Source organism: Schistocerca serialis, chromosome 12 (assembly GCF_023864345.2).
Source record: "Schistocerca serialis cubense isolate TAMUIC-IGC-003099 chromosome 12, iqSchSeri2.2, whole genome shotgun sequence".
Lineage (NCBI taxonomy): Eukaryota > Metazoa > Arthropoda > Insecta > Orthoptera > Acrididae > Schistocerca > Schistocerca serialis.
The window spans coordinates 69,739,693-69,883,871 of NC_064649.1; positions in this window are offsets into that span (position 1 = coordinate 69,739,693).

Below are 144,179 nucleotides of genomic sequence, written 5' to 3' on the forward strand. Positions count from 1 at the left end.
CTTCCCAGAGCGCCTTTATTAACAATACATCTTCTTGTGATTCAAAATGTTTCATAAGAATTTAGTCTACATCCGATCAACCAAAGAAATTTAAATTATGAAACCGTAAATGCTACTTATGATGTCACAGAGCTACACATCTACAAGACATAAATTTAAGACACCAGCTTCAAAACTGTGGATCTGTATTTTACCGAGTGTTTCCGTAATTTCAGATCCGAAAATTTCTACGCATTTCTATATTGAATTTTGCTCTCACAAAAGGCTATAAAAACTCGTCTAGTGTCGCATTTTATTCTTCTCAGCTGTAATTATCCACAACATGTGATTCAGAGGTCGGACAGATCTGCTATTACATGAGAATGACGTTTAGTAGTAAGCAGAGAGACATGGTGCTATAGCATTTGAAATACTTTCATTTAATTATGAAACCACATTTAAACTGCAGTGTGATGGCTTCATCTAACACACAATTCCAAGTATGAGTATCACAAAACCTGCTGAACTCAAAGTTCAGTTCTGAGAAACATTCTGACAGTCGTTTACGTCTCATGAATCCATGAAGAACCATTGTAAGTCTAATTTACATGCATCCCTCCCTGACGCTCACCTCTGAAGACCACTGCGCAGTTTCTGAACCTATGGCTTACACACCATCATTAGCTGGAGGTAGTTATCGATGGATTATTATATCTTGTTACATACATCAGTGTGGATGTTACATTTCTTCATAGGACGATGGGGCATTGTATCTTCCTGCGAGCAAACGTCAGCATTGTAAATTTGTGTTGTGTTTCAAGAAACAAATATAACATCTGCACAAAGTCTTAATTATGGAAAAAAGCAAAGTGTGAATAGGCATTTGAACCTTCCAAGACAGTAATTATGTGTCATAAATTCTCCACTCTCAGCCTTCTACAGTACAGGTAATGTACAGATAAAAATATGTCAGAAATTATTTGTATGCTCGAAAATATTGGAAGAGAACGTTCTGCAAGACCACACAACATCAGTATCTGTGTAATCATATTTTGACATTTGTTGTACAGAATGCGAAAGGAAATCATAAGCGACAATACTAAAAGTAATAATGCTTGCTGATGATGCAACAGCCATAATTTATTACAGTACAATCTTAGGTTTCTCGCTGCATCAACTCACAGTGACTTTGGAAGAAGTATTACCTCATTCCATTTACTGGAAAAAACTTCACCAACAGATGGAAGGAGACTATGTGCTTTCCAAACCGTCACTGACTCATTGCAGACTAACGTAGTGAGATACATCACATCGTTTAATTGCACTGACATGCTATGAAAAACCTTTATCTGCGTACACGATTTACGGCTGATGATAACAGAAAATTCGTGCAATTATATTCTGGTATTGGTTCCATGATGTACTTATAAAGATAAAAGCGCAAGACTGAAACTCTGTAGTAATTTCTCTGCTGTCCAAATTTTCTATACCTTGTCACAAAAATACCCCTAGGGAAACCTGCAGAAATGGTGTTTGCTGAGAAAATCCTCTGCAAGCAGCGTTCAGTAGGTGTGGTAAGTTTGCTGACACAATTTCTTAAGATACGCTATATATCTGTAAAAACTGTAGCTTCCTTCTTGTCTAAATGATGTGTGACCTGCTGGTGGTCACTACCTGGATGTTACCCTGGTTTGACTGGGCAGTGTAGCTTCCTCTTGTGAGACATCTACCCCAACACCCTACAGGACACGATCTTTGAGGCAGTGACCAGGAACAACCTGGTGTATGTCCCTGCCAGCTTGTGGCCCGGGCCCTGAGCAGCGTGGCACGACATCACCGATGTCGATGTGTCGTGATGCTATCCAGGCAGACATCATGGTGACGTCACAGCTGCTGCAGTTCCACGGGTTTCGTCCCAACAGCAGAAGGTTCAGCGATGGTGTTCCAGAAAACAGCTCAGCTGGGAGGCTGTGGATAAGACACAAACCTTGTAGTTTCTACTAGTATTGGACAAGTTCATAACTTGCTCATTGCCTCCTACTCTGTATTGTGGTTTCAGATGAACAGGAAGAGCTTGAGAGTCAGTATCAAGTCTCTGTTCAGTGGGAAATGTGTAGACCTAATAAACTCATAGCCAACAACATCAAAATTGTCTACCAATTAGCAGGACAACTACTTTAGAATTGATGATGGGGATTAAGCTTGCTGACATGGCCTACACAAGAAATTGTTGGGAGAGTTATCCTCAATTACGAACGCTCACTCCAGCAAACAACCTACAGATATTGGTTTTTCCTCAGTACAAGGTGTGCAAATCTTAGTTTTTGCCGCCTCAAATGTGCTGAATAATTTTTAAGTCAGCCTGTCTGGGGTTAATGATGATTTTGCCTGTAGCATTTTCTTAATCCATGCTGGTAAAACTCAGGAGTGTGTCATTTCAATATGACTGATTTAAGGTACAAAACTAATTCACTCATAGCCAAATTATTAGCAGATTTACAGTGCAGTAAGGTCACTTTTCTTGGAATGATAATAGGTGTGGCATATCATGAGTTCCTCCAGACACTGACATTTTCAGGGAGCCATGCTTGATCCTGACCGGCCGGCAGTGGTGGCCGTGCGGTTCTAGGCGCTGCTGTTCGAAAGCGCGGGACTGTTACGGTCGCAGGTTCGAATCCTGCCTCGGGCATGGATGTGTGTGGTGTCCTTAGGTTAGTTGGGTTTAAGTAGTTCTAAGTTCTAGGGGACTGATGACATAAGATGTTAAGTCCCATAGTGCTCAGAGCCATTTGAACCATTTGATCCTGACTCTTCACTGCAACAAATAAATCTCAGAAATTGGTCTAAGCTTGGTTCAAGGGGCGCTAATCTCATTCGTTTGCCATTCTTTTTCGCAAGTCATCAGTCTTTCGACTGATCTCCTGTCTGTTGCTTGTCTTTTCATTTCCCAGGGAGTTGGACAGTTTTGTGAGAGTTTGGCAGAATCAGTCTTTTAGCTGCCCATTCATCGGCCAATTACCCCGCCCCCCACAACCCCCTCAGAGTAGGTCTCCCGTGACACATTAGCCTTTGTGTGGACCATTTTATAGCAATGGGGTTTAGGGTCCCAGTTTGTCACCTCCACTGCCATACCACCACTACCTGCTAGCCCCACCTGCTGCCTACCACTCCACGCTCTGTCCTTTTCCTTTCCATTTTAACATGGTGAAAGCTGCCACAGGACTGAGTAACGATAGGGTGTGCCCACACACAGTCAGACATGTCGGCAATCCTGTAAGCAGGCGGAAGGGACGAAGGAGGGTTTGACCGACTAGCCGGCCTGTGAATGGTTGGTATTTTCTGTAGCTAGCTCTTGGCCCCACTGTAGAGAGAGGATGTACCGCCTTTGCAATTTCTAGAGAAAGCATAATAATTTTGCCTTTTATGTATGGTCAGCAAAGGGGAGAATACTGTGGCGCCTTCTGACCAGAGTGAGAACGGCAGTTGCTTTCGCTCGTAACGTTAGCTGTATCCAATCGAACGAGTCTCCTCCGCCACCCTGTTTGGAGCAAAGGAGTCAAGGTGTCACTGCTCCAGGCCATTACAAGACTCATGTATGCTAACGTGAGTTTTGTACACCAAGAGTAGGAGTTTTCTGCTGAGTTCCCATGTGTTTTCGTGAAATAAGCGATATTGTTGTTCATCCCATTGGCAACAGCACAGAGTCGACCCTTCATGTAGAGGTTTTTAAACCTCAGAGGCTGAGGACGCAGGACGAAAATTCGAGGCTATTCATCTCGTCGCTCATGCCTAGGGTTGATGGTCACATGATTTGCTGATAAAGGGGAAATGCTGTAGTGCACCCACATTCTGAACACTACTGAAGTTACTTCTTGTGGGAAGCGGCTTGAAATGTCAGTTTGTTTATAGTTTGCGTTTCGGTCTTATTAACTGTGATATCGTGAACTACCCATATAAGGAAAACTTGTTGCGTTTTATCCACGCATTCTTCCTTATATACTGATGTGTCCACATTGTATTAGCTTCATATACTAGACATCGAACAATCTTTTAGAGAACTTTTCCCTCTGTCAACTTATTGTGAAATATCTCCGTCATATAGAGAAAATAAAAATCTGTTATCTCAGACTTGAGTGAGATTTCAAGATGCCATGACTGTTAAACAACTATTCCATGCCAGAATGAGATTTTAACTCTGTAGCGGATACGAAACTTCCTGGCAGATTAAAACTGTGTGCTGGACTGAGGCTCGAACTCAGGACCTTTACCCTTCTCGGGCAAGTGCTCTACAGACTAAGCTACCCAAGCACGATTCACGACCCTTCCTCACAGTTTCACTTCTGACTGCACCTCATGTCCTACTGTGTAGCAGTGAGGACTGGTTGTCAGTCGTGCTTGGGTAACTCAGTTGGTAGAGCATTTGCTCACGAAAGGCAAAGGTCTCGATTTCGAGCCTCGGTCTAGCACGCAGTTTTAATCTGCCAGGAAGTTTCAACCAATCCGTAACTAGGACCCCCACAAATAACAAATATTACCTGTTGTATGCCTTATTTTTTTGCTCTCAATGTGAGATGATTCCATTGTGCACACTGACAAAATCAAAAGATCAGTAACTTTATTTCCAGAGAAGATAATGTGCTCTACAGCCACTCGTATGATCATAACATTTTTTACTGGCCACTGGGAGTTGTTCAGATTCCCCCGTGAACTATAACTTCGCTTTGTGTTGCTGAAGTGCCAAAGAAACTGGTATAGGCATGCTTATTCAATTACAGAGACATGTAAACAGGCAGAATACGGTGCTGCGGTCGGAAACGCCTATGTAAGACAACAAGTGTCTGACGCTGTTGTGAGATCGGTTACTGCTGCTACAATGACAGGCTATCAACATTTAAGTGAGTTTCAAGGTGTTGTTATAGTCGGTGCACGAGCTATGCGACACAGTATCTCGGAGGTAGCGATGAAGTGGGGATTTTCCCGTACGACCATTTCGCGAGTGTAACGTGTATATCAAGAATCCGGTAAAACATCAAATCTCCGACATCACTGGCCGGAGAAAGATCCTGCAAGAACGGGACCAACGTCGACTGAAGAGAATCGTTCAACGTGACAGAAGTACAACCCTTCCGAAAACTGCTCCAGATTTCAATGTTGGGCAATCAACAGGAGTCAGCGTGCAAACAATTCAACGAAACATCTTCTACATGGGCTTTTGGAGACGAAAGTCCACTCGTGTACCCATGATGATTACACGACACGAAGCTTTGCGTCTTGCCTTGGATCGTCAACGCTGACTTTGGACTATTGATGACTGGAAACATGTTGCATGATTGGACCAGTCTCTTTTAAAAATGTATCGAGCTGATGGACGTGTACGGGTATGGAGACAACCTCATGAACCCATGGACCCTAAATGTCCGCAGACGGCTGTTCATGGTGGTGGACGCTGTGCGATGCAGTGGGACATGTGCACTTGAAGTGATATGGAACCCCTGATACATCTAGGTACGACTCTGACAGGTAACACATACGTAAGCGTCCTGTCTGATCACCTGCATCCATTTGTCCATTGTGCATTGCGACGGACTTGGGCAATTCCATCAACACAATGCGACACCCCTCACGCCACAATTCCTACAGAGTGCGTCTTGGAACACTGTTCTGAGTTTAAACACTTCCGCTAGCCACCAAACTCCCGAGACAAGAACATTATTGGGCATGTCTGGGATGCCTTCCAACAAGCTGTTCAGAAGAACTCTCCATCCCCTCTTAATCTTACGGATTTATGGACAGCCCAGCAGGATTCAAGGTATCAGTTCCCTCCAGCGGTACTGTAGAGTCTATGCCACATCGTGTTGCGGCACTTCTGCGTCCTCGCGGGGCACCTACATGATATTTGCTAGATGTACCAGTTTCTTTGGCTCTTCAATGTATTGGGGCTACATATTTTGCCTAACGACCTTGTACATTTGACTTAATATCCAATGTCATATCACGACTCAGTTGAAGAACTCACTGCACTATCACGTACACGGACAAAGTGTAAATTTCAAAGTACTAAAAAATAATTCGTACCTCCTAATACTGTTGCTTTCGAGCGAGACAGTCCGGAGCTCGGTATTGTTGGCGAAGAGTCGCCTGGGCAGGCTCTTGAGCCGGTTGTGGTCCACGAAGAAGAATGCCAGCTGGGGGCAGTAGCCGAGCAGTAACTCTGGCAACTCCTGGAGGAGGTTCCCCGACATCACCAGCTGCAGCAGGGCAGTGGTCGGCCTGAAGACATCGGCAGGCAGTGTGGCCAGCCGGTTGTCGGACAGGTAGAGGTAGCGTAGGCTCTGCAGCCCGGCGAACACGTCTGCAGGGAGGGTGTTGAGGGCGTTCCCACTAACCTCCAGCGTAGTTAGCTGGCGGGTGTGCCGAAACAGCTCCGGCTCCAGGGACTCCAGTCTGTTGGAGCGCAGGCTCAATACCTGGGGCAGAAGGACCGTACAGTCCAAATTCAACTCGAATTACTCTCAGACCCACAATACATAGGTGATTCTCGTTTCTGGGTGTTGGGAGCGGTAGCTCATCTTTTAGGTAATTATCCATTGTTTTAGATCACCAGTCCTCTGACTGGTTTGATGCAACGAGCCACAATTCTCCCACATCCACATCAACATACGTACGCTGCAAGCCAAGGTGTGGTGCGTGGCAGAGGGTACCCTATGCCACTACCAGTTATTTTCCTCTCATATCCCACCTGGTAACAGAGCGAGGGAAAAGCGACTGTCTATATGCCTCAGTACGTCCTAATCTTCTCGAAAAGAATATCGTTTTCCCTCCAGGGATTCCAATTTGAGTTGCCTAGGCACCTCCATAATACTTGCATGTTGTTCGAAACTACTGGCAAGAAATCTACCACCCCGCGTCTCAATTACCTCGATGTCGTCTTTTAATCCAAACTGGTGCGGGTCCCAAACACTCGGACAGTACTGAACAGTGGATTGCATTAGTGTTTTGTATGCGGTCTCCTTTAAAGATGAACCACACTTTCCTAAAATTCCCCCAATAAACAAAATGTCGGCAATTCGCCTTTCCTACTACAGTCCTCATATGTTCATTCGATTTCATATTCCTCAGTAACGTTAAGCCCAGTTGTTTAATGGACGTGACTGTGTCAATCAGCACACTACTAGCATTCTGTTCGAACATTTTTGGTTTATTTTTGCTGTTCATCTGCATTAACTTACATTTTGCCACATTTAGAGCTCGTTGCCATTGATCACAGCAACTGGAAATTGTGTGAAGTCGTCTTGTATTTTCCTATAGTCACTCAACTTTGAGACCTTACCGTACACCACGACATCGTCAATAATTTCTGCCCACGCTGTACGCCTGATCATTTACGCTTACAGATAACAACAGCGCTCTTATCACACTTCTCTGGGGCACTCCTGACGATACCCTGATCTCTGATGAACACAAGCTGTCGAGGACAAAATACTGGTTTTTTTTTATTTAAGAAGTCTTCCAGCCACTCACATATCTGGAAACTTATTTCGCATTATCGTATCTTTCTAACAGTCGGTCAGATGCTTTCCGAAAATCTAGAAATATGGAATCCGCCTGTTGCCCTTCATTTATTGTTCGCAGGATCCCAAGTGAAAAAAGTGTAAGCTGAGTTTTGCACAAGCGTTTCATTCTAAAAGCGTCCTGGTTTGTAGAGAGAAGCTTTTGCCTCTCAAGGTAATTTACACTACTGGCCATTAAAATGGCTACAACAAGAAGAAATGCAAAAGATAAACGGGTAATCATTGGACAAATATGTTATACTAGCACTGACATGTGATTACACATTCACGCAATTTGAGTGCATGAATCCTGAGAAATTAGTACCCAGAACAACCACCTCTGGCCGTAATAACGGCCTTGATACGGCTGGACATTGAGACAAACAGAGCTTGGATGGCGTGTACAGGTACAGCTGCCCATGCAGCTTCAACACGATACCACAGTTCATCAAGAGTAGTGACTGGCGTATTGTGACGAGCCAGTTGCTCAGCCACCATTGACCACCCGTTTTCAATTGGTGAGAGATCTGGAGAATGTGCTGGCCAGGTCAGCAGTCGTTGATTTTCTGTATCCGGAAAGGCCCGTACAGGACGTAGAACATGCGTTCGTGCATTATCCTGCTGAAATGTAGAGTTTCGCAGGGATCGAATGAAGGGTCGTAACACATCTGAAATGTAACGTCCACTATCAAAGTGACATCAATGCGAACAAGAGGTGACCGAGACGTGTAACCAATGGTACCCCATACCATCACGCGGGGTCACACGCCACTATGGCGATAAAGAATACACGATTCCAATGTGCGTTCACCGTGATGTCGCCAAACACGGGTGCGACCATCATGATGCTGTAAACAGAACTTGTATTCATCCGAAAAAATGACGTTTTGCCGGTCGTGCACCCAGGTTCGCCGTTGAGTACACCATCGCTGGCATTCCTGTCTGTGATGTAGCGTCAAGGGTAACCGCAGCCATGGTCTCCGAGCTGATAGTCCATGCTGGTGCAAACGTCGTCGAACTGTTCGTGCAGTTGGTTGTCTTGCAAACGTCCCCGTCTGTTGAGTCAGGGATCGAGACGTGGTTGCATGATCCGTTACAGCCATGCGGATAAGATGCCTGTCGTCTCGACTGCTAGGGATACGAGGTCGTTGGAATCCAGCACGGCGTTCCGTATTACCCTCGTGAACCCACTGATTCCATATTCTGCTAACAGTCGTTGGATCTCGACCAACGCGAGCAACAATGTCACGTTACCATAAACCGCGATCGCGATAGGCTACAATCCGACCTTTATCAAAGTCGGAAACGTGATGGTACGCATTTCCCCTCATTACTCGAGACATCAGAACATTTCACCTGGCAATGCCGATCAACTGCTGTTTGTGTATGAGAAATCGGTTGGAAATTTTTCTCATGTCAGTACGTCGTAGGTGTCGCCACCGGCGCCAACCTTGTGTGAATGCTCTGAATAGCTAATCATTTGTATATCATAGCATGTTCTTCCCGTCGGTTAAATTTCGCGTCTGTAGCACGTCAGCTTCGTGGAGTAACAATTTTAATGGCCAGTACTGTGTTATATTCGATCTGAGAATATGTTCATAGATTGTTCAGCAAACCGATGCTGAAAATAATGGTATTTAATTTCGCAAGTCCGTCCTTTTACCGTTCTGATATACAGAAATCACCAGCGATATTTTCTTCTTCTCATTGTATAGCATATAAAGGTATTTCTATCTTCTCCGATTCGGCAGATAACCTCATTTCTCATCACCCACACTAGGTGGCAAAATTTTTACAAACATCCATTGCTGCTCATCCCAGAGAAGGCAACCATGTAAGTAACATGTTGCAAAAGTTCACAACTGTATAACAAGGCCGGCCGCTGTGGCCGAGTGGTTCTAGGCGCTTCAGTTTGGAACCGCGCGACCGCTACGGTCGCAGGTTAGAATTCTACCGCAGGCACGGATGTGTGTGATGTCCTTAGGTTAGTTAGGTTCAAGTAGTTCTAAGCTCTAGGAGACTGATGACCTCAGATGTTAAGTCCCATAGTGCTCAGAGCCATTTGAAGCAGTAGAACAGGAAAAAGTCGTGGGGAATGACACTGATATAATGACTTTGCAAATCGCTAACTAGTTTCGGCGTTAGCACGCCTCAGTGATTTCACAATAAGAACTTTATAAAGGTTATGATTTTAGCTGCAGTGCTGCACATAGTGAAATCAAGTTCTCTGAATTACCGCAATTTGCTGCATTGTCTGTCGTTAGTTGGAGCAAAATATTGCAAATGTTTTGTATTCTCTACTACCGCACTGTGTCAGCGGTGTAGCTAATATCAAGTGTAGTGTAGTAAAACATGACAAACGGTGCGCAGCTTGTGATCCACTTGTTAACACTACAGCCTCCTGATCATGGGATTCTGGGTTCAGTTCCCAGCCATGATGGAGATTTTCTTCGATCGGGGACTGGGTGCTTGTGAGTAATCATTTTATCTCATCTTCATCACAAAGACGTGCAAGTCACCAAAGTAGCGTCGAATACAAAGACTTGCACCAAGTGGCCGAATAATCCTCAACCAATATAAGCCATACCTCTCAAACGAACATATCGGGTTTAACAGTTAATTGAACCCTAATATGTATGTTTGACAGTTTATACTAATTTTCGATGGTTAGTTCCACAGTTTTTGTTATTGCTGAGACAATTCACAGCACATCAATAAAATTGTTTTCTTCTTTTATGAAGTTGTTAGCTAACTCACGAATGCTTCACAACTGCCACATATGTATGTGACTCGGATATACTCCTACTCCTACTCTCCTACTCTCCCATCTCTTTGTCCATCACCACCTCCCTCCTCTTTTTGGCTAACTCCTCCATCCTCAGTGCCTCACCTTCTCCACCCTCTCTCTTCCCAACTCCTCCTACCCCTCTATCTCTCTTTCTCTCCATCTCCTCCTCCTCTATCTCTCTCTCTCTCTCTCTCTCTGTCCGTCTCCTTCTTCCTCCTCTCTATGTTCATTTCCTCCCTCTCTCTCTGTCCAGTTCTCCCCCATCTCTCTGTCCATATCGCATAATTGTAATCTGTGAACAGGTAGGAGTACAAAGCTTCTGACGATTCGGGTTCCGTAATACGAGGCGTGTTTTTTAATTAAGTACCGTTTTGAAATTAAAGAAAGACATGCTAAGATATCTGAATAATTTTATTTTTACTTGAAAGCCTGTAGCTTTATCTACGCACTGACGGCATTATAGTCTGTTTCTTCCTTGTTTACGTTGTGACTGAGTGTTTAAGATGCCTCCGATAATCGTGAGTCCCGCCGACTGTGAAGTACGGGCTGTTATAAGATTTCTTAGTGCTAAATGCCTAAAAGCGATCGATTTTAATCGTGAGATTTGTGCAGTTTACGGAGAAAACATTATGAGTGATGGAATTGTAAGAAAGTGGGTGAAAGCATTTAAAGATGGCCGCCGAACAAATGGGCATCATGAACAACGGAGCAAGATGAACAACGGAGTGGGCGTCCTTCGGTGGTTAGTGAAAGTTTGGTGCAGGAAGTGGACAATAAGGTGAGAGAAAACAGACACCTTACGATTTCCTCCTTGCGGGATGACTTTCCTAATGTTTCTCGTAGTGTTTTGTATGGTATTGTGACCGAGCACTTGAATTACCGAAAATTGTGCATACGTTGGGTACCGAAAATGTTGACGGATGTGCACAAAACCAAACGTTTAGACAGTGCATTGACTTTTCTCGAGCGGTACCACAACGATGGTGATGATTTCGTAAGCCAAATTGTTACGGGCGATGAAACATGGGTGGCCTACGTCACACCAGAATCAAAGCAACAGTCCATGGAAGTTGAGCAAGGGCATCGTTTTGTTGCAAGACAATGCCCGTCCGTATGTGGCGAATCAGACCAAAGATCTCGTCAAATCTTTTCGATGGGAAACTCTAGATCATCCTCAGTACAGCCCCGACCTTGCGCCCAGTGACTACCATCTGTTCCTGCACTTGAAGAAATACCTGGGCGGTCAGCGTCTTCATGACGATGACGAAGTCAAAACAGTGGTGATGCAGTGGTTAACAAGTCAGGCGGATGACTTCTATGAGGAGGGTATTCAAAAACAGGTAAAACGTTATGAAAAGTGCCTCAATATTGACGGAAATTATGTAGGAATGTAGATTAAGGTACAGACTTTCATGTAAAAATAAAATTATTGAGATATCTTAGCACGTCTTTTTTAAAATTACAAAACGGTACTTACTTAAAAAAACGCTCCTCGCAGTATTCTAATCATAAGCGGATGAGTCATAAATAGAGCTTTTCTGATTTTTCTTAAAAGCGACTGCAAGAAACAAAAAAAAAAAAAAAAAAAAAAAGAAGACAAGACATTGTCGTGCGTACAATTTTTGTTCAAAATCACATATAAGGAGACAGAATATATGTACAAGAGAAACTCACTGCTAGAAAGAAAACGAAACAGCTCATTTTCACAGCACAGCAAGATTGTTTCTAACAATGTTTCCACTTAAGGAAATGGCTTAAAAGATTTTCGAGAATTTTGCTGACGACAACAACGTCTATATAGTAGTATAGATTAGTATAGATGTATACAGTCACGAAACTAAACGCAACATTATTTTCCTTAACAATATAAAAAGAGAAAAAACAATAAAACAAAGCGATCAAGAGGAAGAAAGGACATAAAGAGGGAAGTAGGAAATGAGATTGAGAAAGTGATGAGTTTTTAGCTATAAACAAATGTTAAAATTAACGAAAGATACCAGGAATGGCAAAAAAATGGATCACACTTGAAAACCGCTACACAGCCGAAACTGTGCAGTAGTGGATGATTGAAAATCAAAGGAAATTTTAGCCTAGCTAACTACAGCCAGTGCGAAAGACTTTTGTCATTAAGGAGAGAAACTAGATGATGGTGCATTACGGCTGTAAATAGGCTGAGTGTATATAACTGACACGGTGTTTGCTTCAACGGGGACCACAAGTAGTTATTTTAAATAAAAGGATGCAATAACATAACTTACAGTGCTCACCTGCGTTATTAATAGTCTGTAATGGCAAATGAAAATCTGTGTTGCAATGGGATTAGAGAGCGAATGTCATACACATCGCGAGCTGTCATCTTAAGGATGTGGGTCGTGAGAGAATGAATCCATGATCGAGACAGAAGTGTAATATTTTCCTCTTATTATTTCCTATCACTGCAGCCAAAGGATCATACACAGAATATGAGTGGCAACAATGAAGTAACAGATCTGGTCACATTGGAAGCTTACGTCAATACACGAGGCGGTCTCGGTCAGTGTATACTACTGGCCATTAAAATTGCTACACCAAGAAGAAATGCAGATGATAAACAGTTATTCATTGGACAAATATAATATACCAGAACTGACATGTGACTACATTTTCACGCAATTGGGATGCATAGATCTTGAGAAATAAGTACCCAGGACATCCACCTCTGGCCGAAATAAAGGCTTTGATACGCCTGGGCATTGAGTCAAACAGAGCCCGGATGGCGTGTACAGGTACAGCTGCCCATGCAGCTTCAACACGACACCACAGTTCATCAAGACTAGTGACCGGAGTATTGTGACGAGCCAGTTGTTCGGCCACCATTGACCAGACGTTTTCAATTGGTGAGAGATATGGAGAATGTGCTGGCCCGGACACCAGTCGAACATTTTCTGTATCCAGGAAAGCTCGTACAGGACCTGCAAAATGCGGTCGTGCATTATCCTGCTGAAATGTAGGGTTCCGCAGGGATCGAATGAAGGGTAGCGCCACGGGTCGTAACACATCTGAAACGTAACGTCCACTGTTCAAAGTGCCGTCAATGCGGACAAGAGGTGACCCAGACGTGTAACCAATGGCACCCTATACTATCACGCCGGGTGATACGCCAGTATAGCGATGACGAATACACGCTTCCAATGTGCATTCTCCGCGATGTCGCCAAACACGGATGCGACCATCATGATGCTGTAAACAGAACCTGGATTCATCCGAAAAAAATGTTCTGCCATTCGTGCACCCAGGTTCGTCATTGAACACACCATCACAGGCGCTCCTGTCTGTGATGCAGCGTCAAGGGTAACCGCAGCCATGGTCTCCGAGCTGATAGTCCATGCTGCTGCAAACGTCGTCGAACTGTTGGTGCAGATGGTTGTTGTCTTGCAATCGTCTCCATCTGTTGACTCAGGCATCGAGATGTGGCTGCACGGTCCATTACAGCCATATGGATAAGATGCCTGTCATCTCGACTGCTAGTGATACGAGGCCATTGGGATCCAGCACGGCGTTCCGTGTTACCCTCCTGAACCCACCGATTCCATATTCTGCTAACAGTCATTAGATCTCGACCAACGCGAGCAGCAATGTCGCGATACGATAAACCGAAATCGCGATAGGCTACAATCCGACCTTTATCAAAGAAATCTGTTTGCCTACAACCTCCCTAGATGTCGCTACTGTGGGCTTACTTATATGTAGTCATCATTTACGCAAAAACATAATCTGATAAAAGTAAATTAGATAAAATCCATGTAGCAGACTTATTAAAATTGATGACTATCATAGAAACCAATTGTGATACATTAAAAGATGAATGCAGTTACTCATGTAAAATTATTAAAAGAAAATATATGAAGAGTATAGGTCCGACCCTTTTTTATGGTGAATTTACGGTCAACAATTAATATAGCGTAATACATTGCCTGTGGCAACCTATAAATTAGGTTTTTTTTTTTTTTTTTTTTTTTTTTTTTTTTTGGTCATCAGTCTGCTGACTGGTTTGATGCGGCCCGCCACGAATTCCTTTCCTGTGCTTACCTCTTCATCTCAGAGTAGCACTTGCAACCTACGTCCTCAATTATTTGCTTGACGTATTCCAATCTCTGTCTTCCTCTACAGTTTTTGCCCTCTACAGCTCCCTCTAGTACCATGGAAGTCATTCCCTCACGTCTTAGCAGATGTCCTATCATCCTGTCCCTTCTCCTTATCAGTGTTTTCCACATATTCCTTTCCTCTCCGATTCTGCGTAGAACCTCCTCATTCCTTACCTTATCAGTCCACCTAATTTTCAACATTCGTCTATAACACCACATCTCAAATGCTTCGATTCTCTTCTGTTCCGGTTTTCCCACAGTCCATGTTTCTCTACCATACAATGCTGTGCTCCAGACGTATATCCTCAGATATTTCTTCCTCAAATTAAGGCCGGTATTTGATATTAGTAGACTTCTCTTGGCCAGAAATGCCTTTTTTGCCATAGCGAGTCTGCTTTTGATGTCCTCCTTGCTCCGTCCGTCATTGGTTATTTTACTGCCTAGGTAGCAGAATTCCTTAACTTCATTGACTTCGTGACCATCAATCCTGATGTTAAGTTTCTCGCTGTTCTCATTTCTACTACTTCTCATTACCTTCGTCTTTCTCCGATTTACTCTCAAACCATACTGTGTACTCATTAGACTGTTCATTCCGTTCAGCGGATAATTTAATTCATCTTCACTTTCACTCAGGTTAGCAATGTCATCAGCGAATCGTATCATTGATATCCTTTCACCTTGTATTTTAATTCCACTCCTGAACCTTTCTTTTATTTCCATGATTGCTTCCTCGATGTACTGATTGAAGAGTAGGGGCGAAAGGCTACAGCCTTGTCTTACACCCTTCTTAATACGAGCACTTCGTTCTTGATCGTCCACTCTTGCTATTACCTCTTGGTTGTTGTACATATTGTATATGACCCGTCTCTCCCTATAGCTTACCCCTACTTTTTTCAGAATCTCGAACAGCTTGCACCATTTTATATTGTCGAACGCTTTTTCCAGGTCGACAAATCCTATGAAAGTGTCTTGATTTTTCTTTAGCCTTGCTTCCATTATTAGCCGTAACGTCAGAATTGCCTTTCTTGTCCCTTTACTTTTCCTAAAGTCAAACTGATCGTCACCTAGCGCATTCTCAATTTTCTTTTCCATTTTTCTGTACATTATTCTTGTAAGCAGCTTCGATGCATGAGCTGTTAAGCTGATTGTGCGATAATTCTCGCCCTTGTCAGCTCTTGCCGTCTTCGGAATTGTGTGGATGATGCTTTTCCGAAAGTCAGATGGTATATCACCAGACTCATATATTCTACACACCAACGTGAATAGTCGTTTTGTTGCCACTTCCCCCAATGATTTTAGAAATTCTGATGGAATGTTATCTATCCCTTCTGCCTTATTTGACCGTAAGTCCTCCAAAGCTCTTTTAAATTCCGATTTTAATACTGGATCCCCTATCTCTTCTAAATCGACTCCTGTTTCTTCTTCTATCACATCAGACAAACCTTCACCCTCATAGAGGCTTTCAATGTATTCTTTCCACCTATCTGCTCTCTCCTCTGCATTTAACAGTGGAATTCCCGTTGCACTCCCAATGTTACCAACGTTGCTTTTAATGTCACCAAAGGTTGTTTTGACTTTCCTGTATGCTGAGTCTGTCCTTCCGACAATCATATCTTTTTCGATGTCTTCACATTTTTCCTGCAGCCATTTCGTCTTAGCTTCCCTGCACTTCCTATTTATTTCATTCCTCAGCGACTTGTATTTCTGTATTCCTGATTTTGCCGGAACATGTTTGTACTTCCCCCTTTCATCAATCAACTGAAGTATTTCTTCTGTTACCCATGGTTTCTTCGCAGCTACCTTCTTTGTACCTATGTTTTCCTTCCCAACTTATGAAAGATAGAATGTCTGTGTGACAGCTGATAAAGAGGCAGATTAATGAACAGCGCCCTCTGATCGGTTGGCCACTAGGGTCTTATGTAGGAGCGCAGCGATCGTAAGAACTTAACCAATAGAGGGCTTTACATACATCGTGACATGTTTCCCACAGAAAACTGTTAAACAACGTATAAGAATTCAATAAATAAAATTATGTAGTTTGGCCATACATTCCATGAGTAGGTATTAGGTAATCAGTTACAAGATTAGAGCGACTACTGTGCGGAAGTAAGGGAAATGCCTTCTGTTCGCAACATAACTCATCAAGCAAGGCTAGGTATAAATACGCGAGGCGTTATTTGGTTATCGTAGTATGTTATCAAATAAAGCAAAGTAGGCTTGGAGTATCCTAGTGGGCTCATGCCTTTTGGCTTTGTAAATTTCTAACTCCTCCAACAAGTAACATTGTATTGCAATAGTTCAAGCTTGAAAGGTGCTCTGCACTAGTAGGTGAAAACAAATAATTTCTTACTAACGGGAAGTCTCAATTTTTTGCGGCTATGAAGCGTACTCAAATGACTACATTTGGGTGTCGGGTGTTGAACTTTACTGTATGATTATTGGCCGGTATTGAACACTACAAGTAAATAAAAATAAAGAATCTCTGCAGAGAAAATAAAGTTCTTGGTTCATTTAAAACAAGCAATCACTCTCCGAACAGGCCTTGATGGCCCAAAGGCACCGACCGGCCGCCGTGTCATCTTCAGCCCTCAGGCGTCATTGGATGCGGATATGGAGTGGCATGTGGTCAGCACACCGCTCTCCCGGCCGTATGTCAGTTTCCGAGACCGGAGCCGCTACTTCTCAATCAAATAGGTCCTCAGTTTGCCTCACAAGGGCTGAGTGCAGCCCGTCTGCCAACAGCCCTCGACAGACAAGGAAGGTGACCCATCCAAACGTTAGCCAAGCCCGACAGCGCTTAACTTCGATGATCTGACGGGAACTGGTGTTACCATTGCGGCAAGGCAGTTGACATGATTCATTTGAACAGACTCCAAAATATTTAACAACATATATTGAAAAAAAAACAGAAATGATAAAGTAGTTGAATATTCGGGAGAGACTATTCAAGCAACGGATTCTGAAGAATCTGAGTTAAAGAAAAAGTGTACACAAGATGGAAAAAGCATATGATGTAATTAAGAATAGTTACAACAGAAAGAGCTCATGTGAAAACTTAAAACAAAATACCACAGCACAGCAGTGAATCCACAATGCTCATATGTTGGTGAATATTTAGTATTAAATTACAAGCTCTAAATATTAGAAAGAAAAATTAAATGCAAAAATTAGGACCTCAGAAAAGTGCAGCATTTTTAAATTAAGGTTAAAAAAATGTTCAAATGTGTGTGAAATCTTATGCGACTTAACTGCTAAGGTCATCGGTCCCTAAGCTTACACACTACTTAACCTAAATTATCCTAAGGACAAACACACACACCCATGCCCGAGGGAGGACTCGAACCTCCGCCGGGACCAGCCGCACAGTCCATGACTGCAGCGCCTCAGACCGCTCGGCCAATCCTGAGCGGCTAAATCAAGGTGTAAACGATACACTTAAATAAAGCATAGAGAAAAACACCAGAAACAACATGGAAGAGGAGATAACTACTTTTGGACACATTTACAGAACTGGTGAAATAGATTCATCCAGCAGATCATCAGACACCTTAGGGAAAAGAAACCAACTGTATGTAGAAGGCTGAAGTAAAAAATGTTCAAATGTGTGTGAAATCTTATGGGACGTAACTGCTAAGGTCATCAGCCCCTGAGCTTATACACTACTTAACTTAAATTATCCTAAGGACAAACACACACACGCCCATGCCCGAGGGGGGACTCGAACCTCTGCCGGGACCAAGGCTGAAGAAAAGGAGCAACTTATCAGAAGAAGAAACACTGGAACGAAAGATTTTTTTAGGGAAAACAATTTTAAAACAGGAAGAATTCCAAGACAGGACGGAAAAGGAAAGTGGCACAAAATGATGTGAGAACAGGAAAAAGGGACGTAATGAGACAATGAAGAAATAGCAGAGGACTAAGAACAGACAGGTTCCATTCCATGTTGGGTGCTTGGGACAGCAGCCGATTATATATTTGCCGAAGTAAGAAAGTATTTGTTGGAAATTGTTTTATCTATTTATTGGCAAGGACGCGTTTCGACTTTGTGGAGCATTTTCTGATTAACATAGGGGTGTAAAACAGCATTTTGAGACATAGGCACATAAGTGTGTCAGATTGACAGGAAATTTCTAGCAAGATGTAATGATCGTTTATTTAACAAGGAAGGACATGTTAAACAGAATTAGACTTTCGCTGAGCGCTCCTGACGTTAAAGAACTTACATGTACTACATACCGCGCGCAAAGGAAAAAAGCTAATCCATTTAGAGCAAATAGAAGATGATGATGATGATTGGTTTGTGGGGCGCTCAACTGCGTGGTTGTCAGCGCCCGTACAAACTTCCAACACTGCTCAGTCCAATCTCGCCACTCTCAGAAATGATGATTAAATGATGAGGACAACACAAACACACAGTCATCTCGAGGCAGGTGCAAATCCCTGACCCCGCCGGGAATCGAACCCGGGGCCACGTGCTCGGGAAGAGATATCGCGACCGCGAGACCATGAGCTGCGGATAAAATAGAATAGTTCTTAAGCTCTCCGCTGAATGATCTACTGCTTAGCAAAAACCAGTTTTATTGTAATATTGTGGTACTCACGATATTAGCCCATCAGTAGTTGTTTATCGTGAATTGACACTACATTATTCATTCCCTTATCTTCTTACTGGTTTTTTATTTTACCACCTGTTGTGCTTTACTATCATTTGAAGTTTTATTTTTAGGCAAGTTATAACAATTTCATGCTTTATAGACGTCCTTTTACCATTACATAGCTTACATCTTTGCACTTGTTTTGTCACTGTAACTGCGCTAATTTAATTTTAATAATATTAGTGTTTACAAAATTTATTGTTTTTTTTGCACATGTAATTTAGATTTGCAACCACTTTCGTTAAATTAACCAATGCCATCTATCCTGAACGTCTGTTTTTATGGGTGCGTATCTTGCCATTACGGCTCTATGTTTGTGGGGCCGGTTGCGAGATATGATGTATCTCGTGCTCTCGATTGCATTATGTTTACATCTCGTCCTCTGTACTCAACGCTCCATGCTGTGTACGCCAGAACGCGGTTGGCTCCATATTATGTAAACTCTTTTAAATATTTTTTTGGTCTGCTATAGTTCCTTTTCCCAGTAGATATTGCAGTTGTATTTGACATTTTTTCCCCGGTTTCAGGTCCCTTATGCTTTTCTTTGTCTAATGACAAAGTAAGCTTACTACCCGAGCCCCCATCTTAGTCTGTTACTCGGTCCTGTGAACGGGAACGCGTTATGCAGATCTTGGTGCCTCTCACGTCCATCTAGGAAAGATAACCTGAAGATGCCTAAATATGACGAAACGCGTCGTTGAAAAATAATAAAATAAAAACTGAAATTGCAACCAGGGCTGTTTTTAACTGATGCTGTTGAGCACTGGTTTGCTGTATGCCACATATGGACTGGAAGAGTTTCTACTGTCAGTATTCTAAGACAAACTATACCAAATGCTTGTACAGTTTTATCGGATAATTTCGATATTGTTCAGCTTCGAATGAAAATGGCACGCTTTTAACTTGACAGTTGTACCCTACATTCTGGATGTTGGTTAATAACTGAAGCTGGTAGATGACTAATGAGACAAATAAACAACTGACGGTTAAATAATCTGAAGGTGCCCCCACAAGGGCGAAACGCGTCTTTGCCAATAAATAGAAAAAAACAAATTGCACCCAATACTATCTTATTTCAACAGATTAAGAACTGAAATAAGAACTCAGTTCCTAGAAATCCTAGAATATAAAATTATGAGTTATTACCTTCAGACTGGTGGTAGCTGCAAATATGTCCTTTGGAAGAGACATCAGGCTGTTCGAATCTAAATGGATTTCTATCAACGACACAGTTTTGGCGAACACTGATGGGGGCAGGTATGTGATTTCGTTCTCTGAAGCGTGGAAAACGATGAGCAACTCTGCATCGTCCAGTGTCCCCTCCTCTAGGGTTTTCAGATGATTTCGAGACAGGAATAGCTGCTGCAGGCTCGAAGCATTCCTGAATGCTCCAGCAGAAATGGTCTGTATGCCATTGTGGGTGAGGTCCACGTAATCCACTTGTGGATTGCCGGCGAGCAGACCATCCTGCAACTGTGTCAGGTCGTTGTTGACGAGCCGCAGGAAGCTGAGTGCCTTATTGTGTCTGAACGTTCTAGGCAGTATCTCCTGGATCCTGGCGTGAATGCTCACTTGCCTCAAGTCTGGGCACAGGACGAACTGATCCTCATCCAACCTCTGGATGGCACCGTCCAGCCGTAGTTGCTGGAGTTTGGGCAGCGACTGGAAGACGCCAGGCTCCAAGATGGTCAAGTTCGGTACCTCCATTTTGAGTTCTTCCAGTTGTGGGTTGTTGGCGAAGGCGGATGATCTCACGGTCGTCATGGAGGAGGATTTAATGTGGAGGCTGTGCAGGCTTGGCACATTGGCCAGCAAGGGAGCAGTCAGTTGAGTGATGGTTGGAAGTTCCAGTATCAGGAAGAGGACGGTCTTGGAGAGGAGGAACGGAGGTGCCTGAGAGGCATTATGGCAAGATGTCACCGATGTGGAGACATCACATGGACAGTCGGTCATGTTAGAAGTGCCATGGACCTCAACACTATATATCAGGATAGCTGCCACTATGATGCCTGGGACGTGACGCCTTCGATGAAACCTGAAACATTCACCGACCATTAAGCTGCACACTTTAAAGTAAAGTCTCACATATTTCTACAGGATGTAGCACCGGTCAAAATTAGAGGACAGGGTAGTGTATGTCCAGAAACCAAAACCTAGAGAGATATGGGCCATATACACTCCTGGAAATTGAAATAAGAACACCGTGAATTCATTGTCAAAGGAAGGGGAAACTTTATTGACACATTCCTGGGGTCAGATACATCACATGATCACACTGACAGAACCACAGGCACATAGACACAGGCAACAGAGCATGCACAATGTCGGCACTAGTACAGTGTATATCCACCTTTCGCAGCAATGCAGGCTGCTATTCTCCCATGGAGACGATCGTAGAGATGCTGGATGTAGTCCTGTGGAACGGCTTGCCATGCCATTTCCACCTGGCGCCTCAGTTGGACCAGCGTTCGTGCTGGACGTGCAGACCGCGTGAGACGACGCTTCATCCAGTCCCAAACATGCTCAATGGGGGACAGATCCGGAGATCTTGCTGGCCAGGGTAGTTGATGTACACCTTCTAGAGCACGTTGGGTGGCACGGGATACATGCGGACGTGCATTGTCCTGTTGGAACAGCAAGTTCCCTTGCCGGTCTAGGAATGGTAGAACGATGGGTTCGATGACGGTTTGGATGTACCGTGCACTATTCAGTGCCCCTCGACGATCACCAGTGGTGTACGGCCAGTGTAGGAGATCGCTCCCCACACCATGATGCCGGGTGTTGGCCCTGTGTGCCTCGGTCGTATGCAGTCCTGATTGTGGCGCTCACCTGCACGGCGCCAAACACGCATACGACCATCATTGGCACCAAGGCAGAAGCGACTCTCATCGCTGAAGACGACACGTCTCCATTCGTCCCTCCATTCACGCCTGTCGCGACACCACTGGAGGCGGGCTGCACGATGTTGGGGCGTGAGCGGAAGACGGCCTAACGGTGTGCGGGACCGTAGCCCAGCTTCATGGAGACGGTTGCCAATGGTCCTCGCCGATACCCCAGGAGCAACAGTGTCCCTAATTTGCTGGGAAGTGGCGGTGCGGTCCCCTACGGCACTGCGTAGGATCCTACGGTCTTGGCGTGCATCCGTGCGTCGCTGCGGTCCGGTCCCAGGTCGACGGGTACGTGCACCTTCCGCCGACCACTGGCGACAACATCGATGTACTGTGGAGACCTCACGCCCCACGTGTTGAGCAATTCGGCGGTACGTCCACCCGGCCTCCCGCATGCCCACTATACGCCCTCGCTCAAAGTCCGTCAACTGCACATACGGTTCACGTCCACGCTGTCGCGGCATGCTACCAGTGTTAAAGACTGCGATGGAGCTCCGTATGCCACGGCAAACTGGCTGACACTGACGGCGGCGGTGCACAAATGCTGCCCAGCTAGCGCCATTCGACGGCCAACACCGCGGTTCCTGGTGTGTCCGCTGTGCCGTGCGTGTGATCATTGCTTGTACAGCCCTCTCGCAGTGTCCGGAGCAAGTATGGTGGGTCTGACACACCGGTGTCAATGTGTTCTTTTTTCCATTTCCAGGAGTGTAACTTGTGACAGTTAACTTCTGGGTTGTCACAGGGGAGGCATAATAAACTGCCACAACACGAGTGTGTGAAAATCCTCAACCTATCATGATCAGGAACGATTCAGTAGTGGTGTACGGGCATGAATAGTCAATGAGAGATTATCAGGGGCATATAAATGACCAAACGGTTTAACAGGTGCTGCATAACACTGATTTGTGCAGAATTCGTTATCAGCGGCGTTGGACAACTTTACCCTCTCAGAAAAACAACGACTGCTCCTTAAGCACAACGGGAGACCACCCTATTTTCTGTGGATTGTGCGGCAGTAACTTACGGCACATTTGACACGATTATGTTAAAAATGGTTCAAAAGGCTCTAAGAACTATGGGACTTAACATCTGAGGTCATCAGTCCCCTAGAACTTAGAACTACTTAAACCTAACTAACCTAAGGACATCACACACATCCATGCCCTAGGCGGGATTCGTACCTGCGACCGTAGCAGCAGCGCGGTTCCGAACTGGAGGGCGTTGAACCGCTCGGACCACGGGTCGGCTTTGCGTCTATTGTTCACTGACTGGATCTGACAGTTACTTTTGAATGTGCTGATGTTATTAACCACAAACTCATGAGGGAATATTTGTATAGGGATGGCACAAGTAGAAGTGCACTTCGCTTGGACAGCGACGTACACGAATTTTACGAATTTTACGAAATTACACTGCCGGCCGCTGTGGCCGAGCTGTTCTAGGCGCTTCAGTCTGAAAACGCGCAACCACCCCGGTCGAAATTTCGAATCCTGCCTGGGACATGGATAAGTGTGATGTCCTTAGGTTAGTTAGGATTACGTAGTTCTAAGTTCTAGGGGACTGATGACCTCAGAAGTTAAGTCCCATAGTGCTCAGAGCCCTTTGAACCATTTGAATTGACAACTGCAGGTCGTACTAACTGTGTTTTTCTGGACTACAAATTATTCGTGAATGTACAGTGCAGTACCAAAATAAGGAGCCATAAGGTATCGCCGGCCGATTTGACCGAGCGGTTCTAGGCGCTACAGTCTGGAACCGCGCGACCGCTACGGTCGCAGGTTCGAATCCTGCCTCGGGCATGGATGTGTGTGATGTCCTTAGGTTAGTTAGGTTTAAGTAGTTCTAAGTTCTAGGGGCCTGATGACCTCAGAAGTTAAGTCCCATAGTGCTCAGAGCTATTTGAACCATTTGAACCATAAGGTATAACTCAGCGAAAATTTACAAAGTAAACAAGCAAACAAGTATTAGCTTCAGCTATATAAATATGATCGGAGTTTCAGGAACAGCATGGATCTGGAATAGCACTGAATAAAATCCAAATTGGAAAAAAGGCAATTATTTTACGAAATGATTTGTTTAGAAGTAACTGATAATGCAGATTTGAGAAACATTGACGAGCCATTGAATGACGCACGGAATCACATGCACTAAATGAGGTGCCGAATCAGAATTTAAAGTTTCACCAGACAAATATCCTAGAGTACTCGTTAAATTACTAAGATTCTAAGTTAAACATTTGAAATTTAAATGCTTAACCAGCACTTTATATGCTTTTTCAGCATCACTGAAAGGAATGCCTCATGTTTCTCTAATCTATTTAATTTCCTAAACAATCTATGAAATAAAAACTGGACCTCACGCTGATCAATTTGAGACACCAATTGTCAATTTCCTAACTTTCGTGTGTATACATGATCCAGTTTGTCCATTTCCCATCTTTCGTATACATACAGGGTGAGACACTAACCTGTGCGGCTGCTCCCGGCGGAGGTTCGAGTCCTCCCTCGGGCATGGTTGTGTGTATTTGTCCTTAGGATAACTTAGGTTAAGTAGTGTGTAAGCTTACAGACAGATGACCTTAGCAGTTAAGTCCTATAAGATTTCACACACATTTTTTGAAACACTAACTATTGCCACCAAGAATAACTCCGAAAGTATGATAGGGGCTGAAAAGTTTGTGAAACAAAAGTTGCTTGGGACAACGGGGGCCGTAATTTGACGTTGTTTTTTTTGTTGCTAGGTGGGATCGCTTCACACATATGAAAGTCAACTTCGTTTTTTTTTTTTTTCAAATGCGATGCTACAGTTTGGTATTTATTTTCTGATAGCGGCTGTCGAAACGAATCCAGTGATGTGTAACGGTAAGATCCTTGAAGTTCAACGAAGGTCACAAAGGTGGTATGAACGTCCATTTACAGAAAGTGCTCGAGACGATGACCGTTGGTATCAATGCAGAGCTGCAATCTTCTTATCATGGATTGAGTGGTACTCCTTATCACATCGGACTTATCGGAGCACATGCTCTGACAACATCCAGAAAGGCCTACACAGGACCTGCAACATGGGTCGTGCATTACCCTACTGAAATGTAGGGTTTCGCAGGGACCGAATGAAGGGTAGAGCCACGGGTCGTAACACATCGTTTATAAACAATGTCTTTTACGAATTCTGACAAGAAAAAATCCAGAGGCGTCAAGTCTGGCGAAAGAGCCGGCAACGACCCATCTCCGCGTCCAATCCAACGATTTGGGAATTGTCTCCGCAACTCATTTTTAGCCATCAGCGAAAAATCGTGTGGATACCAGAATCTGTTCCTAAAGGTATTCCTTCCAATATCAAATCTAACATCTCTTGCAGAAATGTGGTGTACTTCCTACTCTTAAGATTTCCTTCGTTCAAATCCCACAAGATACATTCCCCGACCATGGTTTTTGGTGTGCAACTTACCGCAGCCAACATGTGTTTTAAATTGCCCATGTTTTGCAAATTAACATTTACAATGTTCGTGAATGTAACCTCGTCAGTAAATAAAATCAAAGTAATAAATGTCTCACCCTTACGAATCTGCAGCTGAGCCCATCGGCTGAATTCAATGCAACGCATACAATCCGTACCAGTTAATTCAATGTGGAGACCGATGCGATAAGGATAATATTTACGGCGATGCAGAACACGAACAACACTACTCGGCTCAAGCCAGATTCCCTTGCGATTTGACGCGAACTAACTCAAGGATCTCGAACCATAGTGGCGAGAGTACTAATTTATGTTTCCTCGTTACTAACTTTCCTTTGCCGGATACGTTTCAGATGCGTAAAAAATCCAATTGTCCTCAGTTTATCATACACATATTTAAATTTTCAACGATCAGGGTGAGTACGTTGGGGATATTTTTCAGCGTATAAGTCTCGTTAGCATTCTCCGTAAATGAGAAGCATATCGACTTGCTCAACGAAGGAATATATCATACACATTCGCCTGATTCGGCGATACTAGTGTCATTGTTCCTATTAGTGCTGTATTGCGAAACCGTCGAATTGTGATTACATGCCAATGGCACGTTAGATGGATACGCGGTATTCGGTGGATATTTACTCCACTTGCCACTAAAATTGCTACACCAAGAAGAAATGCAGATGATAAACGAGTATTCATTGGGCAAATAATTATACTAGAACTGACATGTGATTACATTTTCACGCAATTTGGGTGCACAGATCCTGAGAAATCAGTACCCAGAACAGCCACCTCTGGCCGTTATAACGGCCTTGATACGCCTGGGCATTGAGTCAAACAGAGCTTGGATGGCGTGTACAGGTACAGCTTCCCATGCAGCTTCAACACGATACCACAGTTCATAAAGAGTAGTGACTGGCGTATTGTGACGAGCCAGTTGCTCGGCCACCATTGACCAGACGTTTTCAGTTGGTGAGAGATGTGGAGAATGTGCTGGCCAGGGCAGCAGTCGAACATTTTCTACATCCAGAAAGTCCTATACAGGACCTGCAACATGCGGTCGTGCATTACCCTACTGAAATGTAGGGTTTCGCAGGGACCGAATGAAGGGTAGAGCCACGGATCGTAACACATCTGAAATGTAACGTCCACTGTTGAAAGTGCCGTCAATGCGAACAAGCGGTGACCGAGACGTGTAACCAATGGCACCCCATACCATCACGCCGGGTGATACGCCAGTATGGAGATGGCGGATACACGCTTCCAATGTGCGTTCACCGCGATGGTGCCAAACACGGATGCGACCATCATGATGCTGTAAACTGATTGTTGTCTTGCGAATGTCCCCATCTGTTGACTCAGAGATCGAGACATGGCTGCACGATCCGTTACAGCCATGGGGATAAGATGCCTGTCATCTCGACTGCTAGTGATACGAGGCCGTTGGGATCCAGCACGGCGTTCCGTATTACCCTCCTGAACCACCCGATTCCATATTCTGCTAACAGTCATTGGATCTCGACCAACGCGAGCAGCAATGTTGCGATACGATAAACCGCAATCGCGATAGGCTCGAATCCGACCTTTATCAAAGTCGGAAACGTGATGGTACGCATTTCTCCTCCTTACACGAGGCATCACAACAACGTTTCACCAGGCAACGCCGGTTAACTGCTGTTTGTGTATGAGAAATCGGTTGGAAACATTCCTCATGTCAGCACGTAGTAGGTGTCGCCACCGGCGCCAATGTTGTGTGAATGCTCTGAAAAGCTTATCATTTGCATATCACCGCATCTCCTTCCTGTCGGTTAAATTTCGCGTCTGTAGCACGTCATCTTCGTGGTGTAGCAATTTTAACTGCCAGTTGTGTACTATTTGAACAAAATTGTCAGAGCTTGTGCTTCGATAAGTGCCGAAGTGATAAGGAATAGCACTCAATCCATGCTAAGAAGATTGCAACACTGCGTTGATACCAATGACCATCACTTGGAACACCTTCTGTAAATGGTCGTTCATGCCACCTTTGTGACCTTCGTTGAGCTTGATAGGTCGTACTGTTACACATCACTGGTTTCATCTCGACAGCCGCTCTCAGAAAATAAGCACCAAACTGTAATATTCCATTTAAAAAAACAAAGTGGACCTTCATATGTATGAAGCGATCCCACCTAGCAACAAATATCTAACGTCATATTATGGGCCTCGTTTTCCCATGAAACATTTGTCTCACAAACATTTCAGCTACTAAGTTACTGTCATACTTTAGGAGTTATTCTAGGTGAGAGTAATTAGTGTAATTAGTGACTCACTCTATATATATACAGAAAGAGAAAGAGAGTAAAGAAGACACCCTAGGAGATACTTCTAGGTGGCAATAATTAGTGAGTCACCGTATATATATATATATATATATATATATATATATATATATATATATATATATATATATATATACTCAGCTACAAGTCTCTCCTAGGGAGTCTTGTTTACTCTCTACTTAGCCACTTCAACAAAAACAAATTACTCACATGATGAAGCTAGACGAAGGTGCTGAAACTCCAGCAGGTTATGTGCTGTCTGGCTACTGGCGTTAGGCAGCAGGAAATACTGACAACGCCTCTCGGTGTGTCAGACAGGCTGTGGTTTTGGTATCGCCCACCAAACACCTGTCAAACGCCGAGACTCACGCACAGACACGCAGTGTCTGGCCCGGGGCTGTTTGCGCGTCCACTGACTGCCGGAATGCCCCGTTACAACCGTCGCCGCAACAACACGCCGGTGTTACATAATGGACCGCTGATATGGAAAACGCTGTCCCAGTAGAGCGATGGGGAGCTCGGGAGCTGCGTGCATCGACAAGCACCGTGGCCTTCTGACAGGACTACGCTGCAACAGCTCTAAATATCACCGAGCCTTCTAACATAAGTGAGGGGGAAAGCTGCTGAATTTTAGCCATAGTGTATGCTGTCACACTCCGTGACTGTTCCTTTATAGGGTGTAGAAAAATATACGCTACCAGTAACAATAAAAGGTTATTTATTTGTCACACGACCTGTTTCGGGCTTGCGCCCATCCTCAGGTGTTTATCATTCATGTACATGTTTATACTGTTGGAGATCAGTGTATAAATACAGAAAAATTATTTGCTGGTGACTACACAGATACAGGTGGGACAATTGCAAGTGGCAAGGCAGCATTTGTCGAAAATGTATCTGTACTTTCATAAAGTTGAAGCATCATTATTATAGTTACTCTGTGGTGACAGTTTTGCCACTTAGTTACACACTTATTGTCATTTTCACATCCATATTTCAGTTTTATCAAGTGTAGCTTCATATTTCAATATTACGATGTGCACTCGTGAAATACACTATGTTTACATACAAACATCATGAAAGAAGGTTGTATACATGGAAGAACCCTGGACATACTACAAGGTATCAGATACATTATATAATGGTAAGACAGAGACTTAGGAACCAGGTTTTAAATTCTAGGACATTTCCAGGGGCAGATGTGGACTCTGACCACAATCTATTGGTTACGAACTATAGACTAAAACTGAAGAAACTGCAAAAAGGTAGGAATTTAAGGAGATGGGTCCTGGATAAACGGACTAAACCAGAGGTTCTACAGACTTTCAGGGAGAGCATAAGGGAACAATTGACAAGAATCGGGGAAAGAAATACACTAGAAGAAGAATGGGTAGCTTTGAGGGATGAAGTAGTGAAGGCAGCAGAGGATCAAGTAGGTAAAAAGACGAGGACTAGTAGAAATCCTTGGGTAACAGAAGAAACATTGAATTTAATTGACAAAAGGAGAAAATATAAAACAGCAGTAAATGAAGCAGGCAAAAAGGAATACAAACGTCTCAAAAATGAGATCGACAGGAAGTGCAAAATGGCTAAGCAGGCATGGCTAGGGGCAAATGTAAGGATGTAGAGGCTTATCTCACTAGGGGTAAGATAGATACTGCCTACAGGAAAATTAAAGAGACCGTTGGAAAAAGGATAACCACTTACATTAATACCAAGAGCTTTGATGGAAACCCAGTTCTAAGCAAAGAAGGGAAATCAGAAAAGTGGAAGGAGTATATAGAGGGTCTATACAAGGGTGATGTACTTGAGGACAATTATATGGAAATGGAAGAGGATGTAGATAAAGATGAAATGGGAGATATGATACTGCGTGAAGAGTTTGACAAAGCTCTGAAACACCTGAGTCGAAACAAGGCCCCCAGAGTAGACAACATTCCATTAGACTACTGACAGCCTTGGGAGAGCCAGTCCTAACAAAACTCTACCATCTGGTGAGCAAGATGTATGAGACAGGCGAATACCCTCAGACTTCAAGAAGAATATAATAATTCCAATCCCAAAGAAAGCAGGTGTTGACAGATGTGAAAATTACCGAACTATCAGTTTAATAAGTCGCAGGTGCAAAATACTATCGCGAATTCTTTACAGACGAATGGAAAAAACTAGTAGAAGCCGACCTCGGGGAAGATCACTTTGGATTCCGTAGAAATATCGGAACACGTCAGGCAATACTGACTCTACGACTTATCTTAGAAGCTCGGTTAAGAAATGGCAAACCGACGTTTCTAGCATTTGTAGACTTAGAGAAAGCTTTTGACAATGTTGACTGGAACACTCCCTTTCAAATTCTAAATGTGGCAGGGTCAAAATACAGGGAGCGAAAAGCTATTCACAATTTTTACAAGAACCAGATGGCAGTTATAAGAGTCGAGGGGCATGAAGGGAAGCAGTGGTTGGGAAGGCAGTGAGACAGGGTTGTAGCCTCTCCCCGATGGTATTCAATCTGTATATTGAGCAAGCAGTGAAGGAAACAAAAGAAAAATTCGGAGTAGGTATTAAAATCCATGGAGAAGAAATAAAAACTTTGAGGTTCGCCGATGACATTGTAATTCTGTCAGAGACAGCAAAAGACTTGGAAGAGCAGTTGAACGGAATGGATAGTATCTTGAAGGGAGGATATAAGATGAACATCAACAAAAGCAAAACGAGGATAATGGAATGTAGTCTAATTAAGTCGGGTGATGCTGAGGGAATTAGATTAGGAAATGAGACACTTAAAGTAGTAAAGGAATTTTGCTGTTTGGGGAGCAAAATAACTGATGATGGTCGAAGTAGAGAGGATATAAAATGTACACTGGCAGTGGCAAGGAAAGCGTTTGTGAAGAAGAAAAATTTGTTAACATCGAGTATAGATTTAAATGTCAGAAAGTCGTTTCTGAAAGTATTTGTATGGAGTGTAGCCATGTATGGAAGTGAAACGTGGATGATAAATAGTTTGGACAAGAAGAGAATAGAAGTTTTCGAAATGTGATGTTACAGAAGAATGCTGAAGATTAGATGGGTAGAACACATAACTAATGAGGAGGTACTGAATAGAATTGGGGAGAAGAGGAGCTTGTGGCACAACGTGACTAGAAGAAGGGATCGGTTGGTATGACATGTTCTGAGACATCGAGAGATCACCAATTTAGTATTGGAGGGCAGCGTGGAGGGTAAAAATCGTAGAGGGAGACCAAGAGATGAATACACTGAGCAGATTCAGAAGGATGTAGGCTGCAGTAGGTCCTGGGAGATGAAGAAGCTTACACAGAATAGAGTAGCATGGAGAGCTGCATCAAACCAGTCTCAGGACTGAAGGCCACAACAACAACAACATGTCGGCAGTGGTCAAAGAACTTAGATGTAGCAGGTTAAAGATGTTTTACCTATAAATGATATGCAGGCGAATGTGTTTTTCACAAAAAGGAAAAAAAACATTCGCCAGCATACCATCTACAGGTAAAATTTCATACCAAATGCCAACCTCTTCCAGAAAACTGGTATTCAAATTTCTTTCAGCACTAACAACAAACTACAACAGCACATCATCACAGTAAGACAAACAGCCAATGCTACCACAAATCAGGTTTTTACAAACTTTTATGTGACAATTGCCCACAGTTCTATTTAGTCCAAACTGGAAGGAGTTTCAGTATAAGATACCGTGACCATATGGATGTCTTCTGGCTAAATAATTTTGATAAATCCACCTTTGCAGTGCACCTAAAAGACCATGGTCACTCAGCCACAGTGATTACAGAAAACCTACAAAAACTACACACTGTGGTCAAAGGAAAGAAAATTAATCTGCTTGAAGAGCTAGAAATTTATATCAACAACTCTAACTCACCATACCTTATTGTCAACGAACAAGTGGAGCTTGCAAACAAATCCTACCTTCGCATATTTCATGAAATATTCAAAAACAGAAACTAATTATCCTCTGATACAATAACAAAGTAATATTTTATGGAAATTCGATGTAGCAGTCATACAACAGTCCGAGTGACATTATCGTAATTTGTAATAGTCATACTGTAAACACAAGCTGTAACTGTCATTGTATAATGCGTAATAGCTTTCAAAATTTCATCTGTATAACATTTTGTACCTCCTAGATCGAAGTTCTCTGGCATCAGAGTGGCTCAAAACAGTTCTAGCTGTCATATTTTAATTTGTAATAGCTTTCAGTAATTTCATATATATAACATCACCGTACTTCCTAGATCTAAGTTCTCCGACAAAAATGTGAATCAAAAAATTTCATAATGTGTATCAAAAATCTTCGCAATCTATAATAGCTTTTTAAGTTTTTATATATGCAACACCCTTGCACTTCCTGTGGCTAAGTTCTTTGACCATAACCTACAAGTTTCTCTATGAGCAACATCTTTACATCTGCTACATCTAAGTTCTTTGACCACAGCCCGCATGTTTGTATGTAAACATAGTGTATTTCACGAGTGCACATCGTAATAGTGAAATATGAAGCTATACTTGGTAAAAAGTGGCAAAACTGTCTCCACAACGTAACTGTAATAATGGTGCTTCATCTTTATGTAAGTACAGACATATTTTCGTCAAATGCTGCCTTATCACTTACAATTGTCCCACTTGTATCAGTGTAGTTACCAGCAAATACTTTTTTTTGTATTTATACAGTGATGTCCAACAGTATAAACATATACATGAATGTATAAACACCTGAGGATGGGCGCAAGCCCGAAACCGGTCGTGTGACAAATAAATAACCTTTTATTGTGACTGGTAGCGGATATTTTTCCACACCCTATAGAGCGGAAAAGCATTTCTGCACCTCAGGTCCATTGTGTGCTATCCCGCTCGAAGTCCACATGAAAGTTTCTTTTACTGATCTCGTAAATATTATCATCGTTGGCTTTTTTGGTGAAAAGCAAAATAGGCCTAAGTGGCACATATCCGCTATTGGAACACACAGTACATCAAGAAAGTTTTAAAAAAAATTGTAACATTTTCCTACAGGGGGTAGCGTTTCTCAAAGGTAACAGAAAAGTTCCTGTAATATGTACAGAAAACAATACCTGTTGTGGTACGGACCAATCTGTCTTCTCTTTACCGTCTGTCTGATACTGGAAGTAGTCGCTGCCGACAATGCTACGAGTTGTTACCACTCATCTCGACACATCCTTCAGCCTTTCGTCGCGGTGAACCATGCACATACATTCATGTGCCTTCATTCGGAATGCCTCAAATACATAAAAATAATAAAAACACGAAGGAACTGTCCGAATAGGACAGAAATCGGTCGATGAGATGTACTTGTACAGACAGACAAATGATTAAGATTTCAGAAAAATTTGACGATTTATTCAAGAGAATGAGTTTCACAGATTGAGCAAGTCAGTAACGTATTGGTACATCTCTGGCCCATAAGCAAGCAGTTCTTCGGTCGGCCTGACGTTGATGTATACAGATGTTGGATACCCTCCTGAAGGGTATATAAACCATTCTGTCCTAATGCAGCATTAGATCTACATATACATCTACATCTACATTTATACTCCGCAAGCCACCCAACGGTGTGTGGCGGAGGGCACTTTACGTGCCACTGTCATTACTTCCCTTCCCTGTTCCAGTCGCGTATGGTTCGCGGGAAGGCAAGGCCTTCGTGCGCGCTCGAATCGTTCTAATTTTACATTCGTGATCTCCTCGGGAGGTGTAAGTAGGGGGAAGCTATATATTCGGTACCTCACCCAAAAACGCACCCTCTCGAAACCTGGACAGCAAGCTACACCGCGATGCAGAGCGCCTCTCCTGCAGAGTCTGCCACTTGAGTTCGCTAAACATCTCCGTAACGCTATCACGCTTACCAAATAACCCTGTGACGAAACGCGCCGCTCTTCTTTGGATCTTCTCTATCTCCTCTGTCAACCCGACCTGGTACGGATCCCACACTGATGAGCAATACTCAAGTGTAGGTCGAACGAGTGTTTGTAAGCCACTGTTGATGGACTACATTTTCTAAGGACTCTCCCAATGAATCTCAACCTGGCAGCCGCCCTACCAACAATTAATATTATGTGATCATTGCACTTCAAATGCTTCTGCACGCATACTCCCAGATATTTTACAGAAGTAACTGCTACCAGTGTTTGTTCCGCTATCATATAATCATACAATAAAGGATCCTTCTTTCTATGTATTCGCAATAAATTACATTTGTCTATGTTAAGGGTCAGCCACTCCCTGCACCAAGTGCCTATCCGCTGCAGATCTTCCTGCATTTCCCTTGAATTTTCTAATGCTGCAACTTCTCTGTATACTACAGCATCATCCGCGAAAAGCCGCATGGAACTTCGACACTATTTACTAGGTCATTTATATGTCTTGTGAAAAGCAATGGTCCCGTAACAATCCCCTGTGGCACGCTAGAGGTTATTTTAACGTCTGTAGACGTCTATTCATTGAGTACAACATACTGTGTTCTGTTTGCTAAAAACTCTTCAATCCAGCCACACAGCTGGTCTGGTATTCCGTAGGCTCTTGCTTTGTTTATCAGGCGACAGTGCGGAACTGTATCGAACGCCTTCCGGGAGTCAAGGAAAATGGCATCTACCTGGGAGCCTGTATCTAATATTTTCTGGGTCTCATGAACAAATAAAGCGAGTTGGGTCTCACACGATCGCTGTTTCCGGAATCCATGTTTATTCCTACAGAGTAGAGATAATCAAAACCAAGTGCTGATTGGAGCGCCTTGTCCGTAATACTCCAAACATTCTCAATTTAGGAGATATTTGGCAACCTTGTTGCCCAAAGTTGCGTTGACAAACTGGAAGGCAAGCAGTGGAAAGTCTCGTCGTCAGCGGGTGGGCATTATCTTGCTGAAATGTGAGTCCCGGGCGGCAACAAAACGGGAGGTAGAGCGTCGTTTGGATGTCTTTATGCTGTTAGATGACAACCAAAGTAACCTGGGATGAAAGGAAATGGTACCCCAGACCATCACTCCGGGTATCCCCCCACTGTACGGGTCGTCTTCACACATGTCTTTGCTGGTCATCACCGGTCGGTGTGGCCGAACGGTTCTAAGCGCTTCAGTCTGGAACCGAGCGACTGGTACGGTCGCAGGTTCGAATCCTGCCTCGGGCATGGATGTGTGTGATGTCCTTAGGTTAGTTAGGTTTAAGTAGTTCTAAGTTCTAGGGGACTGATGACCTCCGATGTTGAGTCCCATAGTGCTCAGAGCCATTTGAACCTTTTTTGCTGGTCATTGGGGCTCATTTCAAAGCGGAGCTTAGCAGAGAAAACAATTCTACTCCTGTCAATGAGATTCCATGTCAAGGAAGTGTCAGGAGACGTCCACGACGGCGGTAGGCTACCGACCTCAGTGAAATTGTAATCATTGGTTTGTCTCTTTACATATACACTCCTGGAAATTTAAATAAGAACACCGTGAATTCATTGTCCCAGGAAGGGGAAACTTTATTGACACATTCCTGGGGTCAGATACATCACATGATCACACTGACAGAACCACAGGCACATAGACACAGGCAACAGAGCATGCACAATGTCGGCACTAGTACAGTGTATATCCACCTTTCGCAGCAATGCAGGCTGCTATTCTCCCATGGAGACGATCGCAGAGATGCTGGATGTAGTCCTGTGGAACGGCTTGCCATGCCATTTCCACCTGGCGCCTCAGTTGGACCAGCGTTCGTGCTGGACGTGCAGACCGCGTGAGACGACGCTTCATCCAGTCCCAAACATGCTCAATGGGGGACAGATCCGGAGATCTTGCTGGCCAGGGTAGTTGACTTACACCTTCTAGAGCACGTTGGGTGGCACAGTATACATGCGGACGTGCATTGTCCTGTTGGAACAGCAAGTTCCCTTGCCGGTCTAGGAATGGTAGAACGATGGGTTCGATGACGGTTTGGATGTACCGTGCACTATTCAGTGTCCCCTCGACGATCACCAGTGGTGTACGGCCAGTGTAGGAGATCGCTCCCCACACCATGATGCCGGGTGTTGGCCCTGTGTGCCTCGGTCGTATGCAGTCCTGATTGTGACGCTCACCTGCACGGCGCCAAACACGCATACGACCATCATTGGCACCAAGGCAGAAGCGACTCTCATCGCTGAAGACGACACGTCTCCATTCGTCCCTCCATTCACGCCTGTCGCGACACCATTGGAGGCGGGCTGCACGATGTTGGGGCGTGAGCGGAAGACGGCCTAACGGTGTGCGGGACCGTAGCCCAGCTTCATGGAGACGGTTGCGAATGGTCCTCGCCGATACCCCAGGAGCAACAGTGTCCCTAATTTGCTGGGAAGTGGCGGTGCGGTCCCCTACGGCACTGCGTAGAATCTTACGGTCTTGGCGTGCATCCGTGCGTCGCTGCGGTCCGGTCCCAGGTCGATGGGCACGTGCACCTTCCGCCGACCACTGGCGACAACATCGATGTACTGTGGAGACCTCACGCCCCACGTGTTGAGCAATTCGGCGGTACGTCCACCCGGCCTCCCGCATGCCCACTATACACCCTCGCTCAAAGTCCGTCAACTGCACATACGGTTCACGTCCACGCTGTCGCGGCATGCTACCAGTGTTAAAGACTGCGATGGAGCTCCGTATGCCACGGCAAACTGGCTGACACTGACGGCGGCGGTGCACAAATGCTGCGCAGCTAGCGCCATTCGACGGCCAACACCGCGGTTCCTGGTGTGTCCGCTGTGCCGTGCGTGTGATCATTGCTTGTACAGCCCTCTCGCAGTGACCGGAGCAAGTATGATGACTCTGACACACCGGTGTCAATGTGTTCTTGTTTCCATTTCCAGGAGTGTATATTTTTGTACATTGGTCACACGCCATTGTAATAACGTCTGCACATTGTCGATGGGTTGGCCATTCAGGAGGGACTTTCAACCTCCCCCTGGCCAGAAATGTATCAGATGCAGCTCCGCTGAACGCGGAGGGCATTCTGCTGGCTATCCTAGGCCAATTTACCTTCCATGAAACGTTGCGGTGAGCTAGTGTCGCACGATCTGTAGAAAGCAGGATGATATCCTGTCGTGCATAAGATAGAGCTGTTCTGTCTCTGCAAGGGTAACATTCTCCAGCAACGCTGGTAATTCATCGCGCAGAAATCAGTGATACACAGGACGTGTTAATCTGGCTGATAAAGTCCTTAGGCCTGTGAGTCTGTCATCACCTTTTTCTTGAACAGTACCTTTGCTATCGTATAATCACTGATAACACGAATTATTGGTCTCTGTTCTTTGTGAAATTTCTATACCTACTTCTGTTTCATATTTATATTTTATATACTCTTTTCGAGAACACCATTTGCGCCGTATATCGTTGACTACTAAAGGGCTTTATAGTAACAATTGTGCATGGGGGCAAAGAGCATTTCCATTCCTCAGTTCAGCTTTGTGCCGTCTCATGAAAAGTCGCTAGGGAACTGTGTTACACTGACCATTTGAATTGAGAGGATGCACAGTAGAAAATAATATGGATTCTTCCACACGACCGCACAGGGAGAAAGTTTCGTAATACGTTTGTATCTTCTTAGCAGAATCCCCTTTCCAGTCATTGATTGCACAGGGTGGATAGGAATTGACGGAATATATATAGGGGCGAGAGGAAAAGTGAATCACACTCTACGAAACTGGAATTTATTAGCAACAACCACAACTCATATCGCGTACCAAGAGAAAAATCATATCTATATGCTTCATTAAAGTAAACTTTTCTTAACCAGGCAGTTATATATAACATCAGCACGGGATATTTGTGTGAGATGGATACTTTAGGAAGTTCTGAGTTTCACAGCAGAAGCTTATCGTTGCGATAGAAAACTAAGGGAGCAGATTACACAGTACTTACGTACCAGCATGCAAAGGGACGAAAACCTAAGTCCACCACATCAGTTAGACTTAATAATTTCGATAAATCACAACGTATCGAAATCTTTACCAGTCTGCGCGTATTCATTCCCTTAGGGGAACTGTATAGGATGCCATTACGTGGAACTATAGAGTGTGGATTGCAGTTTCTGAACCAGCCCATCAAAGAAGAAACGTAATAAAATTGGCAAAGACTGACACATGCAAATCTTGATACATTTATAAGTATTCGTTCTGTTTAGTGAGACGAGAAAATATCGATTTGCCAATCTTCTAGTGGACAACAGAATCCACTCCAGGCTCACGTAATGCTCGGTACTACAAAGACGTGCCAGTCCAACCTGAATTATCACACATGAAATATAAATACATAAAATAATCGAAAAGGAAGACAGAATTTACCCACAATTTACTGAAAACGATCACTAGATAGAATGACCTGTGGGATTTATATCGTGGTATCATGGTTCAAGAAGGACCGCAGTCACTGGGTAATAACACAAAAGATACATTATAATATTAACTTCACATGACCCAAGAGAGTTTTAAAGTTGGCAAGCACAGAAGCAAAATGCTCAAACGAGTGGACGATCGTGCTGGAAACAGTGATTCAGCTACAAGCCTAACTCGAAGTGCGGAATTCCCAAAATCTGCATTAATATCTCGACTATTAATTTAAGTAAACGTAATGATTACCCACATTTGTAATAAAACTTTGTAATAAAACCTTAACAAATTCCATCTACATCTGAAGTGAGAGGTCAATGAACCCTGAAAGCCTGAGTTCGTGAAAGACCCTGAAACATTCACCTGCATGTGAAAATTGTGCCATAAGTGAACATACGAAATTTTGTAAGCTCTGTTTTGCATTTCGTAGTGAGAAAGAACTTTATCAAGTAATTAAGAGGGCGTCTATCATAACTGAAACCACAATACTTGCAACAGATGTAACGTAACCACTCGCCACTGTGTCAGTGATTTACATCTTACATCCCGTAGCCACACGTTACACGATCTTGTTGTTTATTTATCTGCATTACGACACTGTACGTTAACTTATGATGAGAGAGTGAGAACTAATTTGTGTAACAGTCGCTGGTCATTTGTAAGTCTGTACATTTTTTTACATGTTTCAATCTCCCTGTGAGCAACTGTGAAAAAAAAAAAAGAGAAGTGAAACGACGCATACGAGACATTTAACCAAATGAGTCGGAAATGGGTATATGTGATTTACATGTACACACAAACAAGTGATTACAATCTGAGAGAAAATGGGTGATTCAAGAGAAAAAAGTTCACAGATTTAGCCAGTCAATGAGCTGTTGGTCCACCTCTGGTCCTTATTCAAGTAATTATTCGACTTGGAATAGATTGATAGAGTTTTTCGAGGTCTTCCTGAGGTGTACTGTTCCACGTGAAAGATTTATTTCCAATTGGTACTTTGTATCGAATTACCGAATTGGTTTGAAGACCCTCCAAACGTTCCCAACTGGGTAGCGATCCGGCGAACTTGCTGGCCAAGGAAGGATTTGACAGTCACGGTGACGAGCAGTAGGCTCATCTGGGCTTAATTCCATGCGGGATTCATCACTGAACACAATTATACACCTGCCAATGAGATTTGAGGCCTATGACGCGTCTGGAGACGCACTGGACAATTTTGGGATACCAACGTGACTCTCGCCCGCTATATGGCCTGACTGGAGAGAGAGATGGTGTGGGGTGCCATTTCATTTCGTAGCAAAACCTCTTTGCTTGTCATCTGCGACACCCTTACACCACAGCATTACGTCGGTAACACCCTACGCAGAGTTTTGTTGCCCTCTATGGCACGCCATCCTGGTCTTACGTTTAAGCAAGATAATGTCCGCCCACACACGGCGAGAGATTCTGCTGATTTTCTTTGTGACTGCAAAACCCTACCTTGGCCAGCAAGGTAGCGAGATCTCTCCTCAGTTGGGAACGTTTGGAGCATTATAGGCAGGGCCCTCAACCAGATCAGAATTTTGACAATCTGAAGCGCTAGATGGACAGAATTTGGCACGATATGCCTCAATAGGACATCCAATAAATCTTCCAATCAATTCTAAGCTGAATAGCATAAGGGCCAGAGGTAGACCAACTCATTATTGACATGCTCAGTTTGTGAACCTCTTCCTATTTCTAACTTTTTTTTTGTCTTAGAGCACTTTATAAGTGTTGTAAAGTAAAGCGGCCCTATGACGCTTTTCCAGTCTATGCCTTCGATTATGTCAGTGCCTACCAATTACACTATGGCCATTAAAATTGCTACACCACGAAGATGACGTGCTACAGACGCGAAATTTAACCGACAGGAAGAAGATGCTGTGATATGCAAATGATTAGCTTTTCAGAGCATTCACACAAGGTTGACGCCGGTGGCGACACCTACAACGTACTGACATGAGGAAAGTTTCCAACCGATTTCGCATACACAAACAGCAGTTGACCGGCGTTGCCTGGTGAAACGTTGTTATGATGCCTCGTGTAAGGAGGAGAAATGCGACCCATCACGTTTCCGACTTTGATAAAGGTCGCATTGTAGCCTATCGCGATTGCGGTTTATCGTATCGCGACATTGCTGCTCGCGTTGGTCGAGATCCAATGACTGTTAGCAGAATATGGAATCGGTTGGTTCAGGAGGGTAATACGGAACGCCGTGCTGGATTCCAACGGCCTTGTATCACTAGCAGTCGAGATGACAGGCATCTTATCAGCATGGCTGTAACGGATCGTGCAGCTACGTCTCGATCCCTGAGTCAACAGATGGGGACGTTTGCAAGACAAAAACCATCTGCACGAACAGTTCGACCGCGTTTGCAGCATCATGGACTATCAGCTCGGAGACCGTGCCTGCGGTTACCCTTGACGCTGCATCACAGACAGGAGCGCCTGCGATGGTGTACTCAACGACGAACCTGGGTGCACGAATGGAAAAACGTCATTTTCTCGGATGAATCCAGGTTCTGTTTACAGCACCATGATGGTCGCCTCCGTGTCTGGTGAAATCGCTGTGAAAGCACATTGGTAGCGCATATTCGTCATCGCCATACTGGCGTATCACCCGGCGTGATGATATGGGGAGCCATTGGTTACACGTCTCTGTCACCTCTTGTTCGCACTGATGGCACTTTGAACAGTGGACGTTACATTTCAGATGTGTTACGACCCTTGGCTCTGCCCTTCATTCAATCCCTGCGAAACCCTACATTTCAGCAGGATAATGCACGACTACATATTGCAGGTCCTGTACGGACGTCTCTGGATACAGAAAATGTTGGACTGCTGACCTGGCCGGTAAATTCTCCAGATCTCTCACCAATTGAAAACGTCTGGTCAATGGTGGCCGAGCAACTGGCTCGTCACAATACGCCAGTCACTACTCTTGATGAACTGCGGTATCGTGTTGAAGCTGCATGGGCAGCTGTACCTGTACACGCCATCCAAGCTCTGTTTGACTCAATGCCCAGACGTATCAAGGCCGTTATTACGGCCAGAAGTAATTGTTCTGGATTCTTATTTCTGACGATCTATGCACCCGAATAGCGTGAAAATGTAATTACATGTCAGTTCTAGTGTAATATATTTGTCCAATGAATACCCGTTTATCATCTGCATTTCTTCTTGGTGTAGTAATTTTAATGGCCAATTGTGTAATAACGGTAATGAGACAATCTTCTTTTTCATTAAAGCAACAGGTGAGATCGCAATGCCTTTTGTTTATTTTTACACTGTACGATCGTGGTATAACGTGAAGAACCGAGAAGCCGTCAGCACCAGCCACAGGGGACCTACGAAATCTGAGAAAGTCCTTAACAGAAGCCGAAACTTGTAATAATAAACAAATGTTCCTGCGATTTCGTCTGTTGTTTTAATTAAAGTTACCACCAGGCCACTGCTCTCCATAGACACTGTTCTCTAAATTTAACAAGCTTCTCTGTTTGCTGGGTCCCATCGAATGTTTACTGAAGAGCCAAAACATGCCCACCGCTAGACAGAATTCCGCTCTGTGCCTATGCGACCACTTCACACGGTAATTGAAGTAGAAAAGCGAAGCACAGACGAATGAGGAATCTCTCCCTGTAAAAGGATAAAATTGTTATTTCTCACCGCATTTGCACGAGAGTGTTAGTTTTCTGAAATTAAAAAAAAAAAAATTGGAACGGAATGGCACTCATAACCGGTAAAGGTTCCTTTTGAATAAAGGAACTGAAAATAAATTTGTGGCTGGTTGTTGACTCGTTACCATCAACATTTGTCAACAACTGGCCAGTTGACATTCTCATCTAGATGCCATGCAGAGTGAAGAACTCATTCGTGTGTGTGTGGAAGACATACTTACTATAAAAGACCGATAATCATGATAATGAGATAAAGATTTTCACTGGTTTTGTTTTTCAAGATGTACACTTAGGAGAGAGTGCATATTGCTTCGTAATTTTCTTGTAACTAACCCAGATCGTTATTGTTTTCAGAAGAAATTGTTTATTTTGTTAGTAAGGTATTAATCACAATGGGTGTCCTATTGAAGTCATTATAGTAGTCTCTGTCATATTACTAACTTTTGTTGAGTGATATACTGGGTTTAAATTTTAATTTGAGAAATCAGAATAACTCGAAAAATAAGCTTCACACGAAAAAATGTGCAGAATCCAAACTTGATTATTTTCGAGGGGGACATCTGCTGGTGCTGAAATTAACCTCCTGGAGGTGGGGCGGGGGGCAACTTTAAAATTTCAAATAGGAACCCCCATTTTTTATTGAAGAATCAGATTCTACAAAAAAAAAAAAAAAAAAAAAAGCTACGTACATTTTGTCTTTAACATTTGTTTTGATTCTTGGTAGTTGGCGCTGTGATTCAAGAAAATCCATGTTCTCATTTTTGCTTGGAAAATGGTTAGAGATAAAAAAATACTTATTTACTTCTTACAACCTATACTCTCCCTCTCTCTCCATAGGGTGGGGTTTGAGAGAGAGGAACTAGAGTTTTACAAATGTTGACCCAAATATTAATTTTTTCCGCAGATTCGGATAAGTTTTGTTAGTTTCGTGACCATCAGGCCAGACAACTTATAATTATCAAACAAATCATCTGACTAGCTAACTAACTAACCAAACATCCTACTTACTTTTTTATTTATCCGTAACCATTTTCCACGCAAAAATGAGAACATGGATTTTCTTGAATTACAGCGCCTACTACCAGGAATCAAAACAAATGTTTAAGACGAATTGTACGTAGTTTTTTTAAGTAGAATCTGATTCTTCAATAAAAAATGGGGGTTCTCATTTGAAATTTTAAAGTTGCCTCCCGCCCCATCTCCAGGGGGCTGGGGTGGCGGTCTAAATTTAGCACCAGCAGATGTCCCCCTCGAAAATAATCAGCCTTGGATTCTACACATTTTTTCGAGTGAAGCATATTTTTCGAGTCATTCGGGTTTGTCAACTTAAAATTTACACTCTGTATATGGAGAAATATAGGAAAAAGATTTATCGTATGCATAAAAGCAAGGCGGATAAACATTATTTAAAAACAACACTCATTGTGAAAATAAATACATAATCTGACAATGGTAACAGCCATGTTTTATTGCAATTACATATTTTCCAATTTCTTGCTGCATGAATTTATAGCGAGTCCAAGATGTTTGGAAAAGGGTATAATCTCCTTCCGTTTTCTCACAAAGACACGAACACTCCACCAGAACATGTTAGACGATTATACATCCTTCAAACTTCATTAACTCACTGCATTTGAAGGTGATAAGACAACTCAGATAACGTTATTGTATTGACATGTCACAAAATCCTTCATTTACATACCTAATTTATAGCTGCAGGCAACAGAACATTCGTACAAATATTTCCTGATATAATGGACGTAGTGAATGATGTACTATATAGATACATGAGCAAAACCGAGACTGCATAGTATTCCCTCTTGTGTCCAAATTCATTATGTCTTCTCACGAGGACACATCGAGGTAAATGCCCACCATTCAACATATGTTAGAAGCTGTGCATGACTGCAGATACACAGGAGATCTGTAATTACTGGAACTTCCTGCTTGTGTAGTTGGTGTGTCTCCTGCTACTGTTTGAATACTCAAGGCGATAGTCAGTTTTTGTAGTGATGACTTGAGTCAGTGGCTTCCTCCTGGAATATACCTATCCCTAGACCATACTGTCCACTGTCCTTGAGACAGTGGTTTGTCGTCACCTGACAGATATCTCTCCCAGCCTGTGGCCCAGGCCCCGAGCACAGCGGCACGACATCACCGATGTCGATGTCGTGTGATGTCAGCCACGCAGACATCGCAGCAACTTCGCAGCTGGTGCAGTCCCAAGGGTTATGTCCCAACCACATCTGTTTCAGCGATGGTGTCCCAGCAAACAGCTCGACAGGCAGGCTGTGGACAAAACGCAAAATCTGTAATTACTGGTAACATCAAAAGGTTGCAGCTCACCCTGTGGTTTCAGATGAACAAGATCTACAACAGAGTTATGTTCAAGTATTCCTTGAGCGGGAAATGTATGGTATTAAAGCATTCATAACCGGTTGTATTAGAGTTGCCTACGAGGTAGCAGGAATGCTCCTTTTGAATTGCTGTTGTGGTTTATGTTTCGTGCTTTGACAGGACACTATTCGGTGAGCGTTTCTCAATTATAAAGGCTCACTACAGTAGCCAAACCATAGGTTTCGCTCAATAATACACTGTTGTGTTGATCACTATGTTCTTTTTATTATTGCTGCTGAGTATGCATTATGCTTTAACAACATCTACAGATCAAATCTACGGTACGGAGAAATAGCATTTAAAGGATGGAACAAACATTTGTACAAACAATGTTTATAACAGGTGTGCTGATGCGGAAGTTGATACACAACACCAGAGCAGAGCTAAAACTGCTTACTGGACTTCAAAAGCCAGACTGGCTCTCGCCGTGTGACACATTACAAAGTAAAACTTTTGGAAACGAGATGACTGTAGTGGACAGAGATAGTAAATATGATTTTCTACATCAATTTTTAACGTGAAACTATTATTCCTCCCCTGAAAAATTCTAATTACACCATAAACGTACAACAATTTAAAATCCTGTTACATCAGAGGTTATTTTGCGTTGAAAGATGTGAGACTTGAATCAAATGTCACCACATTTACAATGTTAATCCTTACGTTAGCAAGAACGTAATTTGTTTAAATAATCATTATAGATAATGGTAATATACTGTTACCCTTATCGGAAATAATTGTTATGGAAATGTTGTCTGTCAAATTTTGTTTATTTTCGTGAGAGTATTTTATTCCATGTTGGTGTACGTGTGAGTCTTTATTTCTTCTTCTGTAGCGTTACCGACGTGTCATTTAGTTGAAAATTTTGCCATGTCTAAAGCGATTTTTGGTGTGGCAATCAAGTGTTTTCTCGACTTGTGAACTTTCGTGATAAAATTGTAGTTAAGCCCTTTGTTTAGTAGCTTCTCTTCATCTTTTATAGAAGACTTAGTCGTAAGATTTTTAATGTATGGGCAGAACTGGAATGATAACATAAGTTCTTGTGTGGGTTGGAGTGATTGTAATTGTACAAATTCTAGTTTTTTTCTTATATTGCAATTCGTGTATCTGTGTGCTAACATGCTATTTACACATCTGCATATTACGAACAGTATTACTCCTCTAACACTTGACGTTATGTTTAACTATATTGATAATTATGTCTCTCATTTTAGCATACAGATATTAAAATTGCACAATAAGAAAATAAAGAATCAAAAATTTGCACGACACCCATCACTCCAATTCACACAAGAACTTCCATTATCATTCCAGTTCTATCTGTGCATTAAAAATTTGCAAATATATCTTATACAAAAAAATGAAGAAAAACCAATTTAAAAAAGGACTTAAGCAGAATATTAACCTGAAAATACGCAAGAAGTCGAATACACACCCCATTGTAACAACATAAATAGCTATAGACATGGCAAAATAATATAATAAACAACAAAACGAACTCACAGATAACATCAGTAACACTACAGAACAAGAAATAAAATATCACACATACAACCAACATACAAAAATAACAAAAAAATAAAAGACTGTAATTGTTCCATGTGCAGAAGGAGCATACAACTTCGGTGTTAATACGTAACTGTAGCTAGCGGTATTACTTGTATAGAAGAGAAAGGAATTTTGTTTTTGAGGCTGGGAGAGGAAATAACCTCAAAAAAAGGGTTCAAATGGCTCTAAGCACTATGGGACTTAACATCTGAGGTCATCAGTCCCCTAGACTTAGAACTACTTAAACCTAACTAACCTAAGGACATCACACACATCCATGCACGGGGCAGGATTCGAACCTGCGACCGTAGCAGCAGCAGGGTTCTGGACTGAAGCGCCTAGAACCGCTCGGCCACAGCGTCCGGCAAATAAGCCCACATTCGAAATCTTTGATATAGGCTCGTATAAAACACAATGATAGTAGTTACATAAATGGCACTTAAAACCAATTACAGTAAAAACACTGATGACTAATGACAGTAATGACATTTAAAGAGAGGAATAATTGTTTCACATTAAGAATTAATGCGGCAAATTATACACACAGCGAAAAAAGTTTTACGTCGCCCTGCTTCCCAGAACTCATGAAGATAGACGTTAACTGTGGATATTGTATCACAGACACAGTCCATTTGTCTGTTCAGAGATGTCACTAAACCCGCCCAAAGATGTAAACAACCACGCATGAGCAGCGCCTGTTAGAAGGAGGGTGTCCGACAGCCGATCAGTTCCAGTCATTCCACCAGGGAGGAGGTACACGGCTCGTGTTGTCTGTAGTTCAAACGTGCCTAGACGGCCAATACCCGGTTCGATGGCGTCCGCATTGTTATTTTGTGCCAGGAAGGGCTCTCAACAAGGGAAGTGTCCAGGCGTCTCGGAGTGAACCAAAGTGATGTTGTTCGGACATGGAGGAGATACATAGAGACAGGAACTGTCGATGATATGCCTCGCTCAGGCCTGTATCCAGCCCAGTGTTCGATTTGTGCTGTTACCAGGGGGGGGGGGGGGGGGGGATGTCTTAGAGGGTTAGTATAATTATACATGTTACTAGCTTGGACCGTGGCGTTACCCATGGTTAAACAGTTACTTATAAATAGATGTTAAAGGTTAAAGCCGAAACTCACTATTCACGCGTAATCACTATCAGAAAAGCCATCCCTTGTTATATCTTTAAAAGTACGTTACAGGTAAAGCTTATTTACAAAATCATCTACATACAGGTATACGAGGGGAATTCAAGAAGTAAAGGGACATTTGTGAAAAGCTGTACTTATTCTGATGATAGAAAACTGAAACATGCGTTATTTTTCTACGTAACCTCCCTGGACTTCAGTGCAGTTTTCCCGACGTTTTACGAGTTTTTTTTATTTCATCAGAAAATACGTTTATCGGTTGCACCGTACCGCACCGCAGCAATAAGGACTTCATCACTTCATCACTTTCAAATCTTCTTCCCTGTAGTGCTTCCGTTAAGGGTCCAAACATGTGAAAATCACTTGGAGCTAGGTCTGGACTGTATGGTGGATGTTCCAGCACCTCGAATCTCAACTCCTTTATTGCGTCGTCTGTCCGTTTGGCAGAATGTGGGCAAGCGTTATCTTGCTGTAGGATGACACCTCTTCACAGTTTTCTACGACGTTTGGATCTGATCGCAGGTTTCAGTTTCGTACGCAACACATCACATCCACCATACAATACAGACCTGGCTCTAAAGCCTCGTTTACGCTGGGGCGACGTCTTGTCGTTTTGTTCTAAATGTTTTGAAATGCTTACCTACTACATAACACTTTTTCAAAATTAATAAGCAAACATATCAATAGTATTAATAGTAAGACTGTATTAAAAACTTTCAGTGTTCGGCTCCAGAAATTTAAATTATATGTAAAGTTTTACTCCAGTGCGTGGAAATAAACACCCCAGGTTGGGATGCATAAGCTAAAACCAGAGGAGGGGATGGTCTGATGCAGAGGGGGGGAAATCCCCCCCCCCCCATCCTCCCCTGCAAATCGCACACTGATCCAGCCTACAAAGGAGATAGTTTAATGATAGACACATGACACGTCGTACTGTATTGTTCAAGCATGTGGCACCCACAGCAAATACGATTGACAAGAGATATCAGACGTATACAAAGGCAGTCACACTCGGAGTCACATGTTTGTGTAACTCAGGGGACAAAATCACAGATATAATGAAAATCATGAAGTGGCAGAATCTTGAAATTCCAAGAATCAAGCAAGTAATTTAGATATACACTACAAGACCGTAGGTCTGAATCCTGTAGGAATGACGATGACCAAATTAGACCAACTACCGTACACATAGTTGCGTTTGCAGTTATCATTGCCCCTCCCCATGTGAATGGAACGATACAGTACCCTAACACGTACTAAAATGGGAAGTACCCACTCCCATGCCGTTAACAATGGTTCGCTGAGCAGGGATGTAGATGATGACGTAAATGAAGTGTGACAAGCTATCAAACTCAGCTGGCGTGTTCTGAACTGAAGCATGACAGATGGAAAGAGACAAAGTAAACTGTTTATTGACAAACTGCCTATTGGCTTCTGTCTCGGGTTCTTCGGCCGACGTTCATCTAATGATTTTTCTGACGTTTCGCCAGCACGAGTGACTGGCATTGTCAAAGCTTCACCGGTGGTGAACTGGACCCGCTCGCGGGCGCATACTAAATGTACCTGGCGCGCCAACGTCCGAGGGCTTCTCCGCGGTCATTTCCGGTGCGGTTCTCCTCTTGCTACCGGCGACGGTCGTTCGCTGCAGTACGGGAAGCCAGGATCCGTTTACCTTAAGGCTTTCCTCTTTCTTGTTCAAACTGTTCGCATGTTTTTGTATTTCTACCGCTTCTCTGAACACGCGTGTGATAGTGGTTCTCTACACCCAGAACTTCCGTGTCGGCGAATTTTATTACGTGGTCGGTCTCATTCAGTGCGTTTTATTGAGCAGCTGAAGAAACTGAAACTTGCACCAAACGACAGCCTGGTCAGCTTTGATGTTGTTTCGTTATTTACGAAAGTGCCACTCAGTGACGCTCTGGAGCACATCGGTTCCATTTTCCCGCTAGACATCAGAAAGCTCTTCCACGCATGTCTCACCACGAGCTATTTCAGGTGGAATGGCGATTTCTACGAACAGCTGGAAGGCGTCGCCATGGGTAGTCCTCTCAGTCCAGTGGTGGCCAACTTCTTCATGGAACAATTCGAAGCACATGCACTAGACTCGGTGACTTGCAAACCTAAGGTGTGGTACAGGTACGTCGATGATACTTTCGTGGTGTGGAGCCATGGTGAAGAACAGTTCGGTGACTTCCTAAGACACTTGAACAGTCTCCATGCCAACATAACATTTACCATGGAAGTAGAAAAGGACAAGAAACTGCCATTTCTAGATGTGGTGGTCACAAGGGATGGCGAAAACCTGGGACACAGCGTGTATCGAAAACCGACTCACACGGACCGATACCTGCACAAACTGTCAAACCACCACCCGAGCCAGAAAAGGGGCATGATTAGTACGCTCGTAACGAGAGCAGGACGAATATGTGAGCCGCAACACCTCAAACGAGAAATGCAACACCTGGAAACTGTCCTGAGGAGCAATGGGTACTCCACAAATTATATTAGAAGTGTAACTGAGCCAAACACTCGGCGAAGTAAGGAACCAGAAAAAGAAATGTCGGGTACGGCCTTTCTGCCATACATCTCCAGAGTGACGGACAGAATCGGCGGTATATTGCGCAAACATGGCGTAAAGACGATTTTCAAACCGACAAGGAAGATCAAAGAGTGTCTTAGATCGGAGAAATAGAAAAGAGAACCACTTGCAATGTTGGGAATATACCGTATACCATACACATGCGGAAAAGTTTATGTCGGAATGACTGGACGATCAATTAACACCAGGATCAAGGAGCATAAGCGACATTGCAAGTTGGGGCAGGTGGAGAAATCGGCCGTGGCAGAACACGCACTGAATGAGACAGACCACGTAATAAAATTCGCCGACACGGAAGTTCTGGCTGTAGAGAACCACTATCACACGCGCTTGTTCAGAGAAGCGGTAGAAATACAAAAACACGCGAACAGTTTGGACAAGAAAGAGGAAAGCCTTAAGGTAAACGGATCCTGGCTTCCCGTACTGCAGCGAACGACCGTCGCAGGTAACAAGAGGAGAACCGCACCGGAAATGACCGCGGAGAAGCCCTCGGGCGTTGGCGCGCCAGGTACATAAAGTCTGCGCCAGCGAGCTCGGCTCCAGTTCACCACCGGCAATGGAGGGTGAAGCTTTGACAATGCCAGCCACTCGTGCTGGCGAAACGTCAGAAAAATCATTAGATGAACGTCGGCCGAAGAACCCGACACAGAAGCCAATAGGCAGTTTGTCAACAAGTGGCCACGAAAGCCTCAACAATTTTGTAAACTGTTTATTATTTCAAAATTAACCATCATAACTGTTAATACATACCGAGTGGTTATGATTAAATTGCAACTATTCACGGAGGTCCATTGTGGGCTGTAAATATCGTATGACAGCGAAATTCGGTAGATATATAAGCAGCGCTCTCTCCCAACTATGCGTTTTCGTGGACTTGGCTGTCTATCTGTGTTTGTTTTCCCGCCCTTGTCGCGGTTACGTCGTGGTTCTTCTTCCTTATACGGGTGGCAGCAGTGATGTGTATCGATATTTGCGCCGTGTACAATCTTTGGTTTGGTGCATGTAGTTTCCAGCAAGGGGGTCAGGAGTGAGTCGGTCGGTTGTTGCGGACGAGGGAAGTTCTCTGCGCAGTGCAGTCGGCTGCGTCCGATTTCAGCCCCTGCGCAGTGTCGGAGCGTGTGTGGAGCTGTCCGATGGCTACGAGCTTCGTGGTTCACCGACTCAGGACGTCCAAATTGAGTAGTGGTTTCAACTAGCCAAGCCACGTCTATTCATGTTGTGGTGGTTCGCTTCGGTGGTTTGCTGTTGGGGAGGTTTTAAGGTGAGCAACACCGAGTGGTTCTACTACTGAGATTTGGCCGTCATGCTGTACAATTAACTATTTTGGTCGATTACGATGTGAGTGCACCAGTGGAATTTTCTGCCTTGTGGCCTTAGTGTTCTGGTTTCCTGCCCTGGGCACTGACGTAAATTCAGGCAGTGTTCTTTTGAGTGAAGTTAATTATTACCGTGTTTAAAAATCAAGTCTACCAGCGGAATTTTCTGCCCAGTGGCCGTTAGTGTTCCGGTTACCTGCCCTGGCCACTAACGTAATTTCAGGCAGCGTCCTTTCCTCACCTCTTGCCACTGTCCAACATGGTGTGTAATTTTGAAAGCTATTGCATACTCCATTGTGGATTATCACGTTTGTAACGTTGCTGGTTTCAGTTCCCATGTACTGATTGACGGGAGGCAAGTCGTTGTGTCGGTCGGTCGGTGACTGTCCCCTACTAGGGTTCCGACGGATCCAGTGTAGTTGGGCCCACCACCTGTCTCACCTAAGTGAACGAGGTCAGACCGACCTCCCTGGATTCTTTCTGAGTGCCACCGGTGTTTCAGTATCTATTGTCAGCTACTTTAAATTTTAAGTTTGTGGTTATTGTTTGTTTCTTAAAAATTTTGCAAAATTAATTTTTAAACTTATCTTTCAAGCTTAAACATTGCAGCCTTCTGCCTTTAAAGATTATGGTAATATATTTCGAAATTTTGAAGTTTAATTGTGGCCCTCAGCCATTGGTATTGCACATTGCATATGTTGTTTCTTTAAATTATTTTATTGCTATCTTAATTGGATTTTTATCTTGTTGATTTTTAAGATTTCTTGTTGTTAAACTTGCTGGCCTTCTGCCATTAAAGGTCTATGGTAATATATTCTGAAGTTTGATATTTAATTGTGGCCCTCAGTCATTTGTGTTGCACCTTGTATATGTTGCCTTTTGGGTTTTTAATTATTTTATTGCTATCTTAACTGAATTTTTGATTTTTTTAAAGATTTCTTGTTGGCCTTCTGCCTTGAAAGGTCTATGGTAATACATTCCAAAATTTTGGAATTTAATTGTGGCCCTCAGCCATTTGTATTGCACTTTGGGTATGTTGTTTTTCTTTTAATTATTTTATTGCTATCTTAAATGGATTTTTATCTTGTTAAGATTTCTTGTTAGAGGGCTTCAGCCGTGAAGGAGTTGCTAAATTAGTAAGTGACAATTAGAAGCAGAAACTGACTTCAACCCTTCGCCCTTTCCACAAGCCAATTACCTGTTCTGTCCAGCGGGTTTAGCGGGTGTATAAAAAAAAAAAGGTTCAAATAGCTCTGAGCACTATGGGACTCAACTGCTGTGGTCATCAGTCCCCTAGAACTTAGAACTATTTAAACCTAACTAACCTAAGGACATCACACACACCCATGCCCGAGGCAGGATTCGAACCTGCGACCGCAGCAGCAGCGCGGCTCCGGACTGGAGCGCCTATAACCGCACGGCCACCGAGGCTGGCGCGGGCGTATCAATATGCTAAGGCGTTAATGCGGAAATGATGTACTTTGGAAAACAGTTTAGTTCCAGTTGTGGCCACCATGTGCAAATCTGGCGCTGTACACTGTTTGTATGACGGTATGACATGCACGCTGTAATTTGAGAAGCCATAACGTGAGTGAACAGTGTGGCAATCGAGAAGAGACCGTGTGCTGTTAGTGAAACTGTTTTATGTGAACGGAAGCAATTACAGTGCGGCATTGAAAGCGTAATGCCGATTCAACGATCTGAGGAGAGACCCAGTACCTTGAAATAGCGTGAGCTTGATGTGTGACCCGGAAGACGAGGTTGTTGTTGCTGTAACTGACCATGCAGCACATGTCCCGCGGAGAGCTACTGCTCCTGAGAATTGTCCATCCCGTGGTCACTATTATGGAAAGTCTTGCGGTCTATTTTACATTGGTACCCGTACGCTATTCTGACGGTGCAGTTCATGATCTGCAGCAACGTTCTCAACCTACTCTGCGTTTTCTGGCACGTATCGAAGTTGATGACACGTCGCCGGGCCATGTTCTGCAGTGTGACGAGGCACATTTCACTCTGCAGGGTGAAGTGAATACACACAACAGCCGAGTTCGGGGTGCTGTTAAACAGCGTTTAGTGGACGAAGAATCATAACACTTGCTGCATGGGACGAGGCGTGGATTCACAAGCACCTCTAGTCTCGGTCCGTTCCTCTTTGAAGAGAATACACCCAGAGGTCTTTCAGGGGTACTGTGACGTCCCCACGCTAACGAGACCTTCATATACAGCATATGCTTGCCGCTTTTGGAAGAGCTCAGCTGTGTGGAAACCACTGTTTCCTTGTAAGATGGATGGTTCAAATGGCTCTGAGTGTGGTGTCACCGCCAGACACCACACTTGCTAGGTGGTAGCTTTAAATCGGCCGCGGTCCATTAGTATACGTCGGACCCGCGTGTCGCCACTGTCAGTGATAGCAGACCGAGCGCCACCACACGGCAGGTCTAGAGAGACGTCCTGGCACTCGCCCCAGTTGTACAGCCGACTTTGCAAGGAACGTTTCACTTACAAATACGCTCTCATTTACCGAGACGATAGTTAGCATAGCCTTCAGCTACATTTGCTACGACCTAGCAAGGCGCCGTATTCAATTGATATTGAGATTCTATTAATGTATCATCAAGAGCGATGTTCTACAAATGTGGATTAAAGTTAAGTATTCCGGAAGATACGTACTTTGCTTTATAGCATTCATTACGTATCCTGTTTCAGACCTCACGCCAGCCTGCGTGAGTTTAAGTGCGTGCCTTTCGGCTTCCTCTCATTGTGTCTAGGCTGTCTTGTCTAGACACAACACTGAGCACTATGGGACTTAACTGCTGGGGTCATCAGTCCCCTAGAACTTAGAACTACTTAAACCTAACTAACCTAATGACATCACACACATGCATGCCCGAGGCAGGATTCGAACCTGCGACCGTAGCGGCGCGCGACTCCAAACTGAAGCGCCTAGAACCGCTTGGCCACACCGGCCAGCTGCAAGATGAAGAAACATCTCATATCCCTCGCCCAATGAAAGATCTGCTTAATGAAACCTTCCACGAACGTATTATCTGCAGAGGTTTTCCAGGTGGATGACCTGAAATATCACCTGGTCTGCAGACATCTGAACGATCGCGTTTACCAGAGACCTGTCCAGTCTCTAGATCATCTGAAGGCCAGTACACAGTAACACGTTGCTCAGATTCCACCAGCAGTGCTACAGGCGATTGTTAACGACGTCATTTAACAAATGCATCATCTCGTCGACGTCTCCTGTGCTCCACTGAACAAATTTCCTAAGTGGGCATTAATAATAAAATCAACATAATGGCTTTCTCACTTGAGAAGAATCCATAATTCGTTTTGGCAATGTTTTTACGGCCGGATGACCTTCCTGCTGCCAACCCCCTTCCCTTGTTAGAGGGGAGGAGGCTTGCTAGTTTTGGTACTGGGTATTTTATTTCCCCAGTACCCACCATATCTGGTGAGCGTTCTCCTATCCGCCACCTGGGGAGGCGCCCGATGGGAGACTAGCAACTCCACACGGGCACTGAAGGATGTGGAGATGAGGTCTTGCAAGATCCAGGATAATGAGCTGAAATCGGTCTGCAAATTTAAATACCTGGGGTCGTACATACAGAGGGACGGAGAACTGGAAAGCGAGATACAACATCGAATAAATTGCGGTTCGAACAACTGGAGGAAATTGAGTGAAGTGTTGTGTGACAAGAAGGTGAGCATTGGGTTGAAAGGGAAAGTGTACAGGTAAGGCCAGCTATGATATATGGGGCAGATACATGGCCAGGACAGGAAGATGGAAGTTGCGGAAATAAGGATGCTGAGGCGGGTGTGTGGGGTAACAAGGAAGGACAGGATTAGAAATGAATTTGTTAGAGGAGCTGTGAAAGTGGGACGCATGAGGAAAAAGATACAAGAGAGCAGACTAACGTGGTCCGGACACTTACAGAGAAAAGGGGAAGAGTATATCGGAAACAGAATTGAAGATATAAAGGAGCGAGAAGGAGGGGAAGACCGAAGATGAGGTGGAAGGGTAAGATATCCGGGGACATAAGGGAGAAAGGATGGAAGAAGGAAGAGGAAATGGATATACTATGGAGGGGAAGGATCTAGAAGAGCAACGTCGACCCTGCGTGACATGGGACAAGGCGACGATAAAGAAGAAGAAGAAGAAGAAGAAATGGCTTTCTCACTTGTTTGACCTTTTCTGACCACGTCCTGTTCTTAATCCAACACGTCTGGAAACAATTCTATACGTTTTTCTCGCATTCGCAGCACCACATTTGCACCTGCACTAATTTTTTTTCACAGCTTAAATCTGTTCCGCATTACCGTAGTAGATTATTTACCACTTTTCGCTGCCATAAGATAATTCCAGATCACACTGGATCTCTGTAAGCAGCTACACTTTAATTATAACCAGCCGACATATCCCATTGTGAGAGAAAACTACCAACGCCTTCATGGAAAAAGGTTTGCGGTTACCTAAGGACACTGATTGTACCTAGGGGTGTACCTGTTAGTCCGAAGCAAACCGATGGTCAATAATGTCTTTCTTCAGGGATAAAAAATATCGAAGTCGCGTGTGGAGAGATTGGGCATGATAATGCCCTCTCCCATGTTGCCAAGGTTGTTCCGAAAACGCTGTAGACGTTTCTCTGAAAAGCCCTTCAACATCCTCCTCACAATCCCCATCTCGCGCCATGCATTTTCCATATTTTTCGAGCCCTGAACAAAGACATTCACAGGAAGACGTTCGTACGTGGGTATCATCGTTCCGTACGTAACCACAAAAATTTTTACCACGAAGGTACTGATCATCTTGCGTCATAATGAGACAAGTGTATCGACAGTTATGGTGATTTCTTTTGAAATAACAAACAATTTACTTACCTTTTTTATCTGTCTCGTTTTTATTTCACTGACTTTATGAATGGTGTCCCAGAAAGAAAGCAGGGATTTTGTTTAAGTACTCCGCGCAAACTGATCAACTGAAAATAAAATACACTGAAGAGTCAAATAAACTGTACACCAGCCTAATATTGCGTAGGGCCCCCGCGAGCATGCACAAGTGCCGCAACACGACGTGGCATGGACTCGACTAATGTTGGTGGGAACTGACAACAAGAATGCTGCTAGGCTGTTCAAAAAACTGTAAGAGTACGAGAGGTTGGAGATCTCTTCTGAACAGCAGGTTGCAAGGCATCCAGATATGCTCAATAATGGCCAGCGGAAGTGTTTAAATTCAGAAGAGTGTTCATGGAACCACTCTGCAGCAATTCTGGAGATGTGGGGTGTCGCATTGTCCTGCTGAAACTGCCCAAGTCCTTGGGACTGCACAATGGAATTGAATGGATGCAGATGATCAGACAGGATAGTTACGTACGTGTCATCTGTCAGAGTCGTATTTAGGTGTAGCAGGGGTCCCATGTTATCCGAACTTCACACGCCCCACACCATTACAGAGCCTCCACCAGCTTGAACAGTCCCCTGCTGACATGCAGGGTCCACGGATTCACGAGGTTGTCTCCAGACCTGTACACGTGCATCCGCTCGTTACAGTTCGAAACGAGATTCCTCCAGCCAGGTAACGTTCAAATGGTTCAAATGGCTCTGAGCACTATGGGACTTAACTTCTGAGGTCATCAGTCCCCCAGAACTTAGAACTACTTAAACCTAACTGACCTAAGGACATCACACACATCCATGCCCGAGGCAGGATTCGAACCTGCGACCGTAGCGGTCGCGCGGTTCCAGACTGTAGCGCCTAGAACCGCTCGGCCACTCACGGCCGGCCCAGGTAACGTGCTTCCAGTAATCAACAGTTCCAAGTCAGTGTCGACGGGCCCAGGCGAGGCGAAAAGCTTTATGTCGTGCAGTGATCAAGGGTACGTGAGTAGGCCGTCGGCTTCGAAACCCCATATCGACGATATTTCGTTGAATGGCTCGCACGCTGGCCCAACATTGAAATCTGCCTCAATTTGTGGAAGGGTTCCACATCTGTGATGTTGAACGATTCTCTTCAGTCGTCATTGGTCCCGCCGCATTTTTCCGGCCGCAGCGATGGCACAGATTTGCTGTCTTACCGGATTGTTGTTCTTCACAGTACAATCATGAAATGGTCGTACGGGAAAATCCCCACTTCGTCGCTGACTCGGAGATGCTGTGCCCCAACTCTCGTATGCCGACTATGACACCACTTTCAAACTCACTTAAATCTTGATAACCAGCCATTGTAGCAACAGTAACAAATTTAACAACTGTCTTATACAAGCGTTGTCGACTGCAGCGCCTTCTTTTACCTATTTACATACCGCTGAATTTGAACACGGATGCCTGTACCAGTTTCATTGGCGCTTCAATGTAACTTAGTTTTGTTCACTGTGTCGTATGGGGCCAAACGGTGACCCTGAAATGCAAGAAGGTGCTTCGCTCTGGCGTCCCGTCATTTTTGCTCGCATACCCGTACGATGTTAACGGTACAGCAAAGGAAAACTGCGTTCTTTGGTAAGCTGAGCTTAAATCAATTGTTGGTATGCAGCGTCACTGTCGGGAAATTGATCCAAGATAAAATGCATCCGAAGACAAAGTTATCCATCGATGGTTCAACCAGTTTCGAGATACAGGAAGCGTGCTGGGAAGACGGTACCAGCCTGAGCAAGAACAAGTGATGTCAAACTAGAAGAAATCCGGCACAGTCGCAACAGTAGCCCGAAAAGAAAAAAAAAAAATGGCTCTGAGCACTATGGGACTTAACAGCTATGGTCATCAGTCCCCTAGAACTTAGAACTACTTTAACCTGACTAACCTAAGGACAGCACACAACACCCAGCCATCACGAGGCAGAGAAAATCCCTGACCCCGCCGGGAATCGAACCCGGGAACCCGGGCGTGGGAAGCGAGAACGCTACCGCACGACCACGAGATGCGGGCCCCGAAAAGAAATCCCTTGCCGGAGAAGGTCTTTAGTTTAGCATACGTAAGACCACATTCTTCAGTGTCATAGATAAAAGGTTACTAGTGCATGTCTACAAAATTCAGATTCGAAAAGTAATGAAGCCGACCGATCGGTCTAAGCGTAAGTTTAACGTCAAACGAAATTGACGACAGTCCAAATTTTCTTTAAGTGCAATTTTCAGACGAAGCAACATTCGAAATAAATGGTTGTTTTATCCGTCACAGTTTTCAGGTACTGGGACTGAAGAACCCAGATTTTTGCACAAAATTATTCGTGATTCGCCAAAAGTGAACTTATGGTGTCGGTTACTTTATGAACAAGTTAGAGGCCCTTTCTAATCCACCGAAATAACACTTAAATGCGTAAATCATACGGATATGCCTTTAGATTAGGAAATGAGATGCTTAAAGTAGTAAATGAGTTTTGCTATTTGGGGAGCAAAGTAACTGATGATGGTCGAAGTAGAGTGGATATAAAATGTAGACTGGCAATGGCAAGGAAAGCGTTTCTGGAGAAGAGAACTTTGTTAACATCGAGTATGGATTTATGTGTCAGGAAATCGTTTCTGATAGTATTTGCATGGAGTGTAGCCATGTATGGAAGTGAAAAATGGACGATAAATACTTTGGACAAGAAGAGAATAGAAGCTTTCGAACCGTAGTGCTACAGAAGAGTGCTCAAGATTAGATGGTAGATCACAAAACTAATGAGGAGGTATTGAATAGATTTGGGGAGAAGAGAAATTTGTGGCACAACTTGATGAGAAGAAGGGATCAGCTGGTAGGACGTATTCTGAGGCATCAGGGGATCATTAATTTAGCGTGGAGGGTTAAAATCATAGAGAGAGACCAAGAGATGAATACACTAAACAGATTCAGAAGTATGTAGATTGCAGTAAGTACTGGGAGATGAAGAAGCTTGCTCAGGATAGAGTAGCATGGGGAGCTGCATCAAACCGGTCTCTGGAATGAAGACAACAACAACAACAACAACATGCCTCAGTTGTTCGTGTTTCCTCAAAGCGCAGAATTTTAACAACGAACGACTCAACGGGTCATTTTCGTGTAAGATGGCGTCCCGCTTCATTACTATCTCGAAGTGCTCAACACACTAAATGACAGATTTCCAAATGATGGAATAGGAGGGAATGCGCGGCCTCCCATAAGTCCTGTTCATACTCCTGCGGACTTCTTTTTTGGGGGCAACGTAAAGATCATTGTCTGTGCAGAAAAAACTGGAAATAAGATGCATCTACAGGAGCGAATCCTACAAAATACATGTAGTGAACTTGAGCAACGTTTTATTGTCTGCAGAGCAAAAAAGGGAGCTCACATCGAAACTTATTATGGTATGAAAAAAATTTTGAATTTTTTTCTCTGCTATTTGACATATAAGTTGTTGCATTATCTTGAACCGTTTTTCTGTACCGCATGTTCAGAATCCTAGCATTTTTTTCGGAACACCATGTACTTATACGTCGTCTTCAAAGACCATATGGGTGTCAAGAAGACGCATGATGTATTCCATCGACGAGAGAGAAGACAAGTAGTACAAAAGAACTCATACCTCCTAAGGTTGTTGTCTTCGAGAGAGACAGTCGAGAGGTTGCTGTTGTTGGTGAATAGTCGCCCAGGCAGACTCTTGAACTGGTTGTTGTTCACGAAGAAGGACTCCAGCTGGGAGCAGGCTGTCAGCGCATCTTCAGGCAGCTCCTGGAGGAGGTTCCCCGATAAGAACAACTGCAGCAGGCCAGCGATCGGCTTGAAGACCTCAGCGGGCACTGTGGCCAGCTGGTTGTCGGCCAGGTAGAGGTACTGCAGGCTCTCCAGGCCAGAGAACACGTCTCCAGGAAGGCTCTCGAGGGCGTTCCCACTCAGCTCCAGCGTGGTTAACCGCTGGTTGTGGCGGAACAGTCCTGGCTCCAGGAACTTCAGCTGGTTGTCGCCCAGTCTCAGCTCCTGGAAGAGAGGACCATGTGGTTTACACTCAGCTCGACGTCAAGGCCACAATCGATGGCTCACATATAGTTCTAGGTATCTGGAGTGGGTAGTTAACCTTTTATTTTAGATAGAGGACTGGTCACCAACAGATGGGACAAAACATTTACTTGCATTCACAGTTTCAACAACATTCGTTTACATTTCTGTCTTTACCGGAAGTGTGCTCGCCACCAATACAGGGCTATTACAAATGATTGAAGCGATTTCATAAATTCACTGTAGCTCCATTCATTGACATATGGTCACGACACACTACAGATACATAGAAAAACTCATAAAGTTTTGTTCGGCCGAAGCCGCACTTCAGGTTTCTGCCGCCAGAGCGTTCGAGAGCGCAGTGAGACAAAATGGCGACAAGAGCCGAGAAAGCGTATGTCGTGCTTAAAATGCACTCACATCAGTCAGTCATAACAGTGCAACGACACTTCAGGACGAAGTTCAACAAAGATCCACCAACTGCTAACTCCATTCGGCGATGGTATGTGCAGTTTAAAGCTTCTGGATGCCTCTGTAAGGGGAAATCAACGGGTCGGCCTGCAGTGAGCGAAGAAACGGTTGAACGCGTGCGGGCAAGTTTCACGCGTAGCCCGCGGAAGTCGACGAATAAAGCAAGCAGGGAGCTAAACGTACCACAGCCCACGGTTTGGAAAATCTTACGGAAAAGGCTAAAGCAGAAGCCTTACCGTTTACAATTGCTACAAGCCCTGAAACCCGATGACAAAGTCAAACGCTTTGAATTTTCGGCGCGGTTGCAACAGCTCATGGAAGATGATGCGTTCAGTGCGAAACTTGTTTTCAGTGATGAAGCAACTTTTTTTCTTAATGGTGAAGTGAACAGACTCAATGTGCGAATCTGGGCGGTAGAGAATCCTCACGCATTCGTGTAGCAAATTCGCAATTCACCAAAAGTTAACGTGTTTTGTGCAGTCTCACGGTTTAAAGTTTACGGCCCCTTTTTCTTCTGCGAAAAAAACGTCACAGGACACGTGTATTGGACATGCTGGGAAATTGGCTCATGCCACAACTGGAGACCGACAGCGCCGACTTCATCTTCAACAGGATGGTGCTCCACCGCACTTCCATCATGATGTTCGGCATTTCTTAAACAGGAGATTGGAAAACCGATGGATCGGTCGTGGTGGAGATCATGATCAGCAATTCATGTCATGGCCTCCACGCTCTCCCGACTTAACCCCATGCGATTTCTTTCTGTGGGGTTATGTGAAAGATTCATTGTTTAAACCTCCTCTACCAAGAAACGTGCCAGAACTGCGAGCTCGCATCAACGATGCTTTCGAACTCATAGATGGGGACATGCTGCGCCGAGTGTGGGAGGAACTTTATTATCGGCTTGATGTCTGCCGAATCACTAAAGGGGCACATATCGAACATTTGTGAATGCCTAAAAAAACTTTTTGAGTTTTTGTATGTGTGTGCAAAGCATTGTGAAAATATCTCAAATAATAAAGTTATTGTAGAGCTGTGAAATCGCTTCAATCATTTGTAATAACCCTGTATTTGCTGTTTTTAACTATCTGGCATCCGTTCTCGAACAACTATGACGAAAAATTTTACAGCCGTGTAATAGCTCGAGCGAAGTACTTTGCTCAAAGACGTTTCACAAAATCTTTAACAGAGCAAGCGTTTGTGTTGGCCGACTTTCAACAACACATTGCTGACTTCACATCAACTTGCGCATAGGCCTGTGTTTATCGTAGGCCACGGTTCAAGAGATCTGACGTCATTAACAATGGGATGCGTGAAAGTTAGCTTTTCTTAAAATGGTGAGAAATTGGAATTGGTTGTTGCTGTAAGGAATTGCTGGTAGGGATGGAGGGGGAGGTAATGTTTCTCTTCTAGTACAGTATACTATAGTCTGTGGTAGTGTGGACAAAAACGAGAAAAAATGTCCAATAAACGTGGGCTCTAAATTGCATACCTGATGAGCTATGACCATTCCTTCATCTCGCTAATGTGAAACACATCTCCTCTACTGGGCAAGTGTTCATAGCTGTTAAGGTACGCACTTTAGAGCCCACATTTATTGGACATTTTTTTCTCGTTTTTGTCCACACTACCACCACTGAAAGTTACCAGCCCTACACTCTTCGCAACACAAGAACCGGTACATATATTCAACTGTCAGAGGTATCAGAACGGTTTTCGTTTATAAATTTCCAAACGTTCGTTTCCGGTACAGGGATCCTTACTTCAAATTAATACATTTATCGTTCTCCATCATCCTAGAAAGTCTGTAACATCATCACGGAATCACACCGTGTATACGTACATTTACAGACGCCCGAGTCTATAACTTTGACGCTCTGTAGTATCGTTGGGTGACGTTTCCGAACATGGGTTCCTGCTCAAAATGCGATGTACTCACTCTCCTGTACAAGTACTAGAAGTCTGTAACGGGAATTTGTGACCACCCTGTATATACAGAGTGTCTATAATTAAAACTCCAAGCTCAATACGCTGTAGAAAGGGATCTACTGCTCAGAATAACGTCCAATTTGAACAACATGCTATTTACGCAGGGGAAACGCCATGGAACAATAAAACGTAAACGAAAATTTAACCAGTAGGTGGCGCTGTAAGCGTTTTAACTTAAATGGGGTCGGGGACCAAACACATATAAATCGAGGTACAAGGGCTACAGTGTTAATTCCACACTACACCATCCGTACTGTTCTTCGTGCATGACCGCACAGGTTCGGCAGTCGATAGTTGTGGCACTGTTAGCTAGGTAAGTCCATCCACCACGTCAAGGTAGTACCACATCCGATGGTAAAAATCGATTTTTATTGTCTCGAGGCCAAAAGGCATAAAAAGCGAAATGTCAGCGACTTTTAGTTGTCCTGGGGCCAAGATCAGCATGAAAATTAAAGTGAAATCCGTTTCTGTCTTGAGACTGGTGCAAGATGTGATCAATATGCTGTCCACAGTTTTCTACCACAGGATGAAATCGAGAAACAGCGCATTCTGCAACAGATCGGAGTGTCCTGGGGACCATGTTCAGAATCTGTTGGGCAATGCGTGCTTTCAGCTCAGCTACGCTCGTAATGGAACTACTGAACACAACAAAATGCTTCAAATGGCTCTAAGCACTATGGGACTTAACATCTGAGGTCATCAGTCCCCTAGACTTAGAACTACTTAAACCTAACTAACCTAAGAACACCACACACATCCACGCCCAAGGCATGATTCAAACCTGCGACCGTAGCAGCAGCGCGGTTCCGGACTGAAGTGCCTAGAGCCGCTCGGCCATAGCGGCCGCTACTGAACACATCATCTTTCAGATAACCCCACAGCCAGAACTCACATAGATTAAGATCAGGTGTAAACGTAGGCTTCCGCAGTCAATGAGATTCTTCTGGGATTGTGACAACATTGACAACACAGTTAGCAGCTCAACCTGAGGAGGGCGTCTTTCAATAGTCGCCGAAACATCGGAATGTTATAGTTGACAATGCGGTCACAAACCCGGAAGAGTTTATTCGACTAAGATCAGGTGATCTGGACGGCCAGGCTGTAGGAAAATGACGGCTGACAATTCTAGCATTTCCGAAATGCCTCTGCGGCAGCCACTTCACCGGCTGTGCAATATAAGGAGAAGCACCATTTCGCATAAAATTTTTCTACCCACACATCTACGCTGTTGCAGGATTGGAATGGCCTTGGCACGCGAAAGAATTTCGTAGCGCTTACCAGGGGCAGGATCAGCAGGACTCATCTCCTAGAAAAAATACGGCCACTACGACTTACGATTGTGCGAACCCGGACCACAGTGTCACCTTTGCAGAATAAAGCGGTAAATGAAGTGGAACCAGTGACGTGCGTGCGGATTATCTTGTAAGTAGGCTGTTTCATCATCATTTATTGCCTTATCGGGCCTTTAAGGCCTACAGCAAGCAGAACAAAAGGAAAAGTAAATACAAAAGACTTACAAAAGTACTCTATACAGTAGTAAAAGTTACATATGTACATTACAGCTTAAAGAAAAACGAAAAAATAGACAGGGCATTCAATCAAAGGTTTAAAAGGCAAGAGGGATACATTACAGAAACAAAAAAACAAAAAAAAACACACACGCAGTGTCTGTCAATTACACGAGAGGAGGGAGCTGTTGCAGATGGCAGTCCATCTCATCCGGTCGTTGGCGTCCTCCTCCACGGCTGCTGGTTCCACTTCTTTCAGGATCGTTGTTATCCTATCCTTCCATCGAGTTCTTGGGCGTCCTCTAGGGCGTTTTCCTGTGGGTTGAGAGTGGAGGACTCTGTTTGGAAGGGATCCGTCTGCCCGTAGGATGTGGCCAAACCATTGGAGTCTCTTCTGCGCCAATATTCGTCCAATGTGTGGCTTTCCATACCGCTGGTATAAATCTTCTTTTTTTCTTCGTTCCCATTTACCTTCCATGGCATTGTAGATGGGTCCATATATCTTCCGAAGTACCTTCCTTTCAAATGCACATATTGCTTCTTCTGCTGTTGCTGATGTTGCCCAAGTTTCACAGCCGTATAAAAGTACTGGTCTCACCAGTGTCGTGTATAGGTGGATCTTGTTCTTCTGCGATATCAGCCGAGATCTGAAAAGATTGTTCAGGCTAAAGAACATGCGATTAGCATTTGTTATACGTTGCTGTACTTCTTTCGTTACTTCACTTCTATTTGTTAGTATGGAGCCCAGGTACTTGAACTCTTCAACTCGTTCGAAGGTATGCCTGTCGACATCAATGGAAGGAGGGAGATCTCGGCGGCGTGATACAACAAGATATTTAGTTTTTTCCTCGTTCACCACCAGCCCAATTTTCTCTGCATTGTGGAGGAATCGGGAAGTATCCCTGCGTACTTGCTCTAGAGTGTCGCCAAGGATCACAACATCATCAGCAAATGCCAAGATTGTGTCTGCTCCCACCATCTCCATCTCTCTGGTTCGACAAGTGTCACGGCTTACTTTTTCCAGGGCCAAATTGAATAATATTGGCGCCAAAGGATCTCCTTGTCTCAATCCATTTTGTATACTGAATGATGGTGATAGTTGATTACCAAACCGCACTTGGGCCGTAGACTGAGAGTAGCAAGCAGCAATTAAGCGGATGTATTTTGATGGGATGCCAAGTTCCTCTAACGTTTCCCATAACGTGGCGCGGTCAATGCTGTCATAAGCTTGTCGAAAATCGATGAAGATGAGGTGTAGATCCTTATTGAATTCGTAGAATTTTTCTATCAACTGCCTCAGAGTAAATATGTGATCAATTGTCGATCGTCCAGCAACGAACCCACATTGATAGGTCCCTACAATTCCTTCAGCCAGTGGTTTCATGCGGTTTAGTAGCAGTGTTGTAAAAACTTTGTAGCCAATTTCAAGTAACGAAATCCCTCGGTAGTTGGATACATGAGTAGCATCTCCCTTCTTGAATATGGGACATATGATTGCTCCCTTCCATTCCTCAGGAATAACTTCTGCTTCCCAGATGGTAGAAATTAATCGTTTCAAAGCACCCACCAGTGTTTCCCCTCCCAAGCGAAGCATCTCAGCTGTGATACCACTACCTCCTGGAGCCTTGTTGTTCTTGAGTGCTTTTAGGGCAACACTGATTTCTTCCTCAGATGGTTCAGGGACTTCAACTCTGTCAAAACGGGCATCCGTCTGTGTTGTCCCTACTGGTGGGTTGTCGGGATTCACTAGGTTTTCAAAATGTTTTTTAAATAGGGTTGCTTGCTCTTCTGGCGGTACAACTTCACCCGTCTCATTCGTTAGGACCAATGTACGTTGTCTGTATGCGCCTCTGGCGAATCTTGAGGCCTGGAAAAACGAGCGTGACGACTTTGCTTCTTCGACTGCAATCAACAGACTTTTGTGGTGGTCCCGTTTCTTCTTTCTCATGAGTTGGTCCGTGTTACGCCTCGCTTCGTAGTAAGCTACCCTTGCTTCTTCCGAGAGTTGCTGTAGCCATTTTATCCTCTTCGCTGATCTAATCTCAACAGATTCTCGACATTGTTCATCGAACCAAGGTTTACTTCTTCGTTTTGCATCGCAAACTAGTTCTTCATTTGCACTTTCTAACACTGCATTCCTCAGCAGCAGCCATGCGTTCTCCACACTGGTAGGGTTCTCTGTTATTGTGAGATGTTCTGCAATTTTTTCTTGATAGCGCTGTCTCACTTCTACATCTTTCAACTTATTCTTGTCGAAGCGGACCATCATTTCAGAATTTCTTCTCCACATGGTTGAAAGTTTCAGACGTAGTTTGACTACCACTAAGAAATGGTCTGAATTCATATCTGCCCCGCGAAAGGATCTTACATGCTCGACACTACAATGATGTCTTCGGTCAACAAGAACGTGATCGATCTGGTTCATCGTACTTCCATCTGGGGATATCCAGGTTACTTTATGCACTGCTTTGCGGGGGAAGTATGTGCTTCTAACGATCATTCTCCTTGTATCGGCAAGGTTAATTAATTTGATACATGGAACACCCTGTGGGCGGATGAAGGGCACGTCCATCTCCAACGACATGTCTGTAAGCAGAACTACCAACAGATTGAAACGTCCCCTTTGAACAATTATACATGACTGTGCTTAAACTGACACACAATATTTTGTTAGCGCAACGCAATCTGACTTTCAAAATTCCCTACAAAAGAATGGCCCTGACTAACATTAAACTATACCTTTCACAAATCACTTATCTCACAAAAATCTTCGCTGCTCAAGCTACTGCAATACAGCGAGCGCCACTACTGCCAGCTAAATAAAAGATTCAAACTATGGAAGGAACTAACTACTGATAGGGATAGTTAGCAAATGAAAGATATTAATAGAGAACAAACAATGTATTTACCTTGATATCATCATATATAAATATAGCAGTTCATGACAAATTTCAAAACTCTGCCATCTCTCTCCCCACATCCACCACTGCTGGCGGCTCACCTCCAACTGCGCAACGCTACGCGCCGTTCACAGCCAGCTGCCTAACACTACAATGGCGAGTATTACAACAATGAAAAGCAGCCACAGACTGCACACAGCACAGCCAGTGATTTTCATACAGAGGTGGCGTTACCAATAAAAAAAAACCTAAACAGCCTACTCCGCCATTGCCGGTCCCAAGCCCGGATGAGAAAGGAGGAGGGTTAGAGGATGGGCCAACCCCCCATCCTCTGTAAAAAAGATCCTGGTTAAAGAAAAAGACAAAAGGAAAAACTGGACGGATCAAAATGGTGACGAAACTGGATACGTAAATGGATTTTCTGGATTTAGAATTGGAACATGGAATGTAAGGTCAATCATGACGGGGGGAATGAAACAACTTGGAGGAGAACTGAGTAAATATCAATGCATAGTGGCAGCAATTCAAGAAACAAGACTTCCTCAGGGTGTTATGAAGATTGGAGATACTCACACGCTCTTTAACAGCAATGAGCTAAGCCCAGCCTGGACTTCTGGAGTTGGTTTTGCTGTACACAATAAAATGATATCGGCTGTCAACAAATGGTCTCCTGTAAACGACCGAATCTGTTGGATGATTTTACACGCTAAACCATATAAGATCTGCCTAGTCAACTGTCATGCCCCATCAGAGGATGCCGATGAAGAAACAAAGAATAACTTCTATCTAGAACTAGAGAATGTAGTAGACAAACTCCCAAGACACTCAATTCAGTTGATAATGGGAGACTTCAATGCCCAAGTGGGAAGAGAAGTGCAGTATCGTCCAACGATAGGGCCTGATAGTATCCATGAAACAAGCAACGAGCATTCGTTAGGACCAATGTACGTTGTCTGTATGCGCCTCTGGCGAATCTTGAGGCCTGGAAAAACGAGCGTGACGACTTTGCTTCTTCGACTGCAATCAACAGACTTTTGTGGTGGTCCCGTTTCTTCTTTCTCATGAGTTCGTCCGTGTTACGCCTCGCTTCGTAGTAAGCTACCCTTGCTTCTTCCGAGAGTTGCTGTAGCCATTTTATCCTCTTCGCTGATCTAATCTCAACAGATTCTCGACATTGTTCATCGAACCAAGGTTTACTTCTTCGTTTTGCATCGCAAACTAGTTCTTCATTTGCACTTTCTAACACTGCATTCCTCAGCAGCAGCCATGCGTTCTCCACACTGGTAGGGTTCTCTGTTATTGTGAGATGTTCTGCAATTTTTTCTTGATAGCGCTGTCTCACTTCTACATCTTTCAACTTATTCTTGTCGAAGCGGACCATCATTTCAGAATTTCTTCTCCACATGGTTGAAAGTTTCAGACGTAGTTTGACTACCACTAAGAAATGGTCTGAATTCATATCTGCCCCGCGAAAGGATCTTACATGCTCGACACTACAATGATGTCTTCGGTCAACAAGAACGTGATCGATCTGGTTCATCGTACTTCCATCTGGGGATATCCAGGTTACTTTATGCACTGCTTTGCGGGGGAAGTATGTGCTTCTAACGATCATTCTCCTTGTATCGGCAAGGTTAATTAATTTGATACCATTCTCGTTGCTTGTTTCATGGATACTATCAGGCCCTATCGTTGGACGATACTGCACTTCTCTTCCCACTTGGGCATTGAAGTCTCCCATTATCAACTGAATTGAGTGTCTTGGGAGTTTGTCTACTACATTCTCTAGTTCTAGATAGAAGTTATTCTTTGTTTCTTCATCGGCATCCTCTGATGGGGCATGACAGTTGACTAGGCAGATCTTATATGGTTTAGCGTGTAAAATCATCCAACAGATTCGGTCGTTTACAGGAGACCATTTGTTGACAGCCGATATCATTTTATTGTGTACAGCAAAACCAACTCCAGAAGTCCAGGCTGGGCTTAGCTCATTGCTGTTAAAGAGCGTGTGAGTATCTCCAATCTTCATAACACCCTGAGGAAGTCTTGTTTCTTGAATTGCTGCCACTATGCATTGATATTTACTCAGTTCTCCTCCAAGTTGTTTCATTCCCCCCGTCATGATTGACCTTACATTCCATGTTCCAATTCTAAATCCAGAAAATCCATTTACGTATCCAGTTTCGTCACCATTTTGATCCGTCCAGTTTTTCCTTTTGTCTTTTTCTTTAACCAGGATCTTTTTTACAGAGGATGGGGGGTTGACCCATCCTCTAACCCTCCTCCTTTCTCATCCGGGCTTGGGACCGGCAATGGCGGAGTAGGCTGTTTAGGTTTTTTTTTATTGGTAACGCCACCTCTGTATGAAAATCACTGGCTGTGCTGTGTGCAGTCTGTGGCTGCTTTTCATTGTTGTAATACTCGCCATTGTAGTGTTAGGCAGCTGGCTGTGAACGGCGCGTAGCGTTGCGCAGTTGGAGGTGAGCCGCCAGCAGTGGTGGATGTGGGGAGAGAGATGGCAGAGTTTTGAAATTTGTCATGAACTGCTATATTTATATATGATGATATCAAGGTAAATACATTGTTTGTTCTCTATTAATATCTTTCATTTGCTAACTATCCCTATCAGTAGTTAGTTCCTTCCATAGTTTGAATCTTTTATTTAGCTGGCAGTAGTGGCGCTCGCTGTATTGCAGTAGCTTGAGCAGCGAAGATTTTTGTGAGGTAAGTGATTTGTGAAAGGTATAGTTTAATGTTAGTCAGGGCCATTCTTTTGTAGGGAATTTTGAAAGTCAGATTGCGTTGCGCTAACAAAATATTGTGTGTCAGTTTAAGCACAGTCATGTATAATTGTTCAAAGGGGACGTTTCAATCTGTTGGTAGTTCTGCTTACAGACATGTCGTTGGAGATGGACGTGCCCTTCATCCGCCCACAGGGTGTTCCATGTGCATTCATTATCCACTTCCATGAGCAGGAAATTCCAGAATGAACGTTTGTCTTGCTGGCAGGTCAGGAGGAAGCAACCCCTGAACATGGGTGATTCTGTGCGGACAGCGATGAAAGATATCGTGCAAAATTTTATGCACTGTTCTCGATGGCCGACAGTCTCCGGGCAAAGGTGCGGGACGGCAAAGAACATTCCAGGGAGTCCATTAGTTGTTCTACGAAGGAGGGCGTAGAAGTGAAGACGCTATACAGTGGTTGATATGACGACCCTCCATTATGGTGGTCAGACGGAGATGACGGACTCTCAAGGACAAGTGCGCACCCCTTCGCATTCCCATGCAGTCCATCAGACCACTGCCACATACGAGTGCCATATCAACCTGGATGTTATTCAGTTATCACAACCTGTGACGCCGTTCATGCGCAACATGACAACACTAAACATGAACGACATTAACACTCTCTGGCGGTCGTTCCACCTGTCACGACAACTCCACCCGACATATCGTGTGAGTGTGTAGGAGGCTTCACTGACATTTGACCATGTCCAATGAGTGCTTCACATTTCTTGTCGAGTGGTGAAATGGAACGGTAAATTGTGCTGAAAGATTGGAGCAGTCTTAAGGTCACTCTCAGATCATGTGATTGATTAAGGCAATTGTTTACTATACGTACACTACTGGCCATTAAAATTGCTACACCAAGAAGAAATGCAGATCACAAACAGGTATTAATTGGACAAATAGATTATACTAGAACTGACATTTGATTACATTTTCAAGCAGTTTGGGTGCATAGATCCTGAAAAATCAGTACCCAGAACAACCGTCTCTGGCCGTAATAACGGCCTTGATACGCCTGGGCCTTGAGTCAAACAGAGCTTGGATGGCGTGTAGGTACAGCTGCCCATGCAACTTCACACGATACCACAGTTCATCAAGAGTAGTGACTGGCATATTGTGACAAGCCAGTTGCTCGACCACCAGTGACCAGACGTTTTCAATTGGTCAGAGATCTGGAGAATGTGCTGGCCAGGACAGCAGTCGAAAATATTCTGTATCCAGAAAGGCCCGTACTGGACCTCAAACATGCGGTCGTGCATTATCCTGCTGAAATGTGGGGTTTCGCAGGGATCGAAGGAAGGGTACAGCCACGGGTCGTAACACATCTGAAATGTAACGTCCACTGTTCAAAGTGCCATCAATGCGAACAAGAGGTGACCGAGACGTGTAACCAATGGCACCCCATAACATCACGCTGGGTGATACGCCAGTATGGCGATGACGAATACACGCTTCCAATGTGCGTTCACTGCGATGTCGCCAAACACGGATGCGACCATCATGATGCTGCAAACAGAACCTGGAATCAACCGACAACATGACGTTTTACCATTCGCGCACCCAGGTTCGTCGTTGAGTACGCCATTGCAGCCATGGTCTCCGAGCTGATAGTCCATGCTGCTGCAAACGTCGTCTGTTCGTGCAGATGGTTGTAGTCTTGCTAACGCCCCCGTCTGTTGACTCAGGGATCGAGACGTGGCTGCACGACCCGTTACAGCCATGCGGATAAGATGCCTGTCATCTCGACTGCAAGTGATACGAGGCTGTTGGGACCCAGCACGGCGTTCCGTATTACCCTCCTGAACCCACCGTTTCCATATTCTGCTAACAGTCATTGGATCTCCACCAACGCAAACAGCAATGTCGCGATACGATAAACCGCAATCGCGATAGGCTACAATCCGACCTTTATCATAGTCGGAAACGTGATGGGTCGCATTTCTCCTCCTTACACGAGGCATCACAACAACGTTTCACCAGGCAACGCCGGTCAACTGCTGTTTGTGTATGAGAAATCGGTTGGAAACTTTCCTCGTGTCAGCACGTTGTAGGTGTCACCACCGGCGCCAACCGGGTTAAATATCGCGTCTGTAGCACGTCATCTTCGTGGCATATCAGTTTTAATGGCCTGTAGTGTATATGTAGGATATCCGGTCTCGAGTGATAAACAGCCACTAGTTTTCAGCTTTCATTATAGTTCAGCGATATATCACGATAGCAGCGTTATCTGAGCTCATTAAAACCTTTAATTCTTATATTTCCCTGGAGAATAACGTTCTGCCCGAATTGGTGCTACACTGATGTCACTCATGAAATATCCTTAGTTGGTAGAGTTCGGAAGTAATTTGAGAAACATCGAAAGTTTTTTATATCTTTGAGATGGCCCACTTAGTTAATCCAATAAACCGATTGCAATGACTGGTCATCTGGCACGGTGCACATTTTCAGTTTTTGGTACACAGGAACTGATTCATTTTGATTTTTTTAATTTAATCATATGGCTAGGGCCGCCCGTTGGGCAGGCCGGTCACCAGTTGCCTTTCTTTCAATGTGGCGCCACTTCGGAGACCTGCAGTCGATAAGTATGATAGGATGATGATGAGGATAGAACAACAGTCAGTCCATGGGCGGAGAAAATTCCCCGATCCAGCCGGGAAACGAACCAGGGCCCAGAGGATTGACAATCCGTCACGCTGACCATTCAGCAACCGGAGGCGGACAGTCAATTTTGATGAAAGCATGTCACCATACTGAAGCAGTTCAAAGCTAAAAGATAGTCGCGCTCTGATAGGCTACAACAAAAGGGTCATATTTTGTGTCAAAGTAGTACACTTCAATCAGAACATTTACATAACGAGTGCTGAATTTCCCTTTGTGATCACTGACAGGTACTTAATACTAAAAACAATTAAATAAAATGATTACGAGAACTTACCTTGAGATTGGTGGTATGTGCAAATATGTCCTTTGGTAGAGACGTCAGGTTGTTCAAATGTAGATGGATTTCTATCAGCAACATTGTTTTGGCAAAAATTGTCGGGGGCAGAGACGTGATTGTGTTCACTGAAGCGTGAAAATAAGTGAGCATCTTCGCATCGTCCAACACTCCCTCCTCTAGAGTCCGCAAGTTGTTCCGGGACAGAATTAGCTGCTGGAGGTTCGAAGCGTTTCTGAACGCCCCAGCAGAGATGGTAGGTATGCCATTCTCAGTGAGGGACAAGGTTTCCAACCGTGGGTTGCCAGCGATTAGATCATCTGGTAAGTGGGTCAAGTTGTTGCCGAAGAGATCGAGGTAGGAAAGCACCTTGTTGTGCCTGAACTTTCCAGGGTGTATCTTCTGGAGCTTGGCGTGGAAGAGCACTTCTCTGAGGTCTGGGCACAGTTCGAACTCTCTCTCGTCCAGGCTCTGGATGGCACTCAATATGCGCAGGCGGCTTAATTTGGGCAGCTGTCGGAATACTCCGGGCTCCAAGGTCGTCACGTTTGGCACGTCCAGTGTGAGCTGGTCCATTTCCGACAGTGGGTCGCTGGCGAAGGCAGACGATCCGATTGCAGTGAGAGAATTGGACACAATGCGGAGTCGGCGGACACTCGGCATGTTGGCCAACACGGGGCCGATCAGTTGGGTCATGGTTGGGAGTTCCAGTATCAGCACCTGGTCCTTCTTGAAGAGGCACGAAGGTGTCTGAGAGGTGCTGTTGCACACTGTCCCCCATCTGAAGATCTTACAGGGACACTCTGTGGAGTCAGAAGTGCCACAAAACTGAACACTGGATATCAGAACCAGAGCTGCCACTATGGTGCCTGCGACGTGGGGCCTCCAATGGTACCTGAAACATTCATCATGCATTGTGCTACACTCTGAACCGTCCCATTCATTCTTATTCAGAACTTCTGTGCTGTTGCGAGAAATCCCATTTGCAACCATTGTCAGAATGCTCACTTAACAGTGTGAGGCATACCAGACAAATTACGCGACCTACGGCAATGAGGATTTACTCAGAAATGTTCGTCAGCTGACCCTGCTTAATGCTGTGCAGTGCTACACTCATAAACGCAATACAGAGTTGCCAGTCTAGCTTGGTGCTAGGAATAAGAGAGGAGAAAGACTAACTGAGTTCTGCAATAACTTACAGCTGGTAATAGCGATTTCTCTCTTGAAGGATCACAAGAGGAGGAGGTACACCTGGAAAAAATCCGGAAGATACAGGAAGATTTCAGTTAGATTGCTGCAGGGTCAGGCAGAGATTCCGAAATCAGATATATATATATATATATATATATATATATATATATATATATATATATATATATATATATATATATATTGGATTCTAAAGCGTATTCAGGAGCAGACATAGACGCAAATCACAATTTAGTAATGATAAAGAGTAGGTTGAAGTTTTGTCATTGATGAGCCTGCACCCAAAAACAATCGTCGTTGGTTGCCCGGCCAGGTTGACCTCACACTTCTGATGTCATGGTGGAAATAATTCGCCAAATGTTTGAGTGGAGTCAAGAAAAGGCTCCTCGGCAAGCAAGCAGAGAACTGGCAGTGCCTCATACGTCTCTCTGGCGAGTGTTAAGGTGCAGTTTGGCCTAAAAATCATATAGACTACAGTTAATGCAAGCTCTTGCAGTTGGTGATAAAAGGAAACTGGTTTACTTCAGCAACCCTCTGCTAGAGGAGACAGTTTCACAGTGGGTAATTTTCAGTGAGGAAGCAACATTTGATGTTAGTGGTAAAGTAAACTGACACAATGTGCGCATATGGGGACTCCAGAACCCTCAGGACATTACTGAGTACGAAACAGACTCATGTATAGTGAACGTTCTTTGTGCCATTCCCCGTTTCCGCATCCTCGTAAAAAAGACTACGATCCATTTTTTTTTTCTAGGAAAAGACAGTGACTGGAATGAGCTATTTTCAAATGCAACAGAATTGGCTTTTTCCACAACTGTAATTAAAAAAGTGTTATGATGATCTTTCCATTGGCTAAAGGTTCCGGAATAGCCCCCCCCCCCTCGCTTTGGATCTCCGGGATTGCCAAGGGGGAGGTGACGTTGAGAAAAAGACTGAATAACCAGCGTAAGGATAACGTTGTACGATTCGGGACGCGAAATGTCAAAAGTTTAAACAGGGTACGGAAGCTAGAAAATCTGAAGAGGAAAATGCAAAGACTTAATCTAGATACAGTGGGTATCAGCAAATGAAATGGAAAGAAGACAACGATTTCTGGTCAGATGAGTATAGGGTAATATTAACAGCAGCAGAAAATGGTGTAACGGTATACGTTATGAACAGGAAGGTGAGGCAGAAAGTGTGTTACTGTGAACAGTTCAATGTCAGGGTTGTTCTCATGAGAATCGACAGCAAACCATCAACGACAACGATAGTTCAGGTATACATGCCGGCGTCGCAAGCTGAACATGAAGAGATAGAGAAAGTATATCTACATCTACATCTACATTTATACTCCGCAAGCCACCCAACGGTGTGTGGCGGAGGGCACTTTACGTGCCACTGTCATTACCTCCCTTTCCTGTTCCAGTCGCGTATGGTTCGCGGGAAGAATGACTGTCTGAAAGCCTCCGTGCGCGCTCGAATCTCTCTAATTTTACATTCGTGATCTCCTCGGGAGGTATAAGTAGGGGGAAGCCATATATTCGATACCTCATCCAGAAACGCACCCTCTCGAAACCTGGACAGCAAGCTACACCGCGATGCAGAGCGCCTCTCTTGCAGAGTCTGCCACTTGAGTTTGCTAAACATCTCCGTAACGCTATCATGGTTACCAAATAACCCTGTGACGAAACGCGCCGCTCTTCTTTGGATCTTCTCTATCTCCTCCGTCAACCCGATCTGGTACGGATCCCACACCGATGAGCAATACTCAAGTATAGGTCGAACGAGTGTTTTGTAAGCCACCTCCTTTGTTGATGGACTACATTTTCTAAGCACTCTCCCAATGAATCTCAACCTGGTACCCGCTTTACGAACAACTAATTTTATATGATCGTTCCACTTCAAATCGTTCCGCACGCATACTCCCAGATATTTTACAGAACTAACTGCTCCCAGTGTTTGTTCCGCTATCATATAATCATACAATAAAGGATCCTTCTTTCTATGTATTCGCAATATATTACATTTGTCTATGTTAAGGGTCAGTTGCCACTCCCTGCACCAAGTGCCTATCCGCTGCAGATCTTCCTGCATTTCGCTACAATTTTCTAATGCTGCAACTTCTCTGTATACTACAGCATCATCCGCGAAAAGCCGCATGGGACTTCCGACACTATCTACTAGGTCATTTATATATATTGTGAAAAGCAATGCTCCCATAACACTCCCCTGTGGCACGCCAGAGGTTACTTTAACGTCTGTAGACGTCTCTCCATTGATAACAACATGCTGTGTTCTGTTTGCTAAAAACTCTTCAATCCAGCCACACAGCTGGTCTGATATTCCGTAGGCTCTTACTTTGTTTATCAGGCGACAGTGCGGAACTGTATCGAACGCCTTCCGGAAGTCAAGAAAAATAGCATCTACCTGGGAGCCGGTATCTAATATTTTCTGGGTCTCATGAACAAATAAAGAGAGTTGGGTCTCACACGATCGCTGTTTCCGGAATCCATGTTGATTCCTACATAGTAGATTCTGGGTTTCCAAAAACGACATGATACTCGAGCAAAAATTTCCATATTCAGGGATGCTGCAACGGCCTTATGATCACTGATTCCCTGTTCTGCACATACAGAGTCGAAAAGTTCGGGTCTGTTTGTTATCAGTAGGTCCAAGATGTTATCTACACGGTTCTCTGTTTAATTGCTCGAGGTAATTTTCGGATGTGCACTCAGTATAATGTCACTCGATGCTCTGTCCCTACCACCCGTCCTAAACATCTGAGTGTCCCAGTCTATATCTGGTAAATTGAAATCTCCACCTAAGACTATAGCATGCTGAGAAAATTTATGTGAAATGTATTTCAAATTTTCTCTCAGTTGTTCTGCCACTAATGCTGCTGAGTCGGGAGGTCGGTAAAAGGAGCCAATTGAGTGTAACCTCCACCCATAATAATTCACAGGAACTATCCACTTCTACTTCATTACAGGATAAACTACTACTAACAGCGACGAACACTCCACCATCGGTTGCATGCAATCTATTCTTTCTAAACACCGTCTGTACCTTTGTGAAAATTTCGGCAGAATTTATCTCTGGCTTCAACCAGCTTTCTGTACTTATAACGATTTCGGCTTCGGTGCTTTCTATCAGCGCTTGAAGTTCCGGTACTTTACCAACGCAGCTTCGACAGTTTACAATTACAATACCGATTGCTGCTAGGTCCCCGCATGTCCTGACTTTGCCCTGCACCCGTTGAGGCTGTTGCCCTTTCTGTACTTGCCCAAGGCCATCTAACCTAAAAAACCGCCCAGCCCACGCCACACAACCCCTGCTACCCGTGTAGCCGCTTGTTGCGTGTAGAGGACTCCTGACCTATCCAGCGGAACCCGAATCCCCACCACCCTATGGCGTAAGTCGAGGAATCTGTAGCCCACACGCTCGCAGAACCGTCTCAGCCTCTGACTCAGACCCTCCACGGCTCTGACGACATTGAAAGGGTAACACAGTACGTAAAAGGAGATGAATATTAATAGTCATGGGGGATTGAAAAGGCGGTTATAGGGGAGTGAGTGGAAGTAAGGGTTATGGGAGAATTCTGGATTTGGTGACAATTGTCACTACTCTGAAGTCATGAAAGCTCTGTAGCTGTCAAACAAGGGAAAATCCCCAATACTCACCTCTCAGATTTAGTGGTAGAATGACCCACTGGGTAGCCCATCGAAAACTGAACAAGATCAAGTACGAAGACAGGAAGAAGGTCTATTGAGCTGTGAAAAAGGAAAGAAAAATAGAAACAGTGATCGGTCCAAGTACAGAAGGTGCAACATCGAGCGAAATGCCAGGGTCACGGTTTCGTAACTGTGTGGCCACGGTGTTGGCATGTGGAGATCCGCGTTCAAGTCTCTCTCGTGCCACACTTTTTTCAAAATTATGAATTTTCTGTTCGGACACTGATATGCCTGTCCTCCTATTCCCTTGACAATTATCATGCTGTTTGTTATATAATATGAGCCATATGGTAAGAGTATGATATTACCATCGCAAGCAAATGTGATGAATAGTGAGAGCAGGCGAGATGACGCATGGACCTCTATCAAAAATGGAAACAACAAACAAACGCGTGTGGTCTATGTTACGACAAAGGTATTCATGAGTCAAAACTTCCAAAACGGAATGTAAGAGTCATTAACATGCGGTGCTTGTGTAGGAGGTATGCACATCTGGACGTCCCTTCTTTACAGACACACAGACACGTCAGTAACAGGACAGAGGAGCGGGATTTGGACACGGGTCTATCCCTTCGCACTCCAACACCGTGACCACATAACCACGACGCCGTGGCTGTTGAAATGCCATCAACGATGTACATCCTGGAAGCGTACCATTCACTGTCTCCATTTTGCTTCTTTTTTCGCACTTCAGTACACCTTCTTCCTGTTTTCCAGCTCGATTCTTTTGCTGTTTTTGATGGGCTATCCACTGAGCAATCTTACCCGTTAATGTGATGAGTTTATCTTGTAAGTATTCAAAAATGGTTCAAAGAGCTCTGAGCACTATGCGACTTAACATCTGAGGTCATCAGTGCCTAACTAACCTAAGGACATCACACACATCCATACCCGAGGTAGGATTCGAACATGCGACCGTAGCGGTCGCGCGGTTCCAGACGAAAGCGGCTAGAACCGCTCGGTCACACCGGCCGGCTTGTAAGTATTACACAGTGCTTGCCTCCTTTAGGAATCTTATCACCACCAATATCTTGGTTCACTGGCCATGTGCAGTATTCGAGCCGGTTTACTTCCAAGAAAAACTCAGTTACATTTACACTGAAGAGCCAAAGGAACTGGTATAAGCATGCTTATTCAAATACAGAGATATGTAAACAGGCAGAATATGGCGCTGAGCTCGACAACGCCTATATACGACAGAAAGGGTGGGACGCAGTTGTTAGATCGCTTGCTGCTGCTACAATGGGAGGCTATCAACATTTAAGCCAGTTTGACACTGGAAAAATCCCTGTACCCGGCGTGTTTATACCAACTTCAATGGGTCCTGCGAATGACAGGTGTTTTCATTTACGTATTCAAATAGCTCTGAGCCTATGAGACTTAAAATCTGAGGTCATCAGTCCCCTAGCACTTAGAACTACTTAAACCTAACCAACCTAAGAACATCACACTCATCCATGCCCGAGGCAGGATTCAAACCTGCGACCGTAGCGGTCGCGCAGCTCCAGACTGTAGCGCCACTTCGGCCGGCTTCATTTACATGTACAGCGTCATCTACTGATCAATTTTCACAGTATATTTTTCTTCTGCCATACGTCTTGCCCCCTCTCCTATAATAATACGTTGGAATTTAACGTCATTCTGACCAGTGGTATTATTTCTACAGCGTTTTGACTGTTTAATTGTAATCACCCAGTACATCTCGATGTCCCTTCTTTAAACCTCGCTGGTACAAACAGGGTAGATCCATGTTCAAATATGCCTCGTGCTTCATATATATGAAGCCCGAGGGTCGCACTCGAACACCGTGACCACATGACCACGATGCCGTGGCTATTGAAATGCGATCAATGATGCTGATCCTGCAAGAAGACCGTTCACTGCCACTTCTTGGTTCATTGAGCATAAATAATATGCGAGTCGGTTTACTTACAAGAAAAACTCAGTTACATATAGCCGTCTTTTAAGAAAGACGTTTCCTGCAAAAAGGTGCCAGAACGAGTGTTACGTCGAGAAAAAGAGATCTCCAGAACTAGTTAACGATGTTCAAGATTGGGGAAAGCTTTTCTCTCTTTCATGAACGAGTTCGCTGATCGCATCACAGAATTTTTCGCCAAGCATGGAGTTCTAATGATACTGTATTGCTGCACAACGCTTTCTGCACGCTGGCTTGCGCCAAACCAGGCCCACTATTGAGACAACAACAAAGAACAATGCACGCCAGTTCCCCAAGCACACAACAGTGTGAAACACACAAAACCCGTACACATAGGCAGTGGTGTATTTAAGGGGGCGGGCTTTCGAGCTTGAGACACCCTCCCCCCCCCCCACCCCCCACCCGTCCTCCTCCAACTGTGCACTTACAGACATGTTTTATTACAAACCTGCATACAACATGGTAATACTGTGGCTCGGAAACAAGAATTAACAACACCTCTGCTTCAGTATGTGAAGAAGCTGGTTGTAAGCTGCTACAGTATGGCAAAGACAGGCTTTTTCCGAACGAATCTCCACGCAAAAAAAAAAAAAGTTCAGATGTGTGTGAATTCCTAAGGGACCAAACTGCTGAGGTCCTCGGTCCCTAGACTTACACACTACTTAAACTGACTTATGCTAAGAGCAACCTACACACCCATGCCCAAGGGAGGACTCGAACCTCCGGTGGGAGGTGCCGCGCAATCCGTGACATGACGCCTCAAACCGCGCGGCTCCGCTCAAAAGTGAATCACCGATAACAGACGTGGTTGTACGTTGTGACAGGTTAATAGTCAATTGAGTTTCATAAAGGAATAGAGCTTGTTTATTAAACAACATGCTCCCTTACACAATAACATTATAAGTTTTCAGTTTTATTTAGTAACAGCCCGCATCTCGTGGTCGTGCGGTATCGTTCTCGCTTCCCACGCTCGGGTTCCCGGGTTCGATTCCCGGCGGGGTCAGGGATTTTCTCTGCCTCGTGATGGCTGGGAGTTGTGTGATGTCTTTAGGTTAGTTAGGTTTAAGTAGTTCTAAGTTCTAGGGGACTGATGACCATAGATGTTAAGTCCCATAGTGCTCAGAGCCATTTTTTTTAGTAACACGTATCAGTTTAACATCAGTGGTGAATTAGCTTACGAACACAGTCTCAGCATATTATAGTACCTGTAAGTCAACGTAAATGACCACGGAAACAATGCGCTTTGATTAGTTGGAGAACACATTGTCGGTGCATGCGATGACCAAGAAGAGTTCTAGTTTGTTTCGTGCACGACTGAGTGACCAGTTGTTAAATTGTTGAAACGACAGTGCTACGAAGAACAGTGTTATTGAAGCTAGCATACTTGAGTTTGAGAGATAAGACATTACAGCAAACAAAAGGTGGAAACATTTTCAACCATTTCTTGCAAGATGCCACGACAGAATAAACTATGTTCTCTGACGCCAGGAAAACGATTGACCCATCACAGCTGCCGTCGCCACTGTTTTCGAAAAATAGAAGCATTACTGTTAGTTAAAAATCATGTCTGTCTGAACCTGAAGCCAAATCAACATTCACCGAAGGAGGTGGCGCAGTGGTTAGCACACTGGACTCGCAATCGGGAGGACGACGGTTCAAACCCGCGTCCGGCCATCCTGATTTAAGTTTTCCGTGATTTCCCTAAATCGCTCCAGGCAAATGCCGTGATGGTTCCTTGGAAAGGACACGGCCGACTTCGTTCCCCATTCTCCCCTAATACGATGGGACCGATGACCTCGCTGTTTAGTCCCATTCCTGCAAGTCAGCCAACCAACTAACATCTTTCACTGACACTTCAAACTCTGACAGTCTGCCACCACTCTGACAATCAACCACTTACGTATGACATAACTGACCATTTGCTATCAGATGACGAATAAGGTGATGACCACATGAAGCTACAACATTTCCGAAACCTTTTTGTGTTGTGCACATCCTACAAATTTCCCCTCACTTTGAAAAGAGGACAATATCGTAAGTTCAACCCAAGATGGATGGAGGAATAATTGTGGTTAGTACACCCTCCCAACAACTACGGTGACTTCTGCAAGTTCAAATGGCTCTGAGCACTATGGGACTTAACATCTGAGGTCATCTGTCCCCTAGACTTAGAACTACTTAAACCTAACAAACCTAAGGACATCACACACATCCACGCCCGAGGCTGGATTTGAACCTGCGACCGTAGCCGCTTCGTGGTTCCGGATTGAAGCGCCTAGAACTGCTCGGCCACAACGGCTTGCTCTTCTGCAAGTACTGCGCGTTTTTCGCTGGTAAGAGAAGTTCGGGAAAAGGTAGTCATCAAAATGGGGGAGTCTAGGTAACCTCGAAGTTTTCGAAGTGGAAACATGCTCTTCAGTTTCTCAACGTCCATACGAGCAACACTTATCATTACGCTGCTGCAATGAGTGATTTCAATTTTTTTCTCATGATGATGAATAAGACAAAGGATGTAAAACATAGCCTGGGTCAAGGCTTGGTGGAGCAGATGGAAAAAAAATAGAAGAAACATAGTCCATATCATCGAGGTCGTGATTTCTGTGGGGGTCGAGAGATTGCTTTAAGGGGACATTGGAATTTTGGACCTATTGAAGTTGACAAAGAAGAAGACAGGAACACTGGTTGTTTGCTTGATTCGGGGAGGGGACCAAACAGCGAGATCACCGATACCATCAGGCAAGGGAAGTACGGGAGAGTAGGTCGTGCCCTTTCAAAGGCACCATCCCAGCATTGGCCTGAAGCGATTTAGGGAAATCACGGAATAGTTAAATCAGGATGGCCGGACACTGGTTTAAACTGTCGACCTCCAGAATGCGAGTCCACGGAAGAACATTGATAACTTGCGTGCTATTCTAAAGCATCGCCCGAAAGGTGACGAAACTCTACGAGTAAGCTGGAAGGAAGTGATGAAGGCGACAAGTACTTTAGTGCCCTATATCCAAAATCAGAGCCGACCGGGGTGGCTGAGCGGCTCTAGGCGCTACAGTCTGGAAACGCGCGACCGCTACGGTCGCAGGTTCCAATCCTGCCTCGGGATTGGATGTGTGTGATGTCCATAGGTTAGTTAGGTTTAAGTAGTTCTAAGTTCTAGGGGACTGATGACCTCAGAAGTTAAGTCCCATAGTGCTCAGAGCCATTTGAACCATATCCAAAATCAAATCATCAGTTGCATCAACAACTAACTGTTCAGCACATTAATGATGTCAAAGTTTCACCGTTCTTGCAGATGAAACCTGTGATGGTACTGGAATAAAGCAGCTCTCTCTTTGATCCCGTTATATTTCCTCGCATCTCAAGATTCGTGAAGTTTTCCTGGAGTCTGTTCCAGTGTTTGATATGACTGGGAAAGAATTACCTGACTCTATAATTGAAAACGTTGAGAAACTTGTCTTGATGTGTAATTCTCGCGAGAGCAGGGCTATGACGGCACTGTATCCTTCTCTTGGAAAGTCCGTGGAGATCATGTATTCATACAACGGGACTTCCCTTTACCTGTGTTTTATCATTGTGCAGCTCATAATTTCAGTTTCACTCAGCGACACATGCAACATTCCATTTATCAAGAACTCACTAAGAACACTGGAAATGATACGTAATTCCTTTGTGTTACCATATAATAGGCAAATATTAATTAACACCCTTGAAACATGAACCGATGTTAGACATCGGGAGTTTGAAACGTGCACACACTAGAGAGTGTGGAGATATTCGCACAATGCTTAAAGGAAAAACATGGTCGTGTTGTTTTGGCTCTACGGAAGGTCCAAAAATTTGACAACTATACAACATCTCACGATGCCATGGTTCTATTAGCAGCCGTCACGAACCTTGATTTTGTCGTCTACTCGGTTATACCGGGTGATCAAAAAGTCAGTACATATTTGAAAACTGAATAAATCACGGAATAATGTAGATGGAGAGGTACTAATTGACACACATGTTTGGAACGACATGGGGTTTTATTAGAACCAAAAAAATACAAACGTTCATAAAAAGGCGCTTCATCTGATCAGAATAGCAATAATTAGCATAACAAAGTAAGACAAAGCAAAGATGATGTTCTTTACAGGAAATGCTCAATATGTCCACCATCATTCCTCACCATTACCTGTAGTCAAGGAATAATGTTGTGAACAGCACTGTAAAGCATGTCCGGAGTTGTGGTGAGGCATTGGCGACGGATGTTCTCTTTCAGCATCCCTAGGGATGTCGGTCGATCACGATACACTTGCGACTTCAGGTAACCCCAAAGCCAATAATCGCACGGACTGAGGTCTGGGGACCTTGGAGGCCAAGCATGACGAAAGTGGCGGCTGAGCACACGATCATCACCAAACGACGCGCGCAAGAGATCTTTCACGCGTCTAGCAATATGTTTTTTTTGGGGGGGGGTCTAATAAAACCCCATATCATTCCAAGCACGTGTGTCAATTTTTACCTCTCTATCTACATTATTCAGTGGTTTATTAAGTTTTCAAATTTATACGGACTTCTTGATCACCCGGTACTTTCTGAACTGTTTGGACTTCATGTGTTGTCAACTTCAGAGCCAAAATACAGATTTTGCCAGAGATGTCAAAAGAAAACTTCTGGTAAGGAGAGAAAATGTTGATGACACTTTCAACCGTCTCTTCTTAGAAGCTAAGGTATTAGCTTCGGCCAATGGAGTTGAAATCAAGCAAGACACGCATCTCTACCAGGCAAGCACATCGCCCAAATGAGGATACCGTTAATGATGTTGAGTGTTGCTACAATGTATCTGTGTTCACACATTTTCTGGATACCTTCATTAGTTCACTGCAGGATCGATTCTTGACATATTGTGAACTCTTTAACAGCTTTATTTATCTTCTACCACCAAAAACTGGAGATTTAGGTATCATTGATGTAGTTGCGAAACCTTTCTCATTTTATGCTTCAGATCTGTTAGTCGCCGATTTAACAACGACAACGGCTGAGTTGAAACTCTTTCATCAACGCTTAAGTCAACTGGAGCAGTTACCTCGAAACTCAATGGAGCTTTACCTGTCTGCGAGCGTCAGATCGATCCTGATGTGTTTCGGTTTCTACAGCTATCGGCATCTCTGCCTGTGACAACGACCGCAAATAAGTTCTGTTTCTCCATCCTTAAGAGAATCAAGGCATATCTGAGGAATACAGCTAGTCTGAATGGGCTGGCCATGATGGTAGTTTATCAAGAAACTGTGATAAGTGGTATGGGAAAACAAAGAGTCCGCCGTCCTCCTTCAGTTCTTTAAATTTCGTGTAAATAGTTTAGTCACTTTTTTTCTATTTATGTGTATTAAAGTATCTCACAAAAATAAATTTTAAAATTTTATACACTATAAAGCAAATTAACATGTGGCTCAACTATAAAATTAGGCAATTAATAGAATCGGCGCAGAAAATTCTCTTAGTTACTGGATTATGTTTTACCAAAATATTAAAACTTCATAAGCCTATAAAACTGATTTCATGATATAATTTATAACCTTAATAAATTGTTCTCATTATGTCATTAGTGCTCTAATTAAGCAGATATAAACCAATGACAGATTTTGTAATTGTCGACATTAAATTAGTATGAACCAATAAAAACAATTTTAAATTTGGGTTATTGCCAAATGAAAGGCAAAGCCCTCCCATCCTCCCACAAAAAAAGATAATGTAAATACGCCGGTGCATATAGCTACTTCATTCTAAGAAACTGACTCAGAATTGGAATACGTGATGTACCAAAATATCTTACAGTTACTATATGTAAGGCAACAGGGACAGTAAGCTTGAAATACACTTGAACAACGCCCTACACGAAGTTCACGAATCGACACTGCAGATCGTTCTGACTGTCCTATTCCGCACTAAGAGTTTCGAAGGTATACAGTGATACCCAAATATACCATACCATAAGATATAACAGAGAGAGTGCGTACCAAGAAAACAAGGAAGACGTATAAGATTTACTTCAAATAAGATCGGAGCTTCAGCAACGCGATACCTTGTGAAGAGCAGTGAAGAAAAATAAATGTGAAAAAAAAACAGTCAAATGATATATCTTCAAGTACAATAGAAAAACATTAGACGGGCCTCTAAATTTTTCTCGAAACTATGTACATCAAATGAAGCACCGGATCAGAGTTTCAAGTACCACCAGGAAAATATCCTGTACTACTTTTTAAATTTCTAAGATTCTAAGTTAATAACTGAGCTTTAAATTCTCTGTCATCACCTCATTCGCTGTACATGGTTTTGAGCATCATTCAGAGGCACGTCAGGTGTTTCTCCACCCTATTCTATTAGTTTCTCTTAGACCATATCACGCAGCATTTTACCTTTTTACTAATATTTTTATTTTCAAGGGTTTCCTCAATTCCCTATATAGCTTCCAAGCAGTTAAATCGTTTTTGGCAAAACAGACCTCATGCTGGCCAATTTGATAGCCATTTTTCCATGTCCCCCTCTTTGTTCGGCTGTGAAAATTCGGACGAGCATACATTGTGTAGCGTCTCTTGTCTTCGCTCCGTTCAAGCATTTGACCACAAACAGATTACTCACATGCTGCGCCGATGATGAAGCTACACGAAACCGCAACATGTAATGTGTTGCCCGGCCAGTAAAGGTAGCCAGTAGGAAATGTCGAATATGCCTCTTGATGGGTCAAAGACGCTAGCGTTCCCGCGTACCAGCTATCGGTTGCCAGAACTCACGCACCGACACGCACTGCCCCACGCAGTCAGAGACGCTGGGTCGAGAGCCTCGCGCGCAGCTGTTTATGCGTAAGCTGCCAACGTCACTGGTTATCCGAATATCCCGTTACACTCGTTGCCATAACAACTCACACGGGGAGACATTGGACAGCTGTCCAGGAAAGCGCCGTCATAGCAGAACGAGGCGGAAATCGGAGTTGTGTACAGTGCCGAGTACCTTTGCCTTCTGATTGGATTTAGCTGCAAAAGTACTGAGTGATGCAATGACTGAGTCTACACCGTCTTTGGTTCTTTGGTGATAGGCGAAATAGGCCTGCATACCGCATATCATCCAAATGACACACGTGATACGTACAGGTTGTTCAAAATTTATTGCCACATATTCCAGCAGGATCTATCTGTCAAAATTAGGGTAAAAGGTTCTATAAACACATGTTCAGAAAGAAATGTTTGTTGAGATATGGGACAAGGCGACAGGTGAAATGCCCTCAGACTTCAAGAAGAATGTAATAATTCCAATCCCAAAGAAAACAGATGTTGACAGATGTGAAAATTACCGAACTATCAGTTTAATAAGTCACAGCTGCAAAATACTAACACGAATTCTTTACACACTAATGGAAAAACTGGTAGAAGCAGGCCTCTGGGAAGATCAGTTTGGATTGCGTAGAAATATTGGAACACGTGAGGCAATACTGACCTTACGACTTATCTTAGAAGAAAGATTAAGGAAAGGCAAACCTACGTTTCTATCATTTGTAGACTTAGAGAAACCTTTTGACAATGTTGATTGGAATTCTGAAGGTGGCAGGGGTAAAATACAGGGAGCGAAAGCCTGTTTACAATTTGTACAGAAAGCAGATGGCAGTTATTAGAATCGAGGGGTATGAATGGGAAGCAATGGTTGGTAAGGGAGTGAGACAGGGTTGTAGCCTCTCCCCGATGTTATTCAATCTATATAATGAGCAAGCAATAAAGGAAACAAAAGAAAAGTTCGGAGAAGGTATTAAAATCCATGGAGAATAAATAAAAAAAATGAGGTTCGCCGATGACGTTGTAATTCTGTCAGAGACAGCAAAGGACTTGGAAGAGCAGTTGAACGGAATGGACAGTGTCTTGAAAGGAGGATATAAGATGAACATCAACAAAATCAAAACGAGGATAATGGAATGTAGTCGAATTAAGTCGGGTGATGCTGAGGGGATTAGATTAGGAAATAAGACACTTAAAGTAGTAAAGGAGTTTTGCTATTTGGGGAGCAAAATAACTGATGATGGTTGAAGTAGAGAGGATATAAAATGTAGACTGGCAATGGCAAAGAAAGTGTATCTGAAGAAGAGAAATTTGTTAACAACGAGTATAGATTTAAGTGTCAGGAAGTCGTTTCTGAAAGTATTTTTATGGAGTGTAGCCATGTATGGAAGTGAAACATGGACGATAAATAGTTTGGACAAGAAGAGAATAGAAGCTTTCGAAATGTGGTGCTACAGAAGAATGCTGAAGATTAGATGGGTGGATCACGTAACTAATGAGAATTCAATTCAGAATTGGGGAAAAGAGGAGTTTGTGGCACAACTTGACTAGAAGAAGGGACCGGATGGTAGGACATGTTCTGAGGCATCAAGGGATCAAAAATTTAGCATTGGAGGGCAGCGTGGTGGGTAAAATTCGAAGAGGGAGACCAAGAGATGAACACACTAAGCAGATTCAGAAGGATGTAGGTTGCAGTAATTACTGGGAGATGAAGAAGCTTGCACAGGATAAGGTAGCATGGAGAGCTGCATCAAACCAGTCTCAGGACTGAAGACAACAACAACAACAACAATGGGACAAGCTGTCCTCTCGGTCCCACGCTAGATAGAATTGGACGATACACGCAATGCTACGTATGGTTATCACACACCCTGACATGTCCTTCAGCACTTCTTCACACTAAATCCCAAACTCTTTCAAATACTCACGGCATCCATTTCGAGTGCGTCATATGCCTGCTCCTCTAATGAAGTCTCCACATTGTCGATCGGTTCGACATCCAGAAATACCTTTTAGTATCACCATAGGCAGAAATCCATCAGATTCAGCAATAGTGATCGTGAAGGCCATTCCACTGGACGCTGCCAATCAATCCATTGCCAATGAAAGCTTACAGTGAGGTAGTGTCGCACGATGTGTAAGAAATGAGGTAGCAGAGCCACAGTCGTTGTCATTCTGGAAGGACAACTTTCACCAACAACGCTGGTAGTACACTGCGCAGAAACCGCTGATACACGGCACTTGTTAATCTGGTTGGTAAATTGTATAGCCGTATGAGTCTGTCACTAACAAATCCTTCCCACTGTAGAGTACCTTCACTACAATGGAATCACTAAAATGTAAATGTCGTGTGACTAGGGCCTCCACCGAGGGAGGTGGCGCAGTGGTTAGACACTGGACTCGCATTCGGGAGGACGACGGTTCAATCCCGCGTCCGGCCATCCTGATTTAGGTTTTCCGTGATTTCCCTAAATCGCTTCAGGCAAATGCCAGGATGGTTCCTTTCAAAGGGCACGGCCGACTTCCTTCCCCGTCCTTCTCTAATCCGATGAGACCGATGACCTCGCTGTCTGGTCTCCTTCCCCAAAACAACCAACCAACTAGGGCCTCCCGTCGGATAGACCGCTCGCCGTGTGCAAGTCTTTCGATTTGACGCCACTTCGGTGACTTGCGCGTCGGTGGGAATGAAATGATAACGATGACAACACAACACCCAGTCCCTGAGTGAAGAAAAATCTCGCGACCCAGCCGGGGTTCGAACCCGGGCCCTTAGGATTGACATTCTGTCGCGCTGACCACTCAGCTACCGGGGGCTGACGTGGATTTACTGATTGCATATTAAATGCGGTCTCTGAAATATTAATATTCGTATTTATACCCATAAATGTTATGAAAGTGGAAATACGTATGTTACACATCTCCTCCTAAAATACTGCCTCGATTTCAACCAAAGTTGGTACACAAATCAGTTACTGTTTGGAAAGATCCATGACGGAGCTAAGAATCACCTCCCCCCAAAGTGGTGGGGGTTGAGGTGAAAAAGTATCGACGCCTTGAGACGCACAAATAGTCAGATCATACGCGTTAAATATTTCAGATTTGGAGCACTTAGTGACTTGGGGCAAGCTATACACACAACTTCAAACCGTTTTGAGACTTTTTCTTTCTAACACCGCCAAAAAATTCTGAAAGTAATAATTCAGACAACCTTGTAGGTAGGAAAAGAACATATATTAGTAGTCATCTTGGGCAAGGGCGTACCCAGGATCAGAACTGGGGGGGGGGGGGGGGGGGGGCAGGTCATACTAGTCTCAGGAAACAAGGGCTCGAGACAACATACAGCACTTCTTATTAAATAAAACAGTAAACCAGTGAAAAACTGCTTTTAATAAACATTTTAAATACAAGAATACACTTATACAATCCAAAAAAAGTGCAGCATTTCTTATTAAATAAAACAGTAAACTAGTAAAAATCTGCGAATATGTTATCGGGGGGGGGGGGGAGGGGGGAACAGCTGCCCCTCGCTGGGTACGCCCATGATCTTGGGTATCAACAAACCGCTTCAGCTTCAGAAGTATTCCTTTATTATTGGATCATCATCTGTTTCGTAGCACTAAAATCCACATTTCAAAGAGAACATCTAACTAAAACATACGCTATTTAGTTATATATTCACTTTGATATCTAGCTTTTAGTGCCATCAACCGGTGGTGATCCAGTAGTGAAGGAATAAATACAACTGAAGCGGTTTATTAATTCCCAAGACGAAAAGAATAAAGCTTATACCATAATACATTTTCGCTGTTCATGCAGTAAAACTGTATAATTTTCCGGCCAAATCTTCTCTAGTCCGAGATATTTTACTCGTTTATCGTTTTGGAGGTGTCCCGATCAGCTGGAGGTCAATCAACCATGTATTGTTAGAGGTAAAGCTGATGAAATACGTCGAGTCATTTAAAGCTTATACCATAATACATTTTCGCTGTTCATGCAGTAAAACTGTATAATTTCCCGGCCAAATCTTCGCTAGTCCGAGATATTTTAGTCGTTTATCGTTTTGGAGGTGTCCCGATCAGCTGGAGGTCAATGAACCATGTATTGTTAGAGGTAAAACTGATGAAATACGTCGAGTCAGCGTATTTGTCCTGCGGGAGGGAAGTGTCTGCTTCTAGAAATAGACCCTCTCCGTGGATTGCGGTCAGCTATAGTAGAAATGTTGCGATCGGCAAAAGACTCACTGTAGAGAGGTGTTAATATGTGGACCTATGGGACTCAGATGAACATAATTGTCGAGAGTTGAGCACCATTTTCTAAAACGTAAACTGGTACAGAGTTGTATAAAGAGAGACAGAGAGATCTGGGATTTTATCATTGTAAACCTATGCGAGAATATAAGAAAATTCTATAAAAGGTAATTCAATCGGCCTCAGTTACTTTCTGAAGTGAAGTTTGAGGATAAGAACTTCGGACGTTTGTTTGATGTTGTTTTCTGGTGGATCTGCAAGCACAGTCAAGCGAATTTTTACATCTATGTGATTACTCTGCTGTTCACAATAAAGTCCCTGGCAGAGGGTTCAATGAACCACGTTCAAGCTGTCTCTCTACTGTTCCAATCTCGAACGGCGCGCGGAAAAACGAGCACTTAAATTTGTCTGTGCGAGCCCTGATTTCTCTTATTTCATCGTGATGATCATTTCTCCCTATGTAGATGGGTGCCAACAGAATGTTTCCCCAATCGGAGGAGAAACCTGGTGATTGAAATTTCATATGAAGATCCCGTCGCAGCGAAAAACCCCCTTGTTTTAATGATTGCCACTACAATTCACTTATCACTATCTCCTCTACTTCGCGATAATACGAGGGCCGTTCAGAAAGTAACCTCCGGTTGATTTAAAAAAATACACCAAGTTAAATAAAAATATTTTAATATATACATCTTACAACTACATCTTTGCACTATTTTTCTACATAGTCTCCATAGCGATTGAGGCACTTATCGTATCTCTTCACAAGCTTTGAAATTCCTTCTGCATAAAAATCACCCGCTTGTGCCTGGAGCCAGCCTGTGACCGCATCTTTGAGCTCTTCGTCGTCATCAAACCGCTGTGACCCGAGCCATTTCTTCAAATGCATGAAGAGGTGATAATCACTTGGCGCCAGGTCTGGGCTGTAAGGTGGATGGTTGATAACGTCCCACTTGAAGGACTCAAGAAGGGCCGTTGTTCTGCGAGCAGAGTGAGGACGAGCGTGATCGTGCAAAAAAACGATACCGGAAGTCAGCATACCACGGCGTTTGTTCTGTATAGCCCGTCGTAACTTTTTTATTGTTTCACAGTACACGTCTTGATTAATAGTCGTACCACGTTCCATGAATTCAACCAACAACATCCCTTTGGCATCCCAAAACACCGTTGCCATCAGTTTTCTGGCAGAAAAATCTTGCAAGGCTTTTCTTGGTTTGGTAGGCGAATTTGAATGTGCCCACATCTTTGATTGTTCTTTTGTCTCAGGGTTCACGTACTTAATCCAGGTTTCGTCACCGGTCACGATTCTGTTTAACAATGGTTCTCCTTCGTCCTCATAACGTGACAGAAAGTCTAATGCAGAGGCCATTCTTTGAGTTTTGTGGTGGTCGGTAAGAATTTTGGGCACCCATCGTGCACAGAACTTACGGTAACCCAATCTTGCTGTCACTGTCTCGTACAAGAGAGTCTTAGAAATCTGTGGAAAACCAGTAGACAACTCCCACATTGAGAAACGTCGATTTTCACGAACTTTTGCATCAACTGTCTGAACGAGTTCGTCAGCCACCAATGATGGTCTACCACTCCTCTCTTCATCATGAACGTTTTCTCGTCCACTTTTAAATAAACGTACCCATTCACGGACAACTCCTTCACTCATAACTCTTGGTCCGTACACGGCACAAAGCTCACGATGAATAGCTGCTGCAGAATATCCTTTGGCTGTAAAAAACCTTATGACAGCACGCACTTCACATTTGGCGGGTTTTCTATTACAGCACACATTTCAAACTGCCACAAAAACTAAACTAGCGCAGGTACGACGTTCACTCGACCACGGCTTGATGCCGACTGACCTGTTGAGTGCGTGAACGCACAGATGGCGTCGCTACTCCCCCCACAACCCGCACTGTGACCAATCGGAGGTTACTTTCTGAACCGCCCTCGTACTAAACGAGCTGCCCTTTTTTGTACTTTTTCGATATCAACCGTCATTTCCATCTGATGCGGATGCCACACCACACAGCAATACTTCATAATAGGGCGGACAAGAGTGGTGTAAGCAGTCTCTTTAATAGACCTGTTGCACCTTCTAAGTGTTCTGCCAATGAATCGTAGTCTTTGGTTTGTTCTACCCACACCATTATCTATGCGATCTTTCCAATTTAGCGTATTTTGAATTGTAGCCCCTAAGCATTTAGTTGAATTTACAGCCTTCAGATTTGTGTGACCTATCGCGTAATCGAAATTTAGCGGATTTCTTTTAGTACTCATGTGAATAACTTCACTCTTTTCTCTATTCAGGGTCAATTGCCACTTTTCGCACCATACAAATAGCTTATCTAAATCATTTTGCAATTCGTTTTGGTCATCTGATGAGTTTACAAGACGGTAAATGACAGCATCATCTGTAAACAATCTAAGACAGCTACTCAGATTGTCTCCTATGTAGTTAATATAGATCAGGAACAATACAGGACCTATAACACTTCCTTGGGGAACGCCGGATATTATTTCTGTTTTACTCGATAACTTCCCGTCTGTTACTACGAAACTGTGACCTTTCTGACAGGAAATTACGAATCCTGTCGCACAACTGAGGCGATATTCCAACGAAAATAAACAGATATTAACATCAAGGTACCATCCCCAGGCAAGTCCGATAGCGAGGGCGTTTTGAGAGCTCAGCAGATTTATGAGGACATACAATCCAAATCGCCAGACGAAGTGGACAGATTACTTACCAGATTTTGAGGAAATTGTGAATAATCGACTCCTTCAGCTGTTTATTTGTCCCGTTAGTCGTCGACCGGTTTCGGTTATTAACCATCATCCAGGATGTAAGGTTTCCTGTCATATCTGTCTGTTTGACATGAGAAGTGACTGTCAATTTTCTAAGACAAATTGCATCAGATGTTCGTACAATTTCACTGGATAAATTCGATATTGTTCAGCTCTAAAGGAATGTTGGATGCTTTGGGTGATTTTAACTAATCAGTTGTAGCCTACGTCCTGGATGATGGTTAATAACGGAAGCCGATTATGGGAAAAATAAGCAGCTTACGATTAAAAGGCATTGTCCAAAATACTTCACGGCTGTTGAACCTCAAATTATGGAAACATTACAAACGTGTTTCTGTGCCGTTTGGGATTAATGGTGGAAGCGATTATCAGAAATGAGGGGATCCAAATGTTCAAATGTGTGTGAAATCTTATGGCACTCAACTGCTAAGGTCATCAGTCCCTAAGCTTACACACTACTTAACATAAATTATCCTAAGGACAAACACACACATAAATGCCCGAGGGAGGACTCGAAACTCCGCTGGGACCTGCTACACAGTCCATGACTGCAGCGCCTAAGACCGCTCGGATAATCTCACGCGGCTATGAGGGGATTAGATTCTGGGTTCGGTATAACATAAGACTGTTATATAACATGAAAGGAAATAAAATGAATAAAGATGATTCCCCACGAAATTCTTCACCCATGAACTGTTTAGGGTAAAACTATCGAACTTCGTCATTTTAAGGATAGTGAATGAAAAAGCTAAAGAAATATTCGATCAACTGTAGAAATTGTATATTTTACTTATAAGAAACCAATATATTTCTCTGCTACCTCATGATAAACAAAAATTTTAAAAAAAGTTAAAAATGCTGAAGTTAACGTATATGCTAAACAATGTTGGCATACTACCTAATTTCGTTATTGCCTCTCTAATTCCGCGACAATTTATACTAAATTTCGTGATAATGGGCTTACTACCATGGTAATCGCCTTTTCATTGTTAAAGTTCACTTAATGCACTTCTCATTCATTTTCAGCATCTGAGGCACTTTCACTAACATTTGCCAAAATATTTCACATAAATTCTGTAGGATCACGTGAATCTATGGACTGACAACTTTCATGGAACACCGATTCCTAACACTTTTATCATTCTTTCCAGGGCTGTAGCTCTTTTTATAAGTGGCGCAAATGCCGTCATTTATTTTGATCTTTGACTTTTGTTTTCTCTAAGACAACAATTTCGCTCTGCTACAATGATTAATGGATTATTCGGTTAACATACAAGCTGTACCACATTTGCTGCATTTGTATTATGAAATTAACTAACTTTCAGTTTACGGCAAATCGTCTATTCATTGTCGGTTGGTCACAGCCAGTGTGCTCCCTGCCGCCTGAGCTCCCAGTTGGTGCAAACCGACAGTGCAGAAAGATGCATATATAGCTTCTTTTCTGTGTTTATTTCGTAGATTCTTACTTAAATTGCGTGTAAGTTTCGTATAGGAGGTGTAATTTCGAGCTTTAGTTACCGTAATGGTAAATTCAGGCAGATTGTAGCGCAGTCGTTAGGCATTTGTACAGGTTAGTTCATACATTCTCTGCGTGTTTCCCTTGCGTTATCTAGGCACTCGTGTTTCATCGATTAGAATGGACAGGGACTGTGATTGCTGTGTTCGGATTAGGGCTGAGTTGGCATCCCTTCGCTCACAGCTGCAGGCGGTGCTGACTTCGGTCGCGTAGCTAGAGGCTGTTGCCAATGGGCACCACTGTGGGGAGCCGGACTTGGATATCGCAGGGATGTCAACCTCGTCCCGTCTGTCCCCAGATCGGTCTGCCGCTGTGGTTGCCCCGGTTGCTGCCCGCAGTGGGGCTGAGCCCTCACCTGTGATTGATTGGGAGGTCGTTCCAAGGCGTGGCTGGCAGCGAAAGACGTCCCTGGAGGCTGATCAGAAAGCCTCCCCGGTGCGTCTGACAAACAGGTTTCAGGTACTGTCTTTGGCTGAGCCAGATGCAGCTGCCTGCCCTGTTTCAGAGGATGATTCTCAGCCTTCAAGGTCCAGGCAATTGCAGAGAGTGGGCTTATTGGTAGTTGGGAGCTCCAATGTTAGGCACGTAATGGGGCCCCTTAGGGATATGGGGGCTAAGGAGGGCAAGAAATCCAGTGTGCAGTCCGTGTGCATTCCGGGTGGAGTCATTCCTGATGTGAAAAGGGTCCTTCCGGGTGCCATGAAGAGCACAGGGTGCAGCCAGCTGCAGGTGGTGGCACATGTCGGCACTAATGACGTGTGTCGCTTTGGATCTGAGGAAATTCTCTCCGGTTTCCAGCGGCTACCTGATTTGGTGAAGGCTGCCGGTCTTGCTTGCGAGATGAAGGCAGAGCTCACCATCTGCAGCATCGTTGACAGAACCGACTGCGGACCTTTGGTGCAGAGCCAGGTGGAGGGTCTGAATCAGAGGCTCAGACGGTTTTGCGACCGTGTTGGCTGCAGATTTCTTGACTTGCGCCATAGGGTGGTGGGGTTTCGGGTTCCGCTGAATAGGTCAGGAGTTCACTACACTCAGCTGGCGGCTACATGGGTAGTGGAGGCTGTGTGGTTTGGACTGGGCGGTTTTTTAGGTTAGAAGGCCTCGGGAAAGTACGGGGTGGGCTGCAATCTCAAAGGGTGCATGGCAAATACAGGACGTGCTTGGATCAAGGAACAGTCGGAATTGTAGTTGTAAATTGTTGTAGTTGTGCTGGGAAAATCCCTGAGCTTCAAGCGCTAATAGAAAGCGCAGAAGCTGAAATCGTTATAGATACAGAAAGCTGGCTAAAGCCGGAAATAACTTCTGCAGAAATTTTTACGAAGTCTCAGACGGTGTTCAGGAAAGATAGATTAGGCAGAATTGGTGGTGGAGTGTTTGTGTCTGTCAGTAGTGGTTTATATAGTAGGGAAGTCGAAGTAGATACTCCGTGTGAATTGGTATGGGTGGAGGTTATACTTAACAGCCGAACTAAGTTAATAATTGGCTCCTTCTATCGTCCCCCAGACTCCGATGATATAGTTGCTGAACAGTTCAGAGAAAATTTGAGTCTCGTAACAAATAAATACTCCACTCATACGGTTATAGTTGGTGGGGACTTCAACCTTCCCTCGATATGTTAGCAAAAATACTTGTTCAAAACCGGTGGTAGGCAGAAAACATCTTCAGAGATTGTCCTAAATGCTTTCTCCGAAAATTTTTTCGAGCGGTTAGTCCACGAACCCACGCGAATTGTAAATGGTTGACCTCTTAGCCACAAACAATCCAGAGCTAATAGAGAGCATCATGACTGATACAGGGATTAGTGATCACAAGGTCGTTGTAGCTAGGCTCAATACCGTTTCTTCCAAATCCACCAGAAACAAACGTAAAATAATTTTATTTAAAAAAGCGGATAAAGTGTTACTATAAGCCTTCCCAAGAGACAATCTCCATTCCTTCCGAACTGACTATACAAATGTAGAAGAGATGTGGCTCAAAATCAAAGATATAGTAGCAACAGCAATTGAAATATTCATACCTCATAAATTGGTAAGAGATGGAACTGATCCCCCATGGTACACAAAACAGGTCCGAACGCTGTTGCAGAGGCAACGGAAAAAGCATGCGAAGTTCAGAAGAACGCGAAATCCCGAAGATTGGCTAAAATGTAGATACGCGCGAAATTTGGCACGGACTTCAATGCGAGATGCCTTTAATAGGTCCCACAACGAAACATTGTCTCGAAATTTGGTAGAGAATCCGAAGAAATTCTGGTCGTATGTAAAGTACACAAGCGGCAAGACGCAGTCAATACCTTCGCTACGCAGTGCCGATGGTACTGTTACCGACGACTGTGCCGCTAAAGCGGAGTTATTGAACGCAGTTTTCCGAAATTCCTTCACCAGGGAAGATGAATGAAATATTCCAGAATTTGAAACACGAACTGCTGCTAGCATGAGTTTCTTAGAAGTAGATACCTTAGGGGTTGCGAAGCAACTCAAATCATTTGATACGGGCAAGTCTTCAGGTCCAGATTGTATACCGATTAGGTTCCTTTCAGATTACGCTGATACAATAGCTCCCTACTTAGCAGTCATATACAACCGCTCGCTCACCGATAGATCTGTACCTAAAGATTGGAAAATTGCGCAGGTCGCACCAGTGTTTAAGAAGGGTAGTAGGAGTAATCCATCTAACTACAGACCCATATCATTGACGTCGATTTGCAGTAGGATTCTGGAGCATATACTGTATTCAAACATTATGAATCATCTAGAAGGGAACGATCTATTGATACGTAATCAGCATTGTTTCAGAAAACATCGTTCTTGTGCAACGCAGCTAGCTCTTTATTCGCACGAAGTAATGGCAGCTATCGACAGGGGATCTCAAGTTGATTCCGTATTTATAGATTTCCGGGAAGCTTTTGACACCGTTCCTCACGAGCGACTTCTAATCAAGCTGCGGGCCTACGGGGTATCGTCTCGGTTGTGCGACTGGATTCGTGATTTCCTGTCAGGAAGGTCGCAGTTCGTAGTAATAGACGGCAAATCATCTAGTAAAACTGAAGTGATATCACGTGTTCCCCAGGGAAGCGTCCTGGGACCTCTGCTGTTCCTGATCTATATAAATGACCTGGGTGACAATCTGAGCAGTTCTCTTAGGTCGTTCGCGGATGATGCCGTAATTTACCACCTAGTGAGGTCATCCGAAGACCAGTATCAGCGATTTAGAAAAGATTGCTGTATGGTGTGGCAGGTGGCAGTTGACGCTTAATAAAGAAAAGTGTTAGGTGATCCACATGAGTTCCAAAAGAAATCCGTTGGAATTCGATTACTCGATAAATAGTAAAATTCTCAAGGCTGTCAATTCAACTAAGTACCTGGGTGTTAAAATTACGAACAACTTCAGTTGGAAAGACCACATAGATAATATTGTGGGGAAGGCGAGCCAAAGATTGCGTTTCATTGGCGGGACACTTAGAAGATGCAACAAGTCCACTAAAGAGACAGCTTACACTACACTCGTTCGTCCTCTGTCAGAATAATGCTGCGCGGTGTGGGATCCTTGCCAGGTGGGATTGACGGAGGACATCGAAAGGGCGCAAAAAAGGGCAGCTCGTTTTGTATTATCGCGTAATAGGGGAGAGAGTGTGGCAGATACGGTACGCGAGTTGGGATGGAAGTCATTAAAGCAAAGACGTTTTTCGTCGCGGCGAGATCTATTTACGAAATTTCAGTCACCAACTTTCTCTTCCGAATGCGAAAATATTTTGTTGAGCCCAACCTACATAGGTAGGAATGATCATCAAAATAAAATAAGAGAAATCAGAGCTCGAACAGAAAGGTTTAGGTGTTAGTTTTTCCCGCGCGCTCTTCGGGAGTGGAATGGTAGGGAGATAGTATGATTGTGGTTCGATGAACCCTCTGCCAAGCACTTAAATGTGAATTGTAGAGTAATGATGTAGATGTAGATTTTTCCAATGATCACGTTGTCATTGTCGCCATCACTGCGGTTTACATAGTCTTTCAAAATATTCCACGGGATGGAGAATTGTTTATCAGCTTTGTATAAAGACCACCTTCTAAAGAGTTCCACGAACATCAGTTGAATAGCATTGCCTTCACTTGGTCACATAACCCATTTTTGGCTTGTCCTCTACCGCACATTGCAGTGTTTGTTTCTGAATTGAACTCAAGGCTTAGGAATTGATATCGTTTTCTTAAGCGAATGATGGATAACAAGACATTAAAATCAAACTACGCTGAAGAGCCTAAGAAACTGGTACATCTGTCTAAAATCGTGTAGGCCCCCAGCCACCACGCAAATGTACCGCAACACGAAGTGGCATGGACTCGACCAATGTCTCAGAGAATGGACAGCATGAATCCTGCTGGGCTGTCCATAAATTCGTAAGAGTGAGAGGTGGTGCAGATCTCTCCCGAACCGCAAGTTGAAAGGAATGCAAGATATGCTCAATAATGCTCATACCTGGGGAGACTGGTGGCCAGTGGAAGTCTTTAACCTCAGGAGAGTGTTCGTGGAGCCACTCGGGGTGTCTCATTGTTTTGGTGGAATCGTCCAAGTCCGTCGGAATGCACAATGGACATGAATGGATGCAGGTGATCAGATAGGATGCTTACGTACGTTTCACCTGTCAGAGTCGTATCTAGACGTATCAGGGGTACCATATCACTCCAACTGCACACGCCCCACTCCATTACAGAGCCTCCACCAGCTTGAACAGTCCCCTGCTGAAATGTACGGTGAATGGGTTCATCGGGTTGTCTCCATACCCCTACACGTCCATCCACTCGATACAATCTGAAACAAGACTCATCCGACCAGGCAACGTGTTACCAGTCATCAACAGTCCAATGTGAATATTGACAGGCCCAGACAAGGCGTAAGGCTCTGTGTCGTGCAGTCATCAAGGGTACACGAGTGGGCTTCCAGTTCCGAAATCCCATATCGACGATGTTTCGTTCTTCCATGGTTTGTACGCTGGCACTTGTTGATGACCCAGCATTGAAATCTACAGATCTTGTGGAAGGCTTGCACTTCTGTCTCGTTGAACGATTCTCTTCAGTCGTCGTTTGTCCGGTTACTGTAGGATCTTTTCCGGCCACAGTTGTGTCGGAGATTTGATGTTTTACCGGATTCCTCATGTCCACGGTACATCGTTAAATGGTCGTACTGGAAATTCCCCACTTCATCGATACCTCGGAGATGCTGTGTCCCATCGCCCGAGCACCGACTATAACAACACCTTCAAACTCACTTAAATCTTGATAACGTGTCATTGTAGCAGCAGTAACCGATCTGACAACTGCGTCAGACACTTGTTGTCTGGCCGTCCGTTGTGGCTGAGCAGTTCTAGGCGCTTCAGTCTGGGACCGCGCGACCGCTACGGCCGCAGGTTCGAATCCTGCCTCTGGCATGGATTTGTGTGATGTCCTTAGGTTAATTAGCTTTAAGTAGTTCTAAGTTCTAGGGGACTGATGACCTCAGATGTTAAGACCCATAGTGCTCAGAGCCATTTGAACTTCTTGTCTTATATCGGCATTGCGACCTCAGCGCCGTATTCTGCCTCTTTACACGTCTCTATTTGAATGTGCATGCCTATACCAGTTTCTTTGGCGCTTCAGTGTAAATTTAAGACAGAGAGTTCAGAATTTACTATAGCTCTAAGTCTGTAAGAGTGTTTTTGAAGTTTCATATCCAAATTTTTTCTAAGCACATGTCTATAGAAATTTGTTTTACAGACAAAATCATTAAAACTCGTCACATCAAAATGGTTGCCTTGTGTTATACTTTATTCTTTTCAATTCCAGTTACGTACAATAATCTATATGATTCTGGGGTATGATAAGACTAGTGTTAAATGTGTATTAAGATTTATATTCGGAGCCATAATCGGAGTAAAATGGCGCTGAAGTATTTAATTGTGAAACCATAATTCAATTTAAATGTGGTGGCTTCAGCTGTTTCAAAAAATGGCTCTGAGCACTATGGGACTCAACTGCTGATGTCATTAGTCCCCTAGAACTTAACCGAGCGAGGTGGCGCAGTGGTTAGCACACTGGACTCGCATTCGGGAGGACGACGGTTCAATCCCGTCTCCGGCCATCCTGATTTAGGTTTTCCGTGATTTCCCTAAATCGATTCAGGCAAATGCCGGGATGGTTCCTTTGAAGGGGCACGGCCGATTTCCTTCCCCATCCTTCCCTCATTCGAGCTTGCGCTCCGTCTCTAATGACCTCGTTGTCGACGGGACGTTAAACACTAATCTCCTCCTCCTCCTCCTCCCTAGAACTTAGAACTAGTTAAACCTAACTAGCCTAAGGACATCACAAACACCCATGCCCGAGGCAGGATTCGAACCTGCGACCGTAGCGGTATTACGGTTCCAGACTGCAGCGCCTTTAACCGCACGGGCACGATAATTGTGTTAGTATGGTGTCCACTCACAGATGCTGAAATTGACTATACCAATATTCGAGTGTTCAATCTCCCGCCGGAGGTTGATGACAACTTTCTAAAGGACATATTGACTCCTTATGCTAACGCGAAAAGCGTCCTTTGTGAACGTTGGTCTACTCAACACAGATCAGTCTGTTGTAGTGGAATTAGTTCCGTGGAAGTGCATGTCAAACGCAATACCCCATCACATTTACAAGTGAGTGTTTATCCCGTTCGTGTCCTGTATACTGGTCAGGCGGGAACCTGATTCCTATGTAATAAAAGTGGGCACGTTCGCTCCAGTTGCCCGCCGAGGGTTTTTGTATTAAAGCAGTCCTTAATGCAGCGTCGCAAATTGACGCTTGCTAATCTTGTTCCTTCCAATCCCGATGTCGGACCTACTTCTTGCCGCGCGGGATTAGCCGAGCGGTCTAAGGCGCTGCAGTCATGGACTGTGCGGCTGGCCCGATGGAGGTTCGAGTTCTCCCTCGAGCTTGGGTGTGTGTGTTTGTCTTTAGGATAATTTAGGTTAAGTAGTGCGTACGCTTAGGGACTGATGACTTTAGTAGTTAACTCCTAAGATTTCACACACATTTGAACATTTTTGAACCTGCTTCAGATCATAATGAACTAACACTCAGTTCTGATAATCGTGCCAATGTATTTCCGCTTTTACCTCCGCTACATGTTCAGCATCCTATTTGCCCGAGTATAGAACCTATAACGGCGAAAAATTAGCGACATCGCACTCAGGATGGCGATGGTGAGAATTTGGCTGTGCCTTCTGCGCCTACGTCCTCCGCAGCGATTATGTCCCCTGCTCCATGCTACGGTACCTCCCATCCGTGGTACGGTGAGTGGCGAAGAAGCTACCTCCAGCATGCCTCCTGCTAGCGAACTGGCTCCTGAGCTGCCTGTGTGTGGAGAGGGAACGGCGCCCCCCCCCCCCCCCCCCTCCCGCCGCCGCCCCTGTCTTTGTGTCCTCCGTAGCAGTCTGAGACGATACAGTGTCCTCCTGCTCCTTCGGCCGGTGTGGCCGTGCGGTTCTAGGCGCTTCAGTCTGGAACCGCGTGACCGCTCCGGTCGCAGGTTCGACTCCTGCCTCGGGCATGGATGTGTGTGATGTCCTTAGGTTAGTTAGGTTTAAGTAGTTCTAAGTTCTAGGGGACTGTTGACCTCAGATGTTAAGTCCCATAGTGCTCAGAGTCGAGCCTCCTGCTCCTTCTTCAGTCGCTTACGATTTCCTGTATTTGCCGACTACAGCAACATCCGGGAAGAATAAAATTAGCTACCAAGTATCACCTGTTGCATCGGCAGTTCCACAAAATGCTTCCGCCTTAGTGACTGGAACTGCACTGCATGACCCTATTTCTAACGGGCAGGAAGCTGTGCCTATGACCCCTCCCACATCTCCATCTGCAGAGGCCGTCATGCCACGTAGCCGACAGAAACAGCCTATACAATCCGATCGTGCGATGACACGTAAGAAATCTAAGAAAACAGGCTGCGATGACTAATGTTCTGGTCCGCCAATGTCTGATTCCTCTGTGGATTCCGCAGTTAACCTTGACTCTCAGCTGTCTACCTAATTCTGATTAGACGTTCCGTACATCCTTGTATAGTTGTGACCAATGACCCAAGCCTACACGTTCCTTTCCTTAATGGGGGTTTAACGTCAAACGGGCCGACTTGGAACAGGAGAGGCATTACAGGACATTTTAATTTCCAGTGTCTATAATTTTTCAAATAACTTCATAAAACTTTGTCAGCAACACCAGGAAGGATCCAGGGTTCACATTCATTGCAGTGGAAGTTCGAAAACATAACAAAATAATTTTTTTTTTACCTGTGAAATTTCATCATTTTTTCACTTACTAATGGCCGCATTTGTTGCACTTTTCTTCATAAGTTATAGAGATTCTTCGATGAATTATGCATAGCGTACATACCATATTCACAGGTGTATGAAACTCTAGAATTTATTTAATTTATGAAAAACCGAATGATCTGTTCTATTTTAAACTTCATGTTTAGAAAAAACCACAAATTTTATAGTTAATTATCTCAGTTTTTGCCACAGTTTTTAATAGATTTTGAAGATTCTAGAGTTTGTATGCTGTGCTGTGCAAAATTCATCGAAGAATTTGTCCTACTTATGAAGAAAAGTGTAACTATAGCAACAAATACTGCCAGTAGTAAGTGAAAAAAATGATGAAATTTCACAAGTAAAAAAAAAAAAAATCATTTCGTTATGTTTTAGAACTTCCAATCCTATGAGTGTGAATTCTGAATCCTTCCTGGCCATGCTGACAAAGTTTTATGAGTTTATTTGTAAAAGTATAGACAGTGGAAATTAAAATGCCCGTTTGACGTCCTACCACTCCCCCACCCCCCTTAACGTTAATCGTGAGGAGTTAGAATTGCGGTTGGCTTCGCTGCGTCAGTTCATTTATGATTCACGTGCGGACATAGTCTTCTTACAGGACGAATTATTTAATAATTTCTCCTTACCTGGTTTTCGTGTGATCGCTAATGTAGCACCGGAATATTCTACGGGGACCGCCTTATTCTTTCGCGTCGGCATTCCTATTGCTGATGTGGAAATGTTGGATTCTGGCAGGGGCATAGGTTGTCAACTTTTTAATCTTACCTTGGTTCTTTTATCTGCCCCTTCTGGCACTGGTCGCGCAGTGGATCGTTCGGGTTTTTATGAAGTGGATATTTTTTATCTGTAGCATAACAGTCCTCCGGGTATTCTGCTGGGTGGTGATTTTAACTGTGTGCTACGACCTTCAGATAACTCTCCATATTTTAATTTCTGTCGTGAATTACATGAATTTGTCCGCCCCTTACGCCTGAAAGTCATCTGGATATGTAAATGCCTGACGTTAATTAAGTTTACTCACTTTACTGCGACTTCTAGTAGCCAGTAACATAGGTTTTACTTATCAGACTGCCTGTGCGATTGCATTCTTAATGTTGAGGCCATCCCAGCTTCCTTTACGGATCACTGTGCTGTGACTACAGCCCTCAACCTAGAACGGCAACCAGTTAAATTGTTTCGCACTCCGTGGATGTTAAACATCGCTGTCCTAGTTGACCACTCTCTAGCTGACGTGATGCGAGCCGTGTGGGAGGCTACTCTACGGTCCACTGGAAAGTACTCTTCTATCCTTGATTGGTGGACTCAGCTGGCAAAACCGAAGCTCAGCCAAACTCTGAACTTTTTTTGTCCTGCGAAAGCGTGAGACTTTCGGAGAACTTACGAATATAGCTATTCCATCCTGCGTGAACTTTATGATGCTCCTCTGCGCGTAGCGGATGTTAGGCGTGTAAATGCTAAATTGTTGACTTTGAAAAGAATAAAAATGGAACGGTTGAAAATGCAACCCGAACCATTATCATTGGCCCGTCGCCGACGCGCTTGAACACATTCTCTCACGATACATAATGGACGTAGCGTATCGGAGCAAGCTGATATAGTGCGTGTCTTACACGTCATCTTCATCTACATCTACATCTACATCTACGTGGATACTCTTCAAATCACATTTAAGAGTCTGGCAGAGCGTTCATCGAGCCACCTTCACAATTCTCTATTATTCCAATCTCAAATAGCGCGCGGATAGAATGAACATCTATATCTTTCCGTACGACCTCTGATTTCCCTTATTTTATCGTGGTGATTGTTCTTCCCTCTGTGGGTCGGTGTCAACAAAATATTTTCGCATGCGGAGGAGAAAGTTGGTTATTGGAATTTCGTGAGCAACGAAAAACGCCTTTCTTTTTAAAGACGTCCAGCAAAAATCCTGTATCATTTCTGTGACTCTCTCTCCCGTATTTCACGATAGTACAAAACGTGCTGCCTTTCTTCGTACTTTTTCGATGTTCTCCGTCAGTCCCACCTGGTAAGGATCCCACACCGCGCAGCAGTATTATAAAAGAGGTCGAACAAGCGAAGTGTAGGCAGTCTCCTCAGTAGACCCGTTACATTTTCTAAGTGTCCTGCCAACAAAACGCATTCTTTGGTTAGCCTTCCCCACAACATTTTCTATGTGTTCCTTCCAATTTAAGTTGCTCGTAATTATAATACCTATATATTTAGTTAAATTTAGGGCTTTTAGATTACACTGATTAATAGTATAACCAATAGTATGTAGACATCTACGACATCGATGAATCCAGTGCAACCACTTGCGACTCACTAGGCAGCATCTTGGACACAACAATTACACCTGAGCATAATGAAACGCTCTCATCTGCACTTCAGCCCGAGGAAGTTTACAAACGTATTGTGGGATCGCCTTCTCAAAAGCCTCCGGTTCTGGATGGACTTCCCAAGGAATTTTATGTGCGCTTTTGGCCGCTGTTGGGTGCTACCTTTGCGTCTTTCTTTTGAATGAATTGTTACAGGGTAGAGTAGGGCCGATTTCGTTCAAAGTGGGAAAAATTGTTTTAATCCCGAAACGCCCTGGACCAGCTTCTCCTGATACCTTCCGCCCAATTACTTTTTATACCTCTGGCGAGCGCAGTTAACAGTAGGATTTCGGGTCTGTTGGAGATGATTGTTGCCAAATGGTCGTACCATTCTTACTCCTGTAGTCGAGTATCGTCACCTAGTTTCGGTTGCTGCTGTCACGTCCGCCTCTTGTGCCCTTGCTTTCCTAGACTTTGATAAGGCATTTGATTGTGTTAACCACGAATTTTTGCTTATGATTCTGGAGGCAGTTGGTTTTACTGTTCACACGGCGAGTGCTATCAAATCTATTTACAGGTATTTCAGCTTCGGTGGTTGTTAATGGCCAACTGACGCCACCCATAAATATCCGTTGCGGAGTGCACCAATGATGCCCGTAGTCAATGACACTTTGTTTGTGTTGTCCATGGAGCCCCTACTTCGGATGCTAGCATCCCAGCTGAAAGGTTGGACTCTTTCTGGAAGGACTATAGCTGTTCGTTCATACGCGCATGACGTGATGGTTCTACTTCGCAATTCTGCGGAAATACCTCGACTGAAGGCCGTAGTCGACGATTATTGTCGGAGTTCAGGTGCTCTACTTAATGAAGATAAATGTAGGCTTCTTACTTTAAGAGGTTTTGATGACGCCGTCTCTCGGTATCTTCATTGATCGTTGTCCACTAAAAAAGGCGACTCTAACTGGAAGTCTGTTATTGAATAAATGCAGGAGCGATGGTGCAACATGAAAGGCGTTCTCTTACTTTGCTCCAGAAAGTCCGAATACTGGAGATATATATATATATATATATATATATATATATATATATATATATATATATATGTCTTATGCAAAGCTTATTACGTGCCCAAAGTTTATCCGCTTCCCTCGGTGGTGACGAAGAAACTACAGCAACTGGAAAAGCTTACGGTATGACGTTTACACGAAGCCTCGTTACTTTGGGGGGTTGGGCCTGGCTGCCATACGAAATAAGACGCAGATGCTACACTACTGGCCATTAAAATTGCTACACCAACAAGAAATGCAGATGATAAACGGGTATTCATTGGACAAATATATTATACTAGAACTGACATATGATTACATTTCAACGCTTTGGGTGCATAGATCCTGAGAAATCAGTACCCAGGCCAACCACCTCTGGCCGCAATAACGGCCTTAATATGCCTGGGCACTGAGTCAAATAGAGCTTGGATGGCGTGTACAGGTACAGCTGCCCACACAGCTTCAACACGATACCACAGTTCATCAAGAGTAGTGACTTGCGTATTGTGACGAACCACTTACTCGGCCACCATAGACCAGATGTTTTCGATTGGTGAGAGATCTGGAGAATGTGCTGGCCAAGGCAGCAGTCGAACCTTTTCTGTATCCAGAAACGCCCGTGCAGGACCTGCTACATGCGGTCGTGCATTACGCTACTGAATTATAGGGTTTCGCAGGGATCGAATGAAGGGTAGAGCCACGGGTCGTAACACATCTGAAATGTATCGTCCACTGTTCAAAGAGCCGTCAATGCAAACAAGAGGTGACCGAGACGTGTAACCATTGGCACCCCATACCATCACGCAGGGTGATACGCCAGTACACGCTTCCAATGTGCGTTCACCGCGATGTCGCCAAACACGGATGCGACCATAATGATGCTGTAAACAGAACCTGGATTCATCAGAAAAAATTACGTTTTGCCATTCGTGCACCCAGGTTCGTCGTTGAGTACACCATCGCAGGCGCTCCTGTCCGTGATGCAGCGTCAAGTGTAACCGCAGCAACGGTCTCCGAGGTGATAGTCCATGCTGCTGCAAACGTCGTCTAACTTTTCGTGCAGATGGTCGTTGTCTCGCAAACGTCCCCATCTGTTGAGTCAGCGATCGAGACGTGGCTGCACGATCCGTTACAGCCATGCGGATAAGATGCCTGTCCTCTCGACTGCTAGTAATACGAGGCCGTTGGGATCCAGCGCCGGCCGCGGTGGTCTAGCGGTTCTAGACGCGCAGTCCGGAACCGCGCGACTGCAACGGTCGCAGGTTCGAATCCTGCCTCGGGCATGGATGTGTGTGATGTCCTTAGATTAGTTAGGTTTAAGTAGTTCTAAGTTCTAGGGGACTGATGACCACAGATGTTAAGTCCCATAGTGCTCAGAGCCATTTTTTTTTTTTTTTTTTGGGATCCAGCACGGCGTTCCGTATTACCCTCCTGAACCCACCGATTCCATATTCTGCCAATAGTGATTGGTTCTCGACCAACGCGAGCAGCAATGTTGCCATACGATAAATCGTGATGTGCTAAAATCCGACCTTTATCAAAGTCGGAAACGTGGTGGTACGCATTCCTCCTCCTTACGCGAAGCATCACAACAACGTTTCACCAGACAACACCGGTCAACTGCTTGAGTATGAGAAATCAGTTGGAAACTTTCCTCATGTCAGCACGTTGTAGGTGTCTCCACCGGCGCCAACCTTGTGTGAATGCTCTGAAAAGCTAATAATTAGCATATCACAGCATCTTCTTCCTGCCGGCTAAATTTTGCGTCTGTAGCAAGTCATCTTCGTGGTGTAGCAATTTTAATGGCCAGTAGTGTATTATGTGCGACGTACTCTTTTGATAACTCAAGAAACTTACACATTCACGTCTCGTTTATTTCTCTGTGTCCGTCCTGCTAGTCTTGAACCCCCTATTGATGTTGATCGCATAAATTACAAGTTAAAATACATTCTTTACTTCTATTTAGTACTGAGTTATTTTGGGGCTCAAATTTTATGGAGGCCCGTCCTCACCATGAAATTCCTACCGACTCGTTGGAAAGCAGTGCCTTGTCCGAACCTCGTTGAAAGAGTATCGCCGCAAACAAACTGGGCGACGGTTTGGTGCAATATCAATATTCCGACTTTGTCAATGCGCGTCGCGTCCTCGTGGTATAAGGTAGTCAGTAACTTGATTCCAACGAACGAGCGAGTTTTCCGTATAGGGCTTAGCGACATGTATTTATGTAGTCGTTGTACGTCTACAAATACGATTCGACATCGCTTTACTTGTGGACGTCTTATGGCAAATTGGTCTTGGATTAGGCCGCAATTGGCCTTCCTTACTCGATCTTCTGAGACTTCATAGACTACGGACACTATATTGCGACCAGATTCTTGATTCTTTCCACGGCAGTTACTTGGACACTTCGGTCATTATGTTGTAGAAGGAGAGGGGGAAGATCACGTGAACTTCATGCAGTATATGATCACGGTCTATTGGACATGCTCGATATCGAGAGCTCTTCGCCAACACGTTGAATCTTGTTTTCCATCGGCAAGGTGTTGGTTAATTTCATTTTTCTGATGACAGGTGTTTCTCTTTGTTATGTATGTTTCCCATCTGATTTTCTTTGGCTTGTTCTCTCCTAGTTTACGTGCTCGTTTTGTTTAGTGTTTTGACTCAGTGTCGCTCCAGCTGTATCGTAAAATGTGACTAGATGAAGTAATCTACACATGAGCGTATACACTCCTTGAAAACATATTGGAATTTTTTTTAGTTTGCTATTTAGAATATAATCTGATTCGTTTGAGTTTTTGCTTTTTTCAACAACAAAAAACTAATAAATATAAAAAACTTAAAAAATAGTTTATGTATATCATGAAAACGTGGTGGTGATTTTTCCGCTATGTTCTCGGTTTATTTTCCTTTCTCCTTCCATTATTATTTTGTTACCACAATTAATTTTTTCTCCGATTTGCAGCTTATATTACATGATGATTTGACTATGGCCTACTGAAGTTTCATGATAGTACCAATTCACTGTGATAAAAGAAAAAAGAGAGTTCTTATGTGCTGCTGTCTGGACTCAGGTAGGCGCGCCAGCCCCGGATCGAATCCACCTGGCGGATTAACGACGTGGGCCGGTGTGCTAGCCAGCCTGGATGTGAATTTTAGGCGGTTTTCCACATCCTGACAGGTGAATACCGGGCTGTTATCTACATCCCGCCTCACTTACACGATTTGCAGACATTTGAAACACGTTCGCACTATTTCATGGTTTAGACTAGATGCAGACAGCTGGGGTACATTGATTCCATCCTGGGGGCTATGGGGTGGTGGCAGGAAGGGCATCCGACCACCTCTTTAAATTGACCATGCCATATCCATTGTAACCCTTACGACCCTGCGAACACTGCAGGACGAAGGCAGAAGCAAAAGAAGAAGAAGAAGAAGAAGAACACTGCACAGCTTCTGAATCTTTTGTTTCCGTTATTAGCTGCTGGTAGACACCAGTTATCAACGGTTTGTTTCAATCTGTCTAGCGCTTCAGCAATGGTGGCACATTCCTGCGCCCGCATCTCGTGGTCGTGCGGTAGCGTTCTCGCTTCCCACGCCCGGGTTCCCGGGTTCGATTCCCGGCGGGGTCAGGGATTTTCTCTGCCTCGTGATGGCTGGGTGTTGTGTGCTGTCCTTAGGTTAGTTAGGTTTAAGTAGTTCTAAGTTCTAGGAGACTGATGACCGTCGCAGTTAAGTCCCATAGTGCTCAGAGCCCACATTCCTGCGTAGGAGTGTTAAGTGTTGTGTCTTCCTGCGAGCGATGGTCCGCATTGTAACTTTGGAGGAACAAAAAATCACGTCTGTCAAAAGATTTACTTATGAAAGAAAATCAGATTACGAACAGGGCTAAACCTTCAACGGTTGTAAAGATGTGGCGTTAATTCTCCACGAAAAGAGTAACTTTATGCACGAAAGTATTGGCATAAGGAATTCTGAAGAGCGACTCTTATCAACACTTAAAAACCTCCGAAGTGACGTAGATATCGCTGAGACAAGTAATTTAGTGTAAGACACATGGAGTCACGTATGTGGGGAAATACCCGAGAAGTGGACACCAGGTGTTGAACACGTGATATCACCAGATCACGTACATCACCACACATTCAGTAGTTGAGCTAGTGGTCTGTCACAGCTGATCATCCCAACTCGTGTCCAGTCTTCATGCAGGTGTGGCTATGGGCCCACATGCGCGACTTTAGTGCATGGAGCTAAGGTATCGTGTCTGGTAGGTAGGATTTTTTTCATTGCTTGAGGCAACTGTGTGTTTAGATTGAAGTAAGACTTGTTATTTCATTGCCTGGTTTGTTGATCTCCGATGGTTTACTGCAAAGTACAGTACAATAAATACCTACCGTATGAGTCAAAGTAAATGACTCACGTTTTCTTTACTAAACAATATCTGCTGACAAAAAAGAGATGGTACAAAAGGAAACAAACACAAAGTAAGAACAGCTTTTACTTAGTTACAGTGAGGACAATAATTTTGTAGCTTCTGCTTTTCCAAACAAAAGTCCGATATTAGCACCGTCAGCTCGAATGCAACTATAGCATAGCTCAGTAATCCCTCCACAGACATGCACCATTGCTGCATAGATGGCGAGCTACGTCATGTGGCGACAATAAATTTTAACTACTTCTCTTTCACTTTTGGGACTTCGCGAGGTGGCGTCGTGGTTAGCACACTGGACTCGCATTCGGGAGGACAACGTTACAAACCTGCGTCCGGCCATCCTGATTTCGGTTTTCCGTGATTTCTCTAAATCATTTCAGCCAAATGCGGGGGGTGGGGGATTCCTTTGAAAGGGAACGGCCGTCATCCTTCCCCATCCTTCCTTAATTCGATGGGATCGATGTTTGGTCCCCTCTCTCAAATCAACCAACCAAGGAACCACTTTTGGGGTACTTCCCGACATTTATGTCCACATCACTTTTCTCAGCGCCATCGACATCATTTCGGCGCTTTTTGATTGTTAGTAAGAATCATCCTCTATATATTCTTAAAAACTGTACATCACTGTATTTGCAGACACATATTACGAAAGTTTTAATACTCATTGTGAAGGAAATACAAAAGCAATATTTCATGTTGATGATCGCAACAACGAAAATTTATTGCAATAAAATCGTCTTGGAACTCCTGCTACATCAGTTCACTGTTGAATCCACTAAGATTTTTAAGGCACAGATACCTTCAACAATCAGAAGGCAGACATAATTTTGAGTATAGTGTTAATATTTTTCCTGTTTGCTCCGTTTATATTTGTATATTGTCCAATAGAAGACAGGCAAAATTTTGGGAATAGTGTCAATGTTTTCTTCTGTTTCCTCCGTTTACAATTGTGTATTGTTCAACGTTTTAAAATGCTGTACCACCACACTCTCAAAGATGACTTTCACTGTAGGTACCCTCACACTCCTCCATTTTCCTGTAGTTACTCGTTAATGCTTATCTTGATGATATTGCTTAAGTTCCTCATACACTCTGTAGTTACACTGACAATTCTTTCTTTTAATTGGTTTGCTATCAATCTTCACGTTTTATACCTCCTGAAGTATCCTTTTCAAGTATTAATTTTATTTTATTGTTTTTGTTCATTAATATAATCTGTTACGTAGATTTGCTATTCCAGTTTTGTCACAAACTTTTTGCTATTTACTGTCTTTACATTTGTTTATTGTTTAGCTTTTCACATTTTACTTTGCAGTATCACCACACTGTCAAAGACGTTATTTACTGTACATTTCTGCTTCAATCTAGATGTGTAACTTCTTTTCCAGTGTCGTTTACAAACACTGTAACTTCTTTGGCAACAACAAAAGTGATACTGTAGAACAAAACCAAATTAGTGCTTTTCATTTATTAATCTCAGGACAGTTTATTGCACCCACACGAAAAAAGCCTGTACTTGATACCTATTTCATGGGTGCTGGCAACAGAACACTCCTAACAAAATGTCCTGATGCAGGGTAACGAGGTACTACACAAATAAAAGAGATCTGCTGCCACTCTGATGTTCTGGAGCTCCCCTGATGTCCAGATACACTACATCTTGTCACAAGAACACGTCGAGGTCTAACACCTAGACAGCAGTTCCTGCTGAGTAAATCCTCTGTGTGCAGTATTCAACAGGTTAAGTAATGTCTTGGAGGTTCAGCCCCATCTCTCTGCCGGATACACACGTTAAACACTCCTTCCTCTTAACAGGCCATAGTCTCCACCTGACGGATGTCCCTGTTGAGCCCCGAACACTCCGGCGCAACATCGACAACGTCGATTTTTTGTGATGTCAGCCAGCGGGACATCGCACTAACGTCGCAGCTGCTGCAGTTCCACGGATTATGTCCCAGTGACATCTGCGTCAGAGGTGCCGTCCCGGAAAACAGCTCGGCAGGCAGACTGTGGAAAAGATACACAACCTGTAATTCCCACTAACCTTCAACAGTTACACACTGAAGAGCCAAAGAAACTGGTACACCTGCCTAATATCGTGTAGAGCCCCCGCTGGCACGCAAAAGTGCCACAACACGACGTGGCGTGGACTCGACTAATGTTGGATGGAGTGGTCGAGGGAACTGACACCATCAATTCTGCAGGGCTGTCCATTAATCCGTAAGAGTCCGAGGGGTTGGAGATCCCATCTGAACAGCGCGTTTCAAGGCGTCCCAGAGGTACACAATAATGTTCATGTTTGGGGAGTTTGGTGCCCAGCGGAAGTGTTTAAACTCAGAAGAGTCTTTCTGAGCCACTCTGTAGCAATTCTTGACATGCAGGGTGATGCAATGTCCAGCTGGGACTGCCCAAGTCCGTCAGGATATACAATGGACACGAATGGGTGCAGATGATCGGACAGGATGCTTACGTACGTGCCACCTGTCAGAGTCGTATCTAGACGTAACAGGGGTGCTATATCACTCCTACTCCACACACCCCATGCCATTACAGAGCCTCCACCAGCTTGAACAGTCCCCTGTTGACACGGACGGTCAACGGTTCATGAGGTTGTCCCCATATACGTACACGTCCATCCCCTCGATGCAATTTGAAACGAGACTCGTCTGAACAGGCAATATGTTTCCTGTCATCAAGAGTCCAATGTCTGTGGTGACGAGCCTAGGGGAGGCGTAATGCTTTGTGTCGTGCAGTTATCATGGGTACACGAGTGGGCCTTCGGCTCCGGAAGCCCATATCGGTGATGTTTTTCGTTGAATGGTTCGCTCCATGATACTTGTTCATGGCCCAGCGTTTCTGCGGAAGGGTTGCAGTTCAGTCGTCTTTGGTCCCATCCTTGAAGGAAATTTTTCCGGCTGCAGCGATGTCGATGTGATGTTTTATCGGACTCCTGATATTCACGGTACATTCGAGCAATAGTCGTAAGCGAAGATCCCCACTTCATCGCTACCTCGTAGGCGCTGTGTACCTTGGCTTGTGCACCGATTATACCACCACTTCAAAACTCACTTAAATCTTGATAACCTGTCATTGTATCAGCCGTAACCGACCTAACAACTGCGCCAGACACACGTCCTATATAAGCGTAGCCGACAGAAGTGGCGTAATCTACCTGTTTACATACTCTGTATTTGGACACGCAAGCCTATACCAGTTTGTTTGGTGCTTCAGTGTACTTCTTAATGAGTAGATTATGACAACATTTTAAATTTTGAAATCGGTCAATAATTATATGAAATGCAGAAAATGTAATTTTGCTTCACATGCAAGGCGTTACGTAGACAACTAGGACTCTGTGCCATGTGTTAGTCTCTTTTTACATTCTAAGACAACAACAAAAAACGAATGGGACGGAAGTTTGTGAGTATAATGTACATGTGTGAAATAAGAAATGATTACAGTTTGAGATAGATAATTTATTAAAGAGAAAGAGCTTCACAGATTGAGCTAATCAATAAAGCTTTGCTGCACCTCTGGACATTATGCAAAGAGTTATTCGATACGCACTGGTTCACAGAGTTGTTGGATGTTCTCCTGAGAGACATAGTGAAAAGTTCTGTGCAATGGCGTGTTAGATGGTCAAAATCCCGAGCAGTTGGGATGGCCCTGCCTATAATGCTCAAAACATTCTCAATTCGGGAGAGATCCTGTGACCATGCATGCCAAGGTATTTTATGGTAACCGCGGAAGACATGGAGCAAAAACTTTCGCCGTATAAGGACGGGCATGGCTTGCCATGAAGGACAACGTAACGGCGCGTAGAATATTGTGGACGTACCGGTGTGCTGTATGCCTGCCGTAGATGACAACCAAAGGTGTCCTGCTATGAAAAGAAATGTCATTCCAGACCGACAATACTAGTTGTCACTCTCTCGATCTTTGCCTAATTGGATAGTGCCTGAATATCTCTAGGTTATGAAAGTTAAGTGCTTTGCACTATTCAAATGGCTCTGAGCACTATGGGACTCAACTGCTGAGGTCATTAGTCCCCTAGAACTTAGAACTAGTTAAACCTAACTAACCTAAGGACATCACAAACATCCATGCCCGAGGCAGGATTCGAACCTGCGACCGTAGCGGTCTTGCGGTTCCTGACTGCAGCGCCTTTAACCGCACGGCCACTTCGGCCGGCTTTACACTATTCCTGCGCTTCCTAATGTGTATTCTAGGTGGTCCTATTATTTGTGTTGGTCCTATTAGGTGGTTAATATAGGTCACTGTGGCGGTTTTTAATGCCTTAGCAGGTCGGGCCATCTCGTTGTGCCCCTTCTATGTGGTTTATTCCCGAGTTTGAGCCAAGCCTGTTTTCTGACTGCTGTGACTTTTCGTAGAAACGTCGTGCCGTCTGTCTGATTCTATCCCCTATTTTCTGCGCTCCAGTGATATCATGTAGCTCCCTAGTGGGGAAGTCACGTGGGAGTTTCATGATCATCCGAAGGATTCTACCCTGGAGGCCCTGAAGTCTTCGGATGTGGCAGTCAGCCGCATTGCCGCACACGAGTGCCGCTTACTCCATTACCGGCCTTATAAGGGCGTGTGGGTAGGGTTGTCTTCGGGTTCAAGATCGGATACAGTGCTCTCAATCTTCCACACGCTTTACCCCTAATATCCCTTATTTGTGGCCCCCACGTGAGGCGCCTGTCCAAAGTCACCAAGAGATACTTCGCAGTGCGAGTCCATCATGGGATGGGGCCTCCCATGATCCGCACCGGCTATAGGTCGATGGGAATCTTTTTCCTAGTGAAGATGATTGCTTGACTTTTTCTGGCATTGTATTTGAGGCACCACTTGGTGGCCCATGTGCCTAGAGCGTCACAAGCCATCTGCAGGCGGTGGCGTATGAGGTTCGCATTCCAGCTTATGGTATACAGCGCAGTGTCGTCCGCGTATAATGCGAGTGAGAGTCTGTTGGCGTTTGGCGTGTCAGAGGTATATATGGAGTACAGCAGGGGTCCGAGAACAGAACCCTGCGGTACTCCCGCCTGTATGGGCCTTGCTGCAGATACGCCCGCTCCAGCACAGACATTGAACTTTCGTCCCCTGAGGTAGTACTCGATGAGACGGACGTGTGGTATCGGTACCCCCAGTACAAAAAATTTGTAGAGGAGGCCCTTGTACTATACACAGTCGAAAGCCCTAGACACTCTGTTGGCCTTTGGCGTGTCCGAGGTATACAGGGAGTACAGCAGGGGTCCGAGAACAGAACCCTGCGGTACTCCCGCCTGTATGGGCCTTGCTGCAGATATGCCTGCTCCCGCACAGACATTGAACTTTCGTCCCGTGAGGTAGTACTCGATGAGACGGACGTGTGGTATCGTTACCCCCAGTACAAACAATTTGTAGAGGAGGTCCTTGTACTATACACAGTCGAAAGCCCTAGACACTCTGTTGGCCCTTGGCGTGTCCGAGGTATACAGGGAGTACAGCAGGGGTCCGAGAACAGAACCCTGCGGTACTCCCGCCTGTATGGGCCTTGCTGCAGATATGCCCGCTCCAGCACAGACATTGAACTTTCGTCCCCTGAGGTAGGACTCGATGAGACAGACGTGTCGGTACCCCCAGCACAAACAATTTGTAGAGCAGGCCCTTGTGTCATAAACAGTCGAAAGCGCTAGAGATATCAAGCAGCACGGCCCCTACGTACTGTTTATTCTCCAGGGCACTCATCGCGTCCTCCGCCAGACGTAGCAGCTGTTGCTTGGTGCCGTGTCAGGGGTTAGAAGCCGAATTGTTCCGGTGGGATCAGCTCTTCCACGATTACATGTAGCACTAGCCTTTTAAAGTACAGGGGCTCGAATACCTTCGAGATTACCAGTAGAAGGCTGATCGGCCAGACCATATGGCGGCTGACAGTCTGGTTGATATCGCACCTCTTTTCAGGTCACCATCAGACGCATCTTCGCTAGCAGAAGTTGGACTCGTCACTGAAGACAATCCTACTACGGTCATCGAGATTCCAGGCGGATGATTTGTCTGGAGTCGTCCCAGAAAGTGATTGGATACCGACCTGACTGTCGGCAGTCATGCAGCCTAACAACCACTGGAGTGCTGCTTCGTTTCATAGCAGAACCCCTTCGGTTGTCATCCGCGCCACCCTTACAACACAGCGGTATGTCAGCGATACTCTACGACATATTTTGTTGCCATTCATAGCACACTATCCTATTCATATATTTCAGCAAGATAATGCGTGACCGCACACTGCGAGAGTTTCTACTGCAGGTCTTAGTCTTTGCCAATGCAAAGGTCGCCGAACGACTCCATAATTCACAGCATTATGGGTAGAACCCTCCAGCCAGCCCGGAATTTTGACGATCTAACGCGCCATTTGGACAAAACCTGACATAATATCCCTCAGAAGGAAATCTAACAATTACATCAATCAGCGCTGCTTTCATAAGGCCCAGATGCGAGCCAACGCGTGATTGACTTGCTCAATTTGTGAAACCCTTCCTCCTTAATAAAGGATCCAAGTTTTCTGGATTATAATAATTTGTTTGATACACATGTACACCACATTTACCAATTCGTGCCCCATTCAGATAAGTCCTTCGTGGTGCGTTGACATCCTATCTCTCTCTGCCTTCTTTTTACGTTATCGTGTAGTACAGACTGCATAGGGCTGCATTAGTTCCATACATTTTCGAACCAGGTAGTAACTATTTAGTTGTTCGTATCCAAAAAAAGAGGCATTGTACAAGTTACACACTGAAGCGCCAAAGAAATTGCTATAAGTGTGCGTATTCAAACATGCAGATATGTGAATAGCCAGAATACGGCGCTGGAGTCTCAACACTTATATGAGACAACAAGTGTCTGGCGCAGTTGTTAAATCAGGTACTGCTGCTACAATGGCAGGTTATCAAGATTTACGTTAGTTTGAACTTATAGTCGGCGCACAGGCGATGGGACACTGCCTGTCCGAGGTAGCGATGAAGCGGATACTTTCCCGTGTAACCATTTCATGAATGTACCGTGAATATCAGGAATCAGGTAAAATATCAAATCTCCGATATCGCTGCTCCCGTAAAAAGATCCCTAGCAAATTGTATAGAGCTCATGGACATGATTGGGTGTGGAGATGACCTCAAGAATCCATGGTCCCAGCATATCCGCAGGGGACTGTTCAAGCTGGCGAAGGCTCTGTATTAGTGTGTGGCCTGTGCGGTTGGAGTGATGTGGGAACCCTAATACGTCTAGATACCACTCTAACAGGTGACACGTACGTAAGCATCCTGTCTGGTCACTTTCACCCATTCATGTCCATTGTGCACTTCGACGGACTTGGACAATTCCAGCAGGACACTGCGACACCTACACGTCCGGAATTTCTACAGAGTGGCTCCGCTGGCCACCAAACTCCCCAGTCATGAACAGCATTGAGCATGTCTGGGATGCCTTGCTATGTGCTGTTCAGAAGAGATCTCCACCTCTTCGTACTCTAGCGGTTTTATGGACAGCCCTCCAGGATTCGTGGTGTTTACGGACAGCCCTCCAGGATTCATGGTGTCAGTTCCCTCCAGTACTATTTCAGACATTAGTAGAGTCTACGCCACTTCGTGTTGTTGCAACCTTGCGTGCTCGTGGGGGCCTTACACGATATTAAGCAGTTACAGCGGTTTCTTTGGCTCTCCAATGTATAACCCGTGTTACCGATTTAACACAAGTATTGCAGTAACAAACTATGTTTATTTCTCGAGGCAGCTTAACGTACTGTGCACAAATACCCCGACTTTATTCGCAAAATATTTGAGGATCTAACAAATATAAACACAATTCAAAACATTGTCCAAACCTTTATTCGCTTACAAGCTTAACGTCAAGTATTTAACACTAATGTACGGCGATATTTTGTTGTCTCTGGTGAAGAATTTCTTAATAGGGTCCATCTGTAGCAGACATCTTGCAATGTAGTAATTTTGATGCGATTTTGTTGCGTTGTTCCTTATTGTGCTAGGAAAACTGCTTATAACAGGAAAGAGGAAGTCTTGAAGGTGGGTTATTACATAAAGTGTTAGCGAATTCTACGTGGGACGCAGAAAGTGTACTTATCTTGCCTGGGAAGAGGAAACCTTTCTGTGAGTCTTGGATGGGCAACAAGGATAGAGGAAGATGAATACAGCAACTCCTATTCCAGTGAATGATATACAATAGGACAGTTTTGGTCACTGGTCGGAGTATAGGCCGAAAGCTAAGTTGTAGACTTTGCCCTCAGGAATAATCGTCTGTAAAATATGGAAAACACGGAAATCTTTTGTGCTTTGTAGCAAAAAGGAATTGTTTTAAGGCATCTGACATGCTCTGATGTAAAATGGAAGAGTCACAGGAAAAACGCTGAAGTACTTTTACTACAGCAACCACGCTCTTTTTATGGACAATGATACTTAGAGATAACACAATGAATTTCGAAGCAGCGTATGTGAAATTGTTCACATAACCATATACATAAAATTTAAGTAACGTAATACTTTTGGTTCAGAATATTTCAGTGTGTGCGAAATAAGGGATTAACACACTAACTCGCACATAAAGTAATGAGAAAATTTTTGTACGTGGGGGTTTGGCTGTTTAAGGAATCGGAGATTTACTGGTATCCCTCTAATTTCTACATTTAAGTTATGTCTTTTTGGATAGAGGATGACAGCTGCATTCTCTCGCACAAGACTTGGAAAAGTGTTGCTACAATCTGTAAGGTGCGGTCCTCACTGAAGTAATACTGCATGCCATGTTATATGTGATGTTACTTGCGATACATAGAAGCAACACATATTGGTGGAGCATGTAGAAATGCAGTTGAAGCGACTAGCCGGTTCACACACGGACGACAGCGATGCAACACCGATATAATTCTACGTCGTATCGCCCGGCGCAACAAGAAAGTGTAATTGATGTACGATAAAACGTGAGGGAAATTTCAAGTCTTTTGAAGTACCTCACAAAAATGTTGATGCAGCAATGATACATCCGTCTCAATAGTTAATTTCCCAGTAAAGCTTTTATTTTTCCCGCAAGAATTTAAAAAACACTGTTTCGGATTTGCGAATGATCTCCACTATGCAGTATTGCTCATTCGATATTGAGAAAACTGCTCGGTAAAGTGTTTATGCACCTTATGGTCTGACACCTTAGCACTGAAATTGTTTTGTTTTCGCTTTTATTCATCTTATTGTGAGCATGAAGGATTGCTTTGTTCCCTACTAAAGTTAGGTTGACGTCACTGGTAAAACATGGCCATTCGCTGTTTATATTTTGACTGTGTTTGTGGCCGGCCGCGCTGGCCGAGCGGTTCTAGCCGCTTCAGTCCGGACCCGCGCGACTGCTACGGTCGCGGGCTCGAATCCTGCCACGGGCATAGATATGTGTGATGTCCTTAGGTTAGTTTTAAGTTCTAGGGGACTGACGACCTCAGATACTAAGTCCCATAGAGTTCAGAGCCTTTTGAACCATCTGAACTCTGTTTGTCAACTGTGCTCACATAATAAACGCAGTTATATGAAGTCTGTTCCGATTCATTGCTCGGGACACGGAACACAGGCCAGCAGAAGTGGACCAGGGACTAAACTCACAGAATGGACAGCAGCCAGTACAATTCACCACTGTTTGACGATGAAATCCACAATAAATAGTTTTCTGGCATAGTTGTATGAGGGCTCAGAACTTCACCTCGAGATCAGGAAACGCCACAAGTTTTTGGGAATCCTTTGTCGTCAGACTTTCGTCCAGTTTTAGCTGTCCAGAGTCTCTTACTGTCTGTAGAAATTTTTTTGGTATTGATGTAATCGTTAGGTCTTACATCACCTATAATCTATTATACGTATTCCAGTCTCCATTACTAGTCCTTCCAGCGAGAAATGTTACTGAAAGCTGCAGCAAATATCCTACTTAACCTGCCACCCAGGCAGAAGTCACTCACCGTAGGGGTGAGAGACCGGACACTCCGCAAGAATGGTTCAAATGGCTTTGAGCTCTATGGGACTTAACATCGATGGTCATCAGTCCCCTAGAACTTAGAACTACTTAAACCTAACTAACCTAAGGACATCACACAACACCCAGCCATCTCGAGGCAGAGAAAATCCCTGACCCCGCTGGGAATCGAACCCGGGAACCCGGGCGTGGGAAGCGAGAACGCTACCGCACGACCACGAGATGCGGGCACACTGCGCAAGAGAAATCAGCAATTAATCAGGAGTAACTGGATTGTGCAGGAAATTCCAGAGGGTTGGAAGGCAGCACTCACCTACTCCATGCACAAGAAAGATGACAAAATGGACTGTACTGGCCAGATGGGAGCCTCCCTTCTGAATGTCTGCTGTAAGATACTGACCAACTTTACAGTCGGTAGGTTCCAAGTGTTTTCAGAAGAAGTGAACGGCCAGTGTCAGGGTGGTTTCAAAAAGGGCCGTTCGACCATGAACAGCACCTATATACGGTGACAGCTCACTGAGAACAGGTTTAGCCGAGCGGTCTGAGGCGCTGTAGTCATGGAATGTGCGGCTGGTCCCGGCGGAGGTTCGAATCCTCCCTCGAGCATGGGTGTGTGTGTGTGTGTTTGTCCTTAGGATAATGTAAGTTAAGTAGTGTGTAAGCTTAGGGACTGATGACCTTAGCAGTAAAGTCCTATAAAATTTGATACACATTTGAACTTTTTTTTTTTTTTTTTTTTTTTTTTGGAGAAAAGGTCGGAATATGGCGAAGAGTTTCAAGCGCTCGACATAGATTTTGAGAAGGCAAACGATTACATCCACCAGGAGACACTGATGAATTAGCTAACCACGTTTAGAATACCCCAGAAACTTATCAGCCTACTTCGCGTTCGTCTCTCTGATTAAGAAGGTAAAGTGAAGCTCGGGAGGCAACTCAGCTAGAGCTTAAACATACAGGATTGAGACAAGGAGATGGTGTGTCGCTGATATTGTGCAATATAGCACCATAAAGGATAATGAGGGAAGCTTTCCATAAGAAGCTCGAAGGAATCAAGGTAGGAGTTAAAAAAATCCCACATCATGCATTTGCAGAGGACACAGTCCTGTTGTCCACGTCTAAGGGAGAACTAATATGGATGAGCAACAGTGTCGAACCAGCAGGAAGCAAGATCCGTCTCCTAGTGAATGAATGGAGGACTGAGTATCCGGTGACCAGCAGGATTAAGCCTGTCCAAGAGACCCACTCCAGGCTCTGGTAGTCTCAAACAATCGAGGTAGCAAGTAAAAAAAAATATCACACATCAATCATTTACTGATAACCTAGACCTGTTGTACATATTTAAGGAAGAACTAATGTGGATGAGGGACAGGATGGAGGTAGTAGTGAGCAAGATGCATCTCCTGCTGAATGAATTGAAGACCAGCAGAACTAAGCCTGACCAAGGCACCCACTCCAGGCTCTGCTAATCTGAAAGGCTCGATGTAGCAGATAAAAGAAAAATCGTACATCACACTTTACAAGTGATGTAGCCCTGTTGTCCAGATCTAAGTAAGAAGTAATGAGGATGAGCAACAGAGTGGAGGCAGCAGCGAGAGAGATCCCTGTCCTGCTGAATGAACTAAAGACCGAGGATCTGGTCAATTATTCAAAATGACAGTCACAATCGCGTTATTTATTTTGCTCCCAACCGGTTTCATCCCACGATTGGGTCATCTTCATGGCAGTCTACATCATTTGGTCGCTCGCTGGAGTCGTCACCCTGTCTGTGCATGTTGGTAACTATCTGGTGATCAGCAGGACTAAGCCTGCCCACCCCATACTCTGGTAGTCCAAAAGGATCGAGGTGGAAGTTAAAAAAAAATCACACATCAAGAATTTGCTGATGACAAAACTTTGTTGTCAGGATCCAAGAAAGAACTAATGCAGCTGAACAACAATGTTTCGATGGCAATCAGCAACATCCATGCCCTGGTGAATGAACTGAAGGCCAAGTGTCTGGAGATCAGCCGGATTTATTCGAGAGACCCACTCCATGCTCTGGTAGTCAGAACTCAGTCCTACATGAAAGGGTTTATTATTTTCAATATATAGTTTTAATATTAACACAGGAGATGTCGCATGAGGCAGAAACTAATGCGATGATCGAAGCGAGAGTTTAAGTAACGTTTTTAAATCTCACAGTCTGTCAGGTAACTTCTAACACCAAGTGTGCAAAATACTGAGCCAGTCTGTTGGGCTAGAGGATTGCGAAACTTGCATTTTTCAAAAGAAAGAGTTAAATAATCAAATAATCCTTGAGTGAAATGTCTTAAAGGAGATCTGCGGGCCAGTACAAGGTCACTGGGGAATGGAGAACCAAAGCATAGTTGTAAGCTGGGTGGGATTTACAACAGCCTAAATATTGTGGCCAGATGGATAAACAGTGATGAGCTTTGAAATCCAAAAACTTTACACCCCACAGAAAAAAAATTAGATGGGCCAGTATGATCTACCTTCGACTCTATTACAACAACGACCGTGAAAACTTGTGCTGGACTGGGACTTGGACCCGGATATCCAGCCGGACGCTATGGCCGAGCGGCTCTAGCCGTTTCAGTCCAGAACCACGCGGCTGCTCCGGTCGCAGGTTCGAATCCTGCATTAGGTTAGTTAGGTTTAAGTCTAGGGGACTGATGACCTAATATGTTAAGTCCCATATTGCTTAGAGCCATTTGAACCGGATTTCCAACTTTACGTGAGTGACACCTTAACCACTACATCTTCCCATAGCCCGCATTTCGTGGTCGTGCGGTAGCGTTCTCGCTTCGCACGCCCGGGTTCCCGGGTTCGATTCCCGGCGGGGTCAGGATTTTCTCTGCCTCGTGATGGCTGGGTGTTGTGTGATGTCCTTAGGTTAGTTAGGTTTAAATAGTTCTAAGTTCTAGGGGACTGATGACCATAGATGTTAAGTCCCATAGTGCTCAGAGCCATTCGAACATCTTCCCATACACCTACCACAGCCAGCCCCAATCTTCCATATATTTCTTGTCTCACAAACTGCAGTCTTGCTTTACGTATATACCCATCTAGGAAGAGCATATTAATTGAGAATCGAGGGCCTGGTATCAGCAAATAAGTACATGACACAAGTGCCTTTGTTATTAAGAACTATGGCGCAATGTTCCTTCAGATATGCATGTGTGAAATTGAGTCAGGTGGAGGAGGAGCCTCTAGTTGGATGTCGTTCTCTGAGCCTAAATGTGTGAAGTAACATAGAGAAAGTACACACTGTAATATCTCATTGGATGCATTATTGGTCACCATAACCTTTAACATACTTCATGCATCCACATCTCAATTGTTTTTGCTGTGGTTTTTAGTCAGTTCACATAACTATATGTAATAATTTGTGGGGATTTGAAATGGAACGGTCACAGACGCTCACTTGCAGGTAAATCATATTGCAGGCTCACTACTGTTGGAACCAGGATGACAAAATCAGACTAACTCCGTGCACATATAGGCCCTGGGTTTAACAGTAGTTGGAAAGTAGGGCATTAGATGATGATACAGTTTCATCAGATTTTAAAATTTTCTGATCACATAGGTGTTGCCACCCCAGTTACTACTTCACTATCTTTAGATAACTCTTCACCTATACAACGACCACATCCAAAGGTTGACAGTCTATCAGGAACATCTGGAGTATTCTAAACAACGGTATCAGTGTCTGAGGAGTAGTCATATGGAAATCAAATACCCGCTACAATGGGGCCATTCAAAAATAATCGTCCCACAGGTTAACATAGTTACCTTACTGCAAAACAAGATTATCAATCCCTGTTTCGCAGAAAGCAGTGGGGCGCTGATGAATCCACGACCACAACCACTCTTGCACTATCTTGTCCAACTGAAACTGACGTCCACAGGTGTCCTTCATCATGTCACCATAGTCGTGACACTCACACGGTGAAAGATTTGGCTTTAAGGAGGATGTTGAGGTATTTAACAACAGAAACGCTAGCCTTCGTCCAAGTGGCACTGCGGGAGGGGGACGTTATTGTGCATCAGGGTAATTGCATGCAACTGCATTTCTGGGTGTCTCGACTTCATGGCGAGGAACTTGACGAGCAGATGCCCCTTCCAGTCGAAGAAGAAGGTCATCTTGATCTTAGCGGCACCTGTATGAACAGCACTTGATTTCTCTGGGGGAGGAGATGTGGGATGTTTCCACCCATGCCATTTGCCCTCAGACTGAGAGTGATGTCACCATGTAAGGTCATGATGACCTTTTTCTTCGACTGCAGAGGCACTCTGCTCGTCGAGTTTATCGATCGTTGAACCACAATCAATATGCATCACTACAAAGACATCCATGTGCTATAAAGTCAAAACCCCTTGGAAGGCTTTCAGGCGGAATCATCCCATTGCACGGTAATGTACGCCTCCACAGTGCCAATCAGACGCTAGCTACGCTTCAGCGAGTCGCTGGGAAATACAGCAATACCCTCGATACATCCCTTATCATTCACCATGAAGTTTTCACATTTTTATCGACCTGAAGAAAACATAGATGGCCATCGTATAAGGAAGTCCAAGAATGGATGCGGTTTTGGATCGTAATTGACAGAGACGTTCTAAGAAACAGCAACTGATCATCTCATCTCTCAATGGGTTGCGCTAGAGATTACTTTTGAATGGAACCATGCCATGGTCCCATTGTGACAGGTGTCCCTTATACAGAGTGGTCCATTGATTATACAGAGTGGTCCGGGCCAAATATCTCACGAAATAAGCGTCAAACGAAAAAACTACAAAGAACGAAACTTGTCGATCTTGATGGGGGAAACTATATGGGGCTATGGTTGGCCCACTAGATGGCGCTGCCATAGGTCAAACGGATATCAACTGAGTTTTTTAAAATAGGAACCCACAATTTTATTACATATTCGTGTAGTACGTAAAGAAATATCAATGTCTTAGTTGGCCCACTTTTTTATGTTTGTGATAGATGGCGCTGTCATAGTCACAAACATATGGCTCACAATTTTAGACGAACAGTTGGTAACAGGTAGGTTTTTTAAATTAAAATACAGAACATAGGTACGTTTGAACATTTTATTTCGGTTGTTCCAATGTGATACATGTATCTTTGTGAACTTATAATTTCTAAGAACGCATGTTGTTACAGTGTGATTACCTGTAAATACCACATTAATGTAATAATTGTTCAAAATGATGTCCGTCAACCTCAATGCGTTTGGCAATACGTGTAACGACATTCCTCTCAACAGCGAGTAGTTCGCCTTCCGTAATGTTCGCACATGCATTGACAATGCGCTGACGCATGTTGTCAGGCGTTGTCGGTGGATCACGATAGCAAATATCCTTCAACTTTGCCCACAGAAAGAAATCCGGTGACGTCAGATCCGGTGAACGTGCGGGCCATGGTATGGTGCTTCGACGACCTATCCAGCTGTCATGAAATATGCTATTCAATACCGCTTCAACTGCACGCGAGCTATGTGCCGGACATCCATCATGTTGGAAGTACATCGCCAATCTGTCACGCAGTGAAACAACTTGTAGTAACACCGATAGAACATTACGTAGGAAATCAGCATACGTTGCACCTTTTAGATTGCCATCGATAAAATTGTGGCCAATTATCCTTCCTCCCATAATGCCGCACCATAAATTAACGCGACAAGGTCGCTGATGTTCCACTTGTCGCAGCCATCGTGGATTTTCCGTTGCCCAGTAGTGCATCTTATGCTGGTTTGCGTTACCGCTGTTGGTGAATGACGCTTCATCGCTAAATCTGTCATCGTCCCGTAATTTCTCTTGTGCCCAGTGGCAGAACTGTACACGACGTTCAAAGTCGTCGCCATGCAATTCCTGGAGCATAGAAATATGGTACGGGTGCAATCGATGTTGATGTTGCATTCTCAACACCGACGTTTTTGAGATTCCCGATTCTCGCGCAATTTCTCTGCTACTGATGTGCGGATTAGCCGCGACAGCAGCTAAAACACCTACTTGGGCATCATCATTTGTTGCAGGTCGTGGTTGACCTATCACAGGTGGTTGAACACTTCTGTTTGCACAAATAACGTAACTATCCGGCGAACGGTCCGGACATTTGGATGATGTCGTCCAGGATACCGAGCAGCATACATAGCACACGTCCGCTGGGCACTTATCACAATAGCCATACATCAGCACGATATCGACCTTTTCCGCAATTGGTAAACGGTCCATTTTAACACGGGTAATGTATCACGGAGCAAATACCGTCCGCACTGGCGGAATGTTACGTGATACCACGTACTTATACATTTGTGACTATTACAGCGCCATCTGTGACAAAGCGAAAAAAGTGGTCCAACTAAAACATTCATTTTTCTTTATGTACTACATGAATATGTAATAAAAAATGGAGGTTCCTATTTTAAAAAACGCAGTTGATATCCGTTGGACCTATGGCAGCGCCATCTAGCCGGCCAACCATAGCGTCATCTGGTTTCCCCTTCAAGCTAGACGAGTTTCGTTCTTTGTAGTTTTTTCGGTTGATGGTTATTTCGTGAGATATTTGGTCCGGTCACTATCAATGGACCACCCTGTATACACACCGTCATTAAGGTGTGCATTGGTATCACGGGCATGGTACCTTTGATCTGTTCCAAACAAGAGGGTAAACAAGTAATTAAAAAGAGCAATTAGAAAAAGTGCGTACCTCGAGAGATTGTTGTCTTCTAGCCAGACACACCAGAGATCAGTGTTGTTGACGAAGAGTCGCCCAGGCAGTCTCTTGAGCTGGTTGTGGCCCAAAAATAGAATCGACAGCTCAGGGCAGTTGGCCAGCAGCTGCTCTGGCAACTCCTCGAGGAGGTTGTTTGACATCTCCAGTGTCAGCAAGCCAGTCGTCTCCTTGAAGACATCAGCTGGCAGTGAGGCCAGCTGGTTGTGGGACAAGCGCAGGTAGCGCAAGCCCCGCATCCCGGCAAACGCATCTCCAGGGAGGGTCTTGAGGATGTTCTCTCTGAGATCCAATGTGTGCAGCAGGGGGGTGTTCCGGAACATGGCTGGCTCCAGGGTTTCCAGCTGGTTGGAGGCCAGGAGTACATCCTGTGAATGCAGGACAGTATCTCTATAAATGCACGTAGACCAAGGTAAGGGCAACAGTCCGAAAGTGACAATGATATCTAAGTGTTCTCAGTGGGTAGTTCACCTTCAAATTTAGGCTGAATTCTGGTTGTGCACAGACATTGGCTGCCTTTAGTGCGGGCGAAGGCAGCTGTTTAAGTAACACTTTGAAAAATTCCTAGGGAATACAGTGTACTATAACCACTGGTGGAGGCTTCCTTTTTCAGATTGTTATCCCCAGTCTAGTTTCGATGGGAGGCAATTATTAGAGTTAGAATATTTAAAAAAAAGTGGTTTTAGTGGCAATGGGATACCGACCTAGACAGTAGTAAACAGACAAATTTGACTTAATTACTGACAGTTACCCTAACATTTCCATTTGACACGTTACAGGGTGGAGTTTGCATCTAGAATATAGTATATGTAGGAACACAAAAAAAATGGCTCTGAGCACTATGGGACTTAACTTCGGAGGTCATCAGTCCCCTAGAACTTAGAACTACTTAAACTTAACTAGCCTAAGGACATCACACACTTTCATGCCCGAAGCAGGATTCGAACCTGCGACCGTAGCGTTCACGCGGTTCCATACTGTAGCGCCTAGAACCGCTTTTTTTTTCCTTTATTAAAACAACCATATATGTACATAAGCACGAAAACAAAATATTGAAGTGCTGGAACTGTTTCAACACGAATTGTATCCTACAATAGAATGAAGAACACATTTCAATATAGTGCCATTTGTAAGCTTACAAAATAGAACAAAAATAGTAAACTGACAATAGCCTCTTCAGTCCAGACAGAGACATAGAACCGAAACGCAAACATATATGTAATTGACTGTCTTAACTAGAATGACAGTTCTGTCATTTGATTCATAACCGTCCAAACTCAAAGTCATTTGGAGCATACAAACGGATAACAAGAGATGCACAGGAACATAAATTAATGAAAACGTCATAATGAAGTTAATAACATCATTGAGAAGTCTGGAGTAGTCCTAGGAACAGGTATAACCCCTTATTCGTTGTGTATTTTGTTCGCTACTTAATCTTGCATGCCACACCGGCCGGCCTATGTTCGAACAAATGATGCTTCTTGGCCGGTGAGTGATTCTAGAGTTATACAGTTACCCTAATATGTCCGTTTGATACGTTACAGTGTGGAGTTTGCATCTAGAGTATAGTTAGAGTGAAACGTGGACGATAAATAGTTGGGACAAGAAGAGAATAGAAGATATCGAAATATGGTGCTACAGAAGAATGCTGAAGATTAGATGGGTAGATCACATAACTAATGAGGAGGTATTGAATAGAATTGGAGAGAAATTTGTGGCACAACTTGACTAGAAGAAGGGATCGGTTGATAGGGCATATTCTGAGGCATCAAGATTCTAGGAAGACATGATGTTTCTTGGTCGGTACTTCAGCCTAGTGAGACATTTTAGTCACATGATGCTTGTGCACTAGAGAATCAGATAAGCAGTTCATGCCATTTCCTGTAATTTTTGTTGTTGTTGGTACACACGGGGTTTGGTTTTGCACGGCATTTGTAAATATTTCGCATTCTGCTCGTTTAAGTGCTATATAATGTATTACAGTTATTTGGAATATATTGCAAATTTTTCAGTTACGGATTTCTATGGTGAGTAAAATGTAATATGTATGTTTTGTCGTTGTGGTCCTCAGTCCAGAGACTGGTTTGATGCAGCACTCCATGCTGCTCTATCCTGTGCAAGCTTCTTCATCTCCCAGTACCTACTGCAACCTACATCCTTCTGAATCTGTTTTTTGTGTATTCATCTCTTGGTCTCCGTCTACGACTTTTACCCTCCACGCTGCACTCCAGTACTAAATTGGTGATCCCTTGATGCCTCGGAATATGTCACCCCAAGCGATCCCTTCTTCTATTCATGTTGTGCCATAAATTTCTTTTCTCTCCAATTCTATTCAATACCTCCTCATTAGTTATGTGATCTACCCACCTAACCTTCAGCATTCTTCTGTAGCACCACATTTCGAAAGCTTCTATTCTCTTCTTGTTTAAACTATTTATCGTCTACGTTTCACTTCCATACATGGCTACACCCCATACAAATACTTTCAGAAACGACTTCCTGACACTTAAATCTATATTCGATGTTAACAAATTTCTCTTTTTCGGAAACGCTTTCCTTGCCATCGCCAGTCGACATTTTATGTCCTCTCTACTTCGACCATCATCAGTTATCTTGCTCCCCAAATAGCAAAACTCATTTACTACTTTAAGCGTCTCATTTCCTAATCTAATTTCATCAGCATCACCCGATTTAATTCGACTACATTCCACTATCGTCGTTTTGCTTTTGTTGATGTTCATCTTATATCCTCCTTTCGACACACTGTCCATGTTTTAAAGCTATTTATATGCACACAGTTAAGTCTTATTTCCTTATAGAGAGACAGATTTCAGCGAAATCGATTTGCTGTTCTGTCATGACAACCGAAAATCTTTGCCATCGTACTTCAGGAATCCTTACCATCAACTAAATGCGTTAATTAATTACGCCATCTGAGAACATCTCAAAAAAAAACTTTCGGTGTTTGCATAAATCACTTCCGTATCCTGTCATCTCAAGGTTATATAAGTGTAGCACTAATTAGAGGACAGGTTTGAAGGACTGGCCATGTAGCACCATAAACGCCTATATGTGCAAGCTATGGAAAACCTGCAGTTTAGGATTTTAATGAGCTTACTTGACGCAATGATATAGATGTCACTCCTCTGTAATGAAAACTGAAAATCAATGGCTGGCTTCTATTTGATTCCATACCTCCCGCATATCTCAAACTAGTCACATGATTTGTGGGCGTTCTCATATCACGTGACGCCCACAAAACCAATCCATACGTCACTGGCTCTTTAGTTCTATTACAGTGTCTAACAACAGAAGTGAAGCACCCTGAAGATATAGATGTCAGTGTAACTTCCTATTGGTAGACAGCACCTGTGGTTAGGTAACTGACTGAAGATATAGGTGGAAGTGCCACCGCTGGGTAATTGTATTGTTCGCGTTTGTCGCTCTTACCAGGCATGATAGAGTATAGAGACGGGGATGTTGCGTACTCGGATGAGACAGTGGTCTGATGTTGGACGGCATGGGAACATGAGCAGAGGCATATTCGCTTCAAAGGTTCCAGTCCACCATGTCTGACAAGGGGAGAGACCCCTATATTCCACCAAACAAATCGTAATCCTTTCTCAGTTCTTATGAATGCCTGTCATCAGAGAAGAAATAATGGACTCTCTGGAATATTCGTTGGCAGCAGTCAGCGGGCAGATGACGGAATTACTCTCTGATGCATAGGCTTACATTAACGCCACTATGGCGTTTGTAGTGGTGCGGTGATCAGGAAATACGGACTGCCAATTAATAACGCCACACTGTGTGCAGCAGTTGTGAACTACCCCGGATGACCATCGTAGGCCCTCGGTTACGTCTTCTGGTCAAGTCTGGTAGTGAGTGTGGAAACTCCTATGCACAAAACTGCATCACAAACATTCTGCATCCTTATTTGTCACGGGTGCACTCGTGGTCTCAAGGTAGCGCCCTGGGTTCGAGACACGCCACCCCTTAAATTTTCAAAATAATCAGAATTGGCGGCAGTCGTGGCATATGAAGTCATCCCCATTCTGCCAACTGCTTTGACAAAGAGGGCGAAGAGCAGACAGATGTTCTTTGGTACTCTGTTGTCTTTCTATCGGGAAACTGCCCCTAGAGGCGGAAGAATCAGTAATCATCAAAGGCATGGGAACGCAGAAGGCAATGGAAACCACTGAATTAAAGACACATAATGTGTATCCACAGGACACGTGGCGTGTCATAGAAAAAGTTTCATGAAGATCTCTGTATTGGCAAAAGATTCCGGAATAGTCCCCCACTCGGATCTCTGGGAGGGTATTGAAAAGTGGGAGGTGACCATGTGAAAAATGAGTAACCAACGAAAGGACGACGTTCTATGAGTCCTGGCATGGAATGTCAGAAGTTTTAACGTGGTAGGACAGCGAGAAACCTGAAACGGAAATGCAAAGACTAAATCTAGATGTAGTTGAGGTCAGTGAAGTGCAATGGAAGATAAGGATTTCTGGCCATATGAGTGTAGGATAACATCAGTAGCAGCAGAAAATGGTATAATGGGAGTAAGATTCGTTATGAACAGGAATGTAAAGCAGACAGTGTGTTACTATGAACAGTTCAGTGATAGGGCTGTTCTTATCAAAATCGACAGCAAACCAACACCAACAACGATAGTGCAGGTATGCTTGCCGAAGTCGCAAAGGAAGAGGAAGAGAGAGAGAAAGTATATGAAGATATTGAAAGGGTAATACAGTACGTAAAGGGAGATGGAAATCTAATAGCCGTGGAGGAGTAGAATGCAGTTGTAGGGGAAGGAGTAGAAGAAACGGTTACAAGAGAACATGGGTTTGGGACAAGAGGTGAAAGAGGAGGAAGACTAATTGAGTTCTATAGTACATTTCAGCTAGTTATAGCGAATACTCTATCGAAGAATCATAAGAGGAGGAGGTATACTTGGGAAAGGCCGGGTGATGAGAAGATAGATTACAACATGGTCAGACAGTGATTCCGAAACCAGATACTGAAATGTAAGACGTACCCAGGAGTAGATATAACCTCAGATCACTATCTAGTAATGATGAAGAGTAGGCAGAAATTTTAAATTAGTCAGGAAGAATCAATATGCGAATAAGTGGGATTCGGTAGTGCTAAAGAGTGACGAGGTACGATTGAAGTTCTCGAAGACTATAAATACAGCGATAGGAAATAGCTCAGTAGGCAGTACATATGACTAGGAATGGACATCGCTAAAAAGGGCAGTCACATAAGTTCGGAAGGGACTGATGGATAGGCGTGGCCAACCCTTCAAACCCGCCTCGTAATCGATGCTGCGGCCATGTAATAGTCACAAGTAATATGAGAAAATATAGGATTTCTTTTGTGCTTTTGAGAAGTTCTCGGATGACCTAAATAATTAATGCCATAAGCATATGATAAGATGCCTAACCTGGCATGGCAGATATTTTGGTTGTTATGACTCAAGAGCTGATCCATTTTGAAGAGAGCTGTGTCGCTGTAAGGAAGTAGTCCAAGGCTGAAACACAGTCTCTAAAAGGCCATACAAAGTCTCATTTCCTTTCTGTTAAGGTACTACACTCTACTAAATACATTTGCATGTCGAGTACTGAACTTTCCTTTGTGATGACTGTCGGGTGCTAAATCGTAAAAATAAAAAAAGAAAATAATTTTTTCTTACCACGAGATTGGTAGTAGTTGCAAATATGTCCTTTGGAAGAGACGTCAGGTTGTTCGAGTGGAGATCAATTTTTCTCAGCGACACAGTTCTGGCGAAGATCGTCGAGGGCAGAGATGTGATTTCGTTCTCCGAAGCGTCGAAATCGGTGAGCAGCTCCGCGTCGTCCAACGTTCCCTGTTCCAGGTTTCTCAGGTGGTTTCGAGAGAGCATCAGCTCCTGGAGTTTCGAAGCGTTCCTGAACGCCCCACCAGAAATGGTCCGTATGCCATTGTTATTGAGGAACAAGTGACGCAATTCTGGGTTGCCAGCGAGCAGACCATTTGGCAAGTGCGTGAAGTTGTTGTTGTAGAGGCTCAGGAAACTGAGTGCCTTGTTCTGTCTGAAAGTTCCTGGCCATATTTCCTGGATCCTGGCATTGATGACCACTGTTCTCAGGTCTGGGCACAGCTCGAACTGGTTCTCGTCCAGACTCTGGATGGCACTCGTCATGTACAGGTACTGGAGTTTGGGCAATAATCGGAAGACTCCCGACTCCAAGGTGGTCACGCTCGGTATACTCATTCTGAGTTCATACACTAATGGGTTGTTGGCGAAGGCGGACGATCCGATGGTTGTCAGGGAAGAGGACGTAATGTAGAGTTTCTGCACGCTCGGCACATTCTCCAAGACGGGAGCAGTCAGATGGGTGATGGTTGGAAGACCAATTATGAAGAACGAGACGTTCTTAGACAGGAGGCATGGAGGTGCTTGAGAGACTTCATAGCAGGATGACAGTGTGGAGACGTCACATGGACAGTCGGTGGTATTGGAATCGGCACAAACCTCAACACTGAATACCAGAAGGACTGATGCCACTATGATTCCTGGGACGTGAGGCTCTCGATGAAACCTGAAACATTCACCAGTCATTGATTTACAATCTTAAACCCTATAATAATAAGAATCGTCGATCTGGCTTGGACCTACAACACAAGGTTAAAATTATCAGTACTCTGAAGTCATTAAAGCTCTGTAGTTATCTGTTGAAGAGTACATACTCCCTAAAGAATCTGACGTTCATCCAAAACAAAGGTAGATCTACAGTAAAGCCTCAAATGGCTCTGAGCACTACGGGACCTATGTCATCAGTCGCCTAGACTTAGAACTACTTAAACCTAACTAACCTAAGGACATCACACACACCCATGCCCGAGGTAGAATTCGATCTTGCGACCGTAGAAGCAACGCGGTTCCAGACTAAAGCGCCTTGAACCGCTCGGCCACAGAGTTTGGCAAAGCCTCGATGCATAGAGTAAATAAAACACTTCAGCTGATTACTTGCAAGAAACACTGAGTAACTTGCAGCACACTTTTCAGAAAATTGGTTACCGGTACTCCGCTAATGGGGTGGAAGGAGCATTACGTCGAAGAATCCAGGACTCAGTAACAATGGCCTCGAACAGGGAAAGTTTCTCTTTCATTAACTACGTTACTGATCGGATCAGGATTTTTTCGACAAGCTTGAGGTTGGTAGGATCTTCACGATCACTACAATAATAAGAGATCACCTGAGAACTACAAATTATGAAAGTCATTCTCTGATGACAATTGTTACGAATAAAATTTCATGTTGTTGTAGCTTAGTCACTACGTACGTGGTACCCTAACAACAACTATTAAATTGCCCTTCGCCGATTATAAACAGAACGTCACTTCGTACGAACTGGTATGTCAGCTGTGGCGGAAAGTGCTTCACAGTGTGAAGACCATAAAAAAATAGCTCCTGCGATTATAGTCCGTACGTTGAAAGACGAGCCCTACGACTTTATGTGGGCATGATGCAGCTCCTTCGCACACTTGGCATAGCCAGTTCTATGGCACGTGTTTGTTTACATATGTATGGCAACGCCTCTTGTTGCCACACTTCTGGTGGGGACTGCAGCTTTCAGTCAGTCAGGTTAGGTACATCCAACAGTGTCTTCCTGCTTCGGAGTTCAAAGCTGGCACGAGTGATGCCAAAAGACAGCATTCTTCTTTCGCTTGATAGTGGATGGCGCTTAGACCAGGTGAGAGACCTGCAGTTCTAGACAGACTGTGCAAAAGATCTTGTTCCCCTTCTCGTAGTAGTTCCTCGTAGGTCGGCAGGGACAATGAAGCATACTGAGCCGTGGCGCTCGTTACTGGCGCGCCAGTCTCTTGGATGTCCATTATCGATCCTTAGAGGTTTCTCACCTTTGCTTGTCTTGTTGTTTTCCGCATTCGCGGGGCGAGTGGCAGTTGACGTTTGCTCGCACTACCTGCTGAGACGCCGCGAGGTACGAGGTGGGAAGCTACCACGTATATGTGGAGTTGGTTGTACGCGGTCTGCCGGTTCAGCATGGAGGATATGTGTTGGCTGCCTGCCAGTCTGCTCTCCTGATTTTGCTCGCCGTGCGTTGCGACCGCCTAGCTTAGGTTGCTGCCTGGTGTATCCTACACGAGCCATACCGGACGTCCAGCAGAAGTTAAGCAACCTTGTGTTTCTTTAAATAAAAGGAGCAAATGTATAAGACCTTTTGTAACCAATTTTGGTGGCCTCTTAAATGTGGCCTTCGCGTTTACACTGCCTTTGGAGCAATTCTTTTAAATTTAAATAGTTGGGGTTCCCTGTCCTTTATAATCTTCTGGGGGTTTTATTTGAATTTTCTCTTCGGGGTTCCTTCCTTGTGCTTCGTTAAATGTTCACTTGTATAGCGGGAAGTGACTCCTGGTTAAATTTCTGAGAAGGTGTTTGATGTTACTGCCTCCTCACGCATTCGTCTTTTCAATTAAGTGTTGTCATCCCTTCGAGCGACCTGGTGTCACTCCTCGTTAATTAATGTTGGTTTATGTGTACTTAATTTTGAATTGACCATTTGAATTAATATTTTGGAGCGCAGTATAGCACTAAGGCAACCTCATTGTATACCACCTCTTGCCCCGGTCTAGTACCTTAATTTTCAGTGGCACGAGTGAGCTCCACTACCGCTTTTACTGATGTGCTCCCTTCAAAATCTTGTCTTGTATAAGTTTGCCCCATGTGTGTCTGGGAACCCAGAGATGAGCTTTAGTGTGATTCAGTGCTAGTCAGTTAATGGAATCTTCAATTTAGCTTGGGTTCCACTGAAGAGTTTGAGTGGAGCGTAGTGTGTTTGATTTGTTATTCATTTAATTACTGTAAGTTTGTTTATTTAATGGGGAGCAAGACATTTAAAGACTGCTGGTATTAGCTCTCCTAGTTGCGGGGTGTTGCTAATTCGTTCCAAATGGCCTACTACTTATTCAGTGGCAAGGCTGTTGATTAGTTGGTTACTGTGAGTACGAATTCACGCTATTTATTTGTTGCCGAAACTGTTGAGGTGTCTGTGTCGTGATTCAATCACTAGCTACGTGTTTGAGCTAAACTGATATAAACTTTAATTGCCTCCTTAAAATTTGTTGCCAGCAGAAACCCGTAAGACAACTAAGTTTTGTCACTGCTTATGTTAACCTTTACTAGGAGCAATATCTCATGTAGTTAAATTTTGTCTTAAAATGTGTATTTCTCTGATGTAATAAACGAGTGATAAAAGAAAAAAAGCAAAGGGGCCTGGTCCTTCCCATTGTGTCCGGTTTGTAACACTTATCACGTACCTAGCAAACGGAAAAAAAGTACACGGCATTCCCGTTTTCAATAAGGACCGTATGACAGGTGCAAATACACTGAAGAACCAAAGAGACTGGTAAACCCGCCTAATATCGTGTAGGGCCCCCGCGAGCACGCAGAAGTGCCGCAAGACGACGTGGCATGGACTCGACTAATGTCTGAAGTAGTGCTGGAGGGAACTGACACCATGAATCTGTCAGGGCTGTCCATAAATCTGTAAGAGTACAAGGGAGTGGAGATTTCATCTGAACAGCGCGTTGCATGGCATCTCAGATATGCTCAATAATGTTAATTTCAGGGGAGTTTTGTGGCCAGCCGAAGTGTTTAAACTCAATAGAGTGTTTCTGGAGCCATTCTGTAGCAATTATGGACGCATGTGGTGTCACAGTGTCCTGTTGGAATTGCCCAAGTCCGTCGGAATTCTCAATTGACATGAATGAATCCTGGTGATCAGGCAGGATGCTTACGTATGTGCCACGTGTCTGAGTCGTATCTAGACGTATCAGTGGTTCCATATCACTCCAACTGCACACGCCCCACACAATTAAAGAGCCTCCACCAGCTTAAATAGCACCTGCTAACATGCGGGGTCCATGGATTCGTGAGGTTGTCTCCATACACGTACATGTCCATCCTCTCGATAGTCTGAAAGGTGACTCGTCCGACCAGGCAACATGTTTCCACCCACCAATAGTCCATTGCCGGAGTTGACGGGTCCAGGCGAGGCGTAAAGCTTTGTGTCATGCAGTCATCAAGGGTACACCAGTGGGCCTTCGGCTCCGAAAGTCCATATCGATGATGTTTCATTGAATGGCTCGCGCACTGACACTTGTAGATGGCCCAGTACAGAAATCTGTAGCAACTTGCGGAATGGTTGCACTTCGGCCACTTTGAACGATTCTCTTCAGTTGTCGTTGGTCCCGTTCTTGCAGGATCTTTTTCCGGCCGCAGCGATGTTTAACGGGATTCCTGATATTCACGGTACGCTTATGGAATGTTCATACTGGAAAATACCCACTTCATTGCTACCTCGGAGATGCTGTGTCCCATTGCTCGTGCGCCGTCTATAACACCACGTTGAAACTCACTTAAATCTTGATTTCCTGCCATTGTAGCAGCCCTAAACGATCTAACAACTGCGCCTGACAATTGTTGTCTTATACAGGGTGGTCCATTGATAGTGACCGGGCCAAATATCTCACGAAATAAGCATCAAACGAAAAAACTACAAAGAACGAAACTCGTCTAGCTTGAAGGGGGAAACCAGATGGCGCTATGGTTGGCCCGCTACATGGCGCTGCCATAGGTCAAACGGTAGTCAAATGCGTTTTTTTTAAATAGGAAACCCCATTTTTATTACATATAGAAATATGAATGTTTTCAGTTGGACCACTTTTTTCGCTTTGCAATGGCTGGCGCTCTAAGTGTAAGTACGTGGTATCACGTAATATTCCGCCAGTGCGGACGGTATTTGCTCCGTGATACATTACCCGTGTTGAAATGGACCGTTTACCAATTGCTGAGAAGGTCGATATCGTGTTGATGTATGGCTATTGTGCTCAAAATGCCCAACGGGCGTGTGCTATGTATGCAGCTCGGTACCCTGGACGACATCATCCAAGTGTAAGGACTGTTCCTCGGATAGTTACGTTATTTATGGAAACAGGAAGCGTCCAGCCACTTGTGAAACGTCAACCACGACCTACAACAAATGATGATGCCCAAGTAGATGTTTTAGCTGCTGTCGCGGTTAATCCACTTATCAGTAGCAGACAAATTGCGCGATAATCGTGAATCTAAAAAAGTTGGTGTTGATAATGCTACATGAACATCGATTGCGCCCGTACCATATTTCCATGCACCAGGAATTGCATGGCGACGACTTTGAACGTCGTGTACAGTTCTGCCACTGGGCACAAGAGAAATTACGGGACGATGACAGATTTTTTGCACGCGTTCTATTTAGCGACTAAGCGTCATTCACCAACAGCGGTAACGTAAACCGCCATAATACGCACTACTGGGCAACGGAAAATCCACGATGGCTGCGACAAGTGGAACATCAGCGACCTTGGCGGGTTAATGTATGTTGCGGCATTAAGGGAGGAAGGATAATTGGCCCCCATTTTATCGATGGCAATCTAAATGGTGCAATGTATGCTGATTTACCACGTAATGTTCTACCGATGTTACAAAAGATGTTTCACTGCATGACTGAATGGCGATGTACTTCCGCCGGCCGGAGTGGCCGAGCGGTTCTAGGCGCTACAGTCTGGAACCGTGCGACCGCTAAGGTCGCAGGTTCGAATCCTGCCTCGGGCATGGATGTGTGTGATGTCCTTAGGTTAGTTAGGTTTAAGTAGTTCTAGGTTCTAGGGGACTGATGACCTTAGATGTTAAGTCCCATAGTGCTCAGAGCCATTTGACCATTTTTTGATGTACTTCCAACATGATGGATGCCCGGCACATAGCTTACGTGCAGTTGAAGCGGTATTGAATAGCATATTTCATGACAGGTGGGTTGGTCGTCGAAGCAACATACCATGGCCAGCACGTTCACCGGATCTGACGTCCCCGGATTTCTTTCTGTGGGCAAAGTTGAAGGATATTTGCTGTCGTGATCCACCGACAACGCCTGACAACAGGCGTCAGCGCATTGTCAATGCATGTGCGAACATTATGGAAGCGAACTACTCGCTGTTGAGAGGAATGTCGTTACACGTATTGCCAAATACATTGAGGTTGACGGACATCATTTTGAGCTTTCATTGCATTAATGTAGTATTTACAGGTAATCACGCTGTAACAGCATGCGATCTCAGAAATGATAAGTTCACAAAGGTACATGTATCACATTGGAACAACCAAAATAAAATGTTCAAACGTACCTACGTTCTGTATTTTAATTTAAAAATCCTACCTGTTACCAACTGTTTGTCTAAAATTGTGAGCCATATGTTTGTGACTATTACAGAGCCATCTGTCACAAAGCGAAATCATTTGTCCAACTGAAACAGTCATATTTCATTACGAACTACACGAATATGTAATAAAAAATGGGGGTTCCTATTTTTAAAAAAGCAGTTGATATCCGTTTGATCTATGGCAGCGCCATCTAGTGTGCCAACTATAGCGCCATCTGGTTTCCCCCGTCAAACTAGACAAGTTTCGTTCTTTGAAGGTTTTTCGTTTGACATTTATTTCGTGAGATATTTGGCCCGGTCACGATCAATTGCCGACCGCAGCACCGTATTCTGCCTGTTTACACATCTCTGTGCTTGAATACACATGCGTATACCACTTTCTCTGGCGCTCCAGTGTAGCTATAGGCCTGTATCAATACGTCAGTGTGTTGTAAATTAGAGGAGCGACTTTTATGATCAAGAGTTTTTGGAGAGCGAAAACTGTCAATAAAAATCATGATCAGTCCCGCAGGCAGAAGCCCTGTAAAATGCAGCTCACTCTCTTCAAAGCGCAAAGCAATTAAAGATGGTCGCTACCAGTAGACAATGGTTTATATCAATGGGGAAAGTTGAAAATTTGTGCTGGACTTGGATTTCAGTCCGGGGTTTATGCTTGCTAGCAAGTAGACTGACCACTACACCAACTGGACAAGTGGTCACCACGACTTTTCGAACTACCCTATTATGCCTTCCACCAGAAACACACACTACGTATGTGGTTTCCCTTGCCCATTATCTCCATTACTTGCGGCATTTCGCCGATTCCCCTAAAAGTTCGGGCTTAGTGTGCATCTGCACTAAAGGGATCTTTGGCCGTGCTCACGTTAATTATTTATAACGTGGTATCTGTTCTTTTGGACATGTCTGAGAAAAGAGATACCGCATATACGGGGCCTTTCCTTAGGAGCGTGCAAAAATGTAACAGGATGTAGAGAACGCTACATTGAAAAAATTGAGGTAGGAGACGCCAGCTTAAGGAGTTATGGAAGTAAACTTGTGTGCCACTTTCTCTATCATTACTGTTTGCCAACTAATTTAGAACTAACATGCATACAAGTTTACACGTACTGTGCTGTTTCTTTACATGTATGTTCTTTATTTCCTGCAAGGAAAGAAGGAGAACGAGTCTGTTTAGCCGACTGCTGTGGCCGTGCGTTTCTAGGCGCTTCAGTCTGGAACCATGCGACCGCTACGGTCGCAGGTTCGAATCCTGCCTTGGGCGTGGATGTGTGTGATGCCCTTAGGTTAGTTAGGTTTAAGTTGATCTAAGTTCTAGGGCACTGATGACCTCAGATGATAAGTCCCATAGTGCTCAGAGCCATTTGAACCATTTTTTTAGTCTGTTTACTAGAAAGACACAACGCAGGTTTTCTTTACTTTACTTGTCTGTAAGGTGGCTTTGTCGTATCGTATTTACGTTCTCCCATGACAGGACGTCCTATGAATCAACGACAGATCCATTCATTTCTCAGTGCTCTTAGAGACGTACAGTATAGTACGATGGGGCAGTACCGGTTCAGATTCGCAGAACTCACTGACGTGAGTATGGGGAAGTACGTTGCAATGCTATCGCTGCTGTAAGGCTATATAGGGAACGATTCCCTAACAGGCATCATCTGTCAAGATGTTTATTTCTATCGATAGAGGAATGCGGGAGACTGCTTCATTGGAAAGAAAAAACGATGGACCTGGGAAAATGAGGGATTACTCCATTCCACTCCGTCTAGAGACCAAAAGTGACCTATCGGGACCATCCGACCGCCGTGTCATCCTCAGTGGGAGGATGTGGATAGGAGGGGGGTGGGGTCAGCACACCGCTCTCCCGGTCGTTATGATGCTATTCTTGACCGAAGCCGCATGCGTATTCAAATACAGAGATATGTAAACAGGCAGAATACGGCGCTACGGTCGCCAAGTGGCAGGTTATCAAGATTTGAGTGAGTTTGCACGTGGTGTTGTAGTCAGCGCACGGCGATGGGATACAGCATCTCCGAGGTAGTGATGAAGTGGGGATTTTCCAGTACGACCATTCCATGAGCGTACCGTGAATATCACGAATCCGGTAAACATCAAATCTTCGACACCGCTACAGCCGCAAAAAAGATTCTGCAAGAACGGGACCAGCGACGACTGAAGAGAGTCGTTCAAAGTGACAGAGGTACAACTCTTCCACAAATTGCTTCAGTTTTCAATCCTGGGACATAAAGAGGCGTCAGCGAGCGAACCATTCAACGAAACATCATCGATACTGGCTTTCGAAGACGAAGGCACAATCGTGTACCATTGAAGACTGCTTTACGCCTCGCCTGGGCCCGTCACCACATTGGACTGTTGATGACTGGATGCAAGTAGCCTGGTCGGACGAGTCTCGTTTCAAATTGTATCTAACGGATGGATGTGTACGGGTATGGAGACAATCTCATGACTCCATGCGCCTTGCATGTCAGCAGGCGACTGTTCAAGCTGGTCAAGGCTCTGTAGTGGTGTTGGAAGTGTGCAGTTGGTGTGATATGAGACCTCTGATACGTCTGGATACGAGTCTGACAAGTGACAAGTACGTAAGCGTCGTGACTGATCAGCTGCATCCATTCATTTCCATTGCGCATTCCGACAGATGAGGGCAATTCCAGCACCACAATGCGACCTGTCACACGTCCGAAATTGCTACAGAGTGGTTCCACGAAAACCCTTCTGAGTTTAAACACTTCCACTGGCCACCAAACTCCCCAGACGTGAACATTATTGAGCATATTTGGGATGCTTTGCAATGTACTGTTCAGATCTCTACCCCACGTACTCTTACGGATTTATGGAGAGCCCTGCAGGATTCATGGTGACAGTTCTCTCCACCACTACTTCAGACATTAGACGAATCCATCCCACGTCGTGTTGCGGCACTCCTGCATGACTGCGGTGGCCGTACACGATTTTAGGCAGGTCTACTAGTTTCTTTGGCTCTTCAGTATATTAAAATGAATTGAAAATATGAGGGGAGTTCAATATGTAATGAAATACATTTTTCCACGGTCACTTTCGGTTGGAAAACGCGAACTTTGTAGAGTGCCATCACAGAATATTCCCGCTTCAGCCCACATTCCTTCATGAAGTTCGCCGGCCGCTGTGGCCGAGCGCTTCTAGGCGCTTCAGTCCGGAACCGCGCTGCTGCTATGGTCGCAGGTTCTAAACCTGCTTTCGGCATCGATGTGTGTGATGTCACAAAAATGGTTCAAATGGCTCTGAGCACTATGGGACTTAACATCTGAGTTCATCAGTCCCCTAGACTTAGAACTACTTAAACCTAACTAACCTAAGGACATCACACGCATCCATGCCTGAGGCAGGATTCGAACCTGCGAACGTAGCGGTCACGCGGTTCGCGACTGAAGCGCCTAGAACCGCACAGCCACACCGGCCGGCTGTGTGATGTCCTTAGATTAGTTAGGTTTAAGTAGTTCTAAGTTCTAGGGGACTGATGACCTCAGATATTAAGTCTCATAGTGCTCAGAGCCATTTGAACAATTTGTTTTTCATGAAGTCCCGCGGTATGTGTAGACACCTAAATACTGTCTGTAATGTAGGTGAGTTCCAAGCAGTGTGCTGTCACCGAGTTTCTTTTAGTGGAAAACCAGAGCATTTTAGATAAGAATATCTTCGGAGACATGACAGGTAACAAAATCACGGAGAGTCGTTGGATTACGCTCCTGTCGTCAAGGCAACAAGTTCTCACATACTTGTCCGATCTCCGGCGTGCTGGCCGGACGCAAACAGTTGCACACCCTACCTACCTCATTAGGTTGGCAACATCTCGGTAAACAAATCAAATAGGATGAGACACATAGTAAACTCAAAATACTTAGGTCTTTAAAAGCACTGTATCCGAAGAAATGTGTGTAACTATCGGTAGAATACTAATAGTGTAGCACATAAATGGGGTTAACAAGACGAAAAGCGTGAAAGGAAAAGTTCGGAATATAATAATGTGCTTACGTAAATGAAATGTAGTGCTACCTCCAGACCAGATGAAAGGCAACGCAGATCCCAACCAAAAACGTGAAGAACTGTAAGTAATTACTTATTAACATAAAAAACGCGACGTGAACTGTTTTATAATCTAAAAATAACACTGTAAATGCCTTAGAGTGATAAATGGCGAAACGCGTCTGGTAGAAATAAACTACAGTGCAGCAAGAAAAGTCGGTTTTTATTTGTAAAACACATAATAAAACTTTTCTGATTTAACCAAGGTCGTATTGATGTCGTCTTTCTCGCTGGGGGTTAAAATGTCTCGTGGTGGCCAGTCAATTTCTGACCAGTGCAGCTGTCCTGCTCTGCTGTCCCGTAAACAAAGAAAGCAAGCATATTTCGTATAACCTCCCAGCTGACCCAATAACGTGGTTAATCTACATCTACATTTATACTCCGCAAGCCACCCAACGGTGTGTGGCGGAGGGCACTTTACGTGCCACTGTCAT